The following is a 144179-nucleotide window of genomic DNA, read 5'->3' as shown; positions in this document are numbered from 1 at the left end:
CAACTGAGAGAAAATTTGGAATACATTTCACATAAATTTTCTCAGCATGTTATAGTCTTAGGTGGAGATTTCAATTTACCAGATATAGACAGGGACACTCAGATGTTTAGGACGGGTGGTAGGGACAGAGCATCGAGTGACATTATACTGAGTGCACTATCCGAAAATTACCTCGAGCAATTAAACAGAGAACCGACTCGTGGAGATAACATCTTGGACGTACTGATAACAAACAGACCCGAACTTTTCGACTCTGTAAGCGCAGAACAGGGAATCAGTGATCATAAGGCCGTTGCAGCATCCCTGAATATGGAAGTAAATAGGAATATAAAAAAAGGGAGGAAGGTTTATCTGTTTAGCAAGAGTAATAGAAGGCAGATTTCAGACTACCTAACAGATCAAAACGAACATTTCTGTTCCGACACTGACAATGTTGAGTGTTTATGGAAAAAGTTCAAGGCAATCGTAAAATGCGTTTTAACAGGTACGTGCCGAGTAAAACTGTGAGGGACGGGAAAAACCCACCGTGGTACAACAACAAAGTTAGGAAACTACTGCGAAAGCAAAGAGAGCTTCACTCCAAGTTTAAACGCAGCCAAAACCTCTCAGACAAACAGAAGCTAAACGATGTCAAAGTTAGCGTAAGGAGGGCTATGCGTGAAGCGTTCAGTGAATTCGAAAGTAAAATTCTATGTACCGACTTGACAGAAAATCCTAGGAAGTTCTGGTCTTACGTTAAATCAGTAAGTGGATCGAAACAGCATATCCAGACACTCCGGGATGATGAAGGTATTGAAACAGAGGATGACACGCGTAAAGCTGAAAAACTAAACACCTTTTTCCAAAGCTGTTTCACAGAGGAAGGCCGCACTGCAGTTCCTTCTCTAAATCCTCGCACAAACGAAAAAATGGCTGACATCGAAATAAGTGTCCAAGGAATAGAATAGCAACTGGAATCACTCAACAGAGGAAAGTCCACTGGGCCTGACGGGATACCAATTCGATTCTACACAGAGTACGCGAAAGAACTTGCCCCCCTTCTAACAGCCGTGTACCGCAAGTCTCTAGAGGAACGGAAGGTTCCAAATGATTGGAAAAGAGCACAGGTAGTCCCAGTCTTCAAGAAGGGTCGTCGATCAGATGCGCAAAACTATAGGCCTATATCTCTGACGTCGATCTGTTGTAGAATTTTAGAACATGTTTTTTGCTCGAGTATCATGTCGTTTTTGGAAACCCAGAATCTACTATGTAGGAATCAACATGGATTCCGGAAACAGCGATCCTGTGAGACCCAACTCGCTTTATTTGTTCATGAGACCCAGAAAATATTAGATACAGGCTCCCAGGTAGATGCTATTTTCCTTGACTTCCGGAAGGCGTTCGATACAGTTCCGCACTGTCGCCTGATAAACAAAGTAAGAGACTACGGAATATCAGACCAGCTGTGTGGCAGGATTGAAGAGTTTTTAGCAAACAGAACACAGCATGTTGTTATCCATGGAGAGACGTCTACAGACGTTAAAGTAACTTCTGGCGTGCCACAGGGGAGTGTTACGGGACCATTGCTTTTCACAATATATATAAATGACCTAGTAGATAGTGTCGGAAGTTCCATGCGGCTTTTCGCGGATGATGCTGTAATATACAGAGAAGTTGCAGCATTATAAAATTGTAGCGAAATGCAGGAAGATCTGCAGCGGATAGGCACTTGGTGCAGGGAGTGGCAACTGACCCTTAATACAGACAAATGTAATGTATTGCGAATACATAGAAAGAAGGATCCTTTATTGTATGATTATATGATAGCAGAACAAACACTGGTAGCAGTTACTTCTGTAAAATATCTGGGAGTATGCGTGCGGAACGATTTGAAGTGGAATGATCATATAAAATTAATTGTTGGTAAGGCGGGTACCAGGTTGAGATTCATTGGGAGAGTCCTTAGAAAATGTAGTCCATCAACAAAAGAGGTGGCTTACAAAACACTCGTTCGACCTATACTTGAGTATTGCGCATCAATGTGGGATCCGTACCAGATCGGGTTGACGGAGGAGATAGAGAAGATCCAAAGAAGAGCGGCGCGTTTCGTCACAGGGTTATTTGGTAACCGTGATAGCGTTACGGAGATGTGTAACAAACTCAAGTGGCAGACTCTGCAAGAGAGGCGCTCTGCATCGCGGTGTAGCTTGCTCGCCAGGTTTCGAGAGGGTGCGTTTCTGGATGAGGTATCGAATATATTGCTTCCCCCTACTTATACCTCCCGAGGAGATCACGAATGTAAAATTAGAGAGATTAGAGCGCCCACGGACGCTTTCAGACAGTCGTTCTTCCCGCGAACCATACGCGACTGGAACAGGAAAGGGAGGTAATGACAATGGCACGTAAAGTGCCCTCCGCCACACACCGTTGGGTGGCTTGCAGAGTGTAAATGTAGATGTACAACTAAGCACATAAAAAAATGAAATTTTTAAACTGTTGTGAAGTGTATTTGACAAATTATTAGATATGCTGCTTATGTTCTTTTCGTATAAACATGTGTTTAAAAATGTAAAACATTCCCAGTATCAACATATTTTGTTAAACGGGTGTCATTAAATCAAAGCTCAGATATTGAAGACCATAGAGCTTTCAAATTAATTATAGTAATAGAGGGCTGACTTGATACTTCCCTGTAATTTCTACAAGAAATTTAAGTAGAGTCGGCTTTTTCGTTCTGAGGCCCACACATGTTAAAGTATTTAAGAAACTGCTGATTAGTTTATCACAGCTTTTCAGGGGTCCTGTTATTTTCACGGGGAAAATATGGTAGGGTTAAGTAGAAACTGACAACATTCTCGGAATAATAACGTTTTAAACACTGTGTTGTAGATTGCCGCCCTCACAGCTTACTTCAGAATATTTTTAACGATCATGAAGAAGATACCAGACAGAAACCCAATGTTAAATTTCGATTCAATCGCCAAATAAACTATGTGTACTTCCAAGCTTGTGTTGCCGAATTTCGATCTTAGTTATTTAACAATATTAAAAATTTTTGACGTTTGCAAGCGCAGTTATGTTAAAACGTAAAAGGTTACAATGAGTACAGACAAAAAATGCCGCCCCCTTAAGGTGCCACCCCTATGCCCGTGACTAGTGGGCCTATATGTAAATCCGCCACTGGACCATACTACTAAGAAGACAACAATACCAAGAGTGTACTACTAAAACTACAATAGAAGTAAGTACCACTTAGAAGACAACAATAAGGTAGAACCGCGCAAAGCATGTAGAGAATGCGTTCCTAGTAGACCTATGAGAAAAGCCAATCTCCTATTTCCTAAAATCCTGAACCTAAAGCTCCAGAGGTTAACGCAATTGCAGTGAAGTAGAAAGAATGACATTTTTTATCAGTACAAAAAGCATATTGAGTGAACAACAACTGATATTACAATTACATATAGCTGTATATGAATTCGGTCATGCGAGAAATAGCGAGGAAGAAAAATCCGAACAGAGAAAATATAAATTTAGGTAACTGCACTAGTGTAAAGATTTCTGTAAAAGATGGACAAAAGAGTAACGAAATATTTCAAAATCAAAATGCCAATGTAGTAGACTTGCTTTTGCAAAATGTAACAATAAGTGATTTGGAACCGTCAAGCGGTCGGTGATTATTTGGATGCTGGGCGCGACATGCCATCGTTGCATTCTACGCCTCTGAATACGGAACATTTCATTATAAGCAATACGTTGATTACAGTAGACGAAATTAATGACACCTCAAGGCAAAGGAATATTTTAAATGTAAGTAGTAGACCTAATACTGACGCAGATGCTGACAGGCGTAGGTCAGAAGTGACTATGGAAGATATGCAAGCCTTATTTCGAGCCTTAACAGAAATACAGACATGAACGCAATGAAAACAGACAAAAATTTAAAAAATGTTGGGTTTAGAGACCAATTTGACGACAGTAAATTCAAAAATGTCGGGTTTAGAGACCAATTTGAACACAGTAAATTCAAAAACGTCGAATTTAGAAATAATACAAGCGGACATGACTAATATGAAAGCAGACATGACCACGATGAAGTCCGAGATCGGGAAGGTACATACAAACATGACACACATGTCAGGCGAAGTAAGAAATTTGCGCACAGAACTCAATAATCTGGATACGAATTTAATGGCTCTGGGCACTATGGGACTTAACAGCTGTGGTCATCAGTCCCCTAGAACTTAGAACTACTTAAACCTAACTAACCTAAGGACACCACACACATCCATGCCCGAGGCAGGATTCGAACCTGCGACCGTAGCAGTCGCACGGTTCCGGACTGCGCGCCTAGAACCGCGAGACCACCGCGGCCGGGCGATACGAATTTCATACAGCAGATTTCACAAATCTCCACGGAGGTGGATAGGAAAATTAACGAACAAGTACATACGTCGGTTCACAATATGAGCGAGAAATTACGTCAGTTCACAATATGAGTGAGAAACTGAAAGGCACAGTGGAAGAAAAATTTGAAACACTCACGCGCAGGTATTGAGAGGAAGTATCCGGAATCAGAGAAACTCAGGATAGTTTACGGATAATGCAAAAGAATACGCAGCTTAACATAGATAATGTACAATGAGAAGTAGCGAAGGTGTATTCATTCTGTGGTGACTTACCAGAAAATGCAGAGAAAATCAAAGTGGAGATAAGATTACCTAAGTTAGAGCATAAATGAATCAACTCACACATTGTGCAACTTTGCAAAACAATCAAGGATAATACAAAAGATGAAAACACAACGTTCGCCGAAAAAGTTCGTACGCGAAAAGCGTACTTATTTGGAAGCGGTAAAGGAAGTAATGGGGGACAAGGAAGAAGAAATTTTAAAATGCTCAGGACATGATATCAAACAGGTAGAACAAAGATTAATGGAGTAATGTAGTATAACATCATAGCTGGTCGCGGTAAGCGGAACTATAGACAACCTTCCGCCCATGAGAGAAATCAGTGGCGCGGACAACAATGCCCAACCCATACCGCACGAGCGCAAGCCGACGGGCTACGCGAGCAACGGGCAAAACTTCTATGAGACAGATACGTCATCACCGCATGTAAAGGCTGTTCCGTCCTGCTGGACAGCGTTTTTAATGGACGAGAGTTTAATAAAACATCGACAGTGTCCTGTATTTTCAAATGAAACAAAGCAAACGCACCAGGTAGTGTTTGTCCGAGTCTTTAGGAATGTAATGCCTAGGACTTGGACAGAAGCTCAAAAGATCAAATATGTGGTAAAACACATATAAGGTGACGCCTTTTTGTGGGCTACAGAGATGTCGGAATTCTGCGAGACATATGATGAATTTGAAAATGCATTTTTAGATAAATACTGGTCAACAGCTATCCAGGAGAGATTAAGACGAGAGGTATTTAACCCATTATCATATCATCCAAAAATCGGGGGCTAAGAAACTATTTTGAAACATATCTAAACAATACCTGCTACTGGAATAATCCGATATCTCATGTAGATGTATTGAAAATCTTAAAGAACACCTTGCCTGCAAATGGCAGGGAAAAATTAGTAACCATTCCCGAATATGATCTCGAGTGTTTTCTCTCAGTGCTCGACTCACATATCTAATTCATGAGGATGGACAAGCCATGCCTAGTTATCGTAATGGTAATGAACACAACGCAAATGGAACAACTACTGTAATGGCAATGGCTTTAGAAACTATAATGGTCGTGTGCGCGTGAATGAAAGGCATCCTTATGCACCGCCGCGCCACAACGGAACTCCATACAATGGGTTTACCTATCAGGCATAGGGTGACTGTAGGTACGAAAATAAGTACGGCAATGGCCGAAATAGGATAAATTCGAGAGAAAACTTTGATACTAGGCGACAAGTAAATGCAAATTACCTGGATCGGAATGTGGAACACAGGGTTCAAAGGGAGATTCGCCAGCCCGTACAGTCAAACCGAAACATCCGGTACACAACATGGCAAGCACGTGAACATGCGGTGAACGTAGTAGAAGTGACGACAGAAAATGAAACCATACCTTTACCGCCCCCAGGAAACAACAATAGTCAGGCACGGCTAGGGGAAGAAGGTAATGAACTGCCAGTGCGCCACAGTAATAATATTAGCGACCTAAACACTAACACGAGCAGAAATAGAAAAGAGGAAGTAGACACTGAAATAAGCTTACACGTACAGCATATCTGTAATCTATTTTTAAGGTATGATAAGGAAGCAGAAATGAAACAGGATTTGTTCACAGAAGAGAAAGAAACAACTCGCAAGGTAAGTGAAATTATTCAGGCAACAATAAGGGTAAAGGTGGGAAGCATACCAGTTCTTTTCAATACTGGAGGATCAACAAGCCTGATGTCAACCAGTCTGTTTAAAGAGATAGCGCTGGAAGAAAACGTACCTACGCTACCCGTAGATAACTGTTAAGATCCTAATGACGATGGGAAGTAAAACTTTTACAGACTAGGGGGTACAATATTTATGTTTCTGGTACCCTCTCCCTCTTCTACTACTCTAAAGGAATGTTCAGTTTTCTTCTACTATCTGACATGCAAAGTGACATGCAACCCAGCGAATAAAAGTTTTCCTTGTATTTTGGTATTGTACTTTTTTAAGACTTAATCAAAGGAAACCTTTCGACATTTCTGAAGGAAACACGGAATACGTAAGAAATAAAACAACTATAAAGGAAGCCTTTCGATTTTCCTTATGGAAACACGGAATATACAACAAGAACTAAAACAACTATACATAATACTGAACGAGTGAAAACCATAGGATGCTGTAGTTCAGGCGCAAAAAACTGAATAAGTGTGATGGATGTGGTGTCACCGCCAGACACCACACTTGCTAGGTGGTAGCTTTTAAATCGGCTGCGGTCCCCTAGTATACGTCGGACCCGCGTGTCGCCACTGTCAGTAATTGCAGACCGAGCGCCGCCACACGGCAGGTCTAGAGACAGATCCTAGCACTCAGCCCAGTTGTACAGCCGACGTTGGTTCACTGACAACTACGCTCTCATTTGCCGAGACGATAGTTAGCACAGCCTTCAGCTACATTTGCTACGACCTAGCAAGGCGCCGTATTCAATTGATATTGAGATTCTATTAACGTATCATCAAGAGCGATGTTCTACAAATGTGGATTAAAGTTAAGTATTCCAGAAGCTACGTAGTTTTCGTTATAGCATTCATTACGAATCCTGTTTCAGACCTCACGCCATCCTGCGTGAGTTTAAGCGCGTGCCTTTCGGCTCCCTCTCATTGTGTCTAGGCTGTCTTGTCTAGACACAACAATGGAAAAGAAAGGAGTTCACAGCCCGCGAGATTTAAGCGAGGGTCAAGAGCGGTGAAATTTATTGACACGCACAGCCGTCCTTCAAGCTCAGTGTACGTTAACAACCATATGCGAAGCGGCTGACAGCTGATCGTGGGAGCAGAGTAGGCAAAATGCCAAGTTAAGGTCAGTGCCACCTTTAACGACAGCCGGATACAGCCGAGATGCGCAAAGACACGCCGCGCACCGCAACGGAAACAATTTGGAATTTAACCGGATCGGCATTGACGGCGTGCAGCCAACTGCAGAAAACAGAAGCGGTACGAAATGGAGTATCTGTCAGCTGATTACTATTACGTAAATCAGCTACACAAACAAAACGAATAGAAACATTTATTCCCAAGTCGCACACTATACTGTAATTTTACACTAAATTTAAGAGTATATAATTAGGTTAAACATATTTAGTTTTAAGAAAAGGAGCGCATCGACGGAAGTAAATTATAAGGAGCGTAGAATACGCTAAATTTGTGAATTTAACGTAGGCTATTGAATGTACGTAGTTAGAAATAAGTGTAAGGATTACAAGTACGAAACAATATACACATTAAATGACCTATCCGACTATATACAACAGGATTAGACAAGTTTAAAAGATGAGTAATAACACGTACACTTAAAAGAAAACGATTAGAACAGAACTTACAAACTAAGCTACTTATATACAGCACGCAAGTAAGCGACGATGAGAAAGGTAGAATGAAATATACATATAGCAAAATGCGTGTGACTGAAACGCAAACTATAAAATAACTTATCGTACAAGATTTAGCGAAAAGAGCAGTTGTGCACTAATAGAACTACACTTCTTAACAGACAACATTAGAAGTGGTGAGCTTAATGTAAAGGGAGAATACATACCCACAAATCTGCTATTACAGAACTCCCTTATGTTAGCTGCTATTAATTACATAGTACCCTATAGGGAAAGCATAAGCAGCAAAATAAAACTGTGAAAATGAATCATACAACACGCAGGAGATAAGCTAAGTAAACACGAAAACCAACTAATACCCACAGAACATAATTACATGAACTTTAACAAAATAATTGAGGTAAGTACTGTATGTTTTAAAAGCGATATGGAGAATACTTGAAAGTAGAGAGAGTGTGAAAGATTTAAGATTTAACTAGAGGTATTAATTAGTTAATCTACGTTTGTGATGTCATATCATACATGGAGTGAAACTAGGAAGAGGATGAAAGTGTATTAGAGTAGTATGACTTTATTTGTATTTGTGTCCGCCCCGGGAGCTGAGTGGTCAGCGTGACAGACTGTCAATCCTAAAGGGCCCGGGTTCGATCCCCGGCTGGGTCGGAAATTTTCTCCGCTCAGGGACTGGGTGTTGTGTTGTCCTAATCATCATCATTTCATCCCCATCGACGCGCAGGTCGCCGAAGTGGCGTCAAATTGAAAGACCTGCACCAGGCGAACGGTCTACCCGACGGGAGGCCCTAGCCACACGACATTTCCATTTCCATTATTTGTATTTGTGGTGGTCGTGCCAGTGTGAGAACGCCACAGGTAATATATGGGTATAGATGAAGATTTATGTGGAAGATTTTTAATGAAAAATCATGTCGGTATACGGCGAGGAATATGAAGAAGAATATTATGAGGGTACCTAGGAAAGGACAATGATAGCGACGCAAAAAAGGAATAGATTATATAGTTTCAAGTCTTAGAATGAATGATTGTATGAGTGTGGAAAGAAAAGTATGATATGACATGTACGGTAAGTAATTGTCAAAACAAACATCTGGAAGAAGCACTGAAGAGTAAAGAAGAGACAGTGAAGTCAATAGTACAAAGGTACACGGTAGATTTAACATACACCGTAGCAGAGTAATTTGCCACACATACATCTGAATGAAAAACAACTTAGTATAGAAAAAATTTCCTTAGTGACTAACTGTTGCGGCTTGAGCAACCACAATGTGAATATAAATGAAAACATGGTATACAATTCGTATGAGGGATGAACACAAAATACAGTGAAACAATATTTTCTATATTAAGTTCTTGACACACGCAGAAGCGAAAGCAGTACTTTAACATAAGCAACTTCTTCTATATCGGGAATGAATTATGAGTGCAATTACCAATGACAAAAATACGGTAAAATTACCGGTCACACGTTACGAAGGTAAACATGTATATGTCGTCGCATCAATAAGGCAGATATACGGCTTGAAATGTGTGTACATTAATGTGAAATATTACGACGATTACAAAGCGGTGATGAAGTCAGGATTTGTAATATTAGTAATTTTCGCCTCACAAACATTAATATACGCTCAATAGTAAACGCCTGATGGCCTAAAGTTATCGAACAATTGTAAAGTAAAAGAAATGAACCATCGCATAGCAGCGACAGAATCTATTATTCTTTATCTTTGCCGTTATTGCGCGGTGCCAGTATATCTCTATGTACATGTATCGATTAATGGTGTAAAAAAGAATTCTGTTGTTTCAAGACAAATGAGGCTTTTGGCGCCTCACCTTTTACTGTTTGTATTCCATGAGAGGCGGACGCGGACTTGCTGCGTTCCGCAACTGTATTTTATATTCTATGTGAAAGTACTGAGTGAATATGCTAATTGTTATTTTTTTCCAATCAGAAAACATGTAGTTTCTTGTAACTGATATCGAACAGACAGCGTCAAGAGGACATTTTGGCTGTTATGTATAAAGTATCTACCCACAATGGTCATCTATTGTAATTTAATATGAAAAGGTACGTAGCATTAAAAAACGTGTGTTAAAGATAAGTGTGCTTATTTTCGTAAATTAACCTTGATAACTCCATCTCCTTATTTAGTTGAATGTTAATTATTTTGTGTTACTTCATCATCAGAAATTACGATCACGCTGATGGGCCGAACGCAGCATGAGGCAGAAGGAACATTATCGTTTTCCTATTATTTCTGAACCAACTCTTTTTTTAATTGTGTAGTGTTGCATTTCTTTTAAAGTCTATCAATCTTCTGGTCCCTTAGTGTTGATCCGGGTATGACTACATCGCGACTATAAAAATGCACAGAAATGATAATGTTTCTTCCGAGCGATCTCAAATATATATATATATATATATATTTAGTAATCAATCCCTGATTCTGTTTCCAAGTGGCCCACCAAAGTATTCACATTTTTCGACATTTATCAAAAATAAATAAATAAATTAATTAATGAAATATCAATTCTTTTTTTCTTTTCGTCCCCCAAGAGCAACGCTACACTTGGCGCCCGAACAGGGACTTGATCAAAAAATCATTTCATGTATGTGTTTAAAAATTTTTCAGTGCTTGTTCTAATAATTGTTTCATTTTCTCATGTGGATGCAATTCAACCGAGAAAGAGAAGTGGGAAAACCATTTAATTAAATCAGAAGAACGATTGATGAAATTACAAAAAAAAAAAAAAAACTCGAGTACTCATCCGTATCATCATCAAGACAGCCATAGTAAGTCAAATTTTTATACGCAGTAGCCAAGCTTTCGTAGTGACGTAGCATCTTTCGAGTTGATCAGAACGTAAACCTGTCTTTCCTTGCCTTGATACAGCTTTATTTCAATTTGTCCATAGTCCATTCTTATGTAGATAAATTCAGTGAAAGTGTATCATTGTTGTCAGTGCATAAAAAAAATTACGATATGGCGGATAACTACGCTCAAAAACTGGTAAAACGTGTGATATTTCATTTGTTTGTAATTAGTAGGAACCATCTTGTCTTCTTGGCGTAAATGAACGTCAGTTGTTATCCAGAGTTAAAATTTCATCTTAGGTCCCAATAAGCCATAGCACTACGTCACAGACAAACGACTGACGGCAGTGACAAACAATATCTGTAGCATTTTGACGTTTGACAAATAATTCATGAACATGGCTGACGGTAAACAGCGGACACAAACAAAACCAGACGACAGCGGTGATGCGAATGGACCTCACTATCCATTACGATCACGGGCGATAGGTACACGAGCGGAGGCAGAAACAGCCTCGACCGAAGTTTTAGAAGCTGGTCCTAGTGTGCAAACTATTCCCGCTTTTGAAAAAAATGACTTAGCTGCAATGATCGAAGCAATAATGGAACGCAAGTTCGAAAGTCAAAGACAGAGAGAGGCGCAAAGACAGGAACGAGAAAAGCAGGAAAAATTAGATGAAAAGGCCCGCGAAGAAAAAGAGAAGGCCGAAAGACGGCATAATAAAAATTAGGTCCTTACAAATCTGTGCAACTCAGTAAAAGCAGACATAAATTCAGTAAAAACAGAAATAAATTCGGTAAAAACAGAAATAAATTCGGTAAAAACAGACATAAATTCAGTAAAAACAGATCTGCAAACGGAGATAAATGACCTAAATACACGGTTAAATTTGGTAAAGGCCGAACTAAAGGCAGACATAACAGCTGATTTAAATACCCTGTTGGGTAATGTCCAAAGCCAAATCAGTAATCAGATCACGACCATGAGGCTAGAAATTGACACACAAGTAGAGTCAAAAATAGAGGATATTTCAAAACGGTTAGATGAAAAAATCGAAGCAGCTAAGGGAGAAATAAATTCAAAAGTGATGGAATATCAAAAACAAGCTGCGACCTTAAAAGAAGATTATACTGCAATCTCTGATGAGGTCAAAGGAGTTAAAACCGCAGTTGACACGATCGAGAATGTTGTTGATGATCTTTCCAAACAGATTGAGACTCTTAATGTAGAGGATCAAATAAAGAATACTGTTAAGGCACATGCTGAAGCATTGTCTGATCACTACCAAGAGTGGATTAAAAACAAAGACGGATTCATAGAAAACAAGGTCAAGAACGAACTCAGGGAAACTGTCAAAAACGTGACCTTTGAAATATTGGCGGCCCCTGGAAAAACAGGAGACACGGTGATGTCAGAATTAGGCCAGATAAGACGAACGTTAGCTCAAGATTTACCTGAATGGCGTCAACAGATAGTTGATGAAGTTCGTACACTAAAATGTCAAGTTGAAAATTCCCCACCTCCCGTGTCAGGAGACTGGAATAATTCACCACGAAGTAATGAACAACAGCAGGTACATTACCGTTCACCATTTGATAACGCTCAAACTCATAGTTCTATAGAAGCACAAGTTAACCAGAGTACCAGCCCACCCACTTTCGTCAGTTTGATGCAGGAGGAAAGCGTGATCAAACATCGTATTTTTCCGACCTTTCACCCACAGAAAAGAGAAATTCATCCTATAGTGTTCCTCCGAAATTTTTCAGGAATTTTCCCGAATAGCTGGAGTGACCGCCACCGAATTCAATTCGTTAGTGGATTTATCGTAGGCGATGCTGCCTTATGGGGAACCGAAATGGTCGACTCTTGTAAGAGTTACAAAGAGTTTGAACAGATGTTTTTAGCTAAATTCTGGAGTTCTGGTGTGCAGCAGCGCCTGAGAAAAGAGGTTTACAACGCCGAAGTGTTTAACAGTAAGCGCGGTAGTTTGAGAAGGTATTTTGAAAAGTATTTAGCGAAAATCAAGTTCTGGGATTCGCCGATCACCGCCAAAGACGTTATTATGATTCTAAAAACTAAGCTACCTATTGCGATCAGAGAAAAGTTAGTAAACGTGTCTGAGGACGATACGGACACTTTCCTATCTGTGTTAGACTCGTTAGATCTGATTTACGAGGACGCTAGAGTTGATGTTGGCAACGCTCACTTCAGTGCAGGCGGCCAGCACAATACAGAATACGCAGGCAACAATGGTGGCCGAGCGAAAGCGCGTCACAGCGACAGCCAGTACCAACCCCACAACGGTTTCAAAAATAAACAAACTACGTACTCCAACAGCAAATACAAAAATAAGTACAATAACGGCCAGAGATACAATCCAATATATAATTCGTCACCACCTCAGTACGAAAATGCACATTATAACACACAGCCCCAGCAATATGGAAACACGCAACCATTCAACGGTAATTATCAAAACGATCAGTCTTACGATTCAAATCGTCAGTGGAAAAGAAATAAATGGCGTAATCAAGGTGGAGACAATCAAGGTGGAGACCAATGTACACCTTTCAGTAACGGTTACAATCAACACAAGCCACAGCAAAATACCTTTCAGCCACAAAATATACACTTCACGCAACAAGCGAACGGACCTTCGGGAAGTCTGAAGCCTAAACGCCCGCATAATACGCAAATTTATTATGCCCAAGTGAATACGCCAGGAAAACAAGATCCATTTCCAACCGAGTTCGTACCACAAAACCAACACCAGTTCCAGACGGAAGAAACTCTAAGAAATATAAATCAGCAGGAAAGTAAGCGTCGAGCGGAAAATTAAAAGCAGCACCTTTGAGCCTCCTAGAGGATGCTGCAGGTTTGAATGGGGGCACCCTGTCCCTTAGTCCACACGAAATTAAAGCAATTAGGTATGACAAAGAGACAAACTTACGGGATGATCTAGTAGCAGACACTGAGACGAAAGACAATGATGACGTATGGGACGAACAAGTTCAAGCTTCCATAAGAGTATCAATTGCCAACATACCAGTAACAGCTATTATAGATACAGGAGCTAATATAAATGTCTTATCTTTATGTTTATTTAAGCAAATATCCTCTGTATGCAAAGTTTTATCACTTCCAATTCAAGGTTGCACCGTATCAGGAGCAATTGGTCCACTAACACAACGTGTAAATCTTCAGACTCAGCTTCAAATCCAGATAGAGTCTATTTCAGTAACGTGCATTTTTCTTATTGTGAAAAACCTATCAGTGCCATGTATCCTGAGTATGGAATTCTTGAGGCAGACGAAAGCTAAAATTGACATCGAGTGTGGAATCTGTACTCTAGTAGCGAGCCAGCAACAAGTAACTGTAAATTTGTTAAGAAGTAAGGTGAAGACAAACTTTGGGGTGCTTCGAATAGCAGTACGGCCATGGACTAAAAGACAACAGTACAGTCAAACAGAAGACGTGACAGATCCTGAAAGTGTTAATGACGATGAGTGTAAAGACCTAACTCCCGGTCAGAATGAATTATACGGTAAAGCTAGTGAGTCCACTGAGTTATCCAAACAACAGAAGAATGAGCTTTACAATTTGTTAACAGATTACGTTCAAGTATTTTCTAAGAAACCTGGACTAACAAAAGGCTTTGAATATCGAATGGATGTCCTGCCCCATTCAACCTACTGTAGAACAAGCTATTCCATTCCATATGCGAGACGAGAAGCTGTCAAGTGCGAGATCAGGAAAATGTTACGCTGGAATGTGATAGAAGTATCTCATTCACCTTATTCGAGTCCTTTATTGTCTGTACTAAAATCAGATGGTAGCGTAAGGCTAGTCCTAGATGCAAGATTAATCAATAAAATTATAGTACCCATAAGAACGAGACCAGAGGCTCTTGAAGAGCATCTGCAGAAGTTTCACGGAGTTAAGTATTTGAGCACCCTTGATTTGAAAAGCAGTTACTGGCAAGTAAAACTTGCGCAGGAGTCTAGGAAGTACACTGCGTTTATATTTGCAGGTGGATCTTACCATTTCAAAAGTTGTACCGTTTGGACTAAATGTGAGTTCCGGAATTTTTATTTCTGCCCTTGACTATGTACTGGGTCCTGAACTTTTAGACGAGGTAACAGTCTATGTGGATGACGTTCTTATAGCATCGAGAAATTGGGAAGATCATGTGGCCCTTCTGCAAAAGATATTTCAACGATTCAGAGTATGGTGTTACAGAAAATCTTAAGATATCCAAGTTTGGAAAAAGTGAAATTAAATTTTTAGGACACATCATCACCCCTGAAGGAATTAAACCCGACCCGGAAAAATTATCTGCTATAAAAAACTTTCCAACCCCTGTTACAAAAAGGCAACTGAGAGGATTTATCGGTCTTACGTCATTTTTCAGACGTTTTGTTCCCAATCAGGTACTGAACAATCCCGTTCTTCACAACCTTTTAAAAAAGAATTCACATTGGAATTAGACGCCGGAATGCCAAGACGAATTTAAGAAAATTAAAGACAGTCTGGTTAACAGTAACATTCTCCATCATCCTCAGATGGATAAGGAATTTTGTATTACTGCAGACGCTTCCTTTGTGGGTATCGGCGCTTGTCTTTTTCAGATTCAATTAGTAAATGGACACGAGCAAATCCAAGTGATTAGCTCTGCGATTCGAGTGTTATCAGAGTGTGAGAAGTCTTATTCGGTTACGGAGTTGGAGGCACTTGCCGTAATATGGGCTTTTAGGCGATTTAACTATTATATCTATGGAAGGAAAATTAAAGTCTATTCAGACCATCAAGCCTTATCATTCCTCCTTACATGCAAGTTGCAACACCCTCGTCTTACTCGATGGTGCTTATTCCTGCAGGAGTATGACTTTGACATTGTATATATAAAAGGTAAAGATAATGTTATAGCAGACGCACTTTCTCGCTCACCTGAGGGCTTACCAGAAACCAGCGAATTGGTGGAACAAATGTCTAATTATAAAGTTTTGTTAATGAAAGACCCAATTCACAGACAGTATTTTCTTCAGTTATGTAGGCAGATTCAGATTCTTCAAAATACAGATCCAAAATGGAAAAAGGTTATACAAATTCTTCACGAAAATCCAGCCCACAAGTTGTCCAAGTTTTATAAAGTTCATAACCAAGTGCTATTTCATAAGACGTCTGAGTCATCTGAGAGGTGGTGTGTTTGCATCCCTCGAAATTTCATTGAACATTTTCTGTGGTACACTCACATTTCATGGGGTCACTACGGACCAGAAAAATGTAAAAGGAAAATCTCGACTTACTGTTATGTTCCGAATCTACACCAGAGAATCCATAAATTATTGAGAAACTGTGTCATCTGTCAAAAGGCAAAATCCTTAAACATTTCCACTTCAATCCCACTAAATCCAATAATTGCTGAAAGGCCAAACCAGCTTCTTAGTATTGATTTGGCAGGTCCACTACCCACCGGTAGGGGAGGCGCTAAATACTTAGTAGCAATCCTGGACAATTTTTCTAAGCACATAAGACTGTACACAGTAAAATCTTCTTGTGCAAATCCAATAATTCGTCGCATTGAAAATGACTATTTCCCACGATTCGGGGTTCCAGAATCAATCTTGTCTGATAATGCTTCAAATTTCACATCACGCCCGTGGCGTGCATTTCTTGCTCGCCATGGAATCAAACAAATTTTGATATCCCTGTTTCGACCGCAATCGAATCCGACAGAAAGAATCTTCAAAGAATTTAACAGATTTATAAGGACGTACATTCCGAATAAGCAATCTAAGTGGGTAGACTTCGTAACACCTTTCGAACAGATTGTAAACCACCTTCGTCATCTGTCGACCGGATTCACGCCACATGAGTTAATGTCAAGATCAAAAGAAAGGAATGAATGGATAGACCCCCTTCCAAAGTTACAAGACAGCGAATTGGACCTAGACGCAAAAATCAGGCAAGCTCTCATATCATTGACAACGTATGCTAACCTCCGAAAAAAGGCATTTGATAAGAAGGTAAACAGAGTTATAGATTTCAAAGAAGGAGAAAAGGTATTAGTCAGGACTCACTTTAAACCATCCCTGTTGTTAAAGAAGAATCGTAAGTGGCAACACATTTATGAAGGTCCCTTTGTGGTAATGAGGAAACCACACATTGGTAGCTATTTGTTATCTGACCCTGCCACGAATAAAATCAAAGGATTGTTCCACCATCATGATTTAAGAAAATTTTATAACGCCAGGAATTAAGTTAATTTAAGCTGTAAGAAAATTCTAAGGTATTGGAGATCAGGATTAACCAATGAGTAACAAGAACTGAACTGAACTGAACTGACTACGGACGTTAACCGGTGCTAAAAGGAAACCTTATGTATCAAAACCACGTGTCTGGAAAATAAAATACAGAATAAGTTGTAGACAAGTACTTACATGAATAATCTTTATGTTAACAGGAGGACATGTCCTAGAGGCGATTTTCAATTTTAGTTATAAGTTAGTATGTAAGAAAAATGATGTACTCGAGAGGTATTAATTAGCCCCAAGGTACCACAATGAGGAAAGAGGAAGGAGCGAATGATGCACTTCTCTCGCTAAATAGTAATTTGAGAATGAGCGGGAAGGAGCGAATAATGCACTTCTCTCACTAAATAGTAATATGAAAATGATGATTATATGTGCTTAGTATTAGTAAGTGAAATTTAATCGAGGACAAATTAATGACCTGTTTTAAAAGGAAATACTTAAACGTCCAGACAAAAGAGGACAGTTATGTGAAATGATTCGATTCCATGAGGTTATTCCCTATTTTCAAATGTGACGTAAATAAGGCACCACCTGTTAGCACAAAACAGTCGGTAGATTTAACTTGTAAGTTCCAGCACAGTGCTGTGCCAGCGATGAAATAACATCTCTTTGAAGTAAACAGATACCTAGGATTAAGCATGAACAAATTGATAACGCAGTGCAATCGTTCTAAAAAGGCCTGACGTTAACCTTAAGTAAAAGCGTGATGGAATAAAAAGGAAGTTTATTATATAACGCAAAGTAAGATGAGTCCAGACTATAAACAAGGTGAGTAAAAGAACATATGAATAGCATGGTTTATTATGCCAACTTCACGGTACTATTGAGCATTAGCGATACTGCAAATTCACAAGCTAGCAGCAAATAGAATAAGGATCTTGCCCAAGCTTCATAGGTCGCGACAGCAGCAAACAACAACACTCTAGTGAGAGGCTTATATATATATACAAATGACAATTAATACCCAAATGCGTAATGCATAAACTTGACTTAGTCTAAGAAATGAAGAAAGAGTAGTAAGCAAGCTGCAGCAAGATACATATTAGATATACATGCTTGAAGTGATTTTATTTTAAGTGCGCACTGCAATATTTATTGTTTTCTCTGTGATTATTGAATCCTTTTCCTAAGTACAAATCCTTTAAGATCCTTGATCCTATCCACTCCTCAGGATCAACTTGTAAAGATGCACGTGTGCTTAGGAAGTGAGGCACTACATATAAAAATGAGTAGGTTCGCGACGCGCATATTGCTTTTGTAATGCGCAATGTAAATTAAATTAGGCCCGCTTTGCCCACTTTTCTTTTACGACTGTTTGTATTTCTACACGAAATCCCGAGGCGGAATTGCTATTTTCAAATCTGTCCTCGAACTTTCTTTAAAGACAAGCACATACGAGAGAAACTTTGACATAAATGAAGCTCCCCTCACAAGTCACTAAATAAAACGAGCAATTTAAAAAAAATGTATTGGGCCTACAAAATGAATAAGCAAGCGTGATAAAGATTACTATGAATGAAATTAATTTGTAAAGGAGATTGGAATGGATTTGGTCAAAGAAAAAGGACTTATAATAGCCTACCTGTGACCGTAGGCATAAATAAAAAAAAAGACTAATTAAGAAACAATTGTTCTGATTCAAAGTGGTCAATTAGATTAATTCTCGATTTAAATGAACTCTTGTAAATATTAGTATGTAAATCAACTTGTAAACACCGTGTGATGTTATGAAGCGAGAATTTCTTTTAATACACCGTTCACGCAGACGCTCACCACAGTGCAAGTGAAGTTTTAAAGTTCGACGATTTTCAGTGGCAGTATTCTACTGCACCATATGTGTAAAAAAATTCATTGATGTGTGCAGTGTGTAATAATCAGTGTCATTCCACACGTGCAGTTGCAGCGGTAGCTACCACTTACCTGTGAATCCGTAACTGGATAGTGGACAGGAAGTGATATGAGGCAGTTTCGGTGGCAGAAGCTCCCTCCAGCAATCTAAAAAGCACAAAGCCACGATCCGCCGAACAAAAGCGACGCACGGCACCTCAAGCGCGAAATCAACGCTCTGCATGAAAGCTCCGGTCACGTGCGCGCGCACAGACTGAATTTCAAGATTGCTCGCAACAGTAGAGGCGGACAGCCACCACGTGACGAAATAATGTAAACGTTCAACCGCCAACACAGTTGCTGTGCGCTACATTCTGTAGCAAAAACATTCACACCCAGTACAGAAACCATTTTGGATGTATCATAAATCTTCCGAGAGACTCTAAGATAGAGAAGTTAGCGTAATTAGTATAATGACTGATTGTACACAGACAAGTCACAAGGTCACCTCTGAACACTGTTGAAATGTAAACTTTAACGAAAGGTCACGATACGAATGAAAATAAGCACACGAAAATACGTCAAAGGATCCGATCCTTCCTAAATCCCATCCCATATGTATATAAAATTAGTTTTGTAAGCTATTCTAATATAAGATATTTTATCTGTTTCATATGTGAAATAATTCGGAGAGCCACACTCGAGCCCTGAGAGTGAAAGATATGGACTTCCTTGTCGAAGCCATCACCAGTGGCCGCTCTACAATCAAGTCTATCATAAATAGTGTATGTGCGACGAAAATAAATCTATAATTAAGTGCGACAACGGACAAGGCAGTCAATCGACAAGACGATGACAATATAATGAATACAGTCAAAACAGAAAGTTGTGTACCAGTTGTGATAGTCAAATTACTTTTGCAACGTTGAAAAATGAAGTGTGACTCTATTTTCTTATAAAGTTTGTAAATATGTGTACTTATAGCCTTAATTTTAAGAATCATCAAGAAAGACTGAATCCATGCAAACACTGATAGACACACAGAACAAATTCACAATGATCCATCGTCAGTAATTACAAATTGAAGCGTTAATTCTTTTATTATGAAATGAATGTGAAATGAAATTTTTAATAACCTGTATGTTACACCCGAAAATTACAAATATTCCAATGGGCATGAGGATGAAAGTAATACCTTCGGTATTCCTTCCCTCCTCATGGGAGGCAGTGTAATATTAGTAATTTTCGCCTCACAAACATTAATATACTCTCAATAGTAAACGCCTGATGGCCTAAAGTTATCGAACAATTGTAAAGTAAAAGAAATGAACCATCGCATAGCAGCGACAGAATCTATTATTCTTTATCTTTGCCGTTCTTGCGCGGTGCCAGTATATCTCTATGTACATGTATCGATTAATGGTGTAAAAAAGAATTCTGTTGTTTCAAGACAAATGAGGCTTTTGGCGCCTCACCTTTTACTGTTTGTATTCCATGAGAGGCGGACGCGGACTTGCTGCGTTCCGCAACTGTATTTTATATTCTATGTGAAAGTACTGAGTGAATATGCTAATTGTTATTTTTTTCCAATCAGAAAACATGTAGTTTCTTGTAACTGATATCGAACAGACAGCGTCAAGAGGACATTTTGGCTGTTATGTATAAAGTATCTACCCACAATGGTCATCTATTGTAATTTAATATGAAAAGGTACGTAGCATTAAAAAACGTGTGTTAAAGATAAGTGTGCTTATTTTCGTAAATTAACCTTGATAATTCCATCTCCTTATTTAGTTGAATGTTAATTATTTTGTGTTACTTCATCATCAGAAATTACGATCACGCTGATGGGCCGAACGCAGCATGAGGCAGAAGGAACATTATCGTTTTCCTATTATTTCTGAACCAACTCTTTTTTTAATTGTGTAGTGTTGCATTTCTTTTAAAGTCTATAAATCTTCTGGTCCCTTAGTGTTGATCCGGGTATGACTACATCGCGACTATAAAAATGCACAGAAATGATAATGTTTCTTCCGAGCGATCTCAAATATATATATATATCAATATGCTGCTCTTATTCAGGTATTTAATGGTCAACGTATGCTATTATAATAGAGTAATCATTCCCTGATTCTGTTGCCAAGTGGCGCATCAAAGTATTCACATTTTTCGACATATATCAAAAATAAATAAATAAATAAATAAAATATCAATTCTTTTCTTCTTTTCGTCCCCCAAGAGCAACGCTACAGATAGCCAAGGTATAAAGCATCCCCATACTCGCTCACTAACGAGCTCTTGTAAATATTGTAAATGTCATGAAGTCCATATATGAAATGCGAATGTGAATTTTACGTTTATTTGTCAATTTTATTAGTGTCAATGTCTATGTCCACATAAAATGTATGTATTGTTTTCTACGTGTAGTTTTGAAGTTAAAAATGCGCAGGAGCTCGGTTCTGCAAGACGACAAAAGAAAATTCAAATGTTTAGAATAAATGAAAGATTTCTTCTAATTTACATATTAGTGTGTAAGATGGTGCTTGTCATGAAGTCCATATATTAAACGCGAATGTGAATTATACATTTATTTATCAACTTTATTATTCTCAGTGTCTATGTCTATGTAAAATGTATGTAATATTTTCTGTGTGTAGCTGTGAAAATAAAAATTCGCACCAATCGGTCCTGCAAGACGAAAAAAGTAAATGCAAATATTCAGAATAAATGCAAGATTGCTTCTAATTTACATATTAATGTATAAGATGGTGCATGTCATGGAGTCCATATATGAAATTTGAATGTGAATTATACATTTATTTGTCAACTTTATTATTGTCAATGTCTATGTCTATCTAAAATGTATGTACTATTATCAATTTTATTTGACATTTTATTCTTGGAGGAGAACCATTTGTGTGTGTATATGAAGTGCAACGCGACGGACGAGTAAAATACTCACTTGTCTGAAGTGATACAAAAACAGTAAGGCTTGCTAATAGTGAAAATAACGGCGAAGTCAATACAGTGAGTGTGATGCGTGTGCGAAGGAGAAATCGGAGAAATCCATATAACCACTAATTGATGTGCGATGTGTGAGGACCGCCGAACTACAATGCACAACGGAAGACAATGCCGAATCCTGCTGTGCGGCCCTTACCGTCAATTTCACTGGCAGAAAACATCGTCCATGAGCGAGATGAGGTGTTCTTCAGGTTGAGCGTTGGAGCTGAATCCGTCGTATCCAGTCTCTGGACTGGAGGACATTCACAACACCGACTTCATAAGCCTGGAGCGACATTACACCGGATTAGCGGGCACTGCTACTGCTCACGTGGCACTTGCGTCACTGCGACGGGTGCGTTAAACAATGAGCTGCTGCCGAAAAGACACCTTCTAGGAATTGCCAGCGAACCGAAAGCAAATGAGGAAACCAATTTTTAAAACATGGTAAAACGACAGTTTAAGAAATTTAAATTTTTCCCCCTGTTCAGAGCATACTGCTTAACAAGCTAAGACGGTAGCAGAACACGTACGTGCAGTTATGTAATATAAATGTATGTGAATGTAATTATGTGCATTAATTTGCAATGGACAAAGAAATGAAGCTTTGTAAATATACTTATAGTAGCATAAGGGTATTAAAACTCTATTGACTTGCACCAAGTGACCAAACGATGAACCCAAATATAATAAGGCTACTGTATACTGTATCCCGAAATAAAGAGACTTATTTCCGACAGGATGCAGTAAGGGGAGCAGGGCATTTGTGATGTATCTTTTGCATTTCTTGCTTTTATGTTTTCGTTTTCTTCAAAGGCAAAGAGAAAAGGTGAAACGGTAGCTCAAAGTAGAGTCTGCGCCTACCGTCATGTATTTTTGATTTTCAAGTGTTAAAAAACATAAGATGTTTTTCCTGTTCCTCGGTAAGAGGAAGGACTCTCTCTCTGTTAATGGACGAAGATAGACGCACGTTTAGAGCGTAACAGGCGGTAGCCATTTTGGTGGAGAGAGTGAGTAAAAAGTCTTTTTTTTTTTTATAGAATATAGCATTATGTTACCAGTGAAGTTGTATGAGTCATTACCCAAGTAGCACTATAATATATAAAATTCCAAGAAGCCACTTCGGAGTTATCACTTCTGTCTCGAGGCTAAGTAGAAGTGACACTGTATTTGTTGCATTGTGGATATCGGTTTAAATTATGGTTTATTACAATAGGGTGCATGGCGAGCAGTCCGAGTGAGTGGATTATCGAGAGGATTGAAGGATTTTAGAAAATTTTTACCTCATTTCATTTTATTCTTGTGACTTCCGGTACAGCGTCTTACAATGGGACAGTGTCCAGGCGTGGGCCGGTGCAGCAGGTGATGTTGCTAGATATGCACCTACTCACGCTCAGTTCAAGTGGAGGCGTTCCCACATCAGGTGCACAGACCAAGGTACGCTACTGCTAAAACTTCGCTGAGCGAGAGACACGTTGAGGTGCCCCTCTGCCATTCGTCGGAGGTTTAGAACCCGCCACGCAGGGGAAGTAGAGGGGGCTGTCGAAGGAGCACCTGCACCACGGCGTCTTGCCTAGCAGCTACCTTCTCGACCAGACGCGTTTCCTAGCTTCTCCTCTTGGGCAACGTGCCCTCGATCTGGCTGCGGCATCCTACTATCACCGTAGATCGCAACATCTGTGTGTGCACTAGCAGTAAAATTTCGCACATCCGTTTGGTCTGTTACATTCGTTCCATCTGTTAGCACTTGACTCTGACCTACATGTCACACCATACATGCCGCACGCGCTGCCAAGTGTTCGGCTGCGTCCAGGCCTCCCTTGCCTCACAGGTAGATCAGTCGCTGCACGGGGGCCATCCGCGCCAAATGCTGTGGTGTTACGCCGTCCTACCCAGCGCAGTCCACGCTCACTTCACTGTCACCGGGCTCAATGCCACGTCTCGCCATCGCCGCACCGTTCGTCGACCGTGTGTGCTGACGTCGACGAAGTCATCTGCATCACCGCCAGAGCTCGAAACCATGCTGCTGGCTTGGTCCGTGCAAGCATCAACGCGCCGTACCATCCAATGATGGAAAAACTGAAGTACAAGGTTAGACTTTATAGCTGCATGTTGAAAGTAGGCTGTTTAGGTTTTTATATTAGTAACGCCACGTAGCGCTCTGTATGAAAATCACTGGCTGTGCTGTGTGCAGTCTGTGGCTAGTTTGCATTGTTGTCTGCCATTGTAGTGTTGGGCAGCTGGATGTTAACAGCACGTAGCGTTGCGCAGTTGGAGGTGAGCCGCCAGCAGTGGTGGATGTGGGGAGAGAAATAGCGGAGTTTTGAAATTTGTAAGACTGGATGTCATGAACTGCTATGTATAATATGATTTTTCAACACTATTAAGGTAAATACATTGTTTGTTCTCTATCAAAATCTTTCATTTGCTAACTTTGCCTATCAGTAGTTAGTGCCTTCAGTAGTTTGAATCTCTTATTTAGCTGGCCATAGTGGCGCTCGCTGTATTGCAGTAGTTCGAGTAACGAAGATTTTTGGTGAGGTAAGTGATTTGTGAAAGGTAAAGGTTAATGTTAGTCAGGGCCATTCTTTTGTAGGGATTTTTGAAAGTCAGATTGCGTTGCGCGAAAAATATTGTGTGTCAGTTTAAGGACAGTCATGTATAATTGTTCTAAGGGGACGTATAATATGTCGACCCTTAGCCGAGGATACCTCACTGGAATCTTCTGATTTTTCCTTGTAGTTTGTGTAATTAGTGTAGATTTTGTTTATTGCTAGCGCGTAATTGTAGAGAGAATCTCCTTTGTAGTTGCAGTCTTTCATTGTTGTACAATAAAACAGGTGTGGCACGCATGTAAATTTGCACCAAGTATTTCGCAGTTGCGCTTGCAATTAACGAGATATTATTTTCAGTGCTATGTTAATGTGTTCTCTTATTTTTTCTCTTCAAACTGTATTTTTCTGTGTTGTCGTGTGAAATATTGTGACAATAATGGCGTGTGAAAAACGTAATACTAGGCTCCAAAGTAAACTGAGAAATGACAGTGAAGACGGAAGCAGTGTGTTAGCGCCACCATGTAATGAATTAACTAATGTTCTAAGTAGTAATTTGGTAATTGTGCATAGGGAAATGGAGCAGGCTGCAAATAATGGTGTAGGCAGTGAAACAATTAGTGAACAGGGAAGCATTATCGATCGATCGGTCGGCAACAGCTCGCCTCAGGATTCCGAAATGACAGTACACAATCTTGCAAATACTGTAGATTCAGGTTTTGCGTCCTCACTGTTTTCTCAAATAAATCAAGACACATTTTCTGCTTTTCAAAATGCGAATATTGCCGGTTCAAATGCACTGCCGAATAGCACTGAGGAACATGTTCCAGACACCAGTGCACTGTTATTACAGTTAATGCAACAAATGGGACAAAGGCTACAAAAGTTAGACACAACGCTTGAACATAATCAGAAACAAATGGGACAAAAGCTTCAAAAGTTAGACACAATGGAGCAAAATCTTCGAAAGTTAGACACAATGGAACAAAATCAGAGACAAACACAGCAAAAGCTTCAAAAGTTAGACACAATGGAACAAAATCAGAGACAAACACAGCAAAAGCTTCAAAAGTTAGACACAATGGAACAAAATCTTCGGAAGTTAGACGCCACGCTTGAACAAACACGTGAAGATTTAACTACTGAGTTACATAACATTGAATCGAAATGTCAAAAAGTCTGTAATGACGTAAAAACACAAATTTGTGAGCATTTTCAACCTATTTTTTCGCGGCATGAAAATGCATTACAGAATCACGAAGCAGCCATAAAAGAACTGCAAACTATTGTTCATGAAAGTCATGAGACCTTGCAAGCTAAAATTGACTCAGCTGCATCTACCAATTCGGTTACGCAACTTACAAAATCTCAGGAAAACTGAAAGGACACAGTAGATACTCTGAAAATTGGTTCAGAAAGACACATGGAGGAAATTAGTTCATTATCAGAGAAAGTAGTTGAACTTTTGGATCAGCTAAATAATTTATCTACGAAGGTAGATGATAATCTGAATGACACAAAACCGGTAGTCTTTAATGACACAGAAGAGTGCGAACAAATTAGGAAATTCAAACAAAATCAGAATCAAATTAATACCCAACACCAAAGAGAAATCCGGGAAGTACAAGATCAGCTGACACAGGTAATACAAGAATTACGTATTTCAGAGGACACTCGCGCCAAAATACGGGAAGAGGGACATAGAAATACGGAACAGCCACAAAATAATAACACAGCGCATTTCGGGGATTATGAAAGAAATTGCAAGGTGCACAGAATTTTGAAATGGAACCGCCGAAACGACGTAACAATGACCGATATGCGACTCGCCGACATGATGATTTTGACTATAAGCTGTTCATTACTACACGTAAATTTAAAACATTTAAGAATTCTGGCAACGACATTCATCCACAAGCGTGGCTCCATCAATTCTCTCATTGTTTTCCTCCCAACTGGTCATTAGAGCACAGATTAGAATTTATGTGTGGCTATTTAGAGAATGAACCAGCTGTAAGAATGCGATCGGTCATTCACGATTGTCACAGTGAAGGAAATTTTACCATGCCTTCCTCTCAGCATATTGGTCTCAAGCTACACAAGACTGAGTAAAACATAGCATCACTATGATTAAACATTTCGAACAATCTGAATTTTCCAGTCCTGTGAAATATTTTGAAGACATGTTGCATAAGAATCAGTAACTGTCAAACCCATACAGCCCCTCAGAACTCATCTGCATTTGCTTAATCAAATTACGTGAACATTTACGACATATTATTTTGGCAGGAGGTTGCAATGACGACATTGAAGCTTTTCAGGGACTCTTACAAGAATTAGAAATTGACACTGACAATCGCAGAACGCGAAAACAGGAGCACAACATTTACAAGTCACATCTGTCGCAATTGCGCGATAACAGAAATAATACACGACAAGGCTATTCTTACAACATAAATCGTGACCAAAACAGCACCAACCGTATGACGACTGTTGGCAGAGTAGTAATAATTACAGGCAAAGATCACCTCTCCGCAGTAATGACTATCACAGAGACAATCAGAGAATTATCAAGGGAGACAGAATAACTTCAGATACAACGGTCCAGCGCGCAGTTACGATTCAGGGAGAAATTCTCCACCACGTGACTGACAAGAAAGAAACAATGGAATCTACCGACATGACGACAGACGATATGACCGTAACGACAGACCTGAATTGCATCAGAACTGGCGGGATTCAAACAGAGCAGGGCACTCTCGACAAGGTGAATTTGCAGAAGTTAGGTCCCCTAATCCCAATAACGACGCACGCCAACAAAGAGACAGACAATGACTCGCACCGCAGGCAGACACGTGCGCCGGCTGGCTCAGGGAAAAATTACATAGACGCTAACCTTGAGAAAAATTCCAGTATACGTTACCGACTTATACCACATGATAATTGCGTCGAAGTTGAAACTCTGCGTACTAGGAAGAGTAAAGGTTTACACCACATTTCACATGTAAAACCGTTTATTGACAGATAATCTGCTTTTTAACTTTGTCTTTGCCATATAACTTTTCACCTTACATTACTAGTATGCTTTGTCAGACTTGGAATCTGTTAACATGCAACAATGTTTGAAGTTAAATATCCAGTCAGGAACCAAGAGAACTTATTTAAGCAGAAATTACGAATGCCTTATTATTGTGAACAGACGACACAGTGTTATTGTGTGTGTACATTCTTGCTTGTTAGTTGCACGATTACGTAACGACTATAAGGCTCACATACTTGGAACATTTACCAGTACTGCTAACGAGATTTTAATGCAACATTTTGGTTTACTTGAAAATACATTCTGGATTTAAAGTACTTTCTGTGAGATACCAGATGACACAGTGGTTAGTTTATGTGACAGCTACACGACTTTATCACGACGCTACTAATGAGTGACAATTTACAATGTTGCTTTTGCGGTGTTTCTGTTTTATATCTGCACAGTTTCTCTGAATTCTTCTGGAAAGGGAAACATGTTTTAGTAGTAACTTTTGTGGTATAGCTACAATGAGACAGCCTTTTCCGTAGCACAACAATACGTTACAGCACAGTACTTTCTTCATCATGGCAATAAGCGTGATAAGTAAGATTTCTATACGCAAAGCATTTCACTTTTGTTTATCATGAGGTAAGTACATTGGCTTCTGCAGAACTTAGCTTTCGGAGGACAATAACTATGACACTTCCACAGAGATTATCTTACAGCAAGACGCACATTTAGCGCTACAGGACACGCATTTGAATGATTAATTTTGTACTTGAACAATTTATTTTTCAAGATTTTTGAATTACAAAGAAAGTTTTCCGTGATTCATTTCATTCCATTGCTGTAATCTGTAACACCTGAGGGTATAATTATATTAATCCTCAGGGGGGTACCCGCTTACTTTGTGTACCATATGTTTGGCAAGCACAAGGAGCCCTAGCTAATATGGTATTTACTTACACAACTTTACACATCGGTACCATATTTCTCTAACACACAAATTACACAGCTATCTGATCGTTTAACTGAGAGAGAGAAACATTTATTTTGCTACATCAGTGACAGATGTTCACATAATTACACCGTTGGATAACTTCACACTTACGAAATTGTACTTTGTCTGTACTTTGTGAACTGTTCATATTTTTTCGGAACCATTGTGATACTATGAGAGCTTTGAATGATTCATTTGGAATGGGATCATGATTTTAAAGTACGTTTGAGGTAGGTGACACTATAGAAATGAGCAGAGAATTCTTTTTAGGTTTTGAAATTATTGCAGAAAGCTACGACATTTTTGAGATTTGACTGAGGTGTTATGATGTTATTTTTACGACGACGATGTGTATTATGCTGTTGAGGCATGTTTATGATCAATAAGATGATGCTACCGTATATGAGGAATTTGATTATGCTACGTATTTATTATGATGAAATATTGAAGAAGTGTCGACGAATACATATATGAATAATGAGTAGTGGTTAGGGACTCTGATATGTGGAAAAGGATGTTGGAAACCAAGAATCGTACTTTAAGAGTTATGAAATGTGTGTAAATGCGTGAATGTATCACAATGCCGAAGAAAACTTTTTGAACACTGTTATATTCATAGGATTTTGTTTCTACACATTTGCAACGCAAATTCTCGACCTGTGAAATTTTTTATATGAGACTGTCACTGTAATGCAAACTGGTGTCGTAAATATTTCAGTAAAAGAGTTAAGTGACCACCTTCACATAATGAGTCGTGGGCACCCAGCTGCGCAACAGTCGCCTGGAAAAAAGCCATTAGTGTGTGCCTTTCAGAGGCACAGGTGGAAAAAAAAAGGGGCCATTATCCTCGCTATTGTCATTCCTTTGTAGAAGTCATTGCAAATACGACATGCTCAAACTTGAAACAAATGATAACACTGTGGAGCTCTTAATTTATGATATTTACTGAAATGCCTAATGAAATGACGAGAAATATTTTAATGTCTATACACCTGATTATGACTACTGTCTTCCTAGTTGAGAGATTTTTTTTTACTACCTTATGAAATGCCATATGGCTAATGAATGATGTTTCATGCCTTCCTTTGCACATATTTGCTCATTTTCTTTAATATCTAGTTTCTTGCTGCACTGCAGCATTGTTTATTATAAAATTTAATAGATGTACTAATATCACTATTTTCTGTCTACAGACCCAGTAAAGAATACGTTTATGATGTACTTTCTTAGAAAAAAGAGAGCACAAATAGACATTTCCCTTCACAGGAATTGTATAAATAATTTTTTTAATGACTTGGTAATTTTCTTGCAGAGTAAGTTTTTGTGATGCATCACTCTAGTGTTAAGGTGTGACATAGGTATTAAAACTGGGCATTTTTACTGTAATATTTTTTCTGCTTGAGCATGTTTAGATATAAGTTATTGCATTTGCTGCAGCTGTTTGCCAGGCATAGTGCTACTAAATTTCAGAGTCATTGAGTTGTCGGGATATAGTAACTTCCACATTCTCCAATTAATTAGCTTAGAAAGTACACAAAATGATGAATGTCTGAAAAGACACAGAACTGTTACGTTTAAATTGAAGGTGTAGTCACGCCATGACACAAGTACACTAATTTGTCACTCGTCCGGACAGCTTGCACCCAAGCAGATGCCCCAACTTGTGAGCCAAGAGACCGAGTCACCCAGGTTTTTTCACTGTGGATGCACACTACAGTGCAGTTTACAAATAGTATGGAAAGCTGATCTGCAGCTCCATTCAGCTGGAGTTCCTAGTTACTGTCACTCGCAGGTTCTGACTGTGTGCATGTTATCACCGTTTTGATAAACAAGATTTGTCCTTCATCACCTTGAGAGCAGCTTTGTATTAAGACCGTTCAGTATAGTTAGGATGATACACAATAGGAAGCTGACAGCAGTCAAATAGCCTGTAACAGTGCAGTCATGTCCTTTGTACCACAGGCATCTGTCATCATAGCTCCATGATCGTCATTTGGTAAGCTTTGTCATTTTGACCCTGCCTCTGTATTCACAATACAGAACTCACAGTCAGGGGAAATATCGAGTCATAGCGGAGGTCGGTGGACGAAAATTATGTGGAACAAACGGGCAGGCTGTCACAATTGCAAGAAAAATTAGTGAGCGAAAGGCTAAACGCGAGTTTCTGGGCGAACGGTTGGAAGAAACCCTGCGTTGTTCTTTCAGGCCACACTGAGCTACAATGGACACCAAGTGCTTGGAAACTGATAGTAGGAAGGGTTTCAGACCGGCACTGTTGCAAATATCACCGCCCAGTTCACTCAGTTAGAAGTATGACACCATAAGTATTATTACCTGCTGTTAAATGGGTTGACAGCACTTCGTTTCTGAGGCGAGTCTTTGTTGACAGATAACCAGACGATACTGCTCAGAGTTCACACAAATGAACAAAGGATTCTTACCTCAGTAATGGAACTCGACGCAGAATGAGATGCTGCTGTGTAGTCATCGCGGCAGACGTCTTCGAGAGCGACACCAGATTCACATGTAGACCACGAGGTGTTGATCCAGTTAATTTATCGTCAGGTATCACAATGGCGACAGCATGGAGCAGTCTCCAGAGTTTTTATGCACCATAGACGATTTCCAGGAGAGGAGAAATCGTTGAATTCCACAAAATGAGGGATTAAGTTGCGGAAATAACAGACCGCAGAATAACAATAACCAGGCTACGAACAGGACCAGATAGACGAGCGCTCAGACTGGACAGAGTCAAGATTACAATACCCTTCAGAATAACTAGCACGAGGTGAACATGATGTTCATCGCAAGTCGGAAACCACGAAGAAAGAAGCGAAATTCATATTTTCAGGGGTGCACATTGCCGTATAAGACTAAGAAAGGAAAATTGTACTACCAGTGACGGCTGTTTCTGGTGCCAATTAGAGTGCAGGGAACTAGAATATGCACACCTCTGGCTGTGTGCGGTGGGGTGTGAGGGGAGAACAAAGGCTCACAGTTCGCTTCTCTCTCTTTGATTACAGGGTTGCACCAGTGAAGAGTCACTATCCACAGAACAAGTGTGTATCATGCAGCGGCTAATCTACTCGTTTATTGTTTCCGAAAGTTACGAAGCTGATTGTTTGATAAAGCATAGAATGTGGGTCATGTTTAATGAAGCATAGAATGTAGGTCAAGGAAATTTCGCGGTTCGAGGACATTATCAATAATCTAGTACATGACTCCATAAGTTATTATTCATGCTAGAGAAGCTAATAATCACACTCAAGAGAACAGCGTAATGGTTATACCCTGCCCCTGAGGAGGATTTACAATCAAAATTATCAGCTCCTCTGACACAGATGAGACAAAAGAAGGCATTGAGGAAAGCATAACTTGTTGGTGTCACTAAGATACCAGCGATTAAGGAAGGAGATCTGGTTCTCGTCAGAAACCATCACCGGTCTGACCGACCTGAGAATAAAATAGCTAAGTTTTACTTGTTACACGACAGCTCCTACCGAATAGAGAAGGTTCTGGACGACCACCCGCATGCTGTTGCGAACGCGGACAGTGGTGTCGACAAAATCGCCTAGAATACTGGCAACATGAAATTTTGTCAACTAAGCCTTGCGCACGTCAAATAATTCGCTGTTGTTTATGAGTGTAATTATTGTGCTAATTCCATGACCAGTGATTATCCAATATGTCTTAGAGATAAGAGTCACATGGTTTCCTATCTTCAGTGTACACACTTGCAACTGTACTTCATTCATTGCGATTTATGTTGCGATATAAAACTGTCTGGTTACTGGTAGTTCCAAGATGAGAACCAGGAGGAATGACAAACTTCAAAAGCCATTGAGTGGACAGCTTGTTCAGTAGTAGTGTGGGTGGGAGACGAGAGTGGTAGGGTTGATCCCCTTGAGGCAATAGGCATCTGGCAGGCGTCTCCCATGCGTTACACGCCATGACCAGTACATCTACATCTACATCTACATCTATACTCCGCGAGCCACCTTACGGTGTGTGGCGGAGGGTACTTATTGTACCACTATCTGATCCCCCCTTCCCTGTTCCATTCACGAATTGTGCGTGGGAAGAACGACTGCTTGTAAGTCTCCGTATTTGCTCTAATTTCTCGGATCTTTTCGTTGTGATCATTACGCGAGATATATGTGGGCGGTAGTAATACGTTGCCCATCTCTTCCCGGAATGTGCTCTCTCGTAATTTCGATAATAAACCTCTCCGTATTGCGTAACGCCTTTCTTGAAGTGTCCGCCACTGGAGCTTGTTCAGCATCTCCGTAACGCTCTCGCGCTGACTAAATGTCCCCATGACGAATCGCGCTGCTTTTCGCTGGATCATGTCTATCTCTTCTATTAATCCAACCTGGTAAGGGTCCCATACTGATGAGCAATACTCAAGAATCGGACGAACAAGCGTTTTGTAAGCTACTTCTTTCGTCGATGAGTCACATTTTCTTAGAATTCTTCCTATGAATCTCAACCTGGCGCCTGCTTTTCTCACTATTTGTTTTATGTGATCATTCCACTTCAGATCGCTCCGGATAGTAACTCCTAAGTATTTTACGGTCGTTACCGCTTCCAATGATTTACCACCTATGGCATAATCGTACTGGAATGGATTTCTGCCCCTATGTATGCGCATTATATTACATTTATCTACGTTTAGGGAAAGCTGCCAGCTGTCGCACCATGCATTAATCCTCTGCAGGTCTTCCTGGAGTACGTACGAGTCTTCTGATGTTGCTACTTTCTTGTAGACAACCGTGTCATCTGCAAATAGCCTCACGGAGCTACCGATGTTGTCAACTAAGTCATTTATGTATATTGTAAACAATAAAGGTCCTATCACGCTTCCTTGCGGTACTCCCGAAATTACCTCTACATCTGCAGATTTTGAACCGTTAAGAATGACATGTTGAGTTCTTTCTTCTAGGAAATCCTGAATCCAATCACAAACCTGGTCCGATATTCCGTAAGCTCGTATTTTTTTCATTAAACGTAAGTGCGGAACCGTATCAAATGCCTTCCTGAAGTCCAGGAATACGGCATCAATCTGCTCTCCAGTGTCTACGGCACTGTGAATTTCTTGGGCAAATAGGGCGAGCTGAGTTTCACATGATCTCTGTTTGCGGAATCCATGTTGGTTATGATGAAGGAGATTTGTATTATCTAAGAACGTCATAATACGAGAACACAAAACATGTTCCATTATTCTACAACAGATTGACGTAAGCGACATAGGCCTATAATTATTCGCATCTGATTTATGACCCTTCTTGAAAATGGGAACGACCTGCGCTTTCTTCCAGTCGCTAGGTACTTTACGTTCTTCCAGCGATCTACGATAAATTGCTGATAGAAAGGGGGCAGGTTCTTTAGCATAATCACTGTAGAATCTTAAGGGTATCTCGTCTGGTCCGGATGCTTTTCCGCTACTAAGTGATAGCAGTTGTTTTTCAATTCCGATATCGTTTATTTCAATATTTTCCATTTTGGCGTCCGTGCGACGGCTGAAGTCAGGGACCGTGTTACGATTTTCCGCAGTGAAACAGTTTCGGAACACTGAATTCAGTATTTCTGCCTTTCTTCGGTCGTCCTCTGTTTCGGTGCCATCGTGGTCAACGAGTGACTGAATAGGGGATTTAGATCCGCTTACCGATTTTACATATGACCAAAACTTTTTAGGGTTCTTGTTTAGATTGTTTGCCAATGTTTTATGTTCGAATTCGTTGAATGCTTCTCTCATTGCTCTCTTTACGCTCTTTTTCGCTTCGTTCAGCTTTTCCTTATCAGCTATGATTCGACTACTCTTAAACCTATGATGAAGCTTTCTTTGTTTCCGTAGTACCTTTCGTACATGATTGTTATACCACGGTGGATCTTTCCCCTCGCTTTGGACCTTAGTCGGTACGAACTTATCTAAGGCGTACTGGACGATGTTTCTGAATTTTTTCCATTTTTGTTCCACATCCTCTTCCTCAGAAATGAACGTTTGATGGTGGTCACTCAGATATTCTGCGATTTGTGCCCTATCACTCTTGTTAAGCAAATATATTTTCCTTCCTTTCTTGGCATTTCTTATTACACTTGTAGTCATTGATGCAACCACTGACTTATGATCACTGATACCCTCTTCTACATTCACGGAGTCGAAAAGTTCCGGTCTATTTGTTGCTATGAGGTCTAAAACGTTAGCTTCACGAGTTGGTTCTCTAACTATCTGCTCGAAGTAATTCTCGGACAAGGCAGTCAGGATAATGTCACAAGAGTCTCTGTCCCTGGCTCCAGTTCTGATTGTGTGACTATCCCATTCTATACCTGGTAGATTGAAGTCTCCCCCTATTACAATAGTATGATCACGAAACTTCTTCACGACGTTCTGCAGGTTCTCTCTGAGGCGCTCAACTACTACGGTTGCTGATGCAGGTGGTCTATAGAAGCATCCGACTATCATATCTGACCCACCTTTGATACTTAGCTTAACCCAGATTATTTCACATTCGCAGTACACAACTAAGCCACCCACATCACAATTATTCTTGCAGAGGGCAGAGTGGTGCTGAGTCATTGGCAACACAATGAGTCGTCTCATTAAACTGCACAGTTAGCGTCTTGTAATCAGTCGTCACCCGGAAACGTTTTGCGAAGTTGTTCTCTAAAATTATATGGAAATTCCGAATACACTTCGTCACTTCTTCCATGTCAGACCCATAGTTCCTCTCAATAATTTGCAAATTCACAAAACAGATTTCTAAAGGTATTATTATCTCCTCACCTAATGCACCTGTGTTATAATGTGAAAGCTTGAGTGCATGTTTTTCATTTTGTGAGACAAATAAAACACTAATCAGAGCTCCTGTATCAACTAAAATTTTCACAGTTTTTTCCCTGAGCTAGCTTTCTAAAACTACTTTCGGGGCCTCATTGATTACAAGATGCTAGGAAGAATTTCAATAACATCTGGTAAAATTGTTGTTAATTACAAAGCAAGCTATTTCGCAATCTAAAGCCGCGACCTACATCTACATGGTAAAAAAGCGAAATACAGTATCACGACATTTTGTGGATATTAAAATTGATAAAGGAATGTCTAAAATATACCCACAATGTTAAAGAAAAACGCTGTGAGTATATTTCAGACACTTCGTTATTAATTTTAATATACACAAAATGTGCTGACACTGTACTTTGCTTTTATAACATGTAGGTTGCTGCTGACGATGCGGTTTTAGGCCGCGAAACCGATTGGGTTTTAATAAACAACACTTTGCGGAATTCTTCCTAGCATGATGCCTATCAAACAGCTGCGGATGCGCAGAATGTAAAATACTTTGCCTCATCAAGAACATTTTTTTCCTCACTGGGCTCATTGTTCTAGTAGGGTGCAATGGTGGGTGGCAGGGTCTGCACCACGCTCATTTCTCCACTCTGCGTTTCCCCATTGTGCTCTCTCATTTCGCTATTACTTCGCAACACTTTCCACTGTATATAGCTCCGCCTCTGATTTTGTGGACAGCCATTGTTTGTTTCCTACAACAAGAGGCACTATGGTACACAGCCATGTGGTTCGGTTTTCGATACCACCGACAATCTGTATCATTTACAAAGACAAGGTGCGACTCATTGCTGCGCTTAGAGGTTGAAATTAATCGACCAGATTCCGCATGTAACAGAGTCAATGTCATGGTTATGTGTAACAGAGTGGGGAAAACCATCTTAAGTACAATTCCCATCTGTGGATCTATTCCGCGAATGAATACATCAGTGGTTCTTATCTTCGATTCTTCAATTAGAACCTCATTGTGGAGGAACTTTTTCCCAGCGCATACATTCGATAAGACATAGTTTCTATCCTATCTCCGAAACCCTCGCAATATTCACCTTTTTTTGCTGCAAAGCATACAAATGATCTCGTTAATAACTGACGCCTCTTTTGTCGACGTAGCGCCCTTCTAAACGATTTGCGAGCTCTTCAAATGTTGTTGCATCGGGCACATCATCCACTGATTGTACAAAAGTGAATGCTGAAAGCTTGAATTTAGATAGATGTAACAGAAAACTATCCGTTCAGGAGCAAGTGCGTCCTTCGTCTCGAACATTCTGCAAACAGGTCTGATAACTTTCTCGCCAGGTTTACCTGAAAAAGAAGGAACAAAACAGATTGCAGGAAGGGTGCTAACATTTGCTACGTACGAGCAACAGCAACAAGGGCATCACAGGGAGCGGCTCTCTTAATTAATGCATTAGCGATAATCAGGGCCACGATTGGGATACGTCTCGTTGGTGACTCTGTTGCGCCAGTGCATGGAGCAGTGGGTGTGCTCCAATGGGTCCGCCGGTTTACATACGACGGGTATCGATGTGTGACGGAAACTTCCGTTGCAGTTACCAATTCTGGGGCGTCAGTAAGGTGGTATTGATGTATGATACCACAATAGTGACATACATTATTATATATTACGTCACTGTACGATTAATACAGCTAGATGAAACTTGAACTGTACCTACAAACAAATGACAGCTACAGCATAATGCGAAAGGTAACTGAAGTAAATACGCAATGAGACGAACAGGAGCGGCCATTTTATTCAAAGATGGTAATTGCACTCAAGTCACCGCGATTCATGATGGTCGCCTGGGCATTACAAAAGGCATGACATGGTTGTTAACAGGGTGTATGATCAACATGGGCAGCAGTGCATGCTCTGCAGTGTGCACCCACGCTCGCTGCAAGGTTGGTGACGAGTTCCTGTGATAGGGCGTCTCATTTCTCGACCAGTGTGGTTGATAAGTGCTGGCTGGTCATTGCTGCATGTGAAAGTGGTGTAGTGCGTCTCCCCAGCGCATCCCACACATGTTCGATGAGATTTAAATCACAGGAATGGATAGTCCAATCCATTCAGAACAAGTCGAATTCCAAGAGCTCCTCCATCTCTAATATTCGATGTGATCCTGCAGTGTCATCCTTAAAAATAAAGGCAGGGTGTAATTCAATGCTGAAAAAACGCGCATGAGGACTGAGTACAGTGTCACAATAATGTTGACTAGTGAAAGACAGTATGCCCATGCAACATTATCCACTCCACACCGTAACACCTTGACTACCAAAACTACCATCTTCACCAATGTTCCAGGGTGCATTGTATGTTCTCATCTCTCGCCATATGACGGTACATCCGGTATATGTACTCAGACTGAATCTACTATTATCCAAGGAGAGCACACGACCCCACTCCTCGTTCGTCCATTCCCTATGCTCTTGGCACCACTGCAAATCTTGTCGCTGAGGTATGGGTATCAACAAAACAGAACATACTGGTCATCTGGCAAGGAAACCACACCCATACAATCCCTGTGACACTGTGCAGCGTTGGATTCCTTACCTAGTAGTTCTGGGTGCAGAGGCATCCGCTGTTTGATGTGAGTCCCATACTGACTGTTGAACAATATGGAGCTATGATGCCAGACTCCTATGAGTAGTAGGGCAAACTTTGTATTAGCGCATTTTGTTGGTGCAGGTTGCCTACATCATGGGCAGGTATGCCCTCAGGGACAAACCTGTTCTTCTCCTTTGATTTACAAGTCATTAACCTATCATTCTCCTTTGATTGACAGGTTCTTAACCTATTGTTCTGATAAAAAGATCCTTCCATTTGATTGACAGGTCCTTATCCTATTGTTACCCCGCCCCCTTCCCCCAACCCTATCCCTCAGGAAACCTACCTCTCACTGCTACAGGTACAATTTCAGGTCTGAGTTATTGAAATAGCCCATCTCACTCCTATCAAGATGACTGATTACTTAATTAAACTGATCAATAAATTAACCTCTCCCCCTGTGTTAAACCCCCTCCCCTCCCACCCTCCCTCTTCGAAATTGGCGGGAAAAAGGCTCAGTTGATCTGTCATTTGGAGGGAATTCGATTGTAGTGTATGGAATATTGCTTAAACCATTTAGGGAATGTATAGAGTATTGTTCAGTTATTTATGGCAGTGTATGGAATGTAGTTTACTTATTTAGTTAAGGAATTTGTCCAGAAATCGATTGCTGTGTATGCAACATTATTTAAGCAATTTAGACAATGTGTGCAATATTGCTTATTTAAACAAATTAGGGGATTTAAGGCAGTGTATGGAACATAGTTTATTTATTTATTTAAAGAATTTTTCAGGAAATCCAACACCATCCTCGCCACCCCCTCCACACCCCCCTCGCCCACATTCCACTCCCAGTCCCCTCGTATACTTGGCTCTGCGGTGGAGAGGAAAGATCTCACAAAGGGAAATTCCTGGGTACATTGTGTTTTATAAAAAAAAATCACTTTGCAGGGCTTGGATTTCACGTGCTCATCATTCTCTGCTGTTTGGAAAGATGCAGGCCTTGTGAGAAGTAATTACATCGATCGCATTCCTTTTTTTACTCCGATTGCGCAAGGAATACCGTCATGAAACACACATCACACGTAATTACACTCAGCAAAAATCTTTCGATCGCGAAGCACGCACCGCCCGCCTTACCCTGTCCGCTGGAGTGCACAGGACGCTACCGCACACGCTCCCAGGAGTCAGGATGCACTGGCGCCCCCGCCAAGTGACGACACGGCTGTCAGCTGCCGAGCTACACGCAGGTATCAGTTCAGGTCTCATAAGGTTGAGGCGGCTGCATCCCTTTGATACATGACACCTGAGAAATACCTGTCAAAATAAGTGTTCAAATGGCTCTGAGCACTATGGGACTTAACATCTATGGTCATCAGTCCTCTAGAACTTAGAACCACTTAAACCTAACTAACCTAAGGACATCACACAACACCCAGTCATCACGAGGCAGAGAAAATCCCAGACCCCGCCGGGAATCGAACCCGGAAACCCGGGCGCAGGAAGCGAGAACGCTACCGCACGACCACAAAATAGTGGTCACCTAGGCACCATTGCTGGCACGATGACGCAGAGTTGCAGGCCCAGCACTACAGAAATCTCTTCCAATGCTTCCCAGAACAGCTCAGGGTGCATTGTTCCCAGCAATCCTAATGGGACATGAGAGCTGCATCTAGCCGTGTACGCGTGTTTAACTGCCAAGCGTGGCTGAACCATCACTGCATAATATTCGCGTGGCGACTGACCATCTAAAACTTCCTCAGCGTTATAGTGACGTAACATAGTTATGTAAATAAGAGCCTAGTCGACCTCTCGTAAATTGTAAAGTGCAGCAGAAATAGTTAACAATCGCTTTTGTAAGAGCTTTCGTTATGTTTCAGCTTGCCTGCATTGACCTGTATACGAAATAAGCTGAAATAACACCGAATGCATTCTTCCTGATGATCCTAACTGGACAGCCCGTCTCTTACTGAATTTACCCGTCAATCTGCTGTTGCTGCCAGTGTGTGAGCACTGTCCGGCCGGCCGGAGTGGTCGAGTGGTTCTAGGCGATTCAGTCTGGAACCGCACGACCGCTACGGTCGCAGGTTCGAATCCTGCGTCGGGCATGGATGTGTGTGATGTCCTTAGGTTAGTTAGGTTTACGTAGTTCTAAGTTCTAGGGGACTGACGACCTCAGATGTTAAGTCCCATAGTGCTGAGAGCCATTTGAACCAGCCATTTTTGAGCACTGTCCACCATATTTTTCTGCAGACGAGACTTTTAGCGGCAAGAAACTACTTTGTACAGACCGCCATATTGCACTGACAAATAAACCCTGCAAAAAGCGGTCTACAGATCGTTAAATATATCCCATGTATTCACCGTGCCACAGTGCAACGCCGACAGAGGAGACTGCCACCATAAACATGGCCTATGGCCGCAGCCGCAGAAGCGCGTGTCAGCAAGGGAGAGGCCAGCTCTGGCCATGGACTAGCGCCCACCCCAGGAGAACCTAAGTGGTAGGAGTTCGTACACTATCAACACTCACAGTAAAAACCCTCATCATATTGAATCTTCTCAAATTTCTGCAGAGTATACATGCAACAAGTGCGGTCCCAAAGTCAACTGGGTATTAGTTCACTATTCGCCTGCCGAGGGGGAGCTGCGAGCCAAATCGCCAGAAGCCAGAAACTTTCTCGGACTCTCTGATGTGCAAAGGATGGGCAAGCCCGATCTCGGACAAAGGCGTACACCGAGATGCTGTTTCTGGCCTGATCTGCTTCCTTGCTGCTACTCTTTCTATGGCCATCACCAGACTCCCGAGAATACTGGGATCCAGCCAGACACGTATTTATCAGTGTAACTGCAATTAAATATTAGGATTGCTGCAGCAGTCTGACACCGTGCAATGTACTGGATATGTCTCCTCTTTATGACCAAGGTTCTGGAACGAATCTTAGTATCTATAGCACACATAATTTTCCACGTAAAAAAAATTCATTCCACTTATGCCTATCAATGTGCTGAATGTATACCTCCCTCACGATAGGACACGCAGTAGCAACCACCAGACACTCGCACATATACCCCGAAGACTGTTGTACAAAGGCTGGGTCAGTTCCCCTTAGCACAAAGGTGTTCCTGTTTCTGGCCCCGACCGGCTTGCTTGCTTTCTACGCCAATCTCCAGACTCTGGGTTTACAAGAACACACATATTTTCACATGGTTTGACGGAATATTAAAGCATTTACGTAATATTTCTCAATACGAAGCACACTGCAATATACTTGCACAGCAGTATCGCTTGTGCAACATAATTCTGAAGACATAGACTGGAAATTATGTCTCTAGAAACCCGAAACTTTAGCGAGGTAGAGCGTACTGTAAACCACTGAGTAATTAGAAAACCACTGCGTAACTAGAAACGTATCCTATCTGAGAAGACCATTACATGAAAACTTGAAAAAATAGAGGAAACTGATATTTCCGCTTGTGAATACCGATGTCAGTGATGTATCAAATTTCAAATCATCGCTATAATTTACGAAGTCAACCAAGGTGTTTCTCATGAGTAGAGAACCAGCATACGTGCCTTCCACCTGTCTTTCACCTGCTAGATGCGCACACCACAGTCGATGTCCTCTCAACTAAATAAAGACGGGAAATGTGAAGAAGCAGTCAGTCGGACGATTTACACGGGAGGGAATAATGGTCCATCGCCGACACATGTCCATATTGATTCTTCGCAAATTTCCACGCCATCACGAAAGCTGTCCAACACATAGTAATTAATAGTTCGCTATTCGGCCGTCTAGAGGACGACACGGTTAAGTCAGCTACATTCCTGCACCCCAACAGGCCTCTCCATTCAGAGAGCTACTACTGTTAGCCAGAAACGTGAATCATTCCTTCCACAGGCCACGGCCGGCGCGCTACGCACCCCTAGACAGAATTACCCTAGCAAAGCAGTCACATACATATTTGGTCGCTATACTTACAGTTAACGCTACGATCACGGTCGCAATTGGATGACAATAGACAATGAGCGAAGTATCAGAAATATACTCTACTGACGGCTGTGGCACTGGAATGGTACATACCATTCTTATGAGTTGACATACTTTTCCCTTCGCTATCACAGTATTCCACGTCAAATCCATATCTTTCTTGCGATTGGACATAGTCATTTCCTTTGCACATGTCAGAACACACACACACACACACACACACACACACACACACACACACACACACACACACGCATACTTCATAACCCTGATACTCATGGCGAACCTATCACGCACCCCCTACTACTAAGTATAATACTTCGCCAATAGCTGATTGCTGGCGATGCGAAATAATACGGAGAGAAAATCAGCGATCGGTGTACATGTCCCATAAGTTTCTCTTGCCAATGGCACCACTATGTCTTATAAAGAGAGGCTTAATCGTCTTACAAATGGCCAGATGTTAAAAAAACACGATCGCAACGACCACATTACTATCACAATCGGTCTTGGTTCTACAGACGCACAAAAGTATCCATGTTAAAAGCTATATCAGCTTTATAAATCGAAGTATGACATTACCTCCGAACGAAGTGGTTTTTCCAGACAAATACCACGACACTGAATATAGACAGTGATCGCCAGAGCGTATATTATCAGACCAACGGTGTGGTTACAAGTCACCGATGGTGCAACCTCCTGATAAAATCACCAGATTTAGAATGCTATGGAATGGGGTATGAAGCCGGTATTTGCAACTCCCTCATACCGCCGCTAGATGTTTCCCCAGTATTTGTAACGTATTCTGTCTTGATGCCACGTCAGAGGTTCAGTGATATATCGACTGGGTTATAGGTGATGGTTGATTGAGAAGGATCACTAATGGTAGATGGTGTGCTGATTGAGGTCGTAAGAAATGTACACTAGCTTTTCAGATCTCTAGTGCTATGATTTCCAGTAGAAATGATGTCTATGATTTGGAATCCAGTCTTTCCATTCAACCTGTGTCGTATCTGATGGAGAAGTCCTTTAATGATTACAGCCACTAGTGAATCATATTTCTGGCGCCCTCATATCTCGAAACAAGTTTCCTTTCCGAGACTATCTGCTACAGTAACATTTCAGATAGTCTCTGTGTCTCTAGTGACTGCTGCCATTTCTGCAGCTTTGCGCATGTGATTGTTCCAATTTAAGTCGAAACTGTGCAGAAGTCAAAGAGAGCTCTATCTACCACCTTCTGCAACCCGTATAGAAACAGAGTTACCTGAGTTAGTGCGACAGGACTGTGTTTTGACTATTCGGTGGAAATGGGAACAAGTTGTCATAGCTCCGCAAACAGTGTACGATGTGTAAGGTCAGCACCAAACGTAGCCTGCTTCTGTAACACAAGGTAGTAAAAAAGACAGTACGGTAACTGGCAAAAAGATGAGGATTTTGCTACAGCATTGTGGTGTGTCCCCAAACTACATACAGGTACTGTTGTCTGAAGCAGGTCCGCATTCCTCGGAGCCCATTCACGTCCATCACCCCAACATAATATCATCATTATTCTATACCATCCAACAGATAAAAATTACGAACTGTAAAAACTCCACTAACTTCATCTGATAGAGAACTCGATAAGATTTTTACTGCATCTCTCTCCTCCCATATATCGAAAACAAATACCATCTGCATGCTGGCATCGAGCACACGTGACGATCCTATTAAATATACTAGTATTGATCCATCGCACAGACCAGTGTAAATTTGCATCGCCTGTAATGTTGGAGGATGACAGTATCCCACAAACTATACTGTAAGTCGCAAAGGCGCTCCCTGTGACCCTGTCTTGTGGTTTGAGACATTGTTTTTTCTGCTGTAACACACCTTGTACACTGCTATAAATTTTGTTTTCTCCACCACGACTTCGAGGTCTGTGTCAGGTTCTAAACTGACATTAACACGTTGTGATCCATTGCTTCTCACAGAAAACTAGACGTCGCATCGTGTAAATCATGTTGTTATTGCTGCTACCATAACTACCACACAAACTGGATGATTTTAAGTAAAAGACAGTTACAACATAAGGAAACTGAAGAAGTTTGGCGGCGTTGTGGAGCGTTTCCAAACTGCTGTCCGAAGCGATATCAGTCAATCATTATGTGGTAACCAAGAGCATACTAGTGGACGGATGGGAAGGAAAAGACACCGTCGATGTACTGCAATAATAAGGATCATAGTTGATAGTGCGAACAATTTCAGCAATTTTACAGTACTGTCAACACAGCTTGTTTCCCAATTTCCATATCTTCGCTAAACCATCCCTTCTCTACTTTGCGAGTATCATAATGTAAATAGATGACTGTGCAGTACGGCCATTCATTGTTAATTTTCGAACATATACATCATCAAAGTATACCAGACAGCACTCTACATATTTCTAGTACCTAGAGCATAGTGCTTAGCTTACGATCTATCTCTACGCGGATGGAAGTCACAGAGCATTCCTGCAGTCTTAGGATAAAATTAGAGACTGAAAGACCCTCTCGAACTGTCTTTCACCAACCCACCCAGCAGCACTGATTTAATTTGCAGCCAACCAGACGTAGACCACTACATTTCGCATCTTGTGAATGAATGGAGCTTGCCGAGTCTTTGCCAATCCAACAGCACAAGATTTCTCCAGATGCGCCCATGTCGAGGAACATATTTGAAAGTGTTGTGGTGAAATAGCAGACGGTTAAGAAGAACAAGAAACGGGTGATTTTTATCCACGATGGAGCTCCAGATGGATGGAGTTCGAAGCATATTACGTAAATCAACTACGTTATCAATTTTCTTGTTCTAGTGTCTGGGATCAGTACCAGGAGGGTATTGGTAAGGGAGAACATAAACACACACTCTCCTAAGGCTACATGGTTCTGCACTTAAAACAGGCTATAATGTTAGATTCCTTGAGTTTTTGACCTATCAGTCGTGTGGAATGCAGCGCTGTTAATATTCAAATGTGCGAAATGTACTTCCAACGCATGACATACATTCTTCTTGCAGGTTTCTCTACGATAAACTATGATAACAAACTGTAAAACGAAAAAACTACTTCCTTAAAACATTAGCTCTGTCTGATACATGCACAATATAGCTTTCCAGAGATGTATAGTGTCTACTGTTCACATCCAAACACGGTTCGGAAATTATGCTATGCCCACATCAGTCCTATATAAAATGATCATACTAACAGAGAATACCTCTCACAAGGAAACAGATAAATGGATAGCAGCAGCATCCATATGTGAAATTACAAGTCTGTCGCCACTAACTCTGTAAATGGCTCATCTGTCAAGCAGATGCATACATGGGGATTGCAGTGTCTCACAAACACCTATCGCTAACTTACAATGATCTTAGTTGTGAAACTGAATTCTCGATTTTATACCCAAGATGCGACGAAGAAATGAAGTACATCGCATAAATCTTCGTTAGTTTAAAGATATGTATCGAAGCAGGATGGTCACGTTTCATCACACATGAGATGCAAGTTCTCTGACCGAGAGGTTTGCTGTTATCGATCGCAAGTAGACAGTGCTCTAAGTCACAACATACAGAACATGTAGTTGTACACGAGTCGAACGCAGGCTATGCCATCTGACTGATGCATCCTGACAGAACAGTGGAAAAATGGTCATATGACCTGCAGTGTCATCTCCCTCTCTAGAATGCATCATCAGTCTGCCATTAAATCGTACCTAGTTACCGCTGCATCTTAATCGATCACTCGGGCCACTCTCTGTTATCCTTTAATGGAGATGCATGTAAGTTTAGAGGCTGATGGTTCTCTGTTTTCCTGAAAAGCGTCAAATACATGGGTCAACTCACATGTATCACTGTTATCTCAATAAACATACAGTAGAATGCTGCCTCGATAGAAAAAAAGTGACTCTTTCCCTAGTTCCCATAGCTTCCATGTTAAAGTTTTCTCATATTCCTCTTGCTGTCACATACTTCTTCCCATAAACAAGAATTGTTCTGCACCAACCAGAAGACACATAATGACTTCCTCAATTTCCCAGTATTTCAGTTTACCTTCCCTCATTTTATACATATTTTCCTTCATGACATAACCTCTCGTTCCGTGCTCTAAAATTGCTTGTAAATGTAGTACAGCTGTCAACACCTATATCAGCTATTTTTCAGATCGGGAATCACAGTATAGCACTGTACTCGATTGCATCCATTCGCCTCCACCCCACATATTCCACATTTGCAGAGTGTTTGTTCTGTTTTCTGTATGTCTGTGTATGTGGATGTGTCGTGGGTGGCTCCCAGGACCCGGTCCTCTCGCTGGTGGACCCAACTTCGAACGTACAACACGTGTTCGGACGTAATGCATGGTTCATCCACGTGTGAGCCCTACCCGTTGCGACGTGTGGTGGATCCGCCTCTGAACATTTGTCTGGATATATAGTGCGTGGCAGATCCGCACTCGAACGCTAACTCGGGTGTGGTATATTGTGGATTGCATCCCAACGTGGCAGATCCACCTTCAAACCCAGTCCCAGATGTGGCCTATTGTGAATCTGCATCCCATCACCGCTCCGTATATAATGCGTGGCGGATCCACACACTAACGCTAACTCGGCTCTACTGAGTCCGCTCGAAGTTTTATTGCGGACAGAAGGAGCTGTTGGTGGTGCCGTGTATCCCGTAAGCAGAGCCGCTCGTGTAATAGAGGAGTAGCTGGAGGAAGTTAGTCAGTGGGAGAGCCATTGAGGAAGGAAGCGACTACGAAAAGCAGTTACGGCAGTTGCACAATATGGATGTAGCTGCAAGTTGTGTAGCCAGGAGTCAGCACACTGACATAGGCACCTGAGCCAAACGAGTGGAAGGCGCCTGATGTGGTCTGCTTGAAGACGACTGGCTGTAGACAAGGGAATTATACCCGCGGTGTGGGTCCCTGCTAGGCAGCACACGGAGGTAGGGACACCGCACTAATATTTTACAGGGACATGTTGTGTACTTGGAAGGAGGCTCTCTTTAATTATGTCCCACAAAGTGTATCATTCATTGTTGTTACGTGTATGGTTGTCTTAGGGCCATTGTAAGTTTAATTCGTGCTGTTTTGAAACATATTTCAGGTCATGGAGAGATGCATGTTGAAGCAGCCCTCTTAGTAGGGTTACTACATCACTGCTAAAAATCTTATGTAAGATGGATGGACTTTTTATACTTGGTCTGTAGTCGAGTGTTTCTGCAATTATAGTAACCTTGAAGCCGTGTCTGCACTATGTGAAATTATTATTTTTGCTAAGGTAAATTTGGACTGCAGAACTAAGCTTTTGGGAGATTTCTCTAAACTTCATGTTTAGTTTATAAATAGCACTCCCGATATTACACATAGTACCCTCACTTTATTATTGTCCTTTACAGTTGTTTATAAATTGGTTTCAGGTTTGCTGATTTATTGTGTGTGCACATTTTGTTGTGAGGATACATTCACTGTATTTAACAAGTTCTTCCAAATGTGACATTTAGTGTAAGATATCCGGTCTCCTTTTGTAAAGCAATATGCGATTTATGACTTTTAGCTCACGGTGTTACCAGAATCTGAGCCAAAATTACTTTCCACGTTTGGCGGTTTGTAATATGGTGCTATGATTTAAATATTGTGGCACTGAAAATTCTAGTAAGATCAAGCTGTGGTAGTCAGCACGATTTTTATAGGTGTTAAAGGCACGCTGTTTAATCTTCAGCTTTTCTACATGTCTAACTTTCCTTCTTAACAAGGGAGCGTTGTTGCTCACGGCCTGCTCATCTGCAACAGGTAGAGGAGCAACGAATGCAGAAGAATAATATTAAATACATGCATGAAACACTGACTGACATTCAAATGAGCTAGTTTCCTTTTTTCCAGTACGCCCTAGTATAATAATATCACATTATAATATGGCGGAACTAATTAATGAAATCTGGCATGCTCGTAACTGCGTTTTTTTTTCACTTGACACATTAAAATTGCATCTACATTTCTTCCTATCTCTTCGCGATGTTCGGAATGTTAAGCTGTCGGCTGAATTAATGTCACAGGTGAGCTCTCTGACTACGAAAAATGGTAGTAAGGAAAACGAAGAGGAGCGCAGATGTCCCTAACGTTGACTAAACGGAAAGATCTACGTCACTGGTGAAAATTGTATTTCACCCTGAAGGAGCCAGATTCGTGTGTCTGTAACGCTCAATGTATTTTCTATGGTGACTGTCTGCGTGTTCTTTGCGTTCGGCATAATGTATTCGAAACGCATAGCAGCTGCGTCTGGATGAAGGAATTCAGGGGCAGGCTACTGCGACATTAGTGGCCTGACAGATCCTGCTCAAAGATGGAAATTGTGAGTGGCCCGTAAAGTTATTTCACGGCTCGGGAGAATTTTCCAAGACGGAGCGGGAATATTCATCTCCAGCACGAACCAGATCAATCACATTCTGAGACCCAACACCAAGGTCATTATCTCCTTGTAAATGCCCAGAGTCGCCGAACCAGCGCAACACCTGGCCTTGCTAAAATTGGCGCAGCGGATTCTGGACTCCGTATCTCCCATCAGACTGCAAGATCAGTGACAGCCGTATGGCTTCCCACCCACTGCGTGGTTCAGCGAAAGCAATACAGCACGTTACAGCAGCAACAGTAAATTCCGAGACGGTAGTATAGACTAATTTGATTAAAAATTTCCACATAAATTGCTTGCAAATTTTATTCGTTACATATGTACACTTCGTTAGAGTGACAAGTATTCATTCAACAAGTGCAAGTTGTGAAACTATGCCTGAGTTTATATGACTGAGTTATCGAGGTATGACTGTGATTTGTTGACCAATTCCACTGTACCTTTTAAGTATGCCGCACTTATTTACAAACGCTGGTTACATTTGAATGGTATGTGTGTATGGGTTTTGTGATGAAATGGCTGTTGCTGCTTATAGACATGGTAGACAGTTTCCTAACCCTAGAGTACCGAGCCCTACAGTGTTTCTCATAATTACATTTTTCTGTAGAGGCACCGGGTCTCAACATTATCTTTGATAAGGTTAGAAGCTGAAGTAATGAATTAAAATTTTTGCGAAACCAAGGACTTGAACCAATATTTCATACTTACTAGGTAGATGTGCTACCCAATACACAAGGCTGGCGTACTGGCTGGTAAAGCTGGAAGGACTTACCTAGTCCAGTGCCCTCCCTCCTGATGTACTTTATGTTGAAAGTTAGGGGGCAATCCTAATATCGGATAGCCTCCGCAGCACTGGTGATTTAAGAAAGGGAAAATGTTAGGAAGGCGGTTGGACTACGGTAGTCCATGCAGTTGTGTCAGACACAATGCCAGGTTGATGTAGGATATAGCACATCTGCTTTAGTAAGCAGCTTCTGTTCTTATCGAAGTGCTTACTCATGATTTTAATACCTTCTCCGAACTTTTCTTTTGTTTCCTTTACTGATTGCTCAATATACAGATTGAATAGCATCGGGGAGAGACTACAACCCTATCTCACTCCCTTCCCAACCACTGCTTCCCTTTCATGTCAAAAATCAAATGGCTCTGAGCACTATGGGACTCAACTGCTGTGGTCATAAGTCCCCTAGAACTTAGAACTACTTAAACCTAACTAACCTAAGGACAGCACACAACACCCAGCCATCACGAAGCAGTGAAAATCCCTGACCCCGCCGGGAATGGAACCCGGGAACCCGGGCGTGGGAAGCGAGAACCCTACCGCACGACCACGAGATGCGGGCCCTTTCATGTCCCTCGATTCTTATAACTGCCATCTGGTTTCTGTACAAATTGTAAACAGTCTTTCGCTCCCTGTATTTTACCCCTGCCACCTTCAGAGTTCTAAAGAGAGTATTCCAGTCAACATTGTCAAAAGCTTTCTCTAAGTCTACAAATGCTACAAACGTAGGTTACCCTTTGCTCAATCTTTCTTCTAAGATAAGTCGTAGGGTCAGTATTGCCTCACGTGTTCCAACATTTCTACGGAAACCAAACTGATCTTCCCCGAGGTCGGCTTCTACCAGTTTTTCCATTCGTCTGTAAAGAATTCGCGTTAGTATTTTGCAGCTGTGACTTATTAAACTGATAGTTCGGACTGGCTCTCCCAAGGCCGTCAGTAGTTCTAATGGAATGTTGTCTACTCCCGAGGCCTTGTTTCGACTTAGGTCTTTCAGTGCTCTGTCAAACTCTTCACGCAGTATCATATCTCCAAATTCATCTTCATCTACCTCCTCTTCCATTTCCATTAATATTGTCCTCAAGAACATCGCCCCTGTATAGACCCTCTACATACTCCTTCCACCTTTCTGCTTTTCCTTCTTTGCTTAGAACTGGGTTTCCATCTGAGCTCTTGATATTCATGCAAGTGGTTCTCTTTTCTCCAAAGGCCTCTTTAATTTTCCTGTAGGCAGTATCTATCTTACCCCTAGTGAGATAAGCCTCTGAGATAAGCCTCTACATCCTTACATTTGTCCTCTAGCCATGCCTGCTTAGCCATTTTGCACTTCCTGTCGATCCCATTTTTGAGACGTTTGTATTCCTTTTTCCCTGCTTCACTTACTGCATTTTTGTATTTTCTCCTTTCATCAATTAAATTCAGTATCTCTCCTGTTACCCAAGGATTTCTACTAGCCCTCGTCTTTTTACCTACTTGATCCTTTGTTGCCTTCACTACTTCATCCCTCAAAGTTACCCATTCTTCTTCTACTGTATTTCTTTCCCCCATTCCTGTCAATTGTTCCCTTATGCTGTCCCTGAAACTCTGTACAACCTCTGGTTTAGTCAGTTTATCCAGGTCCCATCTCCTTAAATTCCCACCTTTTTGCGGTTTCTTCGGTTTTAATCTACAGTTGATAGCCAATAGATTGTGGTCAGAGTCTTACAATTTAAAATCTGGTTCCTAAATCTCTGTCTTACCATTACACAATATATCTGAAACCTTCTAGTATCTCCAAGGTTCTTCCATGTATACAACCTTCTTTCATGATTCTTGAACCAAGTATTAGCTATGATTAAGTTATGCTCTGTGCGAAATTCTGAGCTTAAATGGAAGGAATTGATATGCAGTTATTAGCGAACGTTTACCGTTCAGCAGAGTAGTAAGTCAACTCCTTGCCTCTAACGTCTCTCCAACAGCCTTGATGTGGCTCATGTCGACCGCAGATCATAATGGGTACGCAGCCGCATCGTAGGATACAGTGGCACTCAACCCCGAAGCCACGCTGCCGTAGTCGGTAGCTCGGTTACGAGCACATGGACTCGCATGGCTTACATCGCATAGTAGTGTGGTGTGACCAATGAGTAAAATGCTGGCAGCTACAAAAGGCACCTTTCCTTCTTGTACCCTTGGTGTACCCTTTCTTCATCTTTTCCCATCTATGTATTTCAAGCAATGCCACAATGTCCTGCCCCGGGCTGTGGATCAGACACAGCCCTTGATGTTGGCGCAGTGGGTCCATGGTGTACGATTGCGTTGACGGCCACTCCTGGTAATATACTCGCCCCCCCCCCCTTTCCCTCCCGGGGTGCACGGATTCTTCGTCTTCTTCCGTCTGTGCATGTCACGCAGTTCCGCAATGCCCGACTCAGAATGTGGGTCAGATTTGTCACTTGATGTCGCTACAGTGGGCTGGTTGTGCTGGGACGGCTCGCAATGTGTTGCTGCCACTTTTCGCCTGCAGGTTGTGTACAGACACTGCCGTATATGTTTTGACAGCTCCTCGCGTCTCCCTCAGTGATCGATGGGCGTGACTCAGGCTGGCCTCCCCGCCGTGCACTCGAGGTTGCCGATGCTGTCAGATATGCCAAGCTGCGGCCGGTCCAGGAAGCCTCAGCCTGACATAAGGAGAAAGTTGAGGCTGGCACTCTCCTTGCCGTCTCTCCCAGGCATCTGTTCACTGGTCCCCTAGTGAATTTAGAAGCTCTTTGCCTAATTTGATCTTAAGTCTTCCAAAGCTCTCTTAAAATTCCGTTTGTAATAGTGGATCCCCTGACTCTTCCGTATCCCCTCCTGTTTCTTCTCTATCATCTTATCAGACAAGTCCTGCACCTCATAGAGGTCTTCAGTTTACTCTTTCCACCTATACTGCTTATTGACCTATTTACTATTGCAATATTAATAGCCTCCGAGAATTTTAAGCGTCTCTGTTCATTCTTTAGTATTTCTGTATCCCACTTCTTTGTACATTTTCAAGACTACACTTCATCATCACTAAATTTTGATCTGAGTCTAAGTCTGCCCCTAGACATGCCTTACAATCTAATAATTGATAGAGGAATCTCTGACCATGATGTAATATAACTGACATATTCCCTTCTCTCCAGGCCTTTTCCAAGTCTACCTCCTCCTCTTGCGGTTCTTCAATACAATATTCTCTATTACCATCAGAACTCTTCTCTCTCATTCCTACTACTAATGCCATATCTCCTGTAAGCCTTTCTTCTGCTGTTTTCCCTACAGTCACATTTCAATCCCCCATAACTACTAGACATTAATCTCCCTTTACACACTAAATTAGCTGGTCAATGCCCTCATATACTTTATCTATGTCTCAATCACCTGCTTGTCATGGCGGCTTGTATACGTGGACTATTATTGCCACTGCTGGTTTGCTATCGATTCTGATGAGAACAACAATATCACTGAACTGCTCCGTGTAATTCACTCTCTGCACGTTCTTTCCCTTCCTAAAGAATCCTACTCACGTTATACCATTTTCTGCTGCTGTTGATAATACTCTACACTCGTCTGACCAGATGTTCTTGTCTTCTTTGCATTTCACTTCACTAACCACACTATGTCTAAACTGAGGCTGAACATTTCTCTAGATTTTCGATCTTTCCTATCTCATTCAAACTTCTGAAATTCCACGCCCCAACTTGCAGAACGTTGTTATTTCCTAAGTTATTCAGTCTATTTCTGATCGTCTCCTTCCCCGTGGCAGTCACCTGCCAGGTGATCGAAATGAGAGACTGGTCTGGAAGCTTTTGCCAATGGAGAGATCGTCATGACACTTTTACAATTACAGCCCACATGTCCTGTTTCCCACGTCCTGTTATTACACATTATGTACCTTTCGTGCATTGATTTTAATTGCCTTCTGCATCCACACACCGTTAATCATTGCTGAGTCTTCCGTCTTCAGCGGCAGTTTCCCAGCTCAAGGGCAAGAGAGTGCCCTGAATCTCTGTCCACCCCTTCGCCCTCTCTGACAAGGCCGTTGGCTGTATGAGGGTGACTTCTTATGCTGGATGTCTTCGGCCGCAATTCCTCATCATTTGTTAACCATGGAAACATCCGCGAGAGAAGTAGTTTGTTAAACTTATTTTATAAGTTATCATTGGTTAGAATTCGTTAGGTCTGCTACGATTTGCCAGCGAAGTTTTTGCATCAGCAGAAAGAGAAACGTTTTGAGGAATCAAGTTAGAGAATAGTTAGTGCTACACGACAGATGAGAAAACATTTGGTGCGGGGTCATCGAAAAGTGTATTCTTGCTGCAAAGGTGTAGCAAGGAAAGACGTCTGCCAATTACAATGAAGTGCACAGGGCGAGGAGGACCCGAATTTCCAGATGTTACTGCCGCCATCTTCCACGCACACACCGTTTAGGAGTGGCAAGAACGAGCCGGCAATGAGAGGGCGTTCAATTTATGGCAGGATTTAAAAGCACAGTTTTATCGTTTGTAACCAACTAGTGGCTTCCATCACGCAATCTGGAGTACTTCTTTATCCAGGTGTTCCTTCTTTAAACAGCTAACCATTTTAGCAGTTATTGGACGTATCCGCAATATTATTTGACACTAAGCTTTCATGTATTTACCCACATGTTTCAAGCCTATATTTCATAATCACTGTCCTTTTGTTCACTTGCTAAATGCTTGCATACATAATTCAGTGAATAATTTAGTTTATAGTGTTTTGCTAATAAAGCAAACTGTTTTAGTGGTGAGTATTTCTTCTGCAGTTATATGGGCCCATTCACTGGTGTATGCATTGTTGTGTGGCACCTGTACCTTCATGTTGAATTGGGCCACCCCTAATTAATTTCTTTCAATAACACGTTTCCGTCGCAAAACATTGTTTTTCCTAATGTTGCGACCTTGGTTCTAAAATGGTTCAAATGCCTCTGATAACTATGGGACTTAACATCTTGGGTCATCAGTCCCCTAGAACTTAGAACTATTTAAACCTAACGACATCACACACATCCATGCCCAAGGCAGGATTCGAACCTGCGACCGTAGCAGTCGGGCGGTTCCGGACTGAAGTGCGCGACCTTATGGGAAGCTTCTCTTCCCTGTAGGTCACCAGCGATGGGATTTACAGTATATTATGTGTATGCTAATCAGCTCAGCGGTCATCACACAGCTTCCTCACTGGTGACTTCGCTACTGCAGGGTTGGTGTCATGCTGTCTCCTGTTGCTTGTCAACCGAATTTCGAAAACTGGGAACACATCTCGCCTCACGCTCACTATGTCCTTATATGTAACTGGGATTAGAAATCCGTGCAGAGGAGTAATTAAGTGTAGGACAAAGCAGATGCTCTGTGAGAAGCAGAACCGCTAGCTTACTGCGCTCTTGGGAAGTTCCTACTCTGCAGGGGGACAACCAAGATCTGAAGTTCCCGATGTAGAGGAGGAGAATTTGGATGTTTTGCACGCGAGCGACTCCTTGTATCATCACACGAAGATTAGCGTTGAAAATGAATGTTTCTCACGCGCATGTCTGGAAACTGCTGCGAGATCAATAGCTGTCATTTGCAACATGTACAGACCGTGTCACCAGCCCACTACCCTCTACGAGATATGTACAGCCAGTGGGTCTTGCATCAATGGGCAAGAAATGACAACTTCCCTGCCTCAGTATACTTCTCATATGAAGCACAGTTTGCATGAGATGGCATCAGAAACTTCCTCAATCAGCACCTCCTGCAAAGCAACTACTTGCAGAAACAGAAACATTCCGGTGCATACCATTGTTTCGAAGGCCGGAAACCAAGAATTTGTTTTATAAGCTACATAAGGCGGATACACGAGTTAAATTGTGCCATCTATTTTTTAAACATTCTCTATTTTGTGACTGTCCGCCTCTGTAGCTCAATCGTCATTGCTACTGACTGCCATGTGGAGGACTCGGGTTCAGTTCGCTGTGCTGCCAGCGATTTTTCCTTCGTGGAAAGACTGGATTGCAGTGCAATAAAGCGGCTGGGGTGGATGAAATTAAGTCGGAACTCATTAAATACAGTGGAATGTCAGGTCTTAAATGGTTACACAGGATAATTGAAATGGCCTGGGAGTTGGGACAGGTTCCATCAGACTGGACAAAAGCAGTAATCACACCAATCTTTAAACATAGAAACAGAAAAGATTGTAACAACTACAGAGGTATCTCTTTAATCAGTGTTGTGGGTAAAATCTTCGCAGGTATTGTTGAAAGGAAAGTGCGAGTATGAGTTGAGGACCAATTGGATGAAAATCAGTGTGGGTTTAGGCCTCTTAGAGGTTGTCAGGATCAGATCTTTAGCTTACGGCAAATAATGGAGAAGTGTTATGAGTGGAACAGGGAATTGTATCTATGCTTTATAGATCTAGAAAAGGCATATGACCGGGTTCCTAGGAGGAAGTTATTGTCTGTTCTACAAGATTATGGAATAGGAGGCAAACTTTTGCAAGCAATTAAAGGTCTTTACATGGATAGCCAGGCAGCAGTTAGAGTTGACGGTAAATTGAGTTCATGGTTCAGAGTAGTTTCAGGGGTAAGACAAGGCTGCAACCTGTCTCCACTGTTGTTCATATTATTTATGGATCATATGTTGAAAACAATAGACTGGCTGGGTGAGATTAAGATATGTGAACACAAAATAAGCAGTCTTGCATATGCGGATGACTTAGTTGTGATGGCAGATTCGATTGAAAGTTTGCAAAGTAATATTTCAGAGCTAGATCAGAAATGTAAGAACTATGGTATGAAGATTAGCATCGCCAAAACGAAAGTAATGTCAGTGGGAAAGAAATATAAACGGATTGAGTGCCAAATAGGAGGAACAAAGTTAGAACAGGAGGACGGTTTCAAGTACTTAGGATGCATATTCTCACAGGATGGCAACATAGTGAAAGAACTGGAAGCGAGGTGTAGCAAGGCTAATGCAGTGAGCGCTCAGCTACGATCTACTCTCTTCTGCAAGAAGGAAGTCAGTACCAAGACTAAGTTATCTGTGCACCGTTCAATCTTTCGCCCAACTTTGTTGTATGGGAGCGAAAGCTGGGTGGATTCAGGTTACCTTATCAACAAGGTTGAGGTTACGGATATGAAAGTAGCTAGGATGATTGCAGGTACTAGTAGATGGGAACAATGGCAGGAGGGTGTCCACAATGAGGAAATCAAAGAAAAACTGGGAATGAACTCTATAGATGTAGCAGTCAGGGCGAACAGGCTTAGATGGTGGGGTCATGTTACACGCATGGGAGAAGCAAGGTTACGCAAGAGACTCATGGATTCAGCAGTAGAGGGTAGGAGGAGTCGGGGCAGACCGAGGAGAAGGTACCTGGATTCGGTTAAGAATGATTTTGAAGTAATAGGTTTAACATCAGAAGAGGCACCAATGTTAGCACTGAATAGGGGATCATGGAGGAACTGTATAAGGGGGGCTATGCTCCAGACTGAACGCTGAAAGGCATAATCAGTCTTAAATGATGATGATGATGATGATGATGATGAAGAAAGACTGGAACGGGGTGCATTCAGCCACTCAGCCTGGTGATGTCTACTGATGACCCTCTTGACAGAGAAGTAGCGGTTGCATGTTACAGAAATACAACGGCAGAAAGAACAATGTGCTGACACCATGCCCCTTAATACAAAATCCAATGGTGCCATCGATAGAGGACCACACGGCAGTTGTTCGGTGCTGGTGGGCCCGTGTACGTCTATGTTTGTGTATTTTGTGAGTGTTTCTCTTTCTGGATCAGTCTCATTGTTTATTTAAGAGTGCAACCGTGCTGTTTTCCAGATATATGGCTACTTTGATTATGGAACCTATTATCTTCTCTGCTGTTCATTTATCCCAGTCTAAGTTATCTTCTGCAAGCAAATCCCCATGCTTTGAAGTAAGTGATAATTTTGTTTTCCAATTGCCAAGAGCTTTAGAAAATGATCAGTTGCGAATTGCCAGTCGAGCTGAACCTACCTGGTTAAATGGCACAATACAGCTGGACTACCGAGGTGAAGTTCGGTCCATGAAGAACTCAAAAAATTCAGTAAAATATTACGCAATGAATTTTTAACGCTATTAAAAAGCAGTTGTCCATAGCGCTGAGTCTTGGTTATTGACATTTTCATTACAGAAGTTACAATTTCCACAAATTAATAAGCACATTACATAGAATTTAATTCATCACACGACAAAGAACGTGTAACTGGAACATCAAGTTAAACTTTAATAAACTCTGGTAAGTTTGGCAAGGATATTTAAACAAGGCAGTGGGGTCGGTGGTAACAACTCCCGAACGTATTAATTCGGTACAAACGGCTGCGGATGCGTAACAGTGATTATGCGATCATACCGGAAAGAGAAATGAAATTAAATGTGCAACTCTGTCAGTCCACCTGGTTATGGATGAATCTATCTCATTACAATTGTCTGTTTTTGACGAGTATACTGCCAATAGTGCGGATTGATGCCAACGGAACTCGTCTGCAAAGTCAGACTGCGTCTAAGGCACCAGTGTTGTTTCTCCAAGTCTTAAGTGTAAGTCTTCCTTCTCTATATCTCTGCAGCCAAGTGAATTCGTCGGATCTCCGTCTCGACAACAAGATGGAGCTGCATCTCTTGTGATTACTCTAAGTTTGCATCGAAATATTGGCCACCAATGAGAAAAAGTTGACTCAACTCTACGCAATGGTGTAATTGTGCAGTTAATGTTTCCCTCCCATCGAAAACTATGTAAAAGTTATCCTTCAGTCAGTTGCCTTTCTGCCTATACCGTTCGGAGAATTTCAATCTCGCGTCCCTACGTCATTGTCTCGCTCCTTTATTCCACCAACGCACGTCTCTTTCTCGTAAAAAAAACTTAAAATGGCTCCTGGCCTGCCACTACAGCTGGTTTTTAGAACACACAATGCGTTTCTTACTTGCCCATTGGTGGAAAAGAAAGTCCCCCATACCGCTGAATTTTGGTGTTTTCTTGTCGCAACGTACTTTCACCAAACGGCCAAAATCACAGAAAATGAGTCTCAATAGTTGGTTTGCACACAGCTATTTGCTCAAATGAGGCCCCCGCCCACCTCCATTCTGAAGACTCATTGGGCCAGATGCTGTTACCTCTGCAGAAGGCGCACATGAAGGAAGGCTAGTTGCAAGACGGCCATCGATTTGCTGCTGTCGAATCTCCATGGGACATCGTCTTTGCTTTCTCCTGGAGTCTTGTGTCGTACAGTTTTTCTTAAGAATATGGACAATATTTACCACGAACAACAGAGTCAAAACAGTATGGGCCGACAGTGTAATAGCCCAGTCCGGCTGAGGTTAACACCTCATTCCTCCGGTTGGCGAGTTATTGAAAAGTTTTCCTTGCTCCCTGGAAAGGAAGACAGCCGGGCATCTCCTCGCGTTTTCTGGTCTGTATAACTGCTGCCTATCCAAACCATAAGCTCACACAGGCGAGAAACCTAGCACCACATGCACAAAAACATAGTTAGAAAATGGAGAAAATGATTAAAAGATGACTGCTGTTAATGTCGTAACTCGAATTAGATATGAGCTGATTGGTCTAAACATGACTTTAATCAAAGATTAATTGAATTTGCTTATTAGTACTGAGAAGTGCCATATCGGGAAGGGCTTGATGCTTCTCATAAATTGTTTCTTTTCGCCAAGAACAGAAAGATAAGGGGAGAATTATGCCTGGAACAGCGCCTAACCGCTTGCCTTCCCTCTTTGTGAGGAGAAGGAAATCTCACGAGACGAGGGGAGGCAAGGTTAGTGCTTCCTCAGACGCCGTCCAGCCAAGTACACAAACAAATAATATATCATTCATTCAATAGTAATTTACCATGTTAATTCTGATTTAGATTTAGATGGAGTCCCTAAATCGTTTGAGGCTAGTGGCGGGGTGATCCTGACACCATTTACCCAGCACGAATTTGTACTATCTGTGATAATCTCTTGGTTAATAAGACATTAAGCTCTAACCTTGCTTCAAAGCTTCACCTGGGCCTTTTGCATACGTCGGAAGTGCTTTACTTTCGAATTTAAAAACTCTTGGTTCGAGTGCCAGTGCAGTAGAGAGTTTCGATCGGTTAAGGTTTTGTAAAACATGCTGCTGAAACGTTGTCGAAAGCATTGCAGAACTCAGTTTATAGTTTTCAGAAAATAAGTAGAAAAATCTTTCAGGGAAATTCAGGACTTCAGAGATAAAAGTCACGCAGGAGTGGAATAAACAGGAAGTTCTGGGAAACTAAGGCAAAATGGTTGCATGAATAAACTTAAAAAGGGTGGAAGGACTATCTTAGTGTATAGGAAAGTCAAAGCTACCTTCCGGGAAATTAAAAGTAAGGGTGGAAATTCCACTGTTAAATGCAGAGGAGAAAGCATATAGGTACGAGAACGTTGAATGCCTCTATGAGAGGAAGGACTTGTCTGATGGCGTGTTAGAAGAAAAGACAGCAGTCGGTAGGCACGAGACAGGAGATATAATATTAGTGTCATAATTTTAAAGAGCTTTGGAGGATTCGAGATTAAATAAGCAGAAGGGATAGATAATCTTCCACAGGGATTTCTAAAATCATTGAGGGAAGAGGCAACAGAACGACTATTCACGCTGGTGTGTAGAATGTATGAGACTGGCGATGTACTTTCTTAAAAACATCAACCACATAATTCCGGAGATAGCAAGAGCCGACAAGTGCAAGAATTATCGTAATCAGCTTAAAAGGTCATGCATCCAAGTTGCTGACAAGTATAATATACAGAAGCTCGAAAAAAAAGAGGATGTGTTAGAAGACGATCAGTTTGGCTTTAGGAAAGGTAAGGGCAGGAGAAAGGCCGTTATAACGTTGGGGTTGATAATGGAAGCAAGACTGTAGAAAAATCAGTAAACGTTCATAGGATTTGTTGACCTGGAAAACGTGTTCCAAAATCTAAGATGGTGCACGACGTTTCAAATTCTGAGGAAACTAGGTGTAAGCTATAGGGAAAGAAGGGTAATATACAACATGTACAAGAACCAAGAGGGAACCACAAGACTAAGACTAGGAACGAAGTGCTCGGATTAAAAAGGATAGGACGGGGGTGTAGTCAGTCCCTCTATTGTTCAATATATACTCGTACATCGAAGAAGCATTGGCAGAATAAAAGAAAGGTTCAGGAGTGGAATTAAAATTCAAGGTGAAAGGACACCAATGATAGGACTCGCTGACGACATTGCTATCCTCAGAGAAAATGGAGAAGAATTACAAAATCTTCTGATTGGAATGAACAGTCTAATGAGAATATAATATGAATTGAATTGAGAGCAAATGGGAGAAAGATGAAAGTAATGAGAAGCAGCAGAAATTATAAGAACGAGAAACTTCGCAGAAAACTGGGAATCACGAAGTAGACAAAAAAATCAACGAATTCTGTTATGTGGGCAGCAAAATAACCCATGACAAACGGAACAGAAAGAACAAAAAGAATCGACCAGAACTGGCAAAAAAGGGCATTCCTGTACAAGAGAAGAGTTCTAGTACTAAACACAGCCCTCAATTTGAAGAAGAAATTTCTGAGGACGTACGTTTGGAACAAAGCAATGTATAGTAGTGAAACATGGCCTGTGGGAAATCCGGCAAAGAAAAGAATTGAAGCATTTGAGATGTGGTGTTACATACGAACGTTGAAAATTATGTGGACTAATAAGGTAAGAAATGAAGAGGTCCTACACGGAATCGGAGAGGAAAGGAATATATAAAAAAAAAACTACCAAGAAGAAGGGACAGGACGACCGATCACCACTTAAAACATCAGTGAATACCATTCAGGGCACTAGAGGGAACTGAAGAGGATAAAAATTGCAGAGAAAGACAGAGATTTTGGTACATCCAGCATGTAATGGAGAACGTAAGTTGCATGTGCTGCTGTGAGGTGAAAAGGACAGCGTGTGTGTGTGTGTGTGTGGTTTGAGGTTTTCGGGCGCTAAACAGCGTGGTCATCAGCGCCCAAACGCATAGAAACAGTAACACATGCGGTGAAGGGACGAAGACAGACAGCGAACAAGAACGGCTAAAAGGCACAGACCTGACGCAGTTCCAAATCCTCACATACAGAGGCAAAACAAGAGAAGAAACGCACTAAAAAAGGAAAGGAAACACAAGGAAAAGAGAACAGAAATCGAAGTGTAACAAGTAGATAATCGTGGATGGCGGACCTCTTACCAAAAACCTGGGTGAGCCAGTCACCCAACAGCACATTAAAATCCTCTCCCTAAAATCCGAGGCAACACAATGGAAAGGACACAAAACCGTAAGACCTTAACCACAGTCGTTGCGTCGTCTTGCAAAATAGAGGGCAAATCCGGTGGCAAGGAAACCACCGCCCTCTGGGCAGAGAATAAAGGACAGTCAAATAAAATGTGGCGGACAGCAATCTGGACGCCACAAGCATTGCAGAGTGGGGGGTCCTCCCGCCGGAGTAAAAAACCATGCGTTAAGGGACTGTGCCCGATGCGGAGGCGAGTGAGGAGAACCTCATCCCGCCTGCATGACTGGTAGGACGTACGCCATGGCCGCGTGGTAGCCTTGACCAGACGCAGCTTATTTTCACCGACTGCCAGTCACGGATAACACGAAAACACAAAAGTGAGGTAACAGCATGGAGGGGGACGGCACATTCAACAACGTGAGGGAGGGAATATGCATCTTTGGCAGCCACATCCGCCAGTTCGTTTCCCCTAATACCCATGTGCCCCGGCACCCAGCAGAAGGAAACCTCCTTCCCCTGCCGTTGCAGGAGGAGTAGGGCATCATGGATGTTCTGGACGGCCGTATCCGCTGGGCACAAGTGTTGCATGGTCTGAAGGGCACTCAGGGAGTCAGAACAGATGAGAAACTTAAGATTGGTAACACATCTTATCTGCTCCAATGTCTGCAAGATCGCAAACAATTCGGCACCAAAGATGGTAAACGCCGCAGGAAGCCGTAACTTGACGACTCGATCAGGGAAAACAACAGCACAACCAACAGAGTCCCCCTGTTTAGAGTCATCCGTTAATACTGGTACATGGTCGGTATGCTGGTTTAAAATATCGTAAAATAAGGAGGTAAAAACAAATGCAGGAGTGCAGCTCCTCCGGTACTCTGATGTCTAAATGGACGCTGGGCCTCTGGAGCAACCAGGGAGGCAGGCGGGTAAAACCCTGGAGTTGGGGTGCCACGCGCTCCACACCAAGGGACACAAGCAAATGCTTGGCACGAATCCCAAATGGTCTCGTTGCCCTGGGAAGACTGGAAAAAAGACGTTCCATAGGCGGTCGGGTAACGGTAGGGTACGCAGGGGAGGTGGGACAGGCAAGGAATTCACACACTCGTCGCACCATGAGGAGTTTCCGCCGGATGGCGAGCGACGATTCCCCTGCCTCAGCACACAGGCTGGGGATGGGTCTGGTACAGAAGGCACCAGTGGCCAGCCTGATACCCTCATGGTGTACTGCGTCAAGAATCTTCAGATACGAAGGCCTCGCTGGCCCATACACGGTGCATCCATAGTCAAGACGCGACCGGACGAAAGCCCTATAAAACTGCAGCAGACGCGCCCGATCTGCTTCCCAGGACCGATGGCTCAGACACTTCAAAATATTCAGTGCCTTCAGGGCCCGCACCTTGAGGTCTTTAAGGTGCGGCAACCACGACAGCTTGGAATCAAAAGTGAGGCCCTTGAACCTCACAGTGTCTCTAAAAGGAAGAATGGTGTCCCTCAGACGCAATTCAGGGGAGATAAGAAGACGTCGAGAATGATTAAAATGAACACACACACATTTGTCTGCAGAAAAGGTAAAACTCGTCTTCGCAGTCCATGCCTCTAATCGCTTTATCGTAAGCTGCAACTGCCGACTAGCAGTGACAAGACCGGAGGAAGAACAGAAAACAGCAAAATCGTCCACAAACAAGGAGCACTGGGCAGGACTCCGGATAGTGGACGTGATACTGTTAATGGCGACGGCAAAGAGGGTGACACTTAGAACGCTTCCCTGAGGAACACCATTCTCCTGCACGTACATATCAGATAGCACATTACCAACCCGATATCGAAAGAGGCGGCGGGAAAGAAAGGACCGAATGAAGATGGGGAGATGGCCACGAAAGCCGCACTCATGGAGTTGATTGAGGATAAGGCGGCGCCAAGTAGTGTCATACGCCTTATTAATATCAAAGAATACACCTAGACAATGCTGGTTACGTAGGAAGGCCTGCTGGATGGCCGCCTCAAGCAGGGTCAAGTTGTCTATAGTTGAACGACATCTCCGAAAGCCACACTGAGAGTGGCTAAGAAGCTGCCTGGTCTCGAGCAGCCAAATCAGGCGACGGTTGACGATGTGTTCCAATGTCTTCCCGATACAGCTCGTCCAAGCAATACTCCGATAACTACTGGGATGCATTCGGTCCTTCCCCGGTTTGAGGAGGGCAATCAAAATCGCCTCCGTCCACGAATCAGGGAACGTGCCGGATGACCCTATCATATTAAAACAATTCAGAACATCCTTGGATGGCAGCAACAAGTGCTGCAGCATGCTGTACAGGATTTGATCATGACCGGGCGCAGTATCATGAGCCACAGACAGCGCCGAATCCAGGTCCCGCATTGTGAAGAGGCAGTTGTAGGGTTAAGAATTTGGAGACCGGAAGTCCAAGTGACCCTCTCGATGGCAGTGCGGAAGCGGCAGAAATCTGGATCACAGTTAATAGTGGCTATAGATTCCGCAAAATGCATGGCCAGTGTCTGGGCAATGTCTCTCGGCGCCGTGAGGAGACATCCCTGATGCATCAATGCCGTGACAGGTAGGTGGCTGCGTTTCCCGGAAAACCTCCTGATAGCTTCCCATACTTTCGTAGAACTAGTGGAGCGAGAGATGGAGTTCAAGAACGATTGCCATGACTGTCGTTTGCTCTCTTTAATCAATCGCCGCACCTTGGCCCTTGCCACCCGAAAGGCCGCGAGATTGTCAGCTGAGGGACGGCACTTGAAGCGGCGCAGAGCTGCACGGCGGGCTCGGATGGCTGAGCGGCACTCAGTGTTCCACCAAGGGACAGGGCGCCTCTTGGGATGACCTGAGGACCGTGGGATCGACAATTCAGCAGCATGGGAGATCACGGCTGTAACATGGTCGACCCATTCGTGGACGCTGGCACGATGTTCCAAAACAGCCAGATGGCTGAAATGTGTCCAGTCAGCTCTGCAGAGGTGCCACCTGGGGGCACTGGTAATGCCACAGCCTAATCCAGGAGACGAATCCAAAGGGGGAAGTGGTCACTAGAATGGAGGTCAGCAGCAACCTCCCACAGAGCAAAATCCGTGAGTGCTGGAGAGCAAAAGGAAAGGTCAATAGCTGCCGACGACCCAGAAGCAGTACAGAAATGAGTGGGAGCACCAGAGTTGGGGATGCACAGTTCTTCGGACGTCATGAGGCTTTCCAGAACGCAACCCCTGGGGCAAGTAGTTGTAGAGCCCCATAAGACATTATGAACATTGAAGTCCCCCAGAAGGAGAAATGGGCGGGGGAGTTGACTAATACGGTCTGTGAGAGCCTCAGAGTCTATTGCATCCTGAGGCAGTAAGTAAACGGAACAGATTGTGAGCCTCTGCCGCACAAGAAGGTCAACTGCAACTGCTTGCAAGTCCGTAACGAGAGGGAGCTCAGATGAGTGGTGCATGTCCCGGACAAAAACCGCAACACCACCCTTTGCCCTTTCCCCCATCAGATGATCTTTTTGATACACGGTATAGCCCCGTAAAGAAGGAGCATCAGTGGCCCGAAAATGTGTCTCTTGGAGACATAACCACAAGAGGCGCTCTCGTAGAAGGAGTTGTAATTCGGCCACATGCGTCCTGAACCCATTCAGGTTCCACTGTAATATGGGAGCCAATGATCATGGTGGCTGAATTTTCACCCTGCCGCTGTGCTTTGGAGGAGACCCCGTACTGGCCAGAGATTTATTCCTGGGGCGAGAATATCGCCCCCGGTCGACATCAATGACCATCAGCTCCGATGGCGATCCAAGGGAGATGTCAGACAGTACGATGGCATCGTCATCGGACTGACCCTGACTAGTCTCCTCAGGTGGCAAAACCTTCACCTTCGGCGTCTTTGTCTTGGGGGGGCTTAGAATGCAGAATCTTTTCAACAGTTGGAGCTTTACTCGCCTGGGCAGAAGGCGCCATATGGGGAGGGGCAGGAAGTACCCCAATGTCAGCAACCACAGCCTTGTCCGACGTTGTGGGGAGAGCTGCAGGTTGCAAAACAACCGCAGCAGCATAAGTGCACTGGCAAACGCAGGTATTAGTGCTGACACTAGCAACCTCCGTTTGTGTAGCAATAGTGGCCAACTGTACCGGTTTCTGCAGAGCGGAAGCGAAAGATGTTGTAAACACAGGAGGCTGCATGGCCTTAAAGAGCTTCTTGGCCTCACCATAGGGGATGCGCTTAGATGTTTTGATCTCCTGTATCTTCTGTTCCTCGAGATAGATGGGGCAGACCCGGTTCCAGACAGGATGACTCCCAGAGCAATTCACGCACTTCACAGGCGGTGAACAATCGGCTCCTTCATGGGCAGGCTGACCACATTTACCACGAGTGGCTATCCCATTGCACCCCAATGTAGAATGCCCAAAGCGCTGACATTTAAAACAGCGCGTTGGTTTGGGGAAATATGGCCGTACTGGCAAACGTAAGAAACCCGCTTTAACATGCTCTGGGAGTTTCGGGCAATTGAACGTGAGAATAAACGAGTAGGATTTGACTAGGTCCCCATCGACTCTTCTCATAATATGCTGAACGTCAACTATACCTTCGTCAGCCCACTCAGATTTCAACTCTTCTTTGGGGATATCCACCAAGTCACAACACCCTTACTATAGTTCAAAGTGGAGTGGAGCTCGGTCTAGATAGCGTACTCTCCGAGACAGGTTGCTTTCCGAAGAGAAGTGACTTGACAGGAACTAGAAGTCTCAACTAACAGAGTCCCATTGCGCAGTCGCTTCACAGATTTCAGTGTTCCTGCAATTTCCTCAAAATCCTTGTGGATGTAAAAGGGAGAAACCCTCTCAAAACTACCCTCCTTCCATTTGACAATCAAAAACACATTCTGGTTATCAGCATGTGCTCTTTTACGACAGTCTGATAAATCTCTAGTAACACCAGGCGCTGGAGGACTCGCAGCACGAAGTCGCTTTTTCTATGGTGTGTTTTCCTACCAGTGGCCCACCCAATCCACTGGTAGGGGGAAATGTAGAGGTCGAAGGGTCCATTGTGGTCCCACGAGCAGCTAGGGAACTAAAGGTCCGCTCAGACAGAGCACCGCGTGCCTGAGTAAGCCTTATACAACTGGGGTGCTGCAGGTGCCCCAGAGGTTGCCCGCTTGCGACTGTTCCACCCCAACAGCCATGCATCTTATAGGCGCGCAGCACACCGTAAGATTGAGGGGTTTTTATAGAGGTTTACCTTCCTCGCAATCCAGGCGGTCAAGCCAAGATTACCATTCCCCGCAGCACACAATATTCCACCGCCGCGCCATACGGTGGTCGCTGAAGCATGTCCGGGGGTTACGGTGACAGGAGACTGGCGGCGCTGACCAGTTCCCAGCTCAGGAACCCCGGGGTGGCCAAGCCCGTACCCAGCAAATGAATGCTGAGCCCCTGGGGGCAAAAGGACGGCACAGGAGAGGAATTCGTGGCTGTCCACATCAGACCAGTCAGAAGACTGATGACGCAAAAAAGATGTTTTGAGGAGGCAGGGTAAGGAACAGCCATTTATGACTGGTGATCCGTTTATTTATGCTTTTCTAGAGAGAGATAATGCATACAGCATGCACGAGTAAGCTTCTGTCAGTCTAAGCAAGTCAATGTAACGTTAAAGTTTCCAGTAACAGATGCTTAGCATGTTTTATAAAGATTTGATATATTAAATTTTTTCCATAATTTTATAGAATGTCGCAACTTGCAAAATCTGATATCATTAGCAACATGAAATAGTTAATTGGAATTTCTGAAATTGCTGCACTAAAGTTGAAAATATATTTGCAACTACGAAATTCACCAAACCAAAATTTATGGTATACGACTAAAAATATCCCTTCTAAAAGAAACGACGATAGTGAACTTGAAAGTAATTTGATATTAAGCCATATAACTGAATTGAAGCATTCAACTCCCCATGTAGACCAATTTTACTGTAAAACCTTCATTAACGTACACTGGCTGCCGTTGAAATTCCAAACACCAGAAAGCATAGACCTCAAAGAAATTGAGGATACAGCACACTAGAAAGATAACATGACTAAATTTGTAGGTGATTTGTAGGGAGGACCGACATTCAGTATTGCTTATGATCAGTGTGCGCCAGAGGTCATCAGTAAAAGTGGCCGGGTAGGAGTGGTGTGGCCGTCTCTCAGAAACCCACTAACAGATCGTTAGCATCGGTGAAAGCCCTGGAGAACATGCTGGGCAGGGCAACAGTGCAAACTGTCTATACCCAGGTAACAAGGGCTACGTGTGGTCTTCAGTTATCTTGATAGAAGATAACCTCATGTAGGTTTCGAATACACAGCAGAGCCATCAACCATGACACGCCAGAAATGTAATGGCTATTGTTCATGTTAGCAGCTATGGGAACCAGGGACGATCATGACTGGTACCCAATACTACTCAATGCCAACACGTTAGGTTCTGGAACAATATGACGATGACGAATACCATCTGGGACTGTTCCACCTCCTCAGAGCCTCCGTATTTGGAAATGTCCAACGTGATGTTTTACGCAGAACTGAGACCCGTCTGAACAGATGGAGTCACCCAGGTGTCCAGTGATATCGTTGGGCTCTCGTTTGTTGCCACGGCGGTCTCTGTTGCTAGGTTAAGGGGCAGCTACTACAAAGGCCGCTGCGGAGACCGAGTTACTACAGACATCTTGCACCGTCCGTGTTGGCACTTGTCTTGCTACAAAGAAACCCCTTTTCTGATTCAAGGTACGTGGCGTGGCTGAATGGAAAATTGCAAAGTTACCCACTCCAGTTCAAATACAGTAAATGTTACTAAGACAATAGCTTCTGTCACAAATCAGAACGCATTGGAATTCATCGCTGGTGCGAAACACAGCTTGCTCCTATCTCGTATAGTGTTCTGTGAACCATAAGTAAGGGTGGACAGGCAGATTTCATATTCCTAGATTTGTGGAAACCGTTTGACACAGTGCCACACCGCAGACTGCTAATTAATCTCCGACCATGCAGACTAGATTCTTAGATATTTGAGTTGCTCGAAGACACTTTAATTAATCGAAACTAGTGTCTTATACTGGGTGGCTGATTTTGGGAGAGGAAATCAGCGATGTCCTGGTTGGCTCTGAGCACTATGGGACTTAACTTCTGAGGTCATCAGTCCCCTAGAACTTAGAACTGCCCGAGGCAGGATTCGAACCTGCGACCATAGCGGTCGCGCGGTTCCAGACTGTAGCGCCTAGAACCGCTCGGCCACCCCGGCCGGCCGATATCCTGGGTCCCATCGGATTACGGAAGGAAAACGAATTAAATTGGCCGTGCCCTTTGGAAGCATTTGCGTGAAGCGATTTAGAGAAATCAAAGAAAACCTAAATCAGTATAGTTGCACACGGGTTTTGAACCGTCATCCTTCCGAATGTGAGTCCAGTGTGCTAACCACTGCGCCACCTCGCTCGGTCCTTATCCTATATGGCGAGCGTTCAACAGAGACAAAGGTATCGTCAAGAGTGTGGTATGATCGCTATTCGTATTTATGTAAATAAAAGATCTGATTGATAGGGTGAGTAGAAAATTTCCGACTGTTTACTCAAATCGCTGTTCTTTACGGGAATGTGTCATCTTTAAGTGATTCCAGGAGGATAAAGGATGACTTGGATATATTTGCTATTTTGTGTGCTGAATGGCAGTGTGCGTACAGTGACAAAAAGAAATTTGGAAAATTGTGGTAACGACTATGGGACCAAACTGCTGAGGTCACCGGTCCCTAGGCTTACACACTAATTAAACTAACTTACGCTAAGGACAACACACACACCAATGTCCGAGGGAGGACTCGAACCTCCGACGGGGGGAGCCCCACCAAAAACAAATGATATAGCGATAAGCACATACACAGATGGTGGCAGTATCACGCACACGAAGTATAACATGGCAGCGCATTGGCGGATCTGTCATTTGTACTAACCTGATTCACGTGAAACGGTTTACGACATGATTACGGTCGCACGACGGGAATTAACAGACTTCGAGCGCAGAATAGTAGTTGCAGGTAGACAAATGGGGCATTCTATTTCGGAAATCGTTTCGGAATCAATATTCCGAGATCGATTGCAAGAGCGTGCCGAGAATAACAAATTTCAGGCATTACCTTTCACCATGGACAACGCATTGGCCGACGCCCTTCAGTTAACGACCGGGAGGAACGGCGTTTGCGTATACTTGTCAGTGCTAACAGACAAGCAACACTGCGTGAAATAGACGCGGAAATAAATGTAGGGCATACGACAAAAGTATCCGTCTGGAAAGTGGTGCGAAATTTGGTGCCAGTGGGCTATGGCAGCAGACGACCGACACGAGTGCCTTTGCTAACAACACGGCACCGCCTCCCCTTGGCTTTTGTCCATATCAGTTGGAGCCTAGCCGACTGGAAAAGCGTGGTCTGGTCAGATGAGTCCCGATTTCAGTTGGTACGAGCCGATGGTAGGGTTCGACAGATTACACAAAGCCATGGGCCCAGGTTGTCAACAAGACACTGTCGAAGCTGTTGATGGCTTTATAATGCTGTGGGATGTGTTTACATGGAATACACTGAGTCCTCTGGTGAAGCAATCATTGACTGGAAATGGTTGTGTTCGGCTGCTTGAAGATCCTTGGAGCCATTCACGGACCTCATGCTCCCAGACAGCGATGGGGTTATTTTGGATGACGATGCGCCAGGTTACTGGGCCGCAATTACTCGCGAATGGTTTAAAGAGCATTGTCGACAGTTTGACCGAATAGTCTGGCCACCCAGGTAACCCGACATGACTCCCATCGAAGGTTTATAGGACATAATCGAGAGATCAGTTCGTGTACAAAATCCTGTACCGACAACACTTTGAAGATGCAACAAGTCCACTAAAGAGACAGCTTACACTACACTCGTTGCTGCACGGTGTGGGATCCTTACCAGGTGGGATTGACGGAGGACATCGAAAGGGTGCAGAAAAGGGCAGCTCGTTTTATATTATCACGCAATAGGGAAGAGAGTGTGGCAGATATGATACGCGAGTTGGGATGGAAGTCATTAAGGCAAAGATGTATTTCGTCGCGGCGAGATCGATTTACGAAATTCCAGTCACCAACTTTCTCTTCCGAATGCGAAAATATTTTGTTGAGCCCAACCTACAAAGGTAAGAATGATCATCAAAATAAAATAAGAGAAATCAGAGCTCGAACAGAAAGGTTTAGGTGTTCGTTTTTCCCGCGCGCTGTTCGGGCGTGGAATGGTAGAGAGATAGTATGATTGTGGTTCGATGAACCCTCTGTCAAGCACTTAAATGTGAATTGCAGAGTAATCATATAGATGTAGATGTATATGTAGAATTATGGACAGCTATGGAGGCAGCATGGCGAGTAGTTTTGTAGGGGATCTCCAACGACTTGTTGAATCCATGCCACATCAAATCGCTGCGCGAAGCCGGATAAAAGGAGGTCCAACGAGATATTAATAGGTATTTGACGATTTTTTTCACCTCAATCGAAATGTGGAAAAGGTAAGCTAATGTAGATGTTGTTGTGTCGAGAGACTAGCCAACACAACGCACACTAATTTAGAGAGGAGGCCGAAATGCACGCGTCAACTCACGCAGGCTTGCGTTAGGTCTGAAACAGGATACGTAATGAATGCTATAAAGAAAAGTACGTAGCTGCTGGAATACTTAACTTTAATCCATCATTTGTATACAGCATTCTTGATGATACAAGTGAGACTCTCTCTAGAAATGGTTAATGGCGCCTTGCTAGGTCGTAGCCATGGACTTAGCTGAAGGCTATTCTAACTATCTCTCGGCAATTGAGAGAAAGGCTTCGTCAGTGTAGTCGCTAGCAAAGTCGTCCGTACAACTGGGGCGAGTGCTAGTACGTCTCTCTAGACCTGCCGTGTGGTCCCGCTCGGTCTGCAATTACTGACAGTGGCGACACGCGGGTCCGTCGTATACTAGCGGACCGCGGCCGATTTAAAAGCTACCACCTAGCAAGTGTGGTGTCTGGCGGTGACACCACAGATGTGAAACTTCCTGGCAGATTAAAACTGTGTGCCGGACCGAGACTCGAACTCGGGACCTTTGCCTTTCGCAGGCAAGTGCTCTACCAGGAGAACTTGTGTGAAGTTTGGAAGCTAGGAGACGAGGTACTTGCAGAATTGAAGCTTTGAGGACGGGTCGTGAGTCGTGCTTGGGTTGCTCAGTTGGTAGAGCACTTGCCCGCGAAAGGCAAAGGTCCCGAGTTCGAGTCTCGGTCCGGCACACGGTTTTAATGTGCCAGGAAGTTTCAAAATCCGCGCACACTCCGCTGCAGAGTGAAAATTTCAGTCTGATGTAGATGTGATGGAAAAATGTAATGTTCGAAAGTAGAATTAGAGGTGCGATGCTCGACACTTGAGTTTGAAAATGTCGTAAGACGATGCAGAGCTTACGCCGTACCCGCGACACGCCCTCGGTGAGGAGCGGCCAAGGCGCTGCCAGGCTGACGGGCAGGCCGGTCACCCCGCCTTCCACAAACACTCCGGCGCGCTCCTTGCAGCAGGTGGGCCGCGGCAGCGGGCAGCCGCCACGAGCCTCTCCTCTCGACAGCCGTGTAATGAGTTCACTCACCTCCACCGCCACGTCTCCTCCCGTGCCAGAGAGAGAGAGAGAGAGAGAGAAAAAGAGACAGAATAAACCTCGATTGCTGTTTGGCGCTTTAGGCAACTCTCGCTTCGCAGATGGGGCCACGTGTTACGTGTAAATAATGCAGACTCAAATGGTAACATAAGCTTTCGAGGCTAAGAATTTTGTAGGCCATTGATTTTTATGTTCGCACCAGTCTCCTTAATTAACTTTGCTGCGAAGGCTATTCCCAAACGGGAAAATAAGCAAATTCCAAAGGCAACACGATTATGTTATCTTGGCTACTTGCAGCTGATGAGTCCAGTATGGGTCTTCTTCGCGAGGTCCTTACAATCCGTTTTGGAACTTTTAATCAGCGGAGCTGTAGGATCTCGGGGCGGCTATAACACAGCTTATACCAGCAACCTCATTAATGAACAGGATGTTAACAAAAATCTGGAATAATATCACAGGACTAAATCCACACTTATAATGGCAGTATGACGAAACGCTCAGTCAGCAAAGATATTAATTTGATACAGCTCCATACCATAGTAAATTTTGAGATTTGTAGCATTTTATTTTCAAATTTGGCAGTATTAAAGAAATTATCGCACAATATCTGTACAGTGCCGCATATTGACTGTTACTTCTTCTCAAAAAGTTAATTGTTATTGACAATTCGTAAGGCATCTAGATTAAAATCATCCCTCTGTCTTGTTTTCACTGGTTGATTGACCTCTTATTAGTAACCATAAATTACTAAACGAATATGCACGGTATGTAATGGAAGGATTCTGATAGAGTTCCTACACATTTGGATAATAACTAAAATGATTTTTGGGACTGAACATCCTGAAGCGTTCAGACGTCTCTTTTATAAGCTGGTAATATCTTTACTATACTGTATCACAGAAAATTGTGCCATTATCTAAGAACGATAAACGGCAACTGTTTTCCAAATCTCTACAGGAAAATTAAGATTTCTTATTTATTGAGTATGAGCATACTTCAGCCTCCTTTTTTTAAAGAAACACTGACATGCGATAGCCTCAAATCACGTCAGAGGCGTTGACACGTTATTAGCCACAACAGGTTTTGGAGAATAGTTAGCATTTCCAACCCATAAAACAAACTCATTTGTGTTATTTATTGCCACTTCAGGGTCGTACACTTTTTACAGGTGTCTTCTACAACCTCTATGGCAGCTGACTGTGAACAACATGTATGCAGAATACCTTTGTTTATTGAGATGCTTTATCTTGGAATCTGTGTGTTCTTCTGTCTAGCGTGTAGTGAAACAACGAATCGTTTTGCTTATGTCAAGAGACCTATAATAGTCTCCATATGGTCTCTTTTATTTGCGATTTGTCACATTCGTTAAACCATTGTGTCTGTCGATGCAGTCCTGCATTCACGTCACGGTCTACCAATTCTATCCCAGTTCTCAGAGACTTTACTGTTTTTATTTTTGAACTTTTTCGTTATGAAAGTTGATTTAAAAAAAAGAAATGAATATTAGAGGTGCTCCATATAGCTTCCAACAAGAAGACAGTCTGTTTCCTCTGATTGTAGCTGTCTGTATCCTGATCATAGCTACGGATATTTTTCAACCTACTTATGAATACGATTGTTTTTTCCTAAGCGTCGTTCGACTGGCGCTTTTACGGTAAATTTTACATTAAAGAACCAGTGTTTCTTGGCAACATGGAGAAGTAATGATATGCGCAGTCTAGAATTCATGTGATGAAAAATGTATCTGTTCCAAGTATAAATTATGTTTCGCAACTCAAAACATCTATCGTTATGTAAATTATTTATAAACTAAATTGCGCTGCAGATAATACCTATGTAAACTATTGTTTCATTTTTGATGTCATATTTAAATAATGCGTTTACCACCATAGCACCAACGACAACGAGATTACCTCCTCTCACTAGGTTTAACTGTTCCGCATATGGCGTTGCCAGTGTCCGACATAAACTTTGTTAGCTTGGTTTGTCTTATATTAGGAGGATTGGTTGTCTTTGCATTTAAGGGGAGTTGGAACGCCGTATCCCGACAATGTTAAATTTAGTGACTTGGCTTCCCTGTTTTTCAGAAACCACTGCAGCCATTGACTCGAAACTTTTACAGAACATTAAACTGTACATTCTGAGTCTACTGAAATACAATAATTGCATTTCAGCCACTGCTTTCGAAAATAATTTTTTTAATTACACGGTTAAAATTTTGTGTACTTTATTGTACGTTATCCTAAATAATTTTAATTATACCCTGAAAATTTTAATACTCTACTCCAAGTGGTTTCTGAGATTTAGGGAAAAATCCAACACAAAATGTAAATTTTCACAAAAGTCTTCTTAAGTTTCAAACGACTGCAACTCAATATATGCTTAATTTTTTTTTATTTTTAGTCACTCAGAAGCACCCTGAACCATACTGTATATCATCCTCTTGATCTTTTTACAAGTTTTTTGTTCTTTTCTTTTTTCTGGACTCCTTTGTGGCAAACTGTGCTCCTTACTCTGCTTTATCAATGCGAACCTTGTCCATCTGTTCAAGTTCTATGATGCAGTTTGCTCCAGGATTAATTCCTATATGCTGTAGCACTTTTACCATACCAATGTTGCCATCATTAAAATAAATAACAGCATCACTGACCCCCCCCCCCCCCCTCCCGGCCATTTTAGTGTCTTCATTCCAACAAAAACATTTTTTGGTAAGCGAGTACGTATAAGATTATCAAACTACTCATTGGGATTTTGAGTCTGACCATGCAGACACTTCTTCAGTAATTCAGGATTTGCCAGGTCTCTGTAAATAGGTTTTGTGATATCCATGACTGCTTTGGGATGGAATGTTTATGGCTGTGTGAAATGTTTGAGTACTGGGCATTGCGGTAATTGCACCATGAATCAGTTCCGGGAGGGCAAAGGTGGTGTACTGGTTTTTCATCAGTTGACAATCTGTGGGAGAAGGTAGCCCATACTGCCTGCTTTATTTACAACAAACGCTCACTGTAATTTCTAATGGCCATCCCATAATACTGCTGTAGTTCATGAACCATTTTGACTGTCAGCCTGCCCCTTATGGTTTTACCATCAGAAAGTTTCTTGTCACTCGAACTTTGTTTCAACTTCCTCAACCTGGTGCCCATCCTCTTCTGGACATGACCAACACAGTTAATCATTGTAATACAGTATTCCACAGCCTTATATATAAAAAATTGACGATTTTATTAGATCTTGAAGTAATGCACGTAAAAATTTTAACATTTTCACTGGTATATATTATATTTAAAAAAATTAAAATAAAATACTTCCCATATGAGTTTATAAGTGATATATCCACAGGGTGGTCCACTGATAGTGACAGGGCCAAATATCTCACGAAATAAGCATCAAACGAAAAAACTACAAAGAACGAAACTCGTCTAGCTTGAAGGGGGGACCTAGATGACGCTATGGTTGGCCCGCTAGATGGCGCTGCCATAGGTCAAACGGATATTAACTGCGTTTTTTTTTAAATAGGAACTCTCATTTTTATTACATATTCGTGTAGTACGTAAAGAAATATGAATGTTTTAGTTGGACCACTTTTTTCGCTTTGTGATAGATGACGCTGTAATAGTCACAAACGTATAAGTACGTGGTATCACGTAACATTCCGCCAGTGCCGACGGTATTGGCTTCGTGATACATTGCCCGTGTTCAAATGGACCATTTACCAATTGCGGGTAAGGTCGATATCATCTTGATGTATGGCTGTTGTTGTTGTTGTTGTTGTGGTCTTCAGTCCTGAGACTGGTTTGATGCAGCTCTCCATGCTACTCTATCCTGTGCAAGCTTCTTCATCTCCCAGTACCTACTGCAACCTACATCTTTCTTAATCTGCTTAGTGTATTCATCTCTTGGTCTCCCCCTACGATTTTTACCCTCCACGCTGACCTCCAATACTAAATTGGTGATCCCTTGATGCCTCAAAACATGTCCTACCTACCGATCCTTTCTTCTGGTCAAGTTGTGCCACAAACTTCGCTTCTCCCCAATCCTATTCAATACTTCCTCATTAGTTATGTGATATACCCATCTAATCTTCAGCATTCTTCTGTAGCACCACATTTCAAAAGCTTCTATTCTCTTCTTGTCCAAACTATTTACTGTCCATGTTTAGCTTCCATACATGGCTACACTCCATACAAATACTTTCAGAAATGACTTCCTGACACTTAAATCTATACTCGATGTTAACAAATTTCTCTTCTTCGGAAACGCTTTCCTTGCCATTGCCAGTGTACATTTTATATCCTCTCTACTTCGACCATCATCAGTTATTTTGCTCCCCAAATAGCAAAACTCCTTTACTACTTTAAGTGTCTCATTTCCTAATCTAATACCCTCAACATCACCCGACTTAATTCGACTACATTCCATTATCCTCGTTTTGCTTTTGTTGATGTTCATCTTATATCCTCCCTTCAAGACACTATCCATTCCGTTCAACTGCTATTCCAAGTCCTTTGCTGTCTCTGACAGAATTACAATGTCATCGGCGAACCTCAACGTTTTTATTTCTTCTCCATGGATTTTAATACCTACTCCGAATTTCTCTTTTGTTTCCTTTACTGCTTGCTCAATATACAGATTGAATAGCATCGGGGAGAGGCTACAACCCTGTCTTACTCCCTTCCCAACCACTGCTTCTCTTTCATGCCCTTCGACTCTTATAACTGACATCTGGTTTCTGTACAAATTGTAAATAGCCTTTCGTTCCCTGTATTTTACCCCTGCCACCTTTAGAATTTGAAAGAGAGTATTCCAATCAACATTGTCAAAAGCTTTCTCTAAGTCTACAAATGCTAGGAACGTAGGTTTGCCTTTCCTTAATCTTTCTTCTAAGATAAGTCGTAAGGTCAGTATTGCCTCGCGTGTTCCAGTATTTCTACGGAATCCAAACTGATCTTCCCCGAGGTCGGCTTCTAGTAGTTTTTCCATTCGTCTGTAAAGAATTCGTGTTAGTATTTTGCAGCTGTGGCTTATTAAACTGATTGTTCGGTAATTTTCACATCTGTCCACACCTGCTTTCTTTGGGATTGGAATTATTATATTCTTCTTGAAGTCTGAGGGTATTTCGCCTGTTTCATACATCTTGCTCACCAGATGGTAGAGTTTAGTCATGACTGGCTCTCCCAAGGCCGTCAGCAGTTCCAATGGAATGCTGTCTACCCCGGGGGCATTGTTTCGACTCAGGTCTTTCAGTGCTCTGTCAAACTCTTCACGTAGTATCGTATCTCCCATTTCATCTTCATCTACATCCTCCTCCATTTCCGTAATATTGTCCTCACGTACATCGTATAGACCCTCTATATACTCCTTCCACCTTTCTGCTTTCCCTTCTTTGCTTAGAACTGGGTTTCCATCTGAGCTCTTGATGTACATACAAGTGGTTCTCTTCTCTCCTAAGATCTCTTTAATTTTCCTGTAGGCAGTATCTATCTTACCCCTAGTGAGATAAGCCTTCACATCCTTACATTTGTCCTCTAGCCATGCCTGCTTAGCCATTTTGCACTTCTTGTCGATCTCATTTTTGAGACGTTTGTATTCCTTTTTGCCTGCTTCACTTACTGCATTTTTATATTTTCTCCTTTCATCAATTAAATTCAATATTTCTTCTGTTACCCAAGGATTTCTACTAGCCCTCTTCTTTTTACCTACTTGATCCTCTGCTGCCTTCACTACTTCATCCGTCAAAGCTACCCATTCTCCTTCTACTGTATTTCTTTCCCCCATTCCTGTCAATTGTTCCCTTATGCTCTCCCTGAAACTCTCTACAACCTCTGGTTCTTTCAGTTTATCCAGGTCCCATATCCTTAAATTCCCACCTTTTTGCAGTTTCTTCAGTTTTAATCTACAGGTCATAACCAATAAATTGTGGTCAGAGTCCACATCTGCTCCTGGAAATGTCTTACAATTTAAAACCTGGTTCCTAAATCTCTGTCTTACCATTATATAATCTACACTCCTGGAAATGGAAAAAAGAACACATTGACACCGGTGTGTCAGACCCACCATACTTGCTCCGGACACTGCGAGAGGGCTGTACAAGCAATGATCACACGCACGGCACAGCGGACACACCAGAAACCGCGGTGTTGGCCGTCGAATGGCGCTAGCTGCGCAGCATTTGTGCACCGCCGCCGTCAGTGTCAGCCAGTTTGCCGTGGCATACGGAGTTCCATCGCAGTCTTTAACACTGGTAGCATGCCGCGACAGCGTGGACGTGAACCGTATGTGCAGTTGACGGACTTTGAGCGAGGGCGTATAGTGGGCATGCGGGAGGCCGGGTGGACGTACCGCCGAATTGCTCAACACGTGGGGCGTGAGGTCTCCACAGTACATCGATGTTGTCGCCAGTGGTCGGCGGAAGGTGCACGTGCCCGTCGACCTGGGACCGGACCGCAGCGACGCACGGATGCACTCCAAGACCGTAGGATCCTACGCAGTGCCGTAGGGGACCGCACCGCCACTTCCCAGCAAATTAGGGACACTGTTGCTCCTGGGGTATCGGCGAGGACCATTCGCAACCGTCTCCCTGAAGCTGGGCTACGGTCCCGCACACCGTTAGGCCGTCTTCCGCTCACGGCCCAACATCGTGCAGCCCGCCTCCATGTGGTGTCACGACAGGCGTGAATGGAGGGACGAATGGAGACGTGTCGTCTTCAGCGATGAGAGTCGCTTCTGCCTTGGTGCCAATGATGGTCGTATGCGTGTTTGGCGCCGTGCAGGTGAGCGCCACAATCAGGACTGCATACGACCGAGGCACACAGGGCCAACACCCGGCATCATGGTGTGGGGAGCGATCTCCTACACTGGCCGTACACCACTGGTGATCGTCGAGGGGACACTGAATAGTGCACGGTACATCCAAACCGTCATCGAACCCATCGTTCTACCATTCCTAGACCGGCCAGGGAACTTGCTGTTCCAACAGGACAATGCACGTCCGCATGTATCCCGTGCCACCCAACGTGCTCTAGAAGGTGTAAGTCAACTACCCTGGCCAGCAAGATCTCCGGATCTGTCCCCCATTGAGCATGTTTGGGACTGGATGAAGCGTCGTCTCACACGGTCTGCACGTCCAGCACGAACGCTGGTCCAACTGAGGCGCCAGGTGGAAATGGCATGGCAAGCCGTTCCACAGGACTACATCCAGCATCTCTACGATCGTCTCCATGGGAGAATAGCAGCCTGCATTGCTGCGAAAGGTGGATATACACTGTACTAGTGCCGACATTGTGCATGATCTGTTGCCTGTGTCTATGTGCCTGTGGTTCTGTCAGTGTGATCATGTGATGTATCTGACCCCAGGAATGTGTCAATAAAGTTTCCCCTTCCTGGGATAATGATTTCACGGTGTTCTTATTTCAATTTCCAGGAGTGTATCTGATACCTTTTAGTATCTCCAGGGTTCTTCCATGTATACAACCTCCTATCATGATTCTTAAACCAAGTGTTAGCTATGATTAAGTTGTGCTCTGTGCAAAATTCTACCAGGCGGCTTCCTCTTTCATTTCTTAGCTCCAATCCATATTCACCTACTACGTTTCCTTCTCTCCCTTTTCCTACACTCGAATTCCAGTCACCCATGACTATTAAATTTTCGTCTCCTTTCACTATCTGAATAATTTCTTTTATTTCATCATACATTTCTTCAATTTCTTCATCATCTGCAGAGCTAGTTGGCATATAAACTTGTACTACTGTAGTATGTGTGGGCTTCGTATCTATCTTGGCCACAATAATGCGTTCATTATGCTGTTTGTAGTAGCTTACCCGCATTCCTATTTTCCTATTCATTATTAAACCTACTCCTGCATTACCCCTATTTGACTTTGTGTTTATAACCCTGTAGTCACCTGACCAGAAGTCTTGTTCCTCCTGCCACCGTATGTATGGCTATTGTGATCAAATTGCCCAACGGGCGTGTGCTATATGCTGCTCGGTACCCTGGACAACATCATTCAAATGTCCGGATCGTTCGCCGGATAGTTACGTTATTTAAGGAAACAGGATGTGTTCAGCCACATGTGAAACGTCAGCCACGACCTGCAACAAATGATGATGCCCAAGTAGGTGTTTTATCTGCTGTCGCCGCTAATCCGCACATCAGTAGCCGACAAATTGCGCGAGAATCGGGAATCTCAAAAATGTCGGTGTTGAGAATGCTACATCAACATCTATTGCACATATACCATATTTCTATGCACCAGAAATTGCATGGCGACGACTTTGATCGTTGTGTACAGTTTTGCCACTGGGCACGAGAGAAATTACGGGACAATGGCGGATTTTTTGCAAGCGTTCTATTTAGCGACGAAGCGTCATTCATCAACAGCGGTAACGTAAACCGGCATAATATGAACTATTGTGCAACGGAAAATCCACGATGGCTGTTACCAGTGGAGCATCTGCGACCTCGGCGGGTTAATGTATGGTGCGGCATTATGGGAGGAAGGGTAATTGGCCCCCCTTTTTTCGATGGCAATCTAAATGGTGCAATGTATGCTGATTTCCTACGTAATGTCCTACCGATGTTACTACAAGATGTTTCACTGCATGACAGAATGGCGATGTACTTTCAGCATGATGGATGTCCGGCACATAGCTCGCGTGCGGTTGAAGCGGTACTGGATAGCATATTTCATGACAGGTGGATTGGTCATCGAAGCACCATACCATGGCCCGCACGTTCACCGGATCTGTCGTTCCCAGATTTCTTTCTGTGAGAAAAGTTGATGGATATTTGCTATCGTGATCCTCCGACAACGCCTGACAACATGCTTCAGCGCATTGTCAATGCATGTGCGAACATTACGGAAGGCGAACTACTCGCTGTTGAGAGGAATGTCGTTACACTTATTGCCAAATGCATTGAGGCTGACGGATATAATTTTGAGCATTTATTGCATTAATGTGGTATTTACAGGTAATCACACTGTAACAGCATGTGTTCTCAGAAATCATAAGTTAACATAGGTACACTGTACCAACCGAAATAAAGTGTTCAAACGTACCTACGTTCTGTATTTTAATTTAAAAACCTATCTGTTACCAACTGTTCGTCAGAAATTGTGAGCCATATGTTTGTGACTATTCCAGCGCCATCTATCACGATGCGAAAAAAGTGGTCCAATTAAAACATTCGTATTTCTTTACGCACTACACGAATATATAATAAGAAATGTGGGTTCCTATTTAAAAAAAAAAAAACGCAGTTGATATCCGCTTGACCTATGGCAGCACCATCTAGGGGGCCAACCATAACGCCATCTGGATTCCCCATTCAAGCTAGACAAGTTTCGATCTTTGTAGTTTTTTCGTGTGACGCTTATTGCGTGAGATATTTGGCCTCGTCACGATCAATGGACCACCCTGTATATCATTTTATTCGGAAAATTGCAAATATTATAATGAGATAAAAATCAGAAAATGTGAAAAAATGTTTTCCGTTCTAACTCACCTTAAACATAATTACTTAACAGAGAAAAGTTCTTCAAACCTTAAATCTTACATAAACAAATTAGACATAAAGACAAAATGGCAAATTCACATAAATATATATGTAAGTAAACCTAGATGAAAATATACAGAATAAGCAAAGAAATTTCCATTGGACAAAAAAAAATACCTATTGCTCGAACCTAAGACCGTTTGAGCGGACGATTTGGATGGGATTCGGTTAATGAAAAGGGGACATACAATACAATTTCCCCAAAACAGTTAATTGTAATAAATAACACTGTGGCTTACAAATTACAGTGGCATAAACAAATCAAGCTGCTTACAATATGAGGTAACAAACATGTTATTATACCACAAGTAAACAGAGAAACTTCAAAACTTTTTACAATTTGATACATTAACAAATAATCATTGTGTATTAAACTACTTACTTTCACCTAATACAGTTAAATTTTTAAATGTGAAGCACAAATGTATAATTTACAATTAAATTTTCAGTTGAAGTTACTCCTTCCCATACCTTCTTTAAAAGAGTGATAAAATTTTCAACAGGTATCTCAGTTAAAAATGCCCTAAAATCCTTAACACAACAACACGTACATGACTAAATATATGTACGGCAAGGCCCAACATCAACAGCGCAAAACACATTCAAACCTTCGCCAACATGGGCAGCTTGCCGGCCAAAACATGTTACGACTACAGCAGCGGGCAAACTTACATAGGTAATAACACAGGCCACCTAGCAATCTTGCCAAAATCAGTTTACACGAAGGAGTAAGAAGGGGGGAGGGGTAAACGCAATAAATACCATACGCAAGTGCACTTTCCAAACCTACTACTAAAAATATAGTATAAAAAAGCTCTCAATTAATGACAAATCCGGGATATTGCAATATTGCACCTGAGCGCTAGTAGCCAAAATAAGGTTGACAGATACCAAGGTCTGACATCATCTTAGGGCTAACTGGCACAACAAATAAATAAGAGTAAAAGAACAAGCAAATGCCAATGCCCAAGATTTTAAATAGGATTAAGTACACACGAGGCTACAATCAATTGCTAGCACCTTGGACATCGTCTTAGGCTTAATTGACACTACAAATAAATAAAAGTAAAAGAACAGACAAATGACAATGCCCAGCAATTTAAATAATATAGGTAAGCACAAGGCTAAAAGCAATCGCTAGCAACTTAAGCACACATAAAAATATCAGACTGCTGCCACATCACAACGGAACAGGCGCGCGCGCAGTCCCCAGCAAGCCAGAATAGCAATAACACACACTCCAGCAACCGAGCCAGCCTGACCACAGTAATTTCCACTCAGAATCAGGGCCCGTGAGCACACCGTGTCCACGCAAAGCACACACTGCTAAATAATTCCCACCAACAGATACGGCTGCCCCCCGGGCAGGAAAACAGGGGCGACGACCGGGTACACACCAGCAGAAAACTCGACACCCAGACTCCGGCTAAAACGGAATCACACAGAAAATATAAACAACAGCTGAAGTGAGGTGAAGTAAGGTGAAACGAGCCCCGCCACGCAGACCGGACAGAGCAAACACACAGAAAATCCAGCCCTGCAGTCCTTACAACTCCTGGGTGCGGAAACCCAAGTGATATCGTGGCACCCTTTTCAGAGGCTGAGAACCTCGAGCGATCTCGTGCGGGAATCCATCAGTTGTCCACTACACCACATCATCAACACGCCACACTGCCCAACGCCCAAATCAACGAGTCCTGCCAACAACGAGACCTGACCTCCGTGCCGGGGCGGAAGGCAAAACACCACCCGCTCGGTGCGAATCCAACTGCCGAGCCGAGCGCGCGCGGCCTCCCGCGAAAAACGCTCCAGAGGGCAGCAGCCGTCTCAGCGCCTGCGCAGGCCGAACCAGACGGAAACAGAAATACAAGTCGCTACCGATAGTGCCGGATACGCAACGCGCCAGAGAAATGGCACATCATTTGTTGAATAAAATTTGTAAAAATATGAGAATGATGCTCTCACACAGGTTTGCGGATTCAAATAAATATAAAACAATACAGATGGCTGTTATTCAAACCAAAGAACATTTACTGGATAAAATTTTCAAGCGTATCAGAATGATGGCCCGACAAAAGTTTACTGATTAAAATAAAAATGGTTCAAATGGCTCTGAGCACTACGGGACATAACATCTATGGTCATCAGTCCCCTAGAACTTAGAACTACTTACACCTAACTAACCTAAGGACATCACACACATCAATGCCCGAGGCAGGATTCGAACCTTCGACCGTAGCGGTCGCGCGGTTGCAGACTGAAGCGCCTAGAACCGCACGACCACACCGGCCGGCGATTAAAATAAAAGTAAAACGTTTAATATAATTAATAATATAGAGCGAAGTGTGAAGTTGTGTAGTGCTAACAGACAGATGAACATAGGAGCATGCACGAATAAATCTCATACTACAGCGCAGTAGCATGCGAAATCAGAAGCAAACACACAAATCCCCGGAAGTTCAGTTTCTCTGTTACAGGCGGTACGCAAATATAAGTTCATTATTGTCGGTAACTACACAGACAAAACGTGTTACAAGTTCACCACACACTAATATCACAAAATAACTGCGGCGAAATACCACAGTTCACTGCTCTCTCAAATTCCTCCCAAAAAAGTATAGTTCGCGTAGTGGCACAAAAACAGCAATCGAAAATCACACAAATAATTCTAAGTGTCATAAGACTTTAGAGGTTGGACTCGCGTTCGTGAGCTTCTTCTAAGTCCTGTAAATATGTAAAGTATTCACTTGCGTCTTTAAGAAACTTTCATTCTAACAAAAGTTAATCTAAGTCATATGGCACCTTGAGTGCACAATCCACTCACCAAGTACGATTGCTGAGCAAAAACTGACGAAAGACCGAACAAAACACGACGTGCGAAACATTATCTCTCCATTTTAAGCATTTTGTGAAGTTATAACTCCTGAAAACAATTTAAATGTTGAAAGATTGGCTACCATTAAGTTTCAAAGACAATAGGTCTAAAATATACTAGAACGTACAGAAAGTTCTTAAACTGATTTTGTTACCTCTCATTAAAATGTCGACACAACATTAAATAAGCAATGAATCAATTTCATAAATGCCTGCACGTATACACCCGCCCCTGCAACGCGTTAAAATTTAATTTAAAATCACAAACACATCTTAAACAACAAATGTATGAGACTTTCTGGCAGATTAAAACTGTGTGCTGGACCGAGACTCGAACTCGGGACCTTTGCCTTTCGCGGGAAAGTGTCGTTGCGTACGTCACATGACATCCGTTCAAGTTCGTTTTGTTGATCCTTCCACTCTGTTTTTTATTACAGAGGCCAACCAGCTCTCTGGCCGAACACGCTGAGCTACCGTGCCGGCTAGCAACTGAGCTACCCAAGCACGCAGGAGAGCTTGTGTAAAGTCTGGAAGGTAGGAGACGAGATACTGGCAGCAGTACAACTCTGAGGACGGGGCGTGAGTCGTGCTTGGGTAGCTCATAGGCCGGCACGGTAGCTCAGCATGCTTGGTCAGAGGGTTAGCTACCCTCCATAATAAAAAAAAACTGACTGAACGGATCAACAAAGAACCTAAATGGATGTCATCGGACGTCCGCCACGAACAAATACAATGAACAGTATAGAAGAAAATGAGATTAAAAGGAAAGTTGGTAGATCACTTGCTCGCGAAAGACAAAGGTCCCGAGTTCGAGTCTCGGTCCGGCACACAGTTTTAATCTGCCAGGAAGTTTCATATCAGCGCACACTCCGCTGCAAAGTGAACTCTCATTCTGGAAACAAAAGTATGGTTGCTCAATAACAAAGAATATCAGATAATGATCTGAGACATCCAGACTGTTTTCAGGTTACATGTATTAGTGGTTACAGTACAGGAATGACACTACCAGCGTATCAGTTGTCTATAATTGGTTCTGCACATGCCTGATTAAAAAAAATACAGGGCTATTACAAATGATTGAAGCGATTTCATAAATTCACCGTAGCTCCATTCATTGACATATGGTCACGACACACTACAGATACGTAGAAAAACTCATAAAGTTTTGTTCGGCTGAAGCCGCACTTCAGGTTTCTGCAATGGCGACAGGAGCCGAGAAAGCGTATGTCGTGCTTGAAATGCACTCACATCAGTCAGTCACAACAGTGCAACGACACTTCAGGACGAAGTTCAACAAAGATCCACCAACTGCTAACTCCATTCGGCGATGGTATGTGCAGTTTAAAGCTTCTGGATGCCTCTGTAAGTGGAAATCAACGGGTCGGCCTGCAGTGAGCGAAGAAACGGTTGAACGCGTGCGGGCAAGTTTCACGCGTAGCCCGCGGAAAATTGGCTCATGCCAGAACTGGAGACCGACACCGCCGACTTCATCTTTCAACAGGATGGTGCTCCACCGCACTTCCATCATGATGTTCGGTATTTCTTAAACAGGAGATTGGAAAACCGATGGATCGGCCGTGGTGGAGATCATGATCAGCAATTCATGTCATGGCCTCCACGCTCTCCCGACTTAACCCCAGGCGATTTCTTTCTGTGGGGTTATGTGAAAGATTCAGTGTTTAAACCTCCTCTACCAAGAAACGTGCAAGAACTGCGAGCTCGCATCAACGATGCTTTCGAGCTCATTGATGGGGACATGCTGCGCCGAGTGTGGGAGGAACTTGATTATCGGCTTGATGTCTGCAGAATCACTAAAGGGGCACATATCGAACTTTTGTGAATGCCTAAACAAACTTTTTGAGTTTTTGTATGTGTGTGCAAAGCATTGTGAAAATATCTCAGATAATAAAGTTATTGTAGAGCTGTGAAATCGCTTCAACCATTTGTAATAACCCTGTAGTTTCTTAAGGCAGTTACGGGCGTTGTTAACTTTCATATGATGAGTCACATGCAGATATTACTTCACTGGTTCATCTGTTATAAGTCTTACAAGCTAGTGTAATTGAAAGCAATTATATCTTATAAAATATTGGGTCTAGAATTAGGCTTAAAGTTGAGATGGGCTCTTCTCCACGCCATGATATCTCTTGCATGTTTACTTTTTCTGTAGCATGTCTGTATATTATGTATTTTTCGAAGAAATATTATATACACTCAGAAAAAACACAGCACCTTGAATGACTACAGAAAGGACATTCATATTCACAGAACACGTACATTAGTATGTTCTGCAGAAAAGATTAGCATTTGTACCATGTCGTCCCGCGCGTTCAGGGTCAACATCGATATAGCGGCGCAACATCTACCGGTAACACGTACCTACGACTCTCTAAAGGTAATACACTCCTGGAAATGGAAAAAAGAACACATTGACACCGGTGTGACAGACCCACCATACTTGCTCCGGACACTGCGAGAGGGCTGTACAAGCAATGATCACACGCACGGCACAGCGGACACACCAGGAACCGCGGTGGTGGCCGTCGAATGGCGCTAGCTGCGCACCATTTGTGCACCGCCGCCGTCAGTGTCAGCCAGTTTGCCGTGGCATACGGAGCTCCATCGCAGTCTTTAACACTGGTAGCATGCCGCGACAGCGTGGACGTGAACCGTATGTGCAGTTGACGGACTATGAGCGAGGGCGTATAGTGGGCATGCGGGAGGTCGGGTGGACGTACCGCCGAATTCCTCAACACGTGGGGCGTGAGGTCTCCACAGTACATCGATGTTGTCGCCAGTGGTCGGCGGAAGGTGCACGTGCCCGTCGACCTGGGACCGGACCGCAGCGACGCACGGATGCACGCCAAGACCGTAGGATCCTACGCAGTGCCGTAGGGGACCGCACCGCCACTTCCTAGCAAATTAGGGACACTGTTGCTCCTGGGGTATCGGCGAGGACCATTCGCAACCGTCTCCATGAAGCTGGGCTACGGTCCCGCACACCGTTAGGCCGTCTTCCGCTCACGCCCCAACATCGTGCAGCCTGCCTCCAGTGGTGTCGCGACAGGCGTGAATGGAGGGACGAATGGAGACATGTCGTCTTCAGCGATGAGAGTCGCTTCTGCCTTGATGCCAATGATGGTCGTATGCGTGTTTGGCGCCGTGCAGGTGAGCGCCACAATCAGGACTGCATACGACCGAGGCACACAGGGCCAACATCCGGCATCATGGTGTGGGGAGCGATCTCCTACATTGGCCGTACACCACTGGTGCTCGTCGATGGGACACTGAATAGTGCACGGTACATCCAAACCGTCATCGAACCCATCGTTCTACCATTTCTAGACCGGCAAGGGAACTTGCTGTTCCAACAGGACAATGCACGTCCGCATGTATCCCGTGCCACCCAACGTGCTCTAGAAGGTGTAAGTCAACTACCCTGGCCAGCAAGATCTCCGGATCTGTCCCCCATTGAGCATCTTTGGGACTGGATGAAGCGTCGTCTCACGCGGTCTGCACGTCCAGCACGAACGCTGGTCCAACTGAGGCGCCAGGTGGAAATGGCATGGCAAGCCGCTCCACAGGACTACATCCAGCATCTCTACGATCGTCTCCATGGGAGAATAGCAGCCTGCATTGCTGCGAAAGGTGGATATACACTGTACTAGTGCCGACACTGTGCATGCTCAGTTGCCTGTGGCTCTCACAATCTGACGAATGTTCTGTGAAATATGATGGGAAGTCAGCCGCAGATATTGCCTGTATGAGCTCCCCAATATTGATAATGGTGTAGTAGAATCAGCAAAGGGAGGCTTCGTTGAACTATGAGACGAGTCAGGGGTTTCATCCCATACAGAACCTGCATATCGAGCATATGGAATTAACACAAAGGACTTTGGATGTGTTCATGAACCTTCAGATATGGAAAATGAAGTGAATTTCATTCGGATGGGGTACATGGCTACTCATCATCTACACTACACAACACAGGTGAACAGCGCCGATGATACTCACTCCAGTGGGAAGTTTAACAGCCTTTGTTATAATGGAACAGCAGCATCTTAACGACTTGTGATGCATTCTCGTTTCTGAATTTTGTATGTATTCATGCGTAGCATTCTCGATGACTATGTTCAATGTGTGGAAGACGCTGGGGCTTACCAAACCTGATGTGGAGTGGTTCCAAGTGAATGAAGGTAAGTGATCGAGATGCCACCTATTGATCACTGCTGCAATCATGCAGAATCATAGTCCGGCACCACGAAACGAACAAAAACACCATGAAAATATTCAATTATTTCATGACTGCTGAACTGGCCAGTGTTTTGAAAAGGCAGCTAATTGTGTGTTAGCTGATTGTATTATTATAAGACAAGAAAGCGTTGATCGTCCAGTTTTTTTTTAAGAAAAGACTGCATTCAATTAACGCTCCAGATCTGACGTATTGTAGGATCAGGTGTTTCTACAACAATAATTTATATCATCGGACGCAGATGTTTACCTAGTGTGTATTTAACTGAAAATGGAACTTTGATAAGTGATTAACTTTTGCGAAATGTTATGATCGAGTGAAAGCTTTTTCCCAGGAATTTTATAATTTTGGTTCAGCAAATTACCATTGGAACCTCGTTCTGTCAATTGAAATCCAATCTGGATACCTTCTCAAGATATGTGATTGCGTGTGTTCATCAGCATCAGAGCTGAAATGCTCTAATAATAGTACATTACCAAAAGTTTTTACTCTCCCGCTCTGCATCGTGATTCGAAGCAGCAGTGAGTCCGCTTTTGTGCTACTGCGGCGTTCCGCGTAGAGAATGGAAGGGTGATTAATTAGTTGTACTTGAGAAGTGAAATAACGTAACGCAAGGCTCGAAGTAGTTCCGAGTCTTTCAGACCAGGCTGGCTCAGAAAGGCTAACCTTTCTCTCTCGCTCTCTCTCTCCATCTCTCTCTTGCTATCCACATCTTTCCTGTCATCTATTGTCATATCTTCTTATTTTTTCTTTCAATTTAATGTGTTTTAATTTATTATTACTTCGATTGTCATTGCTGAAAAATAATTGCTATTTGTAACACGGAATATGTTTTGTAATCTACATGAGAAGCTGTAAAATGAACGACATGTTATAAAATGTAAGGCAACAAGTCTCTAAATGAGCAATGAATCCTACCCAATCAATTAACATAATGAGTAAATAACACTCATTTTAATATTATGTACTTGATAAGATTTTCCCTTATTAATGCTTGCATTGGTACCACCTCATGAGAGTCTCGGTTCACTCGGCTTCGCTGTGTAATTCTTGGTCCGACAAGTGCCCGGTCAAGCTACGCCATCCAGTGTGGTCGGTAGACGAGGAGGCGATTGTTGTGTTTGTAACCAGCCGTACCGGCAGTCCAGGTCTTCTCTTAGACGTAAGCACGGACAATGCCTGGGGGAGGAGCTGGGACGTTAGCTGTCAGATGCGGAGGCCGGACTAGTAGGCGGAAGAATGGAAGTGGCAGGGCTTTACGGATCTGATAGCATCTTCGCCGGTCTCAGCCGATCAGATAAGGAACACGGAGTAATAGGCTTGGACAGTGTCTAAATTCTTATGGGAGGAAATGATTGACGTCGGTGTGCCTCAGGAGGAGTGGTTTACTGGTGAGCTTTCTACCACAGTGGCGGGCGAATGTAATTCGCTGTCTCCTCCTCAACACTCGGTTAGGAGCTTAAACACTATTGCAAATTATTCTGATTGGTGGCTGCGTCACGTGTCTGCCCAGTGATTGATCGAACGCTGGGCCCGGAGAGCCTATGTGAAAAGCAGGACCAATTCCACCAGGAGTTTTGGTAGATGTCGGACTAAGTGTTCGGACCTCAGTGCAGCTTGGTGAAGAGACTTTCTGTAGACGACGGGAAGAGAATGCCGGCGCACGAAATTACCTTGTACTACCGGCATTCAAGGCGAAGGCCAGAGTTGCAGTAGCACCTGACACCTGCTGTTGTCATTAGCGTAAGATCAGCGCAACATTGAGAACTGAGTGCGTATCGGAAGGGATATAGATAGATGTGTGGTGTCACCGCCAGACACCACACTTGCTAGGTGGTAGCCTTTAAATCGGCCGCGGTCCGTTAGTATACGTCGGACCCGCGTGTCGCCACTATCAGTGATTGCAGACCGAGCGCCGCCACACGGCAGGTCTAGAGACACTTCCTAACACTCGCCCCAGTTGTACAGCCGACTTTGCTAGCGATGGTTCATGACAAATTACGCTCTCTTTTGCCGAGACGATAGTTAGCATAGCCTTCAGCTACGTCAATTGCTACGACCTAGCAAGGCGCCATTACCAGTTACTGTTGATACTGTAAAACATGTACCGTCAAGAGCGACGTTCACCATTTACGGATTAAAGTTAAGTATTCCAACAGCTACGTCCTTTTTTACTAAAGTCTAACTTCCTTGTCCTGTTCCAGACCTCACGCCAGCCTGCGTGAGCTGGGACGCGTGCCTTTCGGCTTCCTCTCATAGTGAGTTGGCTCTCTTGCCAGTCCACAACAATATGGATAAATTGAGAACCGAGCCTGGTCAAGTGGTCTTAATCTTCTACCTTCTCTTTCTTACTCTGTAAGAACTGCGTGGTCAGTGATTTAATAAATTAGACTTGCGAGATCGTGTGCCGTAGCGTCTGAAGTAACATTTCAACTTCCTTAATTCAGCCCTGGTCTTCCCTCAAATGATTGTCTATCAATCTATATTTTTACTGTTTTTCTTAATTGTTAAGTTTTTGTGACTCACTGTATTAGGCCTCAAAGATTGATTCTTCATTCAAGCACATGTACCGCTCGTGTCATCCCAAAACTTTTTCACCATTTGGCAGGATAAAAGATAATATAAAGAAGTTAATAATGCATATAATTAGTTTGTTGAACTTCTCTCCGAAGTGCACGATAGCACGTGTCCCCGTCTTCTATATTCTTTAGTCTTATGTAACCCGTGAGAGAAAATTAACGAATATGTTGGCGAAGTGATCGTTGATTCGTCGTTTTATAATTCAATAATTAAAATTCCGTTGCACAATTTTCTCTTAGTTAGCCCTGAGTTACAAGATATCCTTGTTGAAAGTCGTAGTGATCCACTTTTGTGAGATGTGTGGACTTCTCAGAGAAAGTTTTTGCAGTGGTAGAAAAATAGAACTGCTAAGTCGTGAACATAATTAAACAGGTAACTCATTGAACGCAGTCTCGATTCTAGCGTCTGATGACATGAAAGGAGAAATAGTTGTGTAGGAAATGTGAAACAAGGAACAAAGAGTTCCGTAAGTGTCAAATACGTCATTCTTAACGAAAACTATCATATCATAAAATTTTTTTAAAAAAGACGAACAGACGAAAAGTAGCTTCCAATCGTAATAACTACAATTTAACTGCTGGCGATGCTTTGTCAAGCTCCTGATGAATGAGCTTCTCACTTTTCAGAGAGCTTGAGGCTCAGATGAATCGAAATAACAAGAAGAGATGACCATAGATGATCATGGGACAGAACTTCTATCCAGTGTCTCGCAGTTAGAGTATTTTGCTCATAGTTTATTTCTCGGTTGTTTCCTACTAACGACCTCTCCCGGCTGTAACAACGTTCACATGTGAATTTTCGAGACTGCTACCTCAAATTTAACTGAAAGTTTTGGTAGAGCTGTGCAACGATTCCAACCAAAATAACTATAAGGAAGTTAAAAAAGCTGTACGATCGCAGACAAAACAGGCACTAGACGTTTTTTAGGAGAATTAGCCGGTTTACCTTCAAGAGATAGTATAGCTTCGATTTCCCGGCCGCAAACCCACCAGGCGATGTAAGTAACTGAATTAGCACGTGAAACAGCAGAACTGCTGAATACGGCACAGGAGAAATTTCCGTTGCAAGTTGCGAACTACTGTGGTACAAGAAACCAAGAACACGGAAGAAATATTAGATTCAGCGGTTGCTGAACTGGTAGAGCAAGACATTTTCTAATTCGTCTCGCAAAACAGAGGCGAGTCAACCGAAACGCTCGTCCAGAAAGCTACCCCCGAATAACACTTGCGCTGTTGGAATATTAAATTCAAGATAAAGTTACGAAAAGATATTGTGGACGATCCATTTCAGATAATCCTCATACCTACTCATTTAATTACCAAAAACAAAACTGAGACCTAACGGGAAACAAAGTTGCATAAACCCGAGTGTAATTTATATCAACATGGAATTGAATGGGACGGGGTGGCCGATTATGCCACTGCGTCACGCGGTATGCTTTTACGGCTTTCACAGCATACGGAATTTGATTACCAAATGCGAACATCCACAAACAGTGTTATGTTGTATTATCGTTTTTGTTATGTGGTCCCGGCGAACGTTCGAGTACTCCTTCGGGCATGGATGTTTGTGTTTGTCCGTAGGATAATTTAGGTTAAGTAGTGTGTAAGCTTAGGGACTGATGACCTTACCAGTTAAGTCCCATAAGATTTCACACACATTTGAACATTTTTCTGTTATATATTAGAGATGGCGCCAATGCAAGTATTAGTAAGGAGAAGTGTCATCAAGATCCTAATATTAAAATGAATTTTAGTTACTCATAACGTTAATTGCGTCTGGTAACGCTACAAAACCGGCTCCCCCTTTTATTTTGCACTTGGCTTAAGGCAGCTACAGATGAGGAGACTAGTTTAATAATTTTCCATGCTATTTATCTGTTATGTTTGACTTGCAGTTGATGCATCTCGATGTTATTCATATATACGCCTTAGACACAGATAATAGTTACAGACATGTGAATAAAATTCACTGGACTACACACGGTATTTGTGGTCCAAATCAATGCAGTGGCAGCCTGTGACACCACATCTTCGAAGTACGAGCTTCTCCTGTTCCAGCCAACTCATGAAATACGTTGGCCGAGCAAACGTAGTCGGCGTGTCGCTAGTCTAATGGAGAATTTGCAACAGTAGAAAATACGTTCGGCATCGATATATTTCCTAGAGTGTTTCAGAATTATCCCGGTAACTTCATTCGATATGTTATTGTCTTTAGATTAAATTTTATGGATTACCATTACTTAGGGGAAAACGTAGAAACGTTATCGTTTTGAATCCTCGAAGCTTGTTACAACAGAAACAGCACCTTACTTCGCCATTTACGTTGTGAATTCTCTGTGTTACCTGTGGTGTCACCGCCAGACACCACACTTGCTAGGTGGTAGCTTTTAAATCGGCCGCGGTCCGCTAGTATACGACGGACCCGCGTGTCGCCACTGTCAGTAATTGCAGGCCGAGCGCCACCACACGGCAGGTCTAGAGAGACGTACTAGCACTCGCCCCAGTTGTACAGCCGACGTTGCTAGCCATGGTTCACTGAGAATTACGCTCTCATTTGCCGAGACGATAGTTAGCATAGCCTTCATCTACAGTTGCTACGACCTAGCAAGGCGCCGTATTCAATTTATATTTAGATTCTATTACTGTATCATCAAGAGCGATGTTCTACAAATGTGGATTAAAGTTAAGTATTCCAGAAGCTACGTACTTTTCTTTATAGCATTCATTACGTATCCTGTTTCAGACCTCACGCCAGCCTGCGTGAGCTTTTAGCGTGCATTTCGGTCTACTCAAACAAAACAGTGTTGGCACTTCTGCCGACACTTCATTACCCATCATTGGGACAACAAGGGATCACTGGTTGACGCAGCTGTATGCAAGCTTAGCGGTAAGGAGTTTGCCCTTCAAGCAAAAGAGTATGTTAGTTTTCAGTTCTAATCTTGCTGGAGACTAAATTTGTACCTCTTCTGTGATGGAGACTTTAACAGACTGACCGACAATCAGTAAAGAAATCGTAGTACAAATTCTTTCCCTTACGTTTTGTCGTTATCTTGCTTCTGTATCCCACAGATCTAAAGATGAGAAACTGGCTGAACTGTACACTTGTCAGTGCCTTATTTTTCTGCTTCTATTTTCTTCACCTAATTGTGGCATTGAGAAATTTAACTGGATTTTGTTACGTATCTACCCCAACTGCTACATTTATATACTTTCTTGGTAGTCTCGTAATGCTGCTTCAATATGACTGTGGACTGAACATAAACACAGACCAGGTCGAAGCCCAAAGTGCTTATTGTTTGGCTAATTTGTGCATGCGTTTTTTTTAAAAAAAGACCTCTTTCATATCGCTATTATGATAAGTTGTAATTAATTCGTGTTAGTCAGTCTATACCAAATAGCGTTTTACGTTACTTTTATTAAACACAGCAGATAAAAGTAGAGATCAATAAATCGGCAGTAATATAGTCGCCTACATTATCTAAATCAAGTTGGTTGTTGGTTGTTTGGGGAAGGAGACCAGACAGCGTGGTCATCGGTCTCATCGGATTAGGGAAGGATGGGGAAGGAAGTCGGCCGTGCCCTATCAGAGGAACCATCCCAGCATTTGCCTGGAGTGATTTAGGGAAATCACGGAAAACCTAAATCAGGATGGCCGGACGCGGGATTGAACCGTCGTCCTCCCGAATGCGAGTCCAGTGTCTAACCACTGCGCCACCTCGCTCGGTCTCTAAATCAAGTAGAACTGTTCAGTTCAGCATAACGATGAGACCTGGGTTCAAATGTCTCAGAGCGCTATGGGACTTGACATCTCAGGTCGTCAGTCCCCTAGAACTTAGAACTACTTAAACCTAACTAACCTAAGGACATCACACACATCCACGCCCGAGGCAGGATTCGAACCTGCGACCGTAGCTGTCGCGCGGTTCCAGACTGGAGCGCCTAGAAGCGCTCGGCCACCAGCGGCCGGCAATGAGACCTGGGGTCTCGCGAGTTGTCATAGGCCGTGCAGGACAACCACAGAACTGTTACGCTGGTTTTAGAAACGCCAGTTTCATGTACAACCTCTCGTGTGATCATGTGTGGAGTCATTGCAACAGAAGCGGGAACATCAATTTCGGTGACTCCGTCTGCGCTTGCTCTAAGTCAGTCGCCTTGCTTTGAGTTGAAACTTCCTGTTTCCTGAAGCGTGATTAGCAAACGAGAAAACACCTGTGGGGAAAATGCTTTTTTTTTTTCAGGATACCGCTCTGTGTAGAACCTATGCCGGAGTTCCATTCCAAAAAAAGATGCGGTTTTTACTCAAGGACTGCGTCTTCTGTTCGCAACACATGGCGCAAAGTACTACAGCACTGTTCCACTTGTGTCCGTATAGTAAATAAGAAAACATTTGTGCAGGTACTGTTTTGTTAGCCTACATTCTCCGCCGATGAGTAACATTTCTATGCTCTCTTCACTGGTATACACTGTACTCACACTTACCTTCAGCTGAATAGTTGACTGAAGGACCGTGCGCAATTTCCTTGCTTTCCATTTGTTTACTGCTAACTTCAGCAAATGGACACGTACGTTACTCCTGCTATCTGCTCTGTGTGCTCGTACAACGTGATGCTTACGTGAGTGATACAGCGCGGAACCTTTTTTGAACAGGTCTTGAAGAGAGGAAGTGGATTACCATATAAAAAATAGAATGTGCTATTTAAATAGACGTACTGCTGCTCGCATCGTTGTAACGAACAAAGTTACAAGCACTGGGGTCATTCTAGTTAACGCCTCCTTATCATGTAGCTAAATAATGTTTGTTTCATGGATCTTTTTATTTTGTTTCTGGAGAACAAATTATTTGGTATGATGAAGATAAATGAGGCACTTTGTGCACTCGAATATTCATAGGATTTCGCTGCTGTTACGCCAACTTTTTTACGTAATAGTATATTTGCATCTTTAATAAGCAGATTATGTGAAGGTAAAAAACAATTTTAGAATTTTCCAGCATTCATAGACTATTAAGGCGTAGAGAAAAAATGTATACAAAGCTAATAAATAACGAACCCATCAGGCAGGAAATCACAAATGAAGACAAGAAAGTTGTTTTCTTTTTAAGACATGAGATGTGCAACAGGAAACTACACAAGTTTACTAGGAAATTGGCGTTGCACGTACAGAGATGAAATGGGTTTTTATTTGATAAATAATCGTAGAAAAACGGAAATAGATGTTGCAGATATGAAGAAGGGATATATGAGGAAAATTTCAGTTAAAGGCACTCCTTACACCAAAGGGAAGTGTCGCAAGCAAACGATAGCACGAATGTGACAGAATACTCTGACTTAAGCAAAAAAATATTCGCGATAAACTTCAGCAATGAGGATATACAACAAAAAGTAAAAAAATTTGACAATAATAATTCTGTCAGATATTGTTCAGCTATATTTCAAAAAAGGCCCACTCCTCCACTTTTTATAATGAATTTTGTGTTTAGATTTATTGTTACGTATCCAGCAGTACAATGGAAAACCTGTTTTAATGGATGTACGTGGTTTTGGAGGCGTTCGATGCACAGTGTACATTTATATACCACATGTCGACGTGTATAGGGAATCTTGTAACAAGAATGACCAAGTAGCGTGCAAAATGATAGGCTAAAGTCCTCACCTCGGTCACATAGCCTCTTAGGCTGCCAAGTCTCTGTGCCTGCAGAGCCGCCGACTGTTAGAATATCCTCACTTCTCAAAAATCCAATTTCCAGCTTGTTTTCCATGTTTTAAAAACGGATTCAGGAAATACGTGCGACACCCTGCACATTTCCATAATGCGTAGCAAACCACCACGGCTTTCTCCAGAGGTACAGAAGCACCAGAACAAGAACAAGAAGTTTTAAAAGATGTTAGTCAAAATAACCGCTACGCAAACTGAAAATAATACCAGATTTCAACAGCCGATAAGAGCGTACACAGCCCTGCTTCCAAGTAGGAGCATTTGAAGCAGGACCTATACCACCAGACGCATCATCCCGAGATGAAAAAAGGTGTATTACTAATATAGAGATGTATGTTGCTCACTGGGTGACAGGTATTTAGCTTCATCAAATTAAGATACAGAGATAGTGTGCAGATAAACGCAACATTTACTGTGTTGGTGTAAGATGCACGTAATTTGTGTGTTAATTTAAATCAGTTAATACATTATATCATTTAACTACATATGTGCTCATATGTGTACACACCAAAAAATTAACTTAACGTGTTCGAAGAGTACAGCTTTATTTTAAATTAAACATAAAGTAAACGTGAATATCACTCATCTACAAAGTATTCGTTTATACACCTTTCATTCAATTGTATTAAAGTTAAATACAGCGAGGTAGTAAAACAAATTTTCAGTGAACGATTCATTGTCACAAAATGGCTGGGGTTACAACCAGCTGTTATTTTCTTTTCAAGAGTTACGAAAGGGGCAGCACAGTTCTACGTTGTATTTGTCATGAAAATGGTTCACATGAAAGACAGCATAAAGCTGCAAGTATAAATCATAGGAAAATTCTCTTTATGGTGTACAGAAAAATTTACGCCTTTTGCGTATTATGTTTTGCGGGATGGTTTACTTATGATTATTTTACAAGACGCCACCTTCGTTTGTTGAATATATGTAGGCCGTACTACTTTTAGTGTTCTGTGCCTCAGTCGGTAAAAAACCGGAAACCCTACACAATCGCTTTGTTGTCCGTCTACCTTCCTGTCCCACTGTTCAAAAAAAAAAAAAAAAAAAAGGTTCAAATGGCTCTGAGCACTATGGGCCTCAACATCTTAGGTCATAAGTCCCCTAGAACTTAGAACTAATTAAACCTAACTAACCTAAGGACATCACACACACCCATGCCCGAGACAGGATTCGAACCTGCGACCGTAGCAGTCCCGCGGTTCCGGACTGCAGCGCCAGAACCGCTAGTGTCCCATTGTTGTGAATCGTCCTTCTCACGAAAGGGTCGACGTATCAAGTTTTAGTGTGAATCACATACTACGGTTTACGGTCTCTTGGCGGTCTAAAACACTTGACAAAATACACGGCCACTTATGACACATGTTTTGTTACTCGAAAAAACACTGATAGGAACCTAAAGGGTACTTCCTGTGGACTTAGAATCTTGAAATTTGGTAAAAGCAAAGTCTCACAGTACAGGTATAGGAAAAATTCCAAAAATTGTTAGTAATTATACCATATAAAAACGTTTTGTAGCTTATCGTTCATCAGTCTGTCAATGTGTTTCTTCCCGCACTGGATATGCGTATCACGTTCCAATTTGTCACACGCAAATTTCCGCAGTCCCTTGGCGGTGAACACATTTAAGCTTCTACATTAATGAAATCTAAAGATACGACCATTTACATCACGTTTTTTGATACTCGCAAAGTGACACATGAAAATTTATAGTGTACTTCCCGTTGACCTAGAATCATGAAATTTGGCAAGAAGCAAGGTTTCATAATACAAGCAAAGGAAAAATTTCGGAAACTGTTAATTTGTAATTATCACACAAAAGTTTTTTGTCACTCTTTTATCACTTGCCTGTCTAACCGTCTGTAAAAACCATTTTCACTGGAACAGATTGGCATATGAAGTTCAAATGTATGTCACATACTGTGTCCTGCGGTCTACATCTACATTTATACACCGCAAGCCACCCAACGGTGTGTGGCGGAGGGCACTTAACGTCCGTTGGCAATGTAAAAAATTTGACCCTCTAAGTCAAAAGATACGGACGTTTTTCACATATTTTAACACTCTGAAACTCATTTATTAAAATCTGTGTCACTTCCAGTTGACCTATAATAATGAAATTTAACGAAGAGCTATGTTCAAAAGAAAAACTAAAGGAAAAAACCCGAAGTTGCTGTCTTGAAACGATATCACATGAAAATAATTTTTTTCCCATGTTATCTGACTGTCTCACTGTCTGACTGTTCATACCAGTTTGTGCTACGAAGGGATAGACGTATCAAGTTGAATTTTATGTCACATACTGAAGTCTACAGTCCCTTCACGCTGTAAGACATTTAAGCATCTGCGACATTGTCACATATTTTGATGTCTTGCTACTATTGAGATCGATAACAGCACGCAAAAAGTCGTCGAATGTCTGCTTTCACGCGATGGCTGAACTATCAATATACATAATTAAGTTTGCACGAAACCCTCTGAGCGCGAGTTCTACCCGCAGTTTTCCGCGAGTTCTACCCGCAGTTTTCCGGACTTTTAGCTTGTGGTAAACTGTGTATATTGCTTTTAGCCGTCAGCATGATATACTGTTGACAGGTAGTGACGATGCATCTTCTTCTGGTGTTTCTCCAAAGGACTGCCATACGTGTTTTATCCAAACGTGGAAGGCTACATTTACAAAACATAAGTGAGGTTTCCCCCCCCCCCCCCCCCACACACACACACACTCTCCCCACATCCACCAAAAAAGGTTCTTTTCTGCCAGATCAAAAACCTTACTTATGTTTGACTCAGTGTTTCGTGACCGATTTCTCATTTACAATTTGCCTCCTGTTTGGCTGTTATCGACATTGATACAGGCTATCTATCGATCCCAGGATTTCCAAAATTTTGCAAAATGCTTTAGTTTCAATAATATAAATGTGACATAAAGTCACTTTTTGGCGCCATCAGAAGACACCGGTGTAAGTCAGACACCAAAAGCACATCCGTGTTCACAATATAACACACATCCGATAAAACTTGCTCGGAAGATATTACCAATGCGAAAACACTAACGTTCGACTTCAGTTCGGAAATCATGAATTCAAATTTCGTACCAAACGAAAACGTGATACGTTACATACGCTTTACAGGGGTTACTGTAAGCTACGTATCCTGCATCCGGGATAAATGGATTATGCAACATGCGGTAGGTATCGTTATTAGTTATGGCCGTGATTATACTAGTCTCGTCAGTAGGCAACTGTCACAGGTTTTCCTTGTGCAAGATAGCATTAAACGATGTCCACTCTGTCTCTTAAAAGCAACTTTCTGAGAACCTACTTACGTAGCATTCTCCTTTCAAATGCAGCGAACGTGTCGTACGTCAAAACTCTGGAGTAACAAGCAGAAAGCCGTCAAGCGCTTAAATATTTATTCAGTGTATCGCATTTCTGTCTGTGAAGAAACATGAGGCCTGTCTCAACAGGAGGCACCTTGACGATGTCTTAGGACGCCGTCCATAAATCCGAAAAGGAAAAAAAAGGTATCATAATAGTGTGCTTAAGGCCACGAACCTACTACGGTGTCGTAGCAGGCGGAGAGGTGATACTCCGACGTGGCGCGTCCCAGGTGGCGGATAGGGGTGTCCTCACCGGTTCACCGGCGGACTTGAGCGAAATAAAATAGCTCTCGCGGACCAAACACTAAACAACCTCTACGGCTAACAACCGTAGTTGTAACTCGGAGCTTGCTCCATACAAGGTTGACTACCTTTGAAAGTCAAACATGGAAGGAAATCTTTCAAGGAAAAATCCACCGCTTGGCAATAACCAAGGAAGACTGCACTCGGATACGGTGGGCAGTTACCTGAAAGATAACTTGGATGAGTCGGAGCTTCTGAAAATACCCAAAACGGACAGACGACCAAAACTCAAGACAGGACAAATAAACTACATTGCGACACACAATACAAATTCCCTCATACAACCAGGCAAACTCAAAATTCTGACAGATGAAATTGATCGCAAGGGGATTCTCATAACCGGACTTCAAGAAATGAGAAATACTGATCAGGAGCCGATAGAATCACAAGGATATAGGATCTATAAGGGAATACCAGGGAAAAGAGTCATGAAACAGTGTCCACAATTTGGAACAGGATTCGTGGTGAGTCTGAAAATAATAGAGTCCATAATAGAATTTAAAGCACAATCTCCCAGGCTCTCAACATTAACTCTAAAAGCTGCAAATAAAATGTACACAATAATAAATGCCCATGCCCCGACAAATGATAAAAATAATAAAAAAGAACACAGAGAAGAGGTAGAAAAATTTTGGGAGCTCTTAGATCAAACGACGAATAACATTAATAAAAATCACATCAAAATTTTAATTGGAGACTTCAATGCCCAGTTAGGAAGGGAAAAGAGATATAGAGACATAATAGGGAAATGGACAGCACAAAGAAGAACAAACAAAAATGGCATAAGACTAGTGGAATTTTGCAGAAACCATGACATGATCTCAAAGTCGACATATTTTAAGAGAAGACCAAGTAAACTAAAAACTTGGAAACATCCAGACTGGAAAAAAGGAGAATGGCAACTGGACCATGTCTGCATGGACAAGAATTACCACAAGGAAATTTACAATGTGAAAGTACTGAGAGGGACAGATACCGGATCAGATCATTACATGATAAAAATTAAAATTAAATTAACCCCATTAGCAAAGAAAAAATCCCACCAGAAGAAGAAGAGAACCTATGACCCTCATAAACTGATAGAAAATGAGGATTATGAAGCACAAACCAGGGATATAAAAATAACAGATGATCTGGAAGAAATAATTCACAAATTGAAACAAATAACTGAACAAGTTGCCCCTATAAATCCAAGGAAAAAACACCAGTGGTGGAACGATGAATGTGATGAAGCAGTGTTGGATCGACACGAAGCCTGGTTAAGGCATCAAAATGAAAAAACAGAAAAATCATATTTGGAACTCACAAAACAAAGGAAGACAACACAAAAAATAATAAGGAGAGTTAAACGTCAGTACCAAAAAGATATACTTCTAATGATAGAAACAAATAGTGAAAAAACAAACTCAAGAGACTATTACAAAATATTTGGCAGACAATTACAAAGATATGATCCTCCAACATTAATGTTAAAAGATAAAGATAATAACCTAGCCCATAGCAATAGTAAAAATACAGAAATTCTAGCAGAAACATTTAACAAGTTACTAAATTGTGAAGATCCCCCAGAACTTCTTCAGATAAACACAGAAACCCCAATTAAAACACCAGCAGAAAATATAAATCCACCTACAATTAATAAGGTCTACAGAGCTTTGAAAGAACTCAAAAACTACAAAGCAAGTGGAGAAGATCAAACTTTTGCTGAACTTTGGAAATATGCAGCAGAACCAGTAAAAATAGCATTACACCAATGCACAGTAAAAATCTGGAATGAAGAGAAATTACCAGAAAATTGGACTACTGCTATAATACATCCATTACATAAGAAAGGAGAGAAATCAAATCCAGACAACTATAGAGGAATTTCCCTTTTGGACTGCACGTATAAGATCATGGCAAGAATACTATACAACCGCTGTAAAGATCAACTAGAACTGGAACTGGGAGAATATCAAGGAGGATTTAGATCCTGGAGAAGCTGCCCAGAACAGATAATCACCTTGAAGTTAGTTATGGATATCTACAAAAGAAGGCAAAAACAACTAGTCATAACCTTTGTAGATTTCAAAAAGGCGTATGATTGTATCCATAGATCTTCAATGATGAAAATATTAAGGAATTTTGGACTTCATCCTAAATTAATAAAAATGATACAGTTAACCTTAACAAACACCAAATCCAAAGTAAAATTTAGAGGAGAAATATCTGAACCATTTACGATTAAAACAGGGTTGACACAGGGAGATTGTTTATCACCATTGCTATTCAACTGTGCTCTTGAATATGTAATGAGAGAATGGTACAAGGAAAATCCTATGAATATTAAAATTGGAACTAAGAAAGATAAAATAAACCTAAATTGCTTGGGATTTGCTGATGACCTAGCATTACTAGCTAATAATATTCAGGAAGCCACGAAAGAAATAACAAGCTTACAAAATATAGCACAAAAATTGGGACTCCAGATATCATTTGAAAAGACTGAAATAATGGTAATGGATCCACTTGTAATAGATCACATCACAGTGAACAATAGGGAAATTAAAATAGTGAAACAATTTAAATACCTGGGTGAAATTATAACACATAAATTGGACGAGAAACCTGCATGGCGAGCAAGAACTAATAAAATGATAAAAGCTCAAAAACTAACATGGTCTACGTACAATAAAAAATGTCTATCAATTAAAACAAAATTAAAACATTACAAGACGGTGGTTCAACCAGAGGTTACATACGGAAGTGAAACTCTTTTTAAAGTCACCCAGAAAAGCAGAATTGACAAAATTTTAAAAGTAGAGAGAAGAATTGCTAGAACATGCATAAATAAGAAATGTCAAAAAGCTGGGCAATGGCGGATAGTTCCAAATGAAGTGGTATACAGAGAACTGGAGCCCATCACCGATACTATACGAAAGAAAAGGATCTCTTTTTGTGGTCACATTCTGAGGACACCAGAAACCAGATTATCAAGGAAAATTATTGAGAAACTCTGGAATTTCAAACAACAAGGAGGATGGCTTAAGGAAATAAGAGAGGATATGGAAGAACTGGAAATAACTCTGGATGATTTGCAGAACAAAACGCCAAATTTAAAGAAGTTGAGGGACACAGAAATAAGATTTAAACTAAAAATTGACAAACGACATACAATGAAAAGGGTATTTACAGATGAGGAACGACGAAAAGCATCGGAACGAATGAAGAGATACTGGGCCACTCGGAAGGGGAAAATAACAAAGAAGAGGACCAGAAATGATTGACTGAAGTGGTCCAATGAGGCCGTAAAAGCAGAAGAAGAAGAAGAAGTGTGCTTAAGGACTGTAGTGTGGCCTATAGCTTACTTACAAGCCTAAAGCCAATGACAAGAAGTTTATCTATTGCCAATTCGTAGATTAAGAGCAATAATGCGACAAACTGCTAAACCTTCTTGTCCTGTTGTAGGTTTCAGATTTTACATGGTATTAGTGCTATTTATTTTAAACTATTTTCCAGACTTTGGACATTAATATGATAATCATTAAGCCAATCACCTCAAGAAGCAGGTTAGGGTCTGTTGCAGGAACCGGTCCGCACAATAAACTGTCAATATTCAAGCCAAGATACTTCCGTTTAACACTAGAAACATTAACTTTAGCAACCGTAAGAAATGTGTATTGCTTTCGAAAAGAATAGACGAAAGGGCATGACACACGAACTCATCTAAGTGGTGAATAAAAAAAGAAGACGTATAAAACGTATTTGCGACAATATAATAAAAAATTTAGTTGGGACACTTTAGACGCTTGTAGGTATGTCGGTTGTAGATGTAGATGTAGATGTAGACTTACATAGAGTAAGTAGGCTGTTTATGTTTTCTTTATGTAAGTAGGCTGTTTATGTTTTTCTTATTGGCCATGTTACGTAGCGCTCTGTATGAAAATCACTGGCTGTGCTGTGTGCAGTCTGTGGCTAGTTTGCATTGTTGTCTGCCATTGTAGTGTTTGGCAGCGGCAGCTGAATGTGAACAGCGCCTAGCGTTGCGCAGTTAGAGGTGAGCCGCCAGCAGTGGTGGATGTGAGGAGAGAGATGGCGGAGTTTTGAAATTACATATATTATGACTTGTGATGATATTAAGGTAAATACATTGTTTGTTCTCTATTAAAATCTTTCATTTGCTAACTATCCCTATCAGTAGTTAGTGCCTTCCGTAGTTTGAATCTTTTATTTAGCTGGCAGTAGTGGCGCTCGCTGTATTGCAGTAGTTTGAGTAATGAAGATTTTTGTGAAGTAAGTGATTTCTGAAAGGTATAGTTTAATGTTACTCAGGGCCATTCTTTTGCAGGGATCTTTGATAGTCAAATTGCGTTGCGCTAAAAACGTTGTGTGTCAGTTTAAGCACAGTCGTGTACAATTTTTCTAAGGGGACGTTTCATATGGCGACCCTGCCAGGATATCTCACTGGAATCTTCTGATTTTTTCTTGTAGTTTGCGTATTTAGTGTAGCTTTCGTTTATTGCTAGCGTGTAATTATAGAGAGAATTTCCTTGGTAGTTGTGGTTTTTCATTGTTGCACAGTAAAACAGTTGTGGCATGCATGTAGATTTGCACCAAGTATTTCGCAGCTGCAATTAACTAGATATTATTTTCAGTGCTATGTTAATGTGTTCTCTTATTTTTGCTCTTCAAATTGTGTTTCTCTGTGTTATCGTGTGAAATATTGTCACAATAATGGCGTGTGAAAAACGTAACACTAGGCTCCAAAGTAAACTGAGAAATAATAGTGACGACGAGCGTAGCTTATCAGCACCACTGTGTAGTGAATTAACAGACATTCCAAGTAGTAATTTGGTAATTGTGCAACAGCTCGCCTCAGGTATCCGAAATGACAGGACACAATTTTACAAATACTGTAGATTCGGGTTTTGCGTCCTCACCGTTTTCTCAAATAAGTCAAGACACATTTTCAGCTTGTCAAAATGTGAATGTTGCCGGTGCAAATGCACTGCTGAAAAGCGTAGAGGAACAGATTCCAGACACTAATGCACTGTTATTACAACTAATGCAACAAATGGAACAAAATCAGAGACAAACACAGCAAAAGCTTCAAAAGTTAGACACAATGGAACAAAATCTTCAAAAGTTAGACACAATGGAACAATACTAGAGACAAACACAGCAACAGTTAGACACAGTGGAACAAAATCTTAAAAAGTTAGACACAGTGGAACAAAATCTTAAAAAGTTAGACACAATGGAACAAAATCTTCAAAAGTTAGACACCACACTTGAACAAACACGTGAAAATTTAACTACTGAGTTACATAACATTGAATCGAAATGTCAAAAAGTCTGTAATGACGTAAAAACACAAATTTGTGAGCATTTCCAACCCATTTTTTCGCGTCATGAAAATGCATTACAGAATCACGAAGCAGCCATAAAAGAATTGCAAACTATTGATTGCAAACTCATGAAAATCATGAGACCTTGCAAGCTAAAATGGACTCAGTTGCACCTACCGATTCGGTTACGCAACTTGCAAAAACTCAGGAAAACTTAAAGGACACAGTAGATACTCTGAAAATTGGTTCAGAAAGACACATGGAGGAAATTAGTTCATTATCAGAGAAAGTAGTTGAACTTTCGGATCAGCTAAATAATTTATCTGCGAAGGTAGATGATAATCTGAATGACACAAAACCGGTAGTCTTTATTGACACAGAAGAGTATGAACAAAAAAGAAAATTCAAACAAATTCAAATCAATACACAGTACAAAAGAGAAATCCGGGATGTACAAGATCAGCTGACACAGGTAATACAAGAATTACGTATTTCAGAGGACACTCGCGCTCCAATATGGGAAGAGGGACATAGAAATACGGAACAGCCACAAAATAATAACACAGGGCATTTCGGAAGTTATGAAAGAAATTGGCAATGTGCACCGAATTTTGAGATCGAACCGCCGACACGACGTAACAATGACCGACATGCTACTCGCCGACACGATGATTTTGACTATAAGCTGTTCATTACTACACGTAAATTCAAAACGTTTAAGAATTCTGCCAACGACATTCATCCACAAGCGTGGCTCCATCAATTCTCTCATTGTTTTCCTCCCAACTGGTCATTGGAACACAGGTTAGAATTTATGTGTGGCTACTTGGAGAATGAACAAGCTGTAAGAATGCGATCGGTCATTCACGATTGTCACAGTGAAGGAGGATTTTACCATGCGTTCCTCTCAGCATATTGGTCACAAGCTACACAAGACCGAGTAAAACATAGCATCATGATGATGAAACACTTTGAACAATCTGAATTTTCCAGTCCTATCAAATATTTTGAAGTCATGTTGCACAAGAATCAGTACCTGTCAAACCCATACAGCCCCTCAGAACTCATCCGCATTTGCTTAATCAAATTACCTGAACATTCTCGGTATACTATTTTGGCAGGACGTTGCAAAGACGACATTGAAGCTTTTCAGGGACTCTTACAAGAATTAGAAATTGACACAGACAGTCGCGGAATGCGAAAACAGGAAAACAATCACTACAGGTCACATCCGTCACAATTCCGTGACGACAGAAACAATAAGTGGCCACGACAAGCCTATTCTTACAATGTAAATTGTGACCAAAACAGACACCACCCGTATGACAACCACTGGCAGAGTAATAGTTACAGGGAAATATCACCTTTCTGCGGTAATGACTATCACAGAGACAGTCAGAGAAACAGACAATATGGGAACCAAAACAATTATTATAAAGGGAGACAGAATAACTTTAGACGCAACGGTCCAGCACGCAGTTACGACTCAGGGAGGAATTCTCCACCACGTGACCGACAAGAAAGAAACTATCGAATCTACCGACATGACGACAGACGATATGATCGTAACGACAGACCTGAACTGCATCAGAACTGGCGGGATTCTCGTCACGGTGAATTTGTAGAAGTTAGGTCTCCAAATCCCAATAACGATGCGCGCCAACAAAGAGACAATAGGCAATGACTCACACCGCTGGCAGCCACAAAACGTACTTATGAAACTGACGACGCAGGTGCCATAGCTAGTAATTACGTAAGAATGGAAGACATTAGAGACATCTTACTCCAGGAACACGACGTAAAACATAACAACATTGCATATCCTGTGATTCACATTACAGTAAATGACGTAAAATTTACGGCAGTATTTGACTCTGGCAGTCCCATTTCAGTAATTAGTGAAACAGCTTTTAGCAAATGCAACAAATCGAACGATTGCCCCACACTTCCGTTACGTAAGATTAAATTACAAGGTGCAATCTTTGGAAAAAGTGTAGATGTAAGCCAACAAACCAACTTAGAATTCTTTTGTCAAAGCCACAGCTTCTCTATGAACTTTCTTATTGTTCCATTATTGTCGACGGAAATTATACTGGGAGTAGACTTTTTGAATGAATACAAAGCAATCTTAAGCTTTCACGATGCTGAAAGAAGTTTAGAGAAAGAAGGTAAGTCAATAGCTTTGAAATTTGAAGACTGGCTCTCAAACCATGATGAGGAAATTAATCGGCTTTACCTTCTGTTAGACAACAGTTCGGAATTTTCTACGGAACTAGACACTAACAATCACTCTGCAAGTACTGACAGGGATGACATCGATGGCATATTTGAAATTAATGATTTAATTCCGAATAAAATTCAAACAATTGAGAATTGTAATGACACTGATACGCAGGACCTTTTTGAGATTTTACAAACACATTCCACAGTTTTTACTCACAAAACAGGAACAATCAAGGGATTTCAATACCAATTTCGTGTTCGTGAGCATACTAAATTTTGTGTTAGACCATACGTAATTCCAGCACATTATAGGGACCGTGTTAGAACAGAAATACAATCTATCCTTAATGATGGCATTATTGAGCCTGCAGTAAGCTCATACAACAACCCATTACATGTTGTTGAGAAGAAAAATGGATCGATCAGGCTTGTTTTAGATTCGAGACAAATCAATACTATCATCATTCCTGAAACAGACAGGCCACAGACGATGGAAGAACTTCTTCAAAATTTTAATGGTGTACAAGTGTTGTCTTCCATTGATCTCAGATCCAGCTTTTATCAGATCGAACTTCATCCAGAATGTAGAAAATACACAGCTTTCCTTTGTTTCGGCGTTTGTTATCAGTTTCGGAAACTTCCTTTTGGTTTGAACATTTCTTCGGCAGCATTCATTCGTGGGTTAAATTCCATATTACCTGAGTTCTTAAAACGTCACATCACCTTATATGTTGACGATATTCTGATAGCAGAAGCTTCATGGGAACAACACAATCGCATCCTCAACAGTTTGTTACGTATTTTTGCAGAATCTGGAATTACAGTTAACTTGGAAAAGTCTGAACTCGGTAGGTCAAAGGTGAGGTTTTTGGGACATATTATTTCTTATGACGGCATTCAGCCGGATCCTGAAAAGTTAGAAGCAATCAGAGCCATTCCAGTTCCATCCACAAAAAGACAAGTCCGCAGTTTTCTAGGTCTCGTAAATTTTTACCGTCGTTTTCTGAATATGCAAATTCTAGTTACACCAAAACTTTGTTCTCTCACTGGAAAAAATACTATTTGGAACTGGGACGAACAAGCACAGTTGGAATTCAATTCTTTGAAAGAATCGCTACTTAACGCGCCAATACTAGCTCATCCAGATCTGTCACAAGATTTCTGCCTTAGCACGGATTCTTCTAAAGTCGGTCTTGGTGCCCATTTATTTCAAGAAGCCACAGAAAATGACACTACTGTTCAGAAAACCATTGCTTTTGCTAGCCGAGTGCTAACAAAATCTGAAAAAAATTATTCCGTTACTGAATTAGAAGCTTTAGCTATCGTTTGGGCATTTAACAAATTCCGTTTCTTTCTTTCTGGTAAGCACGTAAAAGTATACAATGATCATCGTGCAATACAATTTCTTATGTCTTCAAAATTAAATCATGATAGGTTAAAACGTTGGGCATTGTTTCTGCAAGAATTCCGCTTCACAATAGTCTACATTCCCGGTAAGGAGAACATTGTTGCGGACGCGCTGTCACGCGCACCGGCTGGGCTTGAGAAGAGTAACACAGAAGGCAACCTCGAGAAAAATTTCAGTATTCTTTACATTCAGAAAGTCGCCTTTGAAAACTTCATCACCACATCTTTAAAGGACATTGCTCATGAACAAGATAAAGATCCGATTTGGAAAGACATCAAAGGTAAATGGCATGAAAAGACACACACTCAGATTCGGCATTATTACCTGGTTAGAAACAACATACTGTTCAAACGCTGCACTGTTGATGACAAGCTATGGGTACTTTGCATTCCAGACGATTTTGTTAATAAGCTCATTTGGTACATTCATTTCAGCTACGCACATTTTGGCCCACGAAAATGTTTTATCATATTCTTCGAACGACTTGTTATTTTAACAATATGGAAAAGCGAATTCGAAGAGTCTTGTCTATTTGTAAACTTTGTCAAAAGGCGAAACCATCTACTATCTCACATCGTGCTCCGTTGTTTCCTATTATTCCTTCTAAATTAAAAGAATTTGCTGCTGTTGATCTCTTGGGACCCCTTGTCAGAACATCGAATGGATTTTCGTACGTTCTAGTCGCTGTTGAATTTACTTCAAAATTTGTTTCTTTCACTCCGTTACGTAAAGCCACTGGACGGTCTGTATCCAACGCCTTTGTTAAAAATTTCTTACGTGAAGTTGGCCACGTTGCTAAAGTCATTTCAGGTAACGGACCGCAATTCAGATCTGCTGTTTGGTCATGCATGCTTCGGAATCATAAAATCAAACCTGTTTTTATTTCATTGTATTCACCACATTTTAACCCGTCTGAACGGATTATGAAAGAAATCAATAAGCTTTGCAGACTTTATTGTCACAGAAAGCACCAGCATTGGGACAGATATTTACACTTATTTCAAAATGTGCTGAATGAAATGCCTCATGATTCCACTGCTTTACCACCTACTCTTGTACTGAAGAAAGTAGAACCTCCGAACAGAATCAGAGAGCTTGTAGCTTTCCCGAATACACGTAAACTTCGACACAAAGACATAATTGATTTGGCTCTTAAAAATATAAAATCTGCAGCAGACAAAAGGAGAAAACTACACGGTAAAGCAAATGCAAAGAAATTATGTATTGGTCAGAAAGTTCTCATTAAAGCTCATTCATTGTCACATAAGAAGAAACACTTGAGTCACAAATTCTTTCTAGTTTACAATGGACCTTACAGAATCCGACGTATACCACATGATAATTGCGTTGAAGGTGAAACTCTGTGTACTAGGAAGAGTAACGATTTACACCACATTTCACATGTAAAACCATTTATTGACAGATAATCTGCTTTTTAACTTAGTCTTTGCAATTTTCACTTCACGCTACTTGTACAATTTGTCACACTGAGAAACTGTTAACATGCAACAATGTTTTGAAGTTCAATATCCACTCAAGAACCAAGAGAACTTATTTAAACAGAAATTACGACTGCATTGTTATTGCGAACAGACGACACAGTGTTATTGTGTGTGTACATTCTTGCTTGTTAGTTGCACGATTACGTAACGACTATAAGGCTCACATACTTAGAATATTTACCAGTACTCCTAATGAGATTCTAACGCAACATTTTGGTTTACTTGAAAATACATTTCGGATTTAAAGTACTTTCTGAGAGGTACCAGATGACACAGTGGTTAGTTTATGTGACAGCTACACGATTATATCACGATGTTACTAATGTGTGACACAATTTACATTGTTGCTTTTGCGGAGTATCTGTTTTATATCTGCACGGTTTTTCTGAATTCTTCTGGAAAGCAAAACATGTTTTAGTAGTAACTTTTGTGGTATAGCTACAAGGAGACAGCCTTTTCTGTAGCACAACAATACGTTACAGCACAGTACTTTCTTCATCACGGCAATAAGCGTAATAAGTAAGATATCTATACGCAAAGCATTTCACTTTTGTTTATCATGAGGTAAGTACATTGACTTCTGCAGAACTTAGCTTTTGGAGGACGATAACTACGACGCTTCCACAGAGATTATCTTACAGCAAGACGCACATTTAGCGCTACAGGACACGTATTTGAGTGATTAATTTTGTGAATGTATCACAATGCCGGCGAAAACTTTTTGGACACTGTTATATTCATAAGATTTTGTTTCTACACATTTGCAACGCAAATTCTTGACCTGTGAAATATTTTTATATGAGACTGCCACTGTAGCGGAAACTGCTGTCGTAAATATTTCCGTAAGAAAGTTGAGTGACCACCTGCACGTAATGCGTTTTGGGCGCCCAGCTGAGAAAGCCATTAGGTGAAAAAAAAGGGAGGCCAATATCCTCGCCATTGACATTCCTTTAGAGAAAACATTGCAAATGCGACACCCTCATTACTTGGAAAGATACTTACATCTGCACACCTGATTATGAAAAGCATCTTTCTACGAGAGTTGAGAGAATTTCTACTAACTTCTGAAATGTCACATGACTACTGAATGACATTTTTATGCTTTGGTTTGCGTAATTGCTTATTTCATTTAATATCTGGTTTCCAGCTGTGTTGCAGCATTAGTTTTATAAAATAAACTTCGATGCATTTGCTAAGGTGAACACTTTCTGTCAACAGATCTATTAAATAATTATTTTATGATCCATATTCTTCGAAAAAGGAGCTTTTGGAATGGAAAGAACAATAAGCAGGGACTAATAACAGTAACTGCATATATAATTTTCTTTTCGAGTACTTGGTAATTTTTTGTAGAATTAGTTTTTGTGGTGCACCACTTTAATTACATAGACATTAAGATGTGAATATACATTTCCCTTATCTGCATTGTTGTTTTTACTGTAATATTTTTCTGCTTGAGCTATGTCATGTTTAGGTATAAGTTGCTGCTGTTTGCCAGGCGTAGTGTTATTGAATTTGACTTTGTATTATTCTGTTAAGCCAGTTTTACTAATGATTTATTTTTATTGTTTGCTGCACATTGCCTTATATTAGTTGTAATATTACAATTGCTTTGCTCATTTCTTAATGCTGCTTGCTTCGCAAATCTGCGTTTTTTTTCATTGCTGTTTATATTAATTGTTTTGTGTGATGCTGCATTGCCTCGTCCCTTGGTATATATATCTGAGCTCAGTAGATTTAAGTTAGCTTAAGAGGGGTAGACTATATAAGAAACTAACTATGATGACTTGGAAGAAATGTATTGAGAAGCTATATGAAAATGGTTTGGGCAAAAAAAAAAGGATACTGTACAGTGGAGAAAAACTATTTTTGACAGAGGATGTGAACAGAATACAGAAAGCAGGCTTAGATAGGACTTTTGGGAATAATGATGAACGAAGGGAGATCTCCATGCTAAATACTGCAGTAAAACAAACCCTGTCCTTTCCTTTTGTGTTATCCCACTATGTTTTTGTGTACCCTTGTGTATTTGTTTTCTTCCTGTCTCTGTGTAGTTTCATAGAATTTTTTCTTCTTCTAATACTAAGCTATATTCACTATGATGAGGAATACTGTTATCCTCAAATATAATTGGCATTAATAATATGTTATTTACCTTGTAAAGATGCTTAGACATTATTTATTCTGTTTTGTTTTAATGCTCATGTGTAAAGTTGATGTTTCAAAGGTTATTCTGATCGTTTATATATTTACTTATGTCATAATTCCTGTAACACTGATGTATATGTTTATTTCTATTCTGTTGTAAAGCCTGTGCTACAAATGTTATCTGTATTGTTATGTTCGTTAATGATGTATTCTGTACCTTTGTAATTGTATTCTCATGTTATAACATTGTAATTGACATCAGTTCATCAAATTAAGTAACTTGTAAGCATTCATTTCACTGCACACATTTCTGTTGGTCGTAGTATATGGACAATATGTGAGAAGTTGGGACTGTTAGTGTTTGCACGTGTGTTACTAATTCAGCAAGGGACTGGATAACAGCATTGCTGGTTCTAAGGACAATTCCAAAAACCTTTGTGAGTGCACAAGTGGTGATTATGGACTTGCTATATTCTCTGCAAGACTTTTCGATGGTGATTGTGCACCCGCACAGTCACAACAGATGGCTGCTGGCCATCTCTACCAGGACTACAGTGGGCCTGTCCACAATTTCTACAAGGACTGCAGTGGGTCTGCACCTCTGGTGGCCCACCAATACCGTAATCTCTACCAGGACTACAGTGGGTCTGCTCTGTGATGACCTACCTACCAATCTTCTTCAAAACGTCGAATGACTCTGCTGTGGGTTTGCTCTGTTGTGGCCCATTACCTGTCAGCATGTCAAGAGTCAGCACTGTCTTTCAGTTGGAAGGACAACACTACTTCTTCAAGACTGCATCGAAATCCACTACTTCCGTGTGCATTGTCTTTTACTGCTCAGACTTTGAGAAAAGAAACGGCAGTTTCACTGTGATGAATGAACAGGACTGTCTTTATAGACTGTGAGAAAATTTTAGCTTTTGACCAACATTGTATTAATAAGTGTATGCATTTGATATCTTTCTTACTGTAATTATGAAAAAATTTTTCAAATCTGAATTGGCCACTGCCCAAAAAAAATTTGTAAAATTTTTTGTGGCGAGCGTGGGGGCTATGTAAGTAGGCTGTTTATGTTTTGTTTATGTAAGTAGGCTGTTTATGTTTTTCTTATTGGCAATGTTACGTAGCGCTCTATATGAAAATCACTGGCTGTGCTGTGTGCAGTCTGTGGCTAGTTTGCATTGTTGTCTGCCATTGTAGTGTTGGGCAGCGGCAGCTGAATGTGAACAGCGCGTAGCGTTGCGCAGTTAGAGGTGGGCCGCCAGCAGTGGTGGATGTGAGGAGAGAGATGGCGGAGTTTTGAAATATTATGACTTGTGACTTGTGATGATATTAAGGTAAATACATTGTTTGTTCTCTATTAAAATCTTTCATTTGCTAACTATCCCTATCAGTAGTTAGTGCCTTCCGTAGTTTGAATCTTTTATTTAGCTGGCAGTAGTGGCGCTCGCTGTATTGCAGTAGTTCGAGTAATGAAGATTTTTGTGAGGTAAGTGATTTCTGAAAGGTATAGTTTAATGTTACTCAGGGCCATTCTTTTGCAGGAATCTTTGATAGTCAGATTGCGTTGCGCTAAAAACATTGTGTGTCAGTTTAAGCACAGTCGTGTACAATTTTTCTAAGGGGACGTTTCAAAAGAATCTTTGCAAGGTATATTTATGAATTGCTTCAAGATGCCATCCTTCACTTCGTAAGCTCTCACTCCCCTGAAGTATGGCGAGTTGCTGAATGGAATCACGCTGAATGGAATCACAATTTGGTTCAAAATGGCTCTGAGCGCTATGGGACTTAACATCTGAGGTCATCAGTCCCCTAGAACTTAGAACTACTTAAACCTAACTAATCTAATGACATCACACACATCCATGCCCGAGGCAGGATTCGAAACTGCGACCGTAGCAGTCGCACGGTTCCGGACTGAAATTAATTTAGTACAACATTCCCCTCTACACCTTTCGTTCGTGTGATACCGTATTGAAAGCCACTCATACTTGGACACACACTATAGGAAAATATAGAGGCAGGAAGAAAGAACATAGGACGCACACAAAAGGAAATAAAAGAAATATTTTGAGGTACATTCATTCCACAGACGTGTTGGTGTAATTGCCATAGTGAACTGGCTGGATTGAAATACCAGACCACAAATATTTAACCACCTACGTAACTGAATTTACAGCAACAACAAAACAAGAAAATCTCCGTACACAAGATAAACAGGCCGTAGAATGCCGTTTCAACTATGGAATGGCACCAATTGTGCCCTCTCAACTTGAACTATTGTTGGCGTTCGTTTATTGCAGATTCGACGAATCTTCATTTCTGTTGAAGTGCCCATACAACTTGGGTCTCAGCCATAGGTATATCGTCTCTGAACCTTTCGAACTGTGATCAGTCTGCAGCTGTTTCCCTCCCTTTTGTGTGATAGAACACGCATACGAAAACAATAGTCAAATCAGTGATCCATTTAAAGCTCTTGTCTCTTGTTCGTTGCCTGAGCTATCTATCATTTCAAGCTGTCTGTCTGTAAGTCGGCCTTGTTCTCACTTCGTAGTGCATATGAGTGAACGTTTGTGTGTCCGATATGGTAGACCACAGCCCGGCCCCAACTTTCTACCGTCGGATGTTCGAGTTCTCCCTCGGGCATGGGTGTGTGCTGTCCTTAGCGTAAATTAGTTTAAGTTGGTTTAATAAGTGTGTAAGCCTAGGGAACGATGTCCTGAGCAGTTTGGTCCCCTGGAACCTTACCAAAATACCCAACTTTCTCTACGTTTTTCCACTGTTTCATGCGAAAATGTGTTGCTTCGTTGATCTGGGAGAGAGGATCAAACAGCGAAGTCACTGGTCCCTTCGCATTAGGGAAGGAAGCCGACCGTGCTCTTTCAAAGGAACTATCCCAGCATTTTCCTGAAGTGATTTAAAGATATCACAGGATGGCGAGATGAGTGTTTGAATCGTCGTTCTCCGTAATGCGAGCCCAGTGTGCTAACCACTGCACCACCTCGCTCGCTCCAGTCTCAGAATGCCAGAAAGAAAATTCTTGTGTAACTATAAAAATTTCAAAGAATAGAGATCAATAGACTCTGCAAGCACCAGACCGCGCATTATCTGACTACGGTCCAAGACCAAATGCCAGACGGCCGGAATGGTCGAGCGGTTCTAGGCGCTACAGTCTGGAACCGCGACACCGCTACGGTGGCAGGTTAGAATCCTGCCTCGGGCATGGATGTGTGTGATGTCCTTAGGTTAGTTATGTTTAATTAGTTCTAAATTCTAGGGGACTGATGACCTCAGAAGTTGAGTCCCATAGTGCTCAGAGCCATTTGAACCAACCAAATGCCAAGTAGTAGTTCAATCATTACCACAGCCCTTTCTCTGGCCAGCCCACTACCCTTTTCCATTATCCGTAGCTAATTTAAAATATCTTTCAGTAAATTTGGGCACTAATTATTAAATTCAGTCAGTCGTGGATTGCCGTATTTGTATCCGTGGATTGGCTTTTCCTCTGAGATTATATGGGGCTACCAGGTGAGAGACAGGTGCGTCTGTTACAGCAATTGATGCACACCATCTCTCCAAGGCAGGCCAAATAATATTTGAAAGAGAATTAAAAACGTAACACAATGACCTGCCGCCGTATCTGAATGAGTAATAGGCAGTAGCGGGGTAATGGCTGTACCACGCCAGTTTTGATATCAATTTCACCTCAAATCAATTGATCAATTAACTACCCCAAACCTCTGCTTTATCATCCCTGCTGTACTAACTTATTTCCTTCCTAATAGACTGTATTACTGTAGTCCTGCCCTTTTCTGATTTTCTTGATTCTAATTTCCAACTACTATCAGCGTCCATTTTTGCCATGTCCTTTCATCTTCAACAGCGCTGCATACCGTAGTATGTGTTATCGTAGTTTCTCTAGCCTTAGAGAACACCAAACGCTCATATTTATTGCCCAGTACTGCAGCGCTACAGTTTCGTCCACACTGATCCTTGTGTTTCTCAGAAACTTCAGCCTGCTCTTTATCATATCTGGTCCGGAGTACACCTGTTGTTGTTGTGGTCTTCAGTCCTGAGACTGGTTTGATGCAGCTCTCCATGCTACTCTATCCTGTGCAAGCTTCATCTCCCAGTACGTACTGCAACCTACATCCTTCTGAATCTGCTTAGTGTATTCATCTCTTGGTCTCCCCCTACGATTTTTACCCTCCACGCTGCCCTCCAGTGCTAAATTTGTGATCCCTTGATGCCTCAGAACATGTCCTACCAACCGATCCCTGCTTCTGGTCAAGTTGTGCCACAAACTTCTCTTCTCCCCAATCCTATTCAATACTTCCTCATTAGTTATGTGATCTACCCATCTAATCTTCAGCATTCTTCTGTAGCACCACATTTCGAAAGCTTCTATTCTCTTCTTGTCCAAACTATTTACCGTCCATGTTTCACTTCCATACATGGCTACACTCCATACAAATACTTTCAGAAATGACTTCCTAACACATCTATACTCGATGTTAACAAATTTCTCTTCTTCAGAAACGCATTCCTTGCCATTGCCAGTATACATTTTATATCCTCTCTACTTCGACCATCATCCGTTATTTTGCGCCCCAAATAGCAAAACTCCTTTGCTACTTTAAGTGTCTCATTTCCTAATCTAATTCCCTCAGCATCACCCAACTTAATTCGACTACATTCCATTATCCTCGTTTTGCTTTTGTTGATGTTCAGCTTATATCCTCCCTTCAAGACACCATCCATTCCGTTCAACTGCTCTTCCCAGTCCTTTGCTGTCTCTGACAGAATTACAATGTCATCGGCGAACCTCAAAGTTTTTATTTCTTCTCCATGGATTTCAATACCTACTCCGAATTTTTCTTTTGTTTCCTTTACTGCTTGCTCAATATACAGATTGAATAACATCTGGGAGAGGCTACAACCCTGTCTTACTCCCTTCCCAACCACTGCATCCCTTTCATGTCCCTCGACTCTTATAACTGCCATCTGGTTTCTGTACTAATTGTAAATAGCCTTTCGCTCCCTGTATTTTAGCTCTGCCTCCTTTAGAATTTGAAAGAGAGTATTCCAGTCAACATTGTCAAAAGCTTTTTCTAAGTCTACAAATGCTAGAAACGTAGGTTTGCCTTTCCTTAATCTTTCTTCTAAGATAACTCGTAAGGTCAGTATTGCCTCACGTGTTCCAGTATTTCTACGGAATCCAAACTCATCTTCCCCGAGGTCGGCTTCTACTAGTTTTTCCATTCGTCTGTAAAGAATTCGTGTTAGTAATTTGCAGCTGTGGCTTATTAAACTGATAGTTCGGTAATTTTCACATCTGTCAACACCTGCTTTCTTTGGGATTGGAATTATTATATTCTTCTCGAAGTCTGAGGGTATTTCGCCTGTTTCATACATCTTGCTCACCAGATGGTAGAGTTTTATCAGGACTGGCTCTCCCAAGGCCGTCAGAAGTTCCAATGGAATGTTGTCTACTCCGGGGGCCTTGTTTCGACTCAGGTCTTTCAGTGCTCTGTCAAACTGTTCACGCAGTATCGTATCTCCCATTTCATCTTCATCTACATCCTCCTCCATTTCCGTAATATTGTCCTCAAGTAAATCGTATAGACTCTCTATATACTCCTTCCACCTTTCTGCTTTCCCCTCTTTGCTTAGAACTGGGTTTCCATCTGAGCTCTTGATGTTCATACAAGTGTTTCTCTTATCTCCAAAGGCCTCTTTAATTTTCCTGTAGGCAGTATCTATCTTACCCCTAGAGAGATAAGCCTCTACATCCTTACATTTGTCCTCTAGCCATCCCTGCTTAGCCATTTTGCACTCCCTGTCGATCTCATTTTTGAGACGTTTGTATTCCTTTTTGCCTGCTTCATTTACTGCATTTTTATATTTTCTCCTTTCATCAATTAAATTCAATATTTCTTCTGTTACCCAGGGGCATGCAGCTTTACTGTATGATTAAATGATGATGGCGTCCTCTTGGGTAAAATATTCCGGAGGTAAATTAGTCCCCCATTCGGATCTCCGGGCGGGGACTACTCAAGAGGATGTCGTTATCAGGAGAAAGAAAACTGGCGTTCTACGGATCGGAGCGTGGAATGTCAGATCCCTTAATCGGGCAGGTAGGTTAGAAAATTTAAAAAGGGAAATGGATAGGTTAAAGTTAGATATAGTGGGAATTAGTGAAGTTCGGTGGCAGGAGGAACAAGTCTTCTGGTCAGGTGACTACAGGGTTATAAACACAAAGTCAAATAGGGGTAATGCAGGAGTAGGTTTAATAATGAATAGGAAAATAGGAGTGCGGGTAAGGTACTACAAACAGCATAGTGAACGCATTATTGTGGCCAAGATAGATACGAAGCCCACACCTACTACAGTAGTACAAGTTTATATGCCAACTAGCTCTGCAGATGACGAAGAAATTGAAGAAATGTATGATGAAATAAAAGAAATTATTCAGATGGTGAAGGGAGATGAAAATTTAATAGTCATGGGTGACTGGAATTCGAGTGTAGGAAAAGGGAGAGAAGGAAACGTAGTAGGTGAATATGGATTGGGGCTAAGAGATGAAAGAGGGAGCCGCCTGGTAGAATTTTGCACAGAGCACAACTTAATCATAGCTAACACTTGGTTTAAGAATCATGATAGAAGGTTGTATACATGGAAGAACCCTGGAGATACTAAAACGTATCAGATAGATTATATAATGGTAAGACAGAGATTTAGGAACCAGCTATTAAATTGTAAGACATTTCCAGGGGCAGATGTGGACTCTGACCACAATCTATTGGTTATGAGCTGTAGATTAAAACTGAAGAAACTGGAAAAAGGTGGGAATTTAAGGAGATGGGACCTGGATAAACTGAAACAACCAGAGGTTGTACAGAGTTTCAGGAAGAGCATAAGGGAACAATTGACAGGAATGGGGGAAAGAAATACAGTAGAAGAAGAATGGGTAGCTTTGAGGGATAAAGTAGTGAAGGCAGCAGAGGATCAAGTAGGTAAAAAGATGAGGGCTAGTAGAAATCCTTGGGTAACAGAAGAAATATTGAATTTAATTGATGAAAGGAGAAAATATAAAAATGCAGTAAGTGAAGCAGGCAAAAAGGAATACAAACGTCTCAAAAATGAGATCGACAGGGAGTGCAAAATGGCTAAGCAGGGATGGCTAGAGGACAAATGTAAGGATGTAGAGGCTTATCTCACTAGGGGTAAGATAGATACTGCCTACAGGAAAATTAAAGAGACCTTTGGAGATACGAGAACCACTTGTATGAACATCAAGAGTTCAGATGGAAACCCAGTTCTAAGCAAAGAAGGGAAAGCAGAAAGGTGGAAGGAGTATATAGAGGGTCTATACAAGGGCGATGAACTTGAGGACAATATTATGGAAATGGAAGAGGATGTAGATGAAGATGAAATGGGAGATACGATACTGCGTGAAGAGTTTGACAGAGCACTGAAAGACCTGAGTCGAAACAAGGCCCCTGGAGTAGACAACATTCCATTGGAACTACTGACGGCCTTGGGAGAGCCAATCCTGACAAAACTCTACCATCTGGTGAGCAAGATGTATGAAACAGGCGAAATTCCCTCAGACTTCAAGAAAAATATAATAATTCCAATCCCAAAGAAAGCAGGTGTTGACAGATGTGAAAATTACCGAACAATCAGTTTAATAAGCCACAGCTGCAAAATACTAACACGAATTCTTTACAGACGAATGGAAAAACTGGTAGAAGCTGACCTCGGGAAAGATCAGTTTGGATTCCGTAGAAATACTGGAACACGTGAGGCAATACTGACCTTACGACTTATCTTAGAAAAAAGATTAAGGAAAGGCAAACCTACGTTTCTAGCATTTTTAGACTTAGAGAAAGCTTTTGACAATGTTGACTGGAATACTCTCTTTCAAATTCTAAAGGTGGCAGGGGTAAAATACAGGGAGCGAAAGGCTATTTACAATTTGTACAGAAACGAGATGGCAGTTATAAGAGTCGAGGGACATGAAAGGGAAGCAGTGGTTAAGAAGGGATTAAGACAGGGTTGTAGCCTCTCCCCGATGTTATTCAATCTGTATATTGAGCAAGCAGTAAAGGAAACAAAAGAAAAATTCGGAGTAGGTACTAAAATCCATGGAGAAGAAATAAAAACGTTGAGGTTCGCCGATGACATTGTAATTCCGTCAGAGACAGCAAAGGACTTGGAAGAGCAGGTGAACGGAATGGATGGTGTCTTGAAGGGAGGATATAAGATGAACATCAACAAAAGCAAAACGAGGATAATGGAATGTAGTCGAATTAAGTCGGGTGATATTGAGGGTATTAGATTAGGAAATGAGACACTTAAAGTAGTAAAGGAGTTTTGCTATTTGGGGAGCAAAATAACTGATGATGGTAGAAGTAGAGAGGATATAAAATGTAGACTGGCAATGGCAAGGAAAGCGTTTTTGAAGAAGAGAAATTTGTTAACATCGAGTATAGATTTAAGTGTCAGGAAGTCATTTCTGAAAGTATTTGTATGGAGTGTAGCCATGTATGGAAGTGAAACATGGACGGTAAATAGTTTGGACAAGAAGAGAATAGAAGCTTTCGAAATGTGGTGCTACAGAAGAATGCTGAAGATTAGATGGGTAGATCACATAACTAATGAGGAAGTATTGAATAGGATTGGGGAGAAGAGAAGTTTGTGGCACAACTTGACCAGAAGAAGGGATCGGTTGGTAGGACATGTTCTGAGGCATCAAGGGATCACCAATTTAGTATTGGAGGGCAGCGTGGAGGGTAAAAATCGTAGGGGGAGACCAAGAGATGAATACACTAAGCAGATTCAGAAGGATGTAGGTTGCAGTAGGTACTGGGAGATGAAGAAGCTTGCACAGGATAGAGTAGCATGGAGAGCTGCATCAAACCAGTCTCAAGACTGAAGACCATAACAACAACAACCCAAGGATTTCTACTAGCCCTCGTCTTTTTACCTACTTGATCCTCTGCTGCCTTCACTACTTCATCCCTCAAAGCTACCCATTCGTCTCCTACTGTATTTCTTTCCCCCATTCCTGTCAATTGTTCTCTTATGCTCTTCCTGAAACTCTGTACAACCTCTGGTTTAGTCAGTTTATCCAGGTCCCATCTCCTTAAATTCCCATCTTTTTGCAGTTTCTTCAGTTTTAATCTACAGGTTATAACCAATAGATTGTGGTCAGAGTCCACATCTGCCCCTGGAAATGTCTTACAGTTTAAAACCTGGTTCCTAAATCTGTATTACCATTATATAATCTGATACCTTTTAGTATCTCCAGGGTTCTTACATGTATACAACCTTCTATCATGATTCTTAAACCAAGTGTTTGCTATGATTAAGTCGCGCTCTGTGCAAAATTCTACCAGGCGGCTTCCTCTTTCATTTCTTAGCCCCAATCCATATTCACCTACTAGGTTTCTTTCTCTCCCTTTTCCTACACTCGAATTCCAGTCACCGATGACTATTAAATTTTCGTCTCCCTTCACAACCGAATAATTTCTTTTATTTCATCATACATTTCTTCAATTTCTTCGTCATCTGCAGAGCTAGTTGGCATATAAATTTGTACTACTGTAGTAGGTGTGGGCTTCGTATCTATCTTGGCCACAATAATGCGTTCACTATGCTGTTTATAGTAGCTTACCCGCATTCCTATTTTCCTATTCATTATTAAAACTACTCCTGCATTACCCCTATTTGACTTTGTGTTTATAACCCTGTAGTCACCTGACCAGAAGTCTTGTTCCTCCTGCCACCGAACTTCACTAATTCCCACTATATCTAACTTTAACCTATCCATTTCCCTTTTTAAATTTTCTAACCTACCTGCCCGATTAAGGGATCTGACATTCCACGCTCCGATCCGTAGAACGCCAGTTTTCTTTCTCCTGATAACGACATCCTCTTGAGTAGTCCCCGCCCGGAGATCCGAATGGGGGACTATTTTACCTCCGGAATATTTTACCCAAGAGGACGCCATCATCATTTAATCATACAGTAAAGCTATAACTCATTTCAGCGTAATACAATACAACTGGAAGATTCATGTCTCCCCAGCCCTTTTTCGAAGTATATTTACTTCCCTAGTGATATTTGGACACTCTAGTCATTATTAGTAGCTGAAATTGACCGCAGAACTCCAGCTAACTATTCTCCGTCCTCTTTCCTACTATTGAACCAGTATTCTAAATCTCTTTTTCTTGTTCTTTCCCCTACTGCAGTTCCTCGTGATTATAACACGTTTACTCTCCGTATATAGTTTTTTACCTATTCCGTGTTCACATTTTTTTCTTCTCTACATATTTCGCCTTGAACATCGGGTTTCCTCAGCTGGTGCATGGATCCCCATCGCCTTCCCCTCACCTCTCCCATCTGCGGTGCTGGTGGGAATCTCGTATTCTGGCGGGAATCTCGTATTCTGGCGGGAATTTCGATTTTTTGGAGGGAAATCTAAAAAATTGTGGGAATTTCGAAAATAGCGGGAATGTCCCAATGCTTTGCTGATGTAGCACGCTTTCCCCCACCCGGTAATTCATGGAAAATTCAAAATGGCGTCTGCCCTGTCTGAGACAGCTATCCTGACCACTTGTTGTTTGTTGACAAATGCAGTTGCTGCAGCCTATGGTACACCCCCAAGCCAATAGTAGCACCCCAGAAGTGCACACCATTCTGAGAGAGAGGAAATATTTGAGTGTAACAATTGTATTTAAAGTCAACGCACATCATATAATGGAGTATCTATTAATAAAAGTATAATCGCCACGATAATAAAAGTCCTGTTTCCACGAAAAGAGGCACAGTCAATTTCTTTTAGTTTTATGAGCAAAATCGATATACTTTATTATATTTGACTGCAAGATGCGGTTCACGTTGCTCTCTGTCTCTCTCTACCTCCTGTTCTCCTGTGACATCCAGTAACATGAGAAACTAAAACTACAGCACTGACACTGATTACAGATGACAAAACTGCAGAGGTCGGAGCTCTATAGCGATACATCTGATAGATGTATTAACTTACCTCACATCTCCAATAAATGTCCACCCCGCATAGAAATAACTTCCACTATTTTGCTGGGAGAACTACCGATTACTTAAAAATATCGTCGATGTTTCGAAACTTCGATCAGAGTAAGGACAAAGCAAGAATTTAACCTCTAAAGAAAAAAAAAACATTCAGTGTAACGAAACACCTACATCAAGCGATTTCTTTCAGTTTGGCGGACAAAATTTCATGGTTTGAGAGCATTCCTGGCGTTCAAATCAAAAACACCATCGCTTTACGTTCGTCAACAACAATCTACGATTCAAGAAGACATTGTTTTTTACACAATGACATGTCCCATTTAAACAATGTAATGCTATAACACGCCAGCGTTTATGAAACAAAGAATAAATCTTGGGAGCATGCCTTGTAATAGTCTCCTAACATCACCTAGTAGAGAGTCCTATAAGATTCCACTAGTACATCAAAAACAAATACCATCTACATGCTGACAGCTAACATTTTTGTTCCATACCTCACCTCTACGGAACAGTGTGTAACGTTGCTGTCATCTGTATTTGCAGAAGAAGACCACACCCAGCAGACCATCATTCGCAATGGCAGCAGATCCTTGTGCTGTAGTTTCGTAAGCAATTTGTTCATCAAAGGACAGCCTGTTTCATACAATCCACACACATGTCGGGAAAACATTATCATTTCTAGGTTCAGAATGAACTATAATTCAATCGGAGGCTACTTTGCCTTTAGAGGTTATGAAATATGAAATAACACCGGACTTACCGAATTACATTTTTTAAACACACAAACATGATGATGATAAAACAATCATGATTCAACGACAATAGATACAGTAGATTTATATTTGCTTTATGAGAAAAATTGCTATAGTTTGAGAGCATTCGGTGAATTCAAATTATAAAATGTCATGCACGAGGGCTTTACATTCATTTCAGACGTACAAAATACCGAAACCAATCAGCATCTCTGTTTGAGAGAATTTCTGTTTGTTATTTTGTAACACCCAGCGCAGATAGAGAAAAACTCTTAACTACCTGCATCCAAACATTAACGTGCCATACCTCTCTCTGTAACGTATCTCCCATAACAATGACTGCATCTCTCCAACATCGAAAAACGAATACTGTCAGCGTGCTCACATCGAACGTAGTTGCTCCCTAACTCACTTTCACCGACCTACAAGTGTGTGTTAAGTTTTCTCACCTGTGCAGGAAAGAAGGTCATATCCATCAGGCTATCACTCGCAATAGATGATTCTATGGCTACAGCGACAGGTAACAGATATCCAGGTGTTCTGTCTTGAAGAGGCCAAGAACACTACATCCTCTTAGACATGTTCATGATTACTCTTGCAGTGTTGGCTATCACCCGAAAGTGCTGTTCGGAACATGCCTGGCATAGTAGAAATGAAAAGAGGTACTGTTATCTCAGTGGTGAAGAAAGAGTGGCACACATCACACGCTACGGAAATAGGACGAGTCTATAGCATTGAGTGTCCGAACACCTGTCTGAAAGCGATGACCTCCCATGTTCAACAGTGACAAGTAGCAGATCTTGTGTCCTGCCAAGGCTCTGTCCATCTCAAACACGTGGTGTCAGTCCATCATTATGTGGCAATCAACAATGTACCAGTGGATGGATTGGATGGAAAAGACATTGTCGATGTCGGACGATGTGCTGTATTAAGCACCGTACTTGATGTGAGATCAGTTTAAGCAATTTTACCAACTGTTTCGTATTTTCAACACCAACCCATGATACATCAGAATGCTTCCCAATTTCTGCATAACCTCTAAGCAATCTCTCCACTACTTTGCGGGTACCATACACTAGACTGCAAACGCAGATAGATGACTACAGTATATTCATTCGGTCATAGACACCAAAGTTTACCAGACAGCTTCCTATACCGACAGCTTAACTACGTGGTTCTAGCACATCGATCGCAGTGCGGAATCCACGATTACGACTCGCCACCTTTCCCTATGAGGATGGGAGTCGCCGAGTATTCTCATATCCATAGGATAAAATCGGAGATTGTAAGATCTCCCGACATTGTCCCTGACCAGCCCCCTATGCAACATGGTCGCCGATTTAACTGCACCTGATAAAAAGTAGTATACCCACTATATTCCACATTTTGTGAAGCAAAAGAGAGAACTGAGTCTGTAATTAGTGTTCAGCAAAGACTGAGCCTCACTACTCATACTCATGGCACCAATATAAGCGCACAAGATCTCCCCCGATATGTGCATGTCGGTGAAGTTAATAACCCTTATCAGTATACAGTAGACATGAGTCTTGTAGTGATATAACAGATGGTTAAGAAGAAATACGTCGTTTATGCATGCTAAACTAGAGATACTGTACATGCGGTTTGAAACGATTTACGTAAATCAGTGCTATCAATTCTGGTGTATTAGTCCAGTGTCTAGAGTCAATACCAAGAAAGTACAAAAAATGGTACAAATGGCTCTAAGCACTATGAGGTCATCAGTCCCCTAGACTTAGAACTACTTAAACCTAACTCACCTAACGACACCACACACATCCATACCCCAGGCAGGATTCCAACCTGCGACTGTAACAGCAGCGCGGTTCCGGGTTGAAGCGCCTAGAACCGCTCAGCCACAGCGGCTGGCGCAAGAAGGTACCAGCAAGAGAGAAATGACTGTAGAGAATAAACAAGCTCACTCCTAAGGCTACACGATTCTGCACTTAAAAATGCTATAATGTTAAAGCCATATCGTTTCCGAAGTATTATTCACGTGGAATCCAATGCTCTTAATACTTTTATGCAGATCATATAAATCCAACATCTGACATACAACAACCCTAGAAGCTTTCTATCCTAAACGCTACATGACAAACTGAAAGGTTATAAAGCTACTTCTTTCTACACCATTCTGGTGTTCTGGTGAATTATTGAGCTGTTCCTCACTACTAAGGTATCGTCCGTGTATTTACGCCGCTCGAACTGAGTCTGTAGTGTTCACCCTCCTCACTCTGTTAAGGGAGATATAAGTGCATCAGTCCTCTCTCCTACAGAACACATTAGGCAGTGGCCTAAGGCTGTTAAACACACTGATTCATCTGCTTACTACTTATAGAACAACGTTGCTTGTGAGAACCATCCCTAATTCGGTAATATCTATATTCGACTGCATGTGCGCGATCACAGTCTAGGATTGGGATATATATGTTTCACCTGCTTTAATATAGCACTTCTACGTAATACTTATACCGCCTTTGTTGAAGTATGTGTTACGAAAACCCACGTAGTTTACAGGCGGTGGGGAGGAACTAAAACTGAACGCACAGGGCATAATTTTAAACTTTTGTCGGTCTACAGGCCGGTGTGGCCGAGCGGTTCTAGGCGCTTCAGTGTGGAACCGCGTGACCGCTACGGTCGCAGGTTAGAGTCCTGCCTTGGGCATGGATGTGTGTGATGTCCTTAGTTAGGTTTAAGTAGTTCTAAGTTCTAGGGGACTGATGACCTCAGATATTAAGTCCCATAGTGCTCAGAGCCATTTGAACCATTTTTGTCGGTCTTTACTGTCTGGGTAACTCCAGTCCACCACAATTCCCCGCATTTCACAGTATTTTTCTATAATTTTATGTATTCTCAGTCAATTTACGGATTTTTGCTATGTTTTCACGATTAGACATATTTCGTCGTATTTCACTCAATTTTACATGTTTCCATCAATTTGTTTTAATAATACTAGTTTATCCTCAATTTTTATCTATTTAATGCCTTTATCCCATTTATTCGTTACTTTTCCATATGTATATTGTCATATTGTTGACATGTCCGTGTGTTGTTTGATTTTATACGAGGATATTTGCTTGCCTTGTACACCACCCTACTAAGAATCCTAAGAATTCCACTTTTACCGACAACCTGCATGCATATATTTTGGAAAGCAAAATCGTTAAAAGTACAGTAACACTTGCTTCGCATGTAGATGAGGGTCAACGAGTGGTGCAGATGATGGAGGTTCAAAATGGCTCTGAGCACTATGGGACTCAACTGATGAGGTCATTAGTCCCCTAGAACTTAGAACTATTTAAACCTAACTAACCTAAGGACATCACACACATCCATGCCCGAGGCAGGATTCGAACCTGCGACCGTAGCGGTCTCGCGGTTCCAGACTGCAGCGCCAGAACCGCGCGGTCACTTCGGCCGGCTAGATGATGGAGCTTTGGATACTCTAAGTCTCGAAACAATTCCATGTAATGCTACGACACATCAGAGAGCTTGTCTGCATAATCATGTAGTGATGCATTTGACAGGAACTCAGTCTGGAAACAGATGTGCATGTTCAATTGACTTCCACTCTATCGAGTAGGGACCTGCAACAGGGAATTGTCATGTGTACAGAGTTGATTTTTGTTGCTGCTCAGATAGTTTTCTCTTAAGTATATGCTCTTATTGCTTACCAGATGTGCTTCCTTGCATCTGTTTATAGCTTCCAGCTCTGATACATTCTCACAACCCTTTCAGGATCTACAAACTGTAGATTTTGTTTTCTGTCTTTTTATCCCAATAATAAGTTGTTCGTTAGTTCAAGTGTGTCTGCTGCACTTAACATCCTGGAACATAGAGTTTCCCTTCTCCCTGCCTACAGCGTGCATCTCCCCAGCAGCGTAATTTATTGACGACGTACAGACTCTGCATACATGTTACCCATCGTGAAGTCTCTATTTCAACCACTTGTGCATTATTTTCGACGGTGCTACAGCTCTTCAAACAGAGAAATACTCTTCGCAAAACTGCTCTGTAGGGCGTGTACCTGACCCAGCCCTCTTGCTGGTGGATCTGTCTTCGAAACCTATCCCTGACACAGTGCATTGTGGATCCTACTCTAGACACTGTTCTGGATGTAACCCAGTGTGGGTCCACATTCGAACATTAAGTCATGCTTTCACTGGGTCATAAGAGCCACTCATGACACACACATAAACGTACAGAAAATGGAACAAATGCACTGCTTCTGTAGAATATGTGGTAGTAAGTGACTGGGTGCATTCGAGTGTAATGCTATACTATATCAACCGGCTAATGCGCTGTTCCATTTCGTACATAAGAATAAGACTCCCCCTCCATGCAAAAGGCATCTAGCACACAAAATGGCGGAACTGGTATAATCATGTGCTGTCACTGTGGATCTTTAAGTGTATAAAATGGGATGTGACAGGCGAAGCAGGATGCCTTGGCTTGTTATTACTATAGAATCTAGAAAATATTTTTACAAAATATTGGCAATACAACTTCCATCAATGGTGTTATGCTCTTTAGCAGAAGGAGTTAAATACGCTTACATCCTACTGAACCGTTTTCCGAGGAGTATTTCGCTATTTGAAGGCCTGTACCACTGTCGACACTAACGTACAAGTGGTTGAAATCTAGACTTCGTGAATCGTGGAATGCATTCACTGGTTAAAGGCGTGCATGCAGAAATTGGGAATCGTTCTGCTGTGTCAGTGGCTGTCGAAGACTTTACGGAACAACTGACGAAATCGCTAAAATTGATCGTGCTGTCAACTGCAGAGCTGGAATGAGATTTTCACTCTGCAGCGGAGTGTGCGCTGATATGAAACTTCCTGGCAGATTAAAACTGTGTGCCCGACCGAGACTCGAACTCGGGACCTTTGCCTTTCGCGGGCAAGCGCTCTACCATCTGAGCTACCGAAGCACGACTCACGCCCGCTACTCACAGCTTTACTTCTGCCAGTACCTCGTCTCCTACCTTCCAAACTTTACAGAAGCTCTCCTGCGAACCAAGCAGAACTAGCACTCCTGAAAGAAAGGATATTGCGGAGACATGGCTTAGCCACAGCCTGGGGGATGTTTCCAGAATAAGATTTTCACTCTGCAGCGGAGTGTGCGCTGATATGAAACTTCCTGGCAGATTAAAACTGTGTGCCCGACCGAGACTCGAACTCGGGACCTTTGCCTCTCGCGGGCAAGCGCTCTACCATCTGAGCTACCGAAGCACGACTCACGCCCGCTACTCACAGCTTTACTTCTGCCAGTACCTCGTCTCCTACCTTCCAAACTTTACAGAAGCTCTCCTGCGAACCAAGCAGAACTAGCACTCCTGAAAGAAAGGATATTGCGGAGACATGGCTTAGCCACAGCCTGGGGGATGTTTCCAGAATGAGATTTTCACTCTGCAGCGGAGTGTGCGCTGATATGAAACTTCCTGGCAGATTAAAACTGTGTGCCCGACCGAGACTCGAACTCGGGACCTTTGCCTTTCGCGGGCAAGCGCTCTACCATCTGAGCTACCGATGCACGACTCACGCCCGCTACTCACAGCTTTACTTCTGCCAGTACCTCGTCTCCTACCTTCCAAACTTTACAGAAGCTCTCCTGCGAACCAAGCAGAACTAGCACTCCTGAAAGAAAGGATATTGCGGAGACATGGCTTAGCCACAGCCTGGGGGATGTTTCCAGAATGAGATTTTCACTCTGCAGCGGAGTGTGCGCTGATATGAACCTTCCTGGCAGATTAAAACTGTGTGCCCGACCGAGACTCGAACTCGGGACCTTTGCCTTTCGCGGGCAAGCGCTCTACCATCTGAGCTACCGAAGCACGACTCACGCTCGGTACTCACAGCTTTACTTCTGCTTTACTTCTTTCTCTCCTGCGAGAGCTTCTGTAAAGTTTGGAAGGTAGGAGACGAGGTACTGGCAGAAGTAAAGCTGTGAGTACCGGGCGTGAGTCGTGCTTCGGTAGCTCAGATGGTAGAGCGCTTGCCCGCGAAAGGCAAAGGTCCCGAGTTCGAGTCTCGGTCGGGCACACAGTTTTAATCTGCCAGGAAGTTTCAACTGCAGAGCTTATTACAGCACATAGTCCGATATCGACGATGCCTATTCCATCCCGTCTGTCCACTGGTATGCAGTTGATTACCACATAATGATTGACTGACACCACTTGTTTGAGATGGATAGAGCCTTGGCGGAACAATTGATATCTGCGACTTGTCACTATGGAATATGGGATTAAATTTAGAAGTGAGTAGACTTTGTGAAACATGCTGTTCTTTGATGGCTAAATTCTTCTGACGCTGGCCGCCTTTGGTTTCGTAGTGGTGCTAATCGTATACGGTGTGTGTGATTGTGCGTATGTCTCTGTGTGTGCGCGTGTGTGGATGCGCTCGCGCGTGCGATGTCTTTCTGAATACGCCATATTGTGGTTTGTGTTCGGCGTGGCCTCGCATTCCGAGGTTTGAAATTTCATTGTGTGTCGTTGCATTTGTGCCTTGATAATTATGGAATGTGCACCTGACGAAATATCGGCGGATGTTGAAGACGTCACCCGACTGCATTGCGTAAGCTCTTTCAACATTTCTTGGATGATTTCAATCTCTGTGTTCCCCTACTATTTTCTTCTTGGCTCCGATTGCGTAATGTAGCAAAATCAAAATGCTCGTATTCACTGTACAGAGCCCTGCGTTCCGAATCCCATATGACCATCTTGCGTTACACACATATTTGGTTGCACGTACAAGATTCCTGTTGAAAGCGTGGGTGGCGACTGAGACGAAGCGATCGTCGAGTTCTTGTCGGCCCACAACAAGTTCCAGCTGTCTTGCTGTGGGACAGGCGTATAAATAAATACGAGCTCCACCTCGTTCATTTTTCCGTTGTCGATGATTCTTTTCGTTGCTGACACGGGCAAACTGAAATGAGATACGGCAGTGAGTTGTCAATGTAACAGAAAAAACTCCTCGACGGACCAGTTGTAGCATGCCTAACAAGTTGGGTGCGTACTGCAAGGACGTGACAGGGCCAATGAACGGACAATGCATTGTGCTTGGTAGGGGCTTTGCCTAGGACAGCATAGGGCTATTCTCCTGTATGGGTTTGTGACACTAGGACGTGTCGTCTCACGGAGAGCTCGGTAAGACTCCTCAAGAATGTATTTCACTACATCTACTGTGGCGTTCAATGTTTTATTTCACTGTTGATTATAAATTCGATATTTATATCGATCATATTGTGTAATGCACCTAAGAATTATCTCCGTCGGCAGGAAAGTTCCGTAACTCAATAGTACATATTGTATCTGTTTCTATTCAAGTTCGCATCTCTATACTAGTTTAGAAATTAATTTCAAAATACTGCAGTGCTGTCTCTCTTTTGTTTCTTTACTTTTTTAACCAAGACAAGAGCGAATAGGTGGCAGGAGAAATGGTAGGGATGGCGATAGCCGTTAATTTCTTCCAATTATAATGCCACCAATTAACTCATATATCTGCCTCTAATCGGCACATATTGTATGCATGTAAAAACATCCAAAAGTGAAGAATAATATCATTTCCTCACCTGAAACTCTTCAGCAAGTCAAACATTACATTAAGTTAAAATATTCGATAATCGTTCCTCTAGCTTCGAAGCGAACGAAAATATAAACAAATCTTTCGCTGAAATTATTCTTCATAACATAAATAAATCTGTCCGCCCGTCTGGGGCAATATTTAGCTGCACAGAAATAAGTATCGTTAATCTGTGACGAACCTTCAACTTTTATTCATTTCATGATTCAACGAAATCACATCAGTGAGTGAACAAAATTCATACATTCTCCCAACATGAAACATACCAATTCGTTATCAGAAATTGAAAGACCCCAAGCTTCAATAACGTACGGAACTTCCGAGAACAATACAAGAGGGCTTTTCCAACGGCAGCCTTCTAAGATTTTCCGCCTTGGGACCAGGCACTCAGTACATCTGTGTTCGGAAGCATCACGCATTCTCCCGGTGACCCCCAGCTACATGAACAAATACATTTTTAGGTACGAAGGAAACATATTTCCATCTAAAACCAAAATGAATCTTGTTTAAATGCGTTGTCGGCTCCTGTGAAGAAACAGTGTCGCAAATGAGTTTGTGACACTACACTACATCATTATTATCATCATCAGTGTCATCTTCGTCATTGTCCTGATGTCTTTAAAGAAACTGTTTTCGTTGCAATCATTCTTCCCTAGTTAGTTTCGTTCTCTGAATTTCCTGATATTTTCGAACTTTTGCTCTCGGTACCTCGAAAATAAATTATTTTCTATAGTGGCACATAACTGCTACATTAGTCAAAATTTGTCTCCAAACACACTGCACAAGAAATTGTTCCATTTCATGGAATGGACAGATTGACAGGTTTTTTGCCTTCTCCGTCTGTGATCCCAAAGCTTATTCGTTCTGTTTCTCATGCTCTGCAGTACCAGATCTACGTCGACTTTAAGGGCCTCTCATCTGCTGTTTAGAATTCAGTCATTCTAGATGAACTTCTTGCCAAACTACTGATCCCTTAGATGAATGTGACAGTTCCGTCGTAATATCGGATAAATAATTTGATTTGCTTTATGGGAGGTCATCCTTTGGTTTTTTTCTAGAGGAAAAACGTAATTTATTCCGGCTTTATTAGCTGGAATAAATAAATTCTGAGGAGCTTGGTCAGAGGATGATATTTCACTGTCCGAATTTTTAACATAAATGGACAGTCCCGCGGCAAATACAGAGAACTTAATGTCCCATAGCACAATACTCATGACGTACAGTTCGCTTGATGCTAATGGAAGAACAGCAGCCAGAAAGACCCTAAACAAACTTCATCTTACATAAATGACGCACCTTAAACAGTTAACTGTGTCCCACACATCAGTTTAAGGTCAGAACCAAAATTATGATAGAAATTCAACAGCGTTCCACGAAAAGACGTAGAAAAATGTGTGTAATCACACGGTAGCTGTAAGCAAATCTCAAAACTCACTTTGAAATCCTTACTGACAGCGAGACTGTCAAACAATGTTAATGAAGCGTCTATTGCTAGATGACTACGAAAGCTGGGTGTATATAATGAGCGCTTGGCAGAAGTTCGGTGTTTCCCGCGCGCTGAAACGTGTTTTAAACTAAAGTAATGAAGTGAATATCGAGACCGCAAAATATTCTGGCTGAATGAAGTGAAATATGAGGCCCAATACATATTAATAAATTTCATATCTGTGTAATTTTTATGACGGATCAATACATCAGAAAATCATGTTTTCACTTTTTCGAGTAGTTGTTGCTTGTATATGTACGGCAGCTCTGAAAGCATGGGAACACACTTTTATCGACGTTAAATCACCTACTAAACTTGTGAGTAACATCAGTAGCACATAAACGGATTGTTAAGGAAAGAAAAGCAAAATCATCGTGATCTTAGAAGGAATCTCAATGGGTAATGTTCATTTGATATTTTGCAACAGAGGAACGTTTCGACATAATGAACTTCTTGCGTAATGAAAATTATTCGATATAAAATTCAAGTACTTGATACTTTTAGCAAAAACATTTCGCTCGTTTATTTTGTGGCAAACCCCTTAAAGCAAGAGCACATTTTTGCAAAAATCAGATGAAATTAATGCTTCTCAGGATTCCGTGCTTTCAGAGTTGATGCGACCACCCCGCATATTAATGTGCCTGTAATCGCAGGAAGCTGTATTACTTTGTCGATGAGTGATATTCTTCACCCTGAAAATACGAGTATTGTTGACTGGCACAAAAACTGCGAACGTAAGCTGAAGGTGTATAAACCGCATCTCAAGGTGTGCGGCGCGCCGATGGAACGTGTGGCTGTCCAGGCGGAACCGTCGCGAGAGGGCAACCTCGCTTGGGGAGGCCACAGCGTTGCGATCGAAGATTTACTTCACATCTTCTACACCTTTAGTAGGCAATTAAAACTACGTAATGCGCAAGTAGTGAGGGGCACGACTCTGTCAATTCTGAGAAAATCGCAAGAGAAGTTTTACGCGAGTGTTGGTATGATCTGTGCGTAGGGGTTGAACGTTACAGTTCATGGGTTCGAGCTTCGTAAGACGAACATCTATGATGCGACGCTTCGACTCCCGGTCACACTTAATCACTGTTCTACATTTTTCTTCATTGGTCATATATTTAATTTATATGGCATTTGAGAGGTAATACAATGAAAAAGAAAAGCACTTGTATATGCATGAAGTATTTTTATGAAGTTTCAATGTATGTTTTCCATGTCTATATGACAAATGCCATCCTGCAACGTGTGATGTCGATAGCACATCCGATGAGTGATTGGGATTTGGCCCATTGCGACTTACTACTCTGAACAACCAAAGAAACTTGTACACCCGCTTAATATCGTGTAGAGCCCCCGCCAGCACGCGGAAGTGCCGCATGATGATGTGGCATGGACTCGACTGTCTGAGGTAGTATTGGAAGGAATTGACACCATGAATCTTGCAGGGCCGGCCGGGGTGTCCGAGCGGTTCTACGTGCTACAGTCTGGAACCTCGCGACCGCTACGGTCGCAGGTTCGAATCCTGCCTCGGGCATGGAAGTGTGTGATGTCCTTAGGTTAGTTAGGTTTAAGTAGTTCTAAGTTCTAGTGCACTAATGACCTCAGAAGTTAAGTCCCATAGTGCTCGGAACCATTTGAATCTTACAGGGCTGACCATAAATCCGTAAGAGTACGTTGCAAGGCATCCCAGATATGCTCAATAATGTTCATGTCTGGGGGGTTTATTGGCCAGCGAAAGTGGCGGAAGTGTTTAAACTCACGAGAGTGTTCCTGGAACCACTCTGTAACAATTCTGGACGTGTGTCGTGTCTCATTGTCCTTTTGCAATTGCCCAAGTGCATAGGAAGGTACAATTGAAATAAATGGATGCAGGTGATCAGACAGTATGCTTATGTATGAGTCACCTGTCAAGGTCGTGTCTAAACGTATCAGGGGTCCCCTATCACTCCAACAGCACACTCCCCACACCATCCAGAGCCTCCACAGCTTGAAAAGTCCTCTGCTGACATGCAGATTGTCTCCATACCCGTATACGTCCATCAGCTTGATGCAATTTGAAACGAGACTCGTCCGACCAGGCAAAATATTTTCAGTCATCAACAGTCCAATGTCTGGCCCAACACTTAATCTGCAGCAATTTGCGGAAGGGCGGAAGGGCTGTACTTCTGTCATATTGAAAGATTCTCTTCAGTAGTCGTTAGTCCCGTTTTTGCAGGATCTTTTTCCGGCCGCGGCGATGTTGGAGATTTGATGTTTTACCGGATTCCTGATATTCACGGTACACTCGTGAAATGTTCGTACTGGAAAATCCCCACTTCATCGCTACCTCGAGTATTCTGTATCCCATCACTTGTGCGCCGATTATAACACGACATTCAAACTCATTTAAATCTTGATAAGCTGCCACTGTACCAGCAGCAACAGATCTAACAACTGTACCAGACACTTGTTGTCTTATATAGGCGTTGCCGACAGTAGCGCCGTATTCTGCCTGTTTACATGTCTTTGTATTCGAATACCTGTGCCAGTACCAGTTTCTTTGGTACTTTGGGGTATATTATTGGTTGTGAATAACGTCATTCGCGTAATTATTTATCAACATTTGAGTTGTGCTTTCCAATTCCGTCCCTCGTCCTTGAAAATTTAATTAAAAATAGTAAATTGTCAAATAAAATATAAAATTCATTACAGCTTCATGAAAATGCACGTGCATTTTTTCATTATTTTACCTCTTAGATGTCATCTAAATGAAATAATGTCAGCGGGGATGAAAGAAATATAAATTAAAAAATTAATGTCAATGGGATTCAAACCGTCGCTTCGTCTACGGTCCTTTCGCAAAGCGCGAACGCTGACCACTTCACCACAATGACTTCTTACGGGTGGCACTTTCACAGAGAGATACACCAGTTACATAACAGAAGCGTAAAACTCCTCTTGCGAGCCGGCCGCGGTTGCCGAGCGGTTCTAGGCGCTACAGTCTGGAGCCGCACGACCGCTACGGTCGCAGGTTCGAATCCTGCCTCGGGCATGGATGGGTGTGATGTCCTTAGGTTAGTTAGGTTTAAGTAGTTCTAAGTTCTAGCGGACTGATGACCTCAGAAGTTAAGTCCCATAGTGCTCAGAGCCATTTTTCTCCTCTTGCGAGTTTCTCGGAATTGCAAGAGTAGTGCATCTTCCTGCTTGCACATTATGTTGTTCTGATGGCCTACTAAAGGTATACAAAGTTAGTAGTAAACACGTGATCTCAACGTTGTGGCCTCCCCTTGTCAGATATATAAAGCTTACTGAGGTAAGCAGGGATCTGTTTTAGATGCCCCTTATTTCCCTAGGTGGAATGGGTCAGAGATGGAAACCTCGAAATTAAACTTATGAACTCCCTGTGGAATGGGTGTACCGCTGGTGGGTATCAATCACCAGATTTCACAAGCATTAAATAATAACAAAGCGCCGACTAGTATTTTATGCGAACTCTCTAAGGCATTTGAATGTGTGAATCACAGTAGTTTCCTGGAGAATTTGACGTTTTATGGGATTGATGGTATAGCCAACCAATGAATCACGTATGGTGTTCCCCAAGGTTCACTCTTAAGTCCACTACTGTTCCTCATAGATGTAAACAATCATCCGTCTACTATATTACAAGCAGAATTAGTTGGTTTTGTAGATTACACTAGCATTGTAATCAATCCAAGCATGCGTACAGGAACAGAAGAAATGATACACTAAATTCTTAAAAGTGTCATTGACTGATTTAATTTGAATGGCCTTACCTTCAATTCTAAAAAGACACAACATATGCAGTTCTGCGCATCTAGACAACGATAAGTACAACAAAAAGGAAACAAAAATAGGGCGGCAACCTCAAAATTCTTAGGGGGTCCACATTGATGAGAATTTAAACTGTAAAAACACATTTTGGAACCCCTAAAACGACTTAGTTCAGCCACATTTGCACTTAGAATCATAGCAAACTGGGGGAGAGACCAATCAGTAAGTTGACTTAGTTGGCATATTTTCGTTCAATAATGTCATGTCCTCGGGCAACTCATCCTTAAGAAAGAAAGTCTTCGTTGCGCAAAAACATGCTGTAAGGATAATATGTGGTGTTCACCGTGATCTGTTCAAGGAGTTGGGCGTTCCGATTACTGCTTCACAGTATATTTATTCCCTCATGAAATGTGCTGTAAAAAATACCGTACAGTTCAAAAGCAAGAGTGAGGTCCACAATTACAGTACCAGAAGGGAAAATGACATTCATTACCCTACATTAAGGTGGTCTTTAGCATGCAAAGGGTTTCACAATCCCGCAACAAAAATTTTTGATCATTTACCAAGTGATAAGAAATGTTTGACAGACAGCGATGTAATATTTAATAAGAAACTGAGAAAGTTTCTCCTTGACAACTCCTTCTAGTCTATAGAAGTGTTTGTTTTGAAATAATTTGTAAAAAGTGCTGAGTAGGAATTACTAACTCACACCTGTATATCTTTTTCCTTTCTGCAAAAAAGAAAAAAAACTTAGAAATATTCTAAATGTAACCGTATGTACACATAAATTTGCGATGTGAATGTAAAATTACTCGATCCACACCATTAAAATATGTCGTGCAAAATGATCCATGGAACATGAAACAAACAAACTAACTAACACACAGTCTAATAAGAGAGCTCGTGTACCCAGTTTTATACCCGGGCATTGAATTTCCCGGCACTTTAGAAAACGAAACTCTGGGAAAAAGACACGTTTTGGAAATACCTTTGATGTGCAGCAAGATGTACGCTGCGTATTTGCGTATTACGAAAGTATACATTGGAATTCCGGCAAACACCGCATGTTACTTTCCGAATGATTGCAATCGAGTTTGCGATGCGCTTTTGTAAGCCAGTCGTAGCTCGTGTCACGTGATCTCGCAAGCCGATGACAGCGGATATTCAGACCATGGACCTTGCCGTTGGTGGGGAGGCTTGCGTGCCTCAACGACACAGGTAGCCGTACCGTAGGTGCAACCACAACGGAGGGGTATCTGTTGAGAGGCCAGACAAACGTGTGGTTCCTGAAGACGGGCAGCAGCCTTTTCAGTAGTTCCAGGGGCAACAGTCTGGATGATTGACTGATCTGGCCTTGTAACCCTAACCAAAACGGCCTTGCTGTGCTGGTACTGCGAACGGCTGAAAGGGGAAACTACAGCCGTAATTTTCCCGAGGGCATGCAGCTTTACTGTATGATTAAATGATGATGGCGTCCTCTTGGGTAAAATATTCCGGAGGTAAAATAGTGCCCCATTCGGATCTCCGGGCGGGGACTACTCAAGAGGACGTCGTTATCAAGAGAAAGAAAACTGTCGTTCTACGGATCGGAGCGTGGAATGTCAGATCCCTTAATCGGGCAGGTAGGTTAGAAAATTTAAAAAGGGAAATGGATAGGTTGAAGTTAGATATAGTGGGAATTAGTGAAGTACGGTGGCAGGAGGAACAAGACTTTTGGTCAGGGAATTGAGGGTTATAAATACAAAATCAAATAGCGGTAATGCAAGAGAAGGTTTAATATTGAATAAAAAAATAGGAGTGCGGGTAAGCTACTACCAACAGCATAGTGAACGCATTATTGTGGCCAAGTTACAAACGAAGCCCATGCCTACTACAGTAGTACAAGTTTATATGCCAACTAGCTCTGCAGATGACGAAGAAATTGAAGAAATGTATGATGAGATAAAAGAAATTATTCAGGTAGTGAAGGGGGACGAAAATTTAATAGTCATGGGTGACTGGAATTCGACAGTAGGAAAAGGGAGAGAAGGAAACATGGTAGGTGAATATGGATTGGGGCTAAGAAATGAAAGAGGAAGCCGCCTGGTAGAATTTTGCACAGAGCATATCTTAATCATAGCTAACACTTGGTTCTAGAATCGTAAAAGAAGGTTGTATACATAGAAGAATCCTGGAGATACTAAAAGGTATCAGATAGATTATATTATGGTAAGACAGAGATTTAGGAACCAGGTTTTAAATTGTAGGACATTTCCAGGGCAGATGTGGACTCTGACCACAATCTATTGGTTATGAACTGTAGATTAAAACTGAAGAAATTGCAAACAGGTGGGATTTTAAGGACATGGGACCTGGATAAACTGACTAAACCAGACGTTGTACAGAGTTTCAGGGACAGCATAAGGGAAAAATTGACAGGAATGTGGGAAAGAAATACAGTAGAAGACGAATGGGCAGCTTTGAGGGATGAAGCAGTGAAGTCAGCAGAGGATCAAGTAGGTAAAAAGACAAGGGCTAGTCGAAATCCTTGGGTAACAGAAGAAATATTGAATTTAATTGATGAAAGGAGAAAATACAAAAATGCAGTGAATGAAGCAGGCAAAAAGGAATACAAACGTCTCAAAAATGAGATCGACAGGAAGTGCAAAATGGCTAACAGGCATGGCTAGAGGACAAATGTAAGGATGTAGAGGCTTATCTCACTAGGGGTAAGATAGATACTGCCTACAGGAAAATTAAAGAGACCTTTGGAGAAAAGAGAGCCACTTGTATGAATATCAGGAGCTCAGATAGAAACCCAGTTCTAAGCCAAGAGGGGAAAGCAGACAGAAAGGAGTATATAGAGGGTCTATACAAGGGCGATGTACTTGAGGACAATATTATGGAAATGGAGGAGGATGTAGATGAAGATGAAATGGGAGATACGATACTGCGTGAAGAGTTTGACAGAGCACTGCAAGACCTGAGTCAAAACAAGGCCCCGGGAGTAGACAACATTCCATTAGAACTACTGACAGCCTTGGGAGATCCAGTCCTGATAAAACTCTACCATCTGGTGAGCAAGATGTACGCGACAGGCAAAATATCCTCAGACTTCAAGAAGAATATAATAATTCCAATCCCAAAGAAAGCAGGTGTTGACAGATGTGAAAATTACCGAACTATCAGTTTAATAAGCCACAGCTGCAAATTACTAAAACGAATTATTTACAGACGAATGGAAAAACTGGTAGAAACCGACCTCGGGGAAGATCAGTTTGGATTCCGCAGAAATACTGGAACACGTGAGGCAATACTGACCTTACGACTTATCTTAGAAGAAAGATTAAGGAAAGGCAAAACTACGTTTCTAGCATTTGTAGACTTAGAGAAAGCTTTTGACAATGTTGACTGGAATACTCTCTTTCAAATTCTAAAGGTGGCAGGGGTAAAATACAGGGCGCGAAAGGCTATTTACAATTTGTACAGAAACCAGATGGCAGTTATAAGAGTCGAGGGGCATGAAAGGGAAGCAGTGGTTGGGAAGGGAGTGAGACAGGGTTGTAGCCTCTCCCCGATGCTATTCAATCTGTATATTGAGCAAGCAGTAAAAGAAACAAAAGAAAAATTTGGAGTAGGTATTAAAATCCATGGAGAAGAAATAAAAACTTTGAGGTTCGCCGATGACATTGTAATTTTATCAGAGACAGCAAAGGACTTGGAAGAGCAGTTGAACAGAATGGACAGTGTCTTGAAGGGAGGATATAAGATGAACATCAACAAAAGTAAAACGAGGATAATGGAATGTAGTCGAATTAAGTCGGGTGATGCTGAGGGAATTAGATTAGGAAATGAGTCACTTAAAGTAGTAAAGGAGTTTTGCTATTTGGGGAGCAAATTAACTGATGATGGTCGAAGTAGAGAGGACATAAAATGTAGACTGGCAATGGCAAGGAAAGCGTTTCTGAGGAAGAGAAATTTGTAAACATCGAGTGTAGATTTAAGTGTCAGGAAGTCGTTTCTGAAAGAATTTGTATGGAGTGTAGCCATGTATGGAAGTGGAACATGGACGATAATTAGTTTGGATAAGAAGAGAATAGAAGCTTTCGAAATGTGGTGCTACAGAAGAATGTTGAAAATTAGGTGGGTAGAGCACATAACTAATGAGGAGGTTTTGAATAGAATTGGGGAGACGTTTGTGGCACTACTTGACTAGAAGAAGGGATCGGTTGGTAGGACATGTCCTGAGGCATCAAGGGATCACAAATTTAGCATTGGAGGGCAGCGTGGAGGGTAAAAATCGTAGAGGGAGACCATGAGATGAATGCACTAAGGAGATTCAGAAGGATGTAGGTTGCAGTAGGTACTGGGAGATGAAGGAGCTTGCACAGGATACATTAGAATGGAGATCTGCATCAGACCAGTCTCAGGACTGAAGACTACAACAACAACAGGACAAGTGATGTAGTCAGCCAACAGCAACATTACCGTTAAGTAGCATGGACACACAAACAGGGACAGTTAATAGTTTAAATTACAATACATAGTGTTGCTACAAGAAAAGCAAAGGTTTCACATATAATATTGGTCTCTAAGGTTAGTAAGTGGCCAGAGAAGCTAAGCTTTCGCATATAATGTTGATCTTTTTTACGTGTGTTACACTGTAAGATATATCACACAAATGTGCCAGTAAAATTTTTAATAATGAAGTAAATGTCTGATGTTAAGGGTTCGAAATGCTTCTAAATGGCTCGTCATCAAAGAGTTGATTTTTAAATGAGAGTCAAACGCTCTGTGATATAAGAAATTCATCGTACATTCTCGCACATAGTTGAAATTACGTAATAGGATATTTACTTTAAAAGTAACGCTTTTCAAACGACCAGTCGCAATATTTTCCCGCGACTTGTTAGAAATAGGTTCGTTTCAGCAATTGCCAGAGAGCGTAGTTAACAGGCGATACCACGCTTGCGCAGCTAGCATGACGTAGGAAGCCCGAATGTACGTACGTGTAAAACACTGAAATATCATACATTACGTCATAAAAGAAAAAAGACATCAGAGGTTGCTCCAACAGCATCGGAATTTCGTGAGCCAAACTAAAAGAACTTACTTGAAGTGCCCATTCGTATGTCCAGATTCCCAATGAAGTAGACCTCGAACTAACTGGTATTAAGCTTTTCAGTGTGGTTTTCGGGATGTAAATTTTCTTGGAGCTCCAGTACTGTATTATATCATGTTTGGTTCTTTATTATGCCATAAAGCCATACGTGCTATAAGTTGAAAACGTGCACATGAAATGCAGCAAGCAGTTGGAACAAGCCAGTACTGTGGAATTAAACATTTCGTTTCAAATACATTGACTGCCTCTGCGGAAAAGATTAATAAAAGTCAAATTTCTTTAGAAAACAGAAAAAAATAACTTACTTGTTCTGCAAGGCGATTAATGCTTGAGTGTCAGAAACGTGGAAATAAAATAAAATCTGTAACTAATAACATATTTTAGCATTCCGTAATTATGTGAATGTATTTTAATTCACTTGATAGCTTCCGGCCACAGATATCCGTTTTGTTTTCATTTGACGTGAGAGTAAACGAAGGAGACACAGCAAAATCACTAAATGTAAACACGGGTCACGTGGAGACTACCCACTATAACTCAGACTGCTCTGCGCATCAGTCCCGGATCTACCATGTTTTATAAGCGGGTCAATACTAAAAAAAACTTTAATTTCAAAAATATGTTCATCTTGCAGCGCGCATCTTTCTGAAAAGTGTGAAACATAAAACATATGTGTTAGAGGAAATGTAAGTGCAGTGACACGCCTCTTCATGCGGTATTCTTCTATCGCACGTCAATGCATTTCGCTCTGTGGAATTGAAATGTGTATATTTTGTAATGGATGCCATCAAACTATATTTAGGACAATGGAAATTAAAATGTCCTCTGGTACCTCTCCCGCTCCCAGTCGGCCGGTTGGACAGTCTGCTCCCTTTTTAAAAAAATTTCGCAATTAATAGCGGATGGAACTATTTGAATTCGGGAGAACAAGAACTCTTCAGAAAATCTGCACTCTTTACTGCATATTAGGTAACAACTTGCTGTTTTGTGTGACATAAAATTAAATATAGGATACATAAAACCAATAACGAATTGAGACAAACAAGAAAGCTCCGAGCATTTTTTTCTCTCTAATCTT

Source organism: Schistocerca cancellata, chromosome 8 (genome assembly GCF_023864275.1).
Source record: "Schistocerca cancellata isolate TAMUIC-IGC-003103 chromosome 8, iqSchCanc2.1, whole genome shotgun sequence".
Classification (NCBI taxonomy): Eukaryota; Metazoa; Arthropoda; class Insecta; order Orthoptera; family Acrididae; genus Schistocerca; species Schistocerca cancellata.
This window is presented reverse-complemented; position numbering follows the sequence as displayed.